This window comes from Pezoporus flaviventris, unplaced genomic scaffold, assembly GCF_033815535.1.
Source record: "Pezoporus flaviventris isolate CSIRO_AGI_PZ_B2104156 unplaced genomic scaffold, CSIRO_AGI_Pfla_v1 ptg000037l, whole genome shotgun sequence".
Lineage (NCBI taxonomy): Eukaryota > Metazoa > Chordata > Aves > Psittaciformes > Psittacidae > Pezoporus > Pezoporus flaviventris.
The window spans coordinates 23,963,948-24,082,899 of NW_026892585.1; the positions used below are offsets into that span (position 1 = coordinate 23,963,948).

Below are 118,952 nucleotides of genomic sequence, written 5' to 3' on the forward strand. Positions count from 1 at the left end.
TGCTACCTAATCCATATCCATAGTTAGGCTAAAGAGTTTAGACTACTAAAGAAGTCACAGTTTTGCCAGTCCCACGCTCACACAACATGATAAAAGAAATTCTTACAAAACCATCAGAATTTATTATAATTCAGGATGTGCTTCAAGAACCCCATATTTTCCAGTGCAATAATTAGCTAACTATATGTAAATCAGATTCCTGTATTTTGTATAGAACACTAAGAAGAAAATGAAACTGCTATCTAATGTTTTTAAATGTATTCTAAGAAAACTATATTTTCATAGTAGTCCATTCAATGAGAAAATCAGCATATTAAATCAAAATTTTCCAAGTAGGTAATTAGGATTATTTTCAGAAATTTGCAATTAAAGCTAAACATTTTAGAATACTGTAGCTCTCCCGTATTTCCTAGTTGCTGGATGTTTCTGCTTTGTACAAGACTCCTTGCAATTGTAGATTAGCACTGACGTCTTATTTTTTCTGGGTACTGAATTTTGAAAGGAGCTTGAAAGATTTTGATAAATGCTTGGACATCAGACAAATAGAGAACTCAGAAAAAGAGGAAATAACATCCCAACAATATCTTAACAATAGTTAAAACAGATCAACAGATTAAGCTGTAAGTGCAGTGACTGCATCTAAGTGGTCTAGGCCATGCAACTAGAGAATCTGAGAACTTTTTACTGCCCTTATAAATTGGTTTTGTTCTTCACAGATGCTTTTTCATCAGCATGTGTAAAGGCAAATGAAGCACTTAATACCATGTTTAAACTTGGCCAACAGCCCTGTCATGGTTTAAACCCAGTCAGGCAACTCGTTCACTCGCCCCCCCCGCCCCCCCCCCCTTCTTTCCCTCCCCCTACTCCTGGAGCGACAGAGAGGAGAATTGAAAAGCATGCAACTCCCACGGGTTGAGATAAGAACAGTTCAGTAACTAAGGTATAATACAAATCACTACTGCTACCACCAATAATAACAATGATAAAGGAAATAACAAGGGAAGAGAATACAACACCTCACCACCAGCCAACCGGTAACTCACCCCCCAGACCCGACCCATACCTCCTCCAACCCTGCAGTCTCCCAGCCCTTCCGGTTAACTCCCAGTTACATCCTGGCCATGACATGCTGTGGTATGGAATACCTCTTTGGTCAGTTTGGGTCAGGTGTCCTGTCTCTGCTTCTTCCCGGCTTCCCCTCCTCCCTGGCAGAGCGTGAGGCTCACAAAGTCCTTGGCCAAACCAAAACATCCTTGTTATCAGCTCTGTTCCCGAGCCAAAAGTCAAAACACTGCACTGCACCAGCTACCAAGGAGGAGAAAAATGACTGCTACTGCTGAACCCAGGACAAGCCCTCAATTGGTCATGCAGTTTGAACTAGATGATTGTTGTAGGTGTCTTCCAGCTGAAATAATCTGTTCAAATAGGCAAGTCTGTAACTGGAATGGTATGAGTAGGCCTTCGCAATGTACTTCTGCAATGCATCCAAGGATTCTTCAAGATGAATATGTGTTTACTTGATATATTGGCTGTTAACAGAACTTGTATAAACTTGAACTGCTTAACGAGGCTGCAATTTTTGTCTCGGTGAAGATATACGTTAAAGTTAAGGTTGCAGGCTGCCAGTAAGACAACAACAATTCTGTGTAAACACAGAAGTACATACACAACCTCATAAAATACTGCAGACTGATGAGCCATAGTCTTGTAGACTGTTGAAGAACTGTCAGTTTTATGAAAAAAACTTTAGAAATTACATTTTTCCTGGTTTTTTTTGTATTTCACATTTAGCTTACCCTGAAGTGCTTATGTTAAGTATGTACTTTTTGCCTCATTTTCATTCCCCTATTTCATTAAGCACTTAGATAACCCCTTTTCCAATCCTTCAAAAGCTAGGCTGGATATTATCAACCCTGGTCTCCGCATGCTTAAGGCAAGCACAAGAAAATAGTCCCTCACAGGACTTAATAATTAGGAAATGCTACAGTGGAAATGAAGATACTGCAAGCAGACTGGACTTAAGCATGTTTTGTTTTATTTCTTTTTTTCCCCACCAACTGGTTTAGTTTAATGTGGTAGCAAACCAGCAGAGGGGTAAATGAAACTTCCACTTTTAAATAGAAAGGAGAACACCAGGTAGCAGTTCACATTGCTTCAATTATGATGACCCAAAAGACAACCAAGCTGGTCAAACTTTTCTTCTCAGGTAGCTTCTAATTGAAGGAGTATTTCAGGGAAATCTAATACCATCAGGCCCCTCGCAAATCACTTGGAAAAGGTGCAAGAGAAGTCTGACACATCTTCCTGGGTTGAAAACCTCAATAGGGTATTGTCTTGAGAGACGGTATATTCCAGTGAAGAGAGGAGGTCACGATCTTTGTACAGAGACAAGAGCACTGTATTTGAGTGCTTCTAGGCTATTATTTAATACAGCCAAAGGTGTCAGTAGAGTCATAGAATACTAGGTTAGAAGAAACCTCAAGGATCCAACCTTTAAAAACACCTTTGATGAAAAAGGTAATCACAGATGACTCAAAACCACCTTTCACCACTAAACCAACAACAAATGCACATCTTCCCCTGGAAAAAACATGGGGACAGAGAACATGATTTTGGCTAAAGGCTGAGAGGAAAGGAGTATTTGAAAACACTTCTATTTCTCTCCCTGCTTTATTGCCTAATATGCTTGTTCCTCTACACTTTGGTGCTTCACAGACTTACTCCGAAGCTATGCACCACTGCTCCAACACTAGATGAGAACAAAAGAGTTTTGTCATGACATACCTAAATGAAATGTGTGGTATTAGTTGAGTTGAAAACGGTGCAAATAAGGATGTGGCAGAGTGCCTGAAAGACTAACAGTTTTGAGTATCATGGCGAGAGCCACCGACTTTTCCACAGGGCCATGGCGAGAGGGCGGGAGCTACGAGGGGCGGAACTACACTTCCCGGCAGGCCGCAGGGGCGGAGAGAGGTGAGGGTGATCTGTTGACGGCGGAGGTGGGGTAGCGTGGAGGCGGTCGCTTCCCGGAGCCCGTCGTCGCGGCCATTGGCGGGGCGTGGGTGGTGCTGCCATGGCGCTCTCGGCGGCGCCCCTCAAGGTCTGCATCGTGGGCTCGGGGAACTGGTGAGTGCTGAGAGGGCTGACACCTCAGCGGCGGCCCCAGCCCAGCCTTCCCGAAGGCTGTGCCCGCCCGTGCCTTGCTCTCGCTTCCCGCCCCGTGCCGTCGTGCCCCGGCCCGGAGCTTGAGGGTTTCGCGCCGTGGTCGCGCTGTACTCGGGGGTGGCGGTGGCCCCGGGTGCTGGTGGTGAAGCGTAGTGTCTCCGGTGTCTGCCAGTGTGGCTGGGTCTGTGGCTGTGACATACGGGTTGGCTTCTCTAGCCCTGGGTATCCCTCGGAGGCAGTGGAATTGCCCTGAAGTAAACGGAGGGAGAAGAGGCAGAATCGAGCACCCTGTTTTGGCGTGCTTGTAGGCACTTGTCTGCTCATTGAAGTTACGTTGGGTTGTTTATAACCTGGTGTGTGTTGTGTGGTTTATGCGGTGTCAGGTGATGTAAACATTAAAGATGCTGAATGTGTTTTTAATGTCTATTTCAGCATCTTAGTACTGTCTGTAGGGCTCTGTAACACTTCCGCTTAGCTCCAGAAGTGGTTTTCCCATGTTAGTGTTTCCCAGGGTAGCTCAAAGAAGGGTTGTAAAACTCTCCGTTATTTGAGGTATGTTTTCCTTTTCAAATTAATTGTGCTGAGGCACAGTGAAGGCTTGAGACATGGCTTTACTGCTGCATCTATCACTAATTTATAATTAGACTTAAATAAACTCAGTCTTGTGTCCACTGAAAGCAATAGGTTTACTAATAATCTCAAAAGTTTACACATTAATCGTCATTTGTCTTGTCTTCAATTTTTGTACAATTCATCATCACTGTTTTTTACCCTGCATCCCTATTTACAATGTATAAGGCATCTGCAATCTATTATATAAATGTATCTTCACAGTTGGTCACTTCAAGCACTAAGCATATGTTATTTCTGATAACGTTGTTTTTAGGACATCAAATCTAAACTAGGGGGAGTTTGGTGTAGAGCAAGGTATTGTGTTTTATTAAACCAGACTTACTGGTGTTCTGTGAGGGTGACCATGGACTTGTTGCTCACTCTCTGCTCCCTTCATCCAGTTGGCTTTTGGTGCTGTTTTGCAGTTACAACCTGGCAGCTACTGATATTTTTGTTTTTCTTTGTGAGGGCTTGCTGAGGGAATGGCTGATGTTTCAGCGCAGCATCTCTTGCTTGCTTTGCACTAGTTTGTAAAACAAACGGGGAGATACTGTGCATTGCAGTTTGTGTCAGAAGGAAATTACGCAGTTAACCCTATCTGTTTTTTGGGAGTAGTGTTGCTGTTCTTTCATACTCGAGATCTAGCAAAGAAGTTTTACAGGAAGTTTGACTGCATTTATATTTGATTCATTGTGAAACACTGGCAGAAGCAGAAGGATTTGTAGATACTACCTAGTAGCAATAACCATGTGCATATATATTTTGTTTTCAGCTATTGGATCAGTTTAACTGATTCAAGAAAAGTTCAGGCCTAATGAGATGGAGTTTGGGTGGCAAAATGCCTGTATCTGTGATGCTGAGAGAAAGAGATAATGCCATTATGGGGCATCAGCATTTTTCTTTCTTAGGGGATGAATGTATTCAAATAACTTATAGCTTATTTCACATGTGATAGCAGTGTGGCAGGAAAGCAGAAACCAAAATAATAAAAAAAAAACCTAAATTGCAAATTATTCGATGTGCAACAGCTTTCTCATCTCCTGCTCTTCCTCCCCCCCCAAAAAATATGTTTCTGAAAACAATAATTATTGGAGAGGTAGGTGATTTCTTCCTCAAAGTCCAAGGGATGGCAGATGCCAAACCCTGTCTGCGAAGAGCACTGTGATTCGATAATATATGCAACCATTGAACTAAATAGGACTTGAGTTGTGTACCTGTGTGCATGTAAGTGTGTGAAATACAAACTCACTCCTCTAAACAAGGTAACAAGGTTTTATTGAGGGATGAAGTCAATAAAGCAAAAGCAACAGTGCTAGGCGCATGACTGTAGCCAGAGGTGCGAGTGATTAGCATTTGTTACAGGTTTATATACTTTTGCTATTACATTAGTTACATGCATATTCATAATTCCCGCATAAGGGCGGGGAATATTGTAACTAACTCCCAGAACTTAATTATCGTAAGTCCCCTCCTCTTGGCGTCTGCATACTGCTCTCCGGTGATTGTGGGCAGGGATCTTGAGGATGAAGTAAGCAGTCTTCCTCTTGTGAGTAGAGGTCTTCAAGATGGAGTAAGCAGTCTTCCTTACAGTGTACTTTTCACCTTTGGCACAGTTGGATGCCCCAGTAATCACACAACTAGCTGAAACCAGCCATATCTGTATAATTCTTCTGATAACTAGCAAAGATTTAAAACAGTGTGACCTTCCTGCAAAATTTATTGCAGGATAGGCAGACAAGGAGTATCCCAAGCTAGCAGATGTTTGGGAGGCTCTGTCTCTAAACTAACTGATAAGTAGAAGGATGGTGTGAAATAACTCATTCATGTTTAGTGGGGCCACTAAATCCTGTTACCACACTTACAATACAAACATTGTTCTTTAAAGATACTTTAGAAGACTAGTGTGAAACAATTAACTCATGTTTAGTGCTGCCACTACATTCCACAGATTTACAACATAAACATTGTTCTCTAAAGTATTAAAAAGTACTTTAACTCTATGTTTTTCAGGCACTAGCTTTTCTTATATCAAGTGCCCCCCGCCCCCCCCTTTCGTTTACCTTTACAAATTCTTTTGCTATGTGACTCCGTTTTCTCAAGAGTTCTGGCCCTTTTTAACTTGTTGTCTAATCTTGCGTCTTTGTTTCTTTTATTGTAAAATGGTACAGTTATATCCACATAACCACACCTATGATTTGCAAAAGCCAATGCATTTATGTGTTTATCACAAGTGCCTTTTCGAACTGGGGGCCTGTGGTCTTAAAATGAAAGCATTTAAAGATCAAAAACAGGTAAATGGAAAGAAACTGAAGCATTCATATACATCTGATCATTGATATTTTGGAGTTATATATTTTTGAAGATTGCATTACAGGAGTGTGTGACAGGTGCTAAATTGTAAGCATGTAAGTAGTTGAACTGGGTGGGGTTTGGCATCTTGTAGCAGTTTGGAGATTGTTGGGTTCTGTGTGAGTCCCACAGGTGCCAGTAGCTGTAGGTCTTTGGCTTCTCACAATACTTTAACCTCTATCTGGGATGAAAAAAAAACTGTGAAAGGAGCTAGGCATGATAAACTCCTTCCAGTCAGACTGGTTTGGTAGTTTTGCTAGAGGGAAGGTCACCTTAACAATGAAGTTGACTTGGCAGGGGTCACTCAGCACCTGATGTGATCATGGGACCGGGATAAGACAGGTTGCTTGCAAGGCAGGGAAGAGCAGGAGCTGTGCTATTTGCTGGCCTTGCCCACTTAGGGTTACTCAGGTGCTGGATAAGTGATTGTATTAGGATTGTTAAAATGGGGGATAAAATAAGCTTTCATGAATGTGAAGAGAGCACACCTTGGGAATATGCCTTGGAGCCTCAGGATTTAGGGCAGTGCCCAGATTCAGCAAAAGCTGCCTCAGGCATGTACTATAGCCCACTTTTTCTGATAACTCTTCCAGGGCAAGTGAGCAAAGTGTGCACAGCAGGAATTTATCCCTGTCTTTTGCTGGAACCAGCTGTTAATTAATCTGATTGCCTAACTTGAACAGAAAGAGTTTGGAATGAGAAGGGAAGCTACCGGGGCACAGGAGTTCATACAGCTAGAAACTTGCTGTAGAAAAACGGGAGGTAAAACTTTTACAGGGGCGAGTGGTATAGAGCTAGAACTAATGATACTGTGCACTTTCATATTGTAACCTCCACTGATTCTGGTATCAGGGCAAGTTTAGGAATTCCTGGATTTTGGGCTTTGCTTTTAAAGTGATGAGGAGAAAGCAGACCAACTGAGATACACTGAAACAGTGAAGGGTGGGAGACGAGACAAAGTGAGTGGTCTTGCTCAGCAAGCATCAGATACAGTTCTTCGGAGGTGCTAAATAAATGTATGTGATTGTATTTCGGCATAGGAAAAGAACTGCTGTTTGGGATGCAGATACCTTGTATTACGTGAATAGCATTAACCATCCTTCAGAGCATGTCAGGGTTAAGACTGATGAGGGAATCTTTCACTATGCTTTTTCTTGTGTAACTGCGCTGTTGCAGGCACCAGGTCTCATAGTCTAGCTCACACTAGACCTGTTACTGCTAGGAATAAATAAAAATTCCTGTTCCTTTGGCTCATATCAGGAGCATACAAGATAGGCCATACAGTCCACACTGAGTATTTGTGGCACAGAAGAGAATACAGGCTTGCTTTTTGGATTAACAGGTGTGGGAAGCTGGTATTTCACCTTACACAGAGCTATCTTGTACTTTGTGACAGTTGTTTGACCTTGCTTAATTCAGTTCTACAGCAGTTGTTGCAACATAACACAAAACAAAGAGCCAGAGAACCCAGTCAGCAGAATCTTCTTGAATTCAGGAACTGAATGCAAATCTTTGCTTTGTTACTACTATGTTCACAGGCTGAAAAAAAGACAGCTTAAGGCATTCAAGTGTTAAATAGTAATGGAATTAATGTCCCATTCAAGTAGTACACACTGCCAAACTTTATGCTGGCAAGCAGTTTCAAAATCCCAGTTGGACAGTTGCTGAATCAGTCCTGTCTATCAACACTAAGCACATGGAATATGAAGTTCAAAACTGAAAACAGTGATTTGCCAGGATCCAGATTTTGTATATAAATATGCAGTAGTAAACATGCTTTTTGTTCAAGGAACTCAAACAGCTTTCTGAGGAACACATACTTGTGTTGTGTTGAATGTGATTCATACTGTTTGTGTGGATCTGAAATTTGGGGATGAGCTGGTGAGTTGTCTGTCATTGCAGAGGATACCACTCTGTGTGCATGCAAATCTAGAATAAGAGCTTGATAAGAGATGGTTGACAGTTGTGGCTTCTGTATCACTTCGTAACCCAGGGGAATTTGTAGTGTGTGAAGCACTGTTAGAGAAACAAATTCCAGTCTCTTAAGACATACGGTTTTCTGGTTTAACTGAAGGTCCGCTTAAGATAATGTAATAATTTTCTGCCACGACTTAGAAAGTGACCTTAGGCCTGCGATAGCACACGTTTTGAATACAGCACAATGAGTTGTGCCATACTTAAAGCTCCTGGAGCGGAATGAATCTGTTTGGTTTAGTTGCCAGCTACGAGTTTATTACAAGCAATATCCATAATAAATTTAGGGGAGTGTGTAAGTATCACTAGATTGGAAAAGTTCAAGTGTCCTCCTAAGAAAGTATGCATTTCCACAGACACATACATAAGACTTAGACTGGTGGCTCTGTATTTTTATTGCATCTTTCTAAATTATTTTTGTCTGCTTAGTTGGTTATCAGTAATTGTGAAGCCACATTTTTGTCCCAGGAAAGGAAGTTAGGTTAAGAGGTTTGCTAAATTTCATCTTATTCTTTCATATAGCATTCAGGCTAGGAAGGGGAGGTTGCATTAAGTGCTCTTCATGTATGTAGCTTCAGTAATTCTGATTAATTTCATCATTGTTTAGAAATTTGAGCAATGAAATTGATCCCTGTCCTACAGGTTTCACTGTGTGCTGTTCCTGGGGAGGAAACTTAACGGTAATGGAATTGACTGCCTGCAAATTCAGAGGATCCTGTTGCAACAGTTAAATTCTGTGAGGCTGGCAGCATAACCATAAAGCTTATAAGTTATGCAAGATAGAAATGCTTCTTGGCTTTTAAATGCATGTCAGTATTGCACAGCAACTGCTGAGTTAGTCACCTTAGCAAAGAAAGCTTCCAATTCCTTAAAGGTAAAAATTAACTTCTTTTGCTTTGAAGATATAATGCATTTGATTTGTGGAAACACAGTAACCCAAACTCTGACTGGATAGCCAGTAAGCAGACAAAATAAGTAAGGATACTTTCAGTAAATGCTTCAGTCCAACCTACACTAGGTAGACTTGAGAGGGAGCAGCACATGTGAATGACTGGTGTACTTTTCCATTGTTTTACTAGGTCAAAGTGCTGTGAGTTTCTGTTTATTTTAAAGACAATCTCTTAGAGCAAAATCATAACTTTATTAGAATATTTTTGTTTCCTGCAGGGGTTCTGCGGTTGCCAAAATCGTAGGCAATAATGTAAAACAACTGCAAAAGTTTGCCTCCACGGTGAAGATGTGGGTCTTCGAGGAGAATATTAATGGGAGAAAACTGACAGAGATCATAAATAATGACCATGAAAATGTAAAATACCTCCCTGGATACAAGCTGCCGGATAATGTGGTAAGGCTCAGAAGCTAAATTCTAGTTATGGAGCAGAGGGAATATTGCTCTTGCTGTGAATGGAGGTAGAAAGTTGTTTTGCTAACACCTTTAGGGGTTATAATAATTGAGACTGTATGCTATTTTACTGATGAGATCAAAGATTTGAACAAGTAAAATTCTGCAATTGTGCAGGTAGGCAAATCCAATGCACTGTACTCTATATTATTATTATTTCTTATTTTTTCCCAGTATCACCATTTCATTTATTTACTTCAGCTTCTGTACAGGAAAGCAAAAGAAGCACAATAACAAGCTCTGATTATACCTAGTACAAAAAATAAATTGGCCTCGGCACTGGAAGGGTGCTGTCTGGTCAGTGATAATTGAAGAGGATTTAAAATACTCTAAAATCCTTAGGGAGTATTACAGAAGGAGAACTAGAGTATTGCTCAAGCAGACTGCAAAACATTTGCAGTTTATCTGGCTCTCAGTTGAGCTTCAGCTATGTGCAGTCACATCAGTGTGTTAGGTATGGCATTGCCAGGGCAGGACACTGGGTCTCTGCATCTGTTCTTTGTTGGTGTAACATGATGGTTGGTGGGCAGTTGGTGACTCTTGGTGTTACTGAATTGTCAGCTGCTACAGCCTTTTCCTATAGAGATTTTGGGCAGGAAAAATGTGAATTGCTGTGCAATGCAGATTTCACTTTAACAATAATGCTGAAATGCCATTTCCCAGAAGCAGTGTTTCTGCTGCCCACTTTCTGCTCATTCAGGTTTAATCTCTTTATTGGTTTGTAGAGCTTATTGCTGAATTTTAAACCTGTTATTTTAAGGTGGTCATCAAGTGTTAGGAAGAATGGAGTCTGGCAAGTGACTTCAAAGTAGGTCACCTTCTGAAAGGGTAAACAAAATCTATGAGTGCAGAGAAAGAACATAAACTAATAGGTGTAAGAGGCCTGGAGAAGACAGTTGAGTGTATAAGGAACTAAGTAAATAAACTACTTTTCTGCATACAATACTTTATTAAAAAATATGTCAAAGAGATGGCAGCTTCTTATTCATATTTTCTTACTCAAAGTACTGGTTTAAATGTTAAGGAACGTTTTGAATTTTCATGGCACTAACCATGTTGGTGGCTGTAAAGATGCTCCTTTTAGGACGTAAAATAGCTGCTTTGAAACTCTGAATTCTTTTGATTTTCTGGGAAGTTTATGTTACTGCTCGTTTTCAGTGATGAAGCACAATAGTTTGTAGCATTCAGTATAAGACAAAAATGTGATTTACCTATCGGATAATACTTCTGTGTAGTGTTAATTTCAAGAAGTTATGTGGCCTTTCTCCTTTCTCTCCCATAATTACACAGGTTGCTGTCCCAAACCTTAATGAAGCTGTACAGGATGCAGACTTGCTGGTTTTTGTCATTCCTCATCAGTTCATTCATAAAGTCTGCGATGAAATCACAGGACGAGTACCCAAGAAAGCGCTTGGTATAACTCTCATAAAGGTATAATAAATACTATGCATTAATAACTGAGACCATGTCATGGAATCTTCTAACCCAAGATGGCATGATATTTTGAGCTGGAAAGTGCCTTTACATTATTCACTCAGTTGTTCCATTGAGCATTTCTAGATGTAAGATTGGAATTTGTGTTGGTCATTAGTGGATTGGTTGCAGTGCTTTATTTTTGGCTAGCGCTTGCAGGAGGAGGAGAATGAGGCTGTTCCCAAGGCTTGTAAAAGGAGAGAGTAAAATGCTCTCCAGTCTGTTGATTGTTTCCAAATGCATCAAAAGATGAAGAACAGAGCACAAGCATAATGCTTCAATTGTTAACGCACATCCCACACACTGAGTTGATCATTTTAGGAATTGCTGAGAGAGTTGCATGTGATTAAGAGGACAGTGCTTTTGCTCATGTCAAATATTATGTTGCAACAAGAGAGTCTGGTCAGCGTTGCCAAAAAAGACAATTGGAGCATAGGAAATAGGAGGGGGCAGAGGTGCAGGAAGTGTTTCACTGGAGTGTTTGTAGTTTTGGTGGCAGGAGAATTTTTAAGTGTGTATGAGCTGCAAAGAACAAGCTATTCCCATAAGATTTGGAAAATTCTGTTTTGTTGTTGCTTTGTACTTATTTTAGAGTAGGCCATTTTTGGAGCACACATTCCCTTGTTTACAATCATGTCTGAAAAATTATATCGAGCTGTGTTCAGAAAGAACAAAACCCTGTATTGCTACTTACTGCAAGCTTGTCTTTTGGTTTGGTTAACTAAGCCCATCAAATCCATATTGTTTGGCCACTGCTGACCTGATACATTGCTGAGATGTAGGAAAAAGTAATGCTTCCTAATTGCACTTACTGCATTTTACAGAAAAAGCTTTTTGTATTGTAGGATAAAACAAGGAGATATTAAAAATGGAGTGCATAACATCAAACCCATACAGTTGTCCTAAGTGCCCTTAAGTTTCAAGTTGTGCATTTATGCTTCTTTCTTTTGCAAACTCAAGGTAAACTTTCCTCTCCTTCAGTTTGCTAAACATGATTTATGTTCCCATGCCCTCAATGACAGAAATAATTGATGAAATCAGTGAAACAAATGGGAATTTATGTCAGCATATCAGAGTTTGGGCCTGAATTCCTGTGGGGATTACTGCTTGGGGTTTTGATTACCAGTGCAGTGTTGATAAGTGCCCATGTTTAAAAGGAGGGGGGGAGTGTACTTATGTTGGAAAATAAAAAAAATCCAAACCTCAAACAAACAAAGTCCTCAACATAACAGGAAGCCCATACTTAGTTTACTGTGTATAAAATAGCGGCACCTGCCATGCAAAGCTGAGTTGATTACCAGGCAGCTTCCCACTGGCACGTTGTGACACTGCATCAGTAAGTGGTCTTTTGAAAGAAAAGATATGAGGCCACTGCATTTTTTTTTCACAGATGAATACAAAGTACATGTTAGCCTTTATGTAAAGGCATAACTGTGCATCATTAAAGGTGTCATTTAAGAAGACAGGGCAGAGATTTAACACAGCAGTGAAACTAGGTAGTAGAGGCAGAAGTGCATTCTCTCCTTTACTTTTGCAGGTTCTTTATGCATGTTGTTTTCATCAAAGTCATATTTTAGTGGTCTCATTATGCTCAACACTAATGCTGTTAAAGTGGCTTGTATTAACTTTGGCAGTTAAAGTGCAGTTCTGCTCTTAAAAACATTAGTGGGAGGTCTTGTTTCTGCGCTTTCTAAATTGCTTGGCAAGTTGGTAGTGTGGCATGTCAGTCTTTTTAGTCTTTTCTTTATTTTTCTTTCCCCTTTTTCTGACAGTCTAATCCTCAAGCAGAGCCTAATACTTAATAATAAAGCAAAGCCTTTGGTAAATAGAGACATTTGGTAGTTAATCTGTGTTCCTATTGAAACTTCTGCAGCTGTGTTGCTTTACATAAGTTCTGATCACGAGTGTCTAAATAAAACAAGCTAATCATTGAGTAGGTATGCGGGGAGGAATTGTATACAGCTTGTGGTACAGTACATCAGTGAGCACAGGAAGCAGACTAGATGGTCATTCAAAACATTTTTCAGGCAGCCTCCACATCAGTCTCATTTTCATTTAAATATACATGGGCCCCAGGGATTGCTCTCAGGCATATTAGGATGCAAGCAGTAAGATCACAGATTTGGACTTGCATTGCCTGGGGATCATTGCTGCCTAGTGGAAATTCCCAACTTGGAGCCTTATTTTTGGGGAAGGGCTTGGTGTTTGTTTTTTCTCCCGTCATCTGTCATTCAGTATTGGATTTAACTCTGCAAGAAACAGGTGCAGTTCTCTGACTTTGTCAGAAATTGCATCTGTTTCATAGTGGAGCAGAATTTGGCACCGAAATCTCTCTGATCTCCTTTCACTTGGGTGAATAATTGTTGTGTATGTACTCACATTTTTTGGAGTTGTTCCCAATGTATGCATGCTTTTCTGTTTATTAATTGCTTGCTTAGGAGTAGGGGCCTTGCTCCCTTTTGTGGAGACATTTTTGGCACTTCAAGGGAAAAATACAGCATGTGTGTATGTGCTTGGTTTCACATCCTTTCTATATGGCTTATTACAGGTGAGAAGGCAGAGCTGTGCAATAAGTGATACATATTGAAAAATAAGGCAGAAATGCAAGCATTAGAAATGCAGGCATTAGCCTAATTGTCTGGTTTTATACTGGCATTTCTTCATGTCTCTTGATCACTACTGCCAACATACAAATGTCTGTGGATGTGTATCTGGAAGCAGTAGAGGACCACTCTGCCTTTTTGCCTTCAAGTCATAATTTAAAATTACCAATCCTCAAAAATACTGACTCCACAGCATTAAAAAATAGTACTGTATAAAGGGTGGTATAGCGTGGAAAAGACAGACCATTTCAGGAGCTTGTCTGCTTGAAATTCAAAAGGAGCCTGCATTTAGCAGGCTAGGAGAAAAAGATTTTGTGAGAAGAAGGTGGTCTCATTTGCAATTCTTGGTGCAGGCAATTCAGGGTACCAGACTTTTCATTGCAGCATTAATCTTTGGGGTGATCCTTTTCTGTTCAGGGTCCTGTTTCTGCCTCTACTTTCATGCTTTGCAGATTGTGCCTTATAAATGCAGATTAAGAATGTCCATAGAAGTTATTCTCAGCTGTTCAGCTTTCTATGTGTCTTGTAAATGGCTATTCCATTTGTAATAGTGATTAAACTGGGTTTCTACTTGTAAACTGTTGTTGGCATTATATACAAGGGAATCCCTCTGATATTTCAATTGAGATACCTCTTCACAAAACAAGTTATTGGGATGCCATTTCGTGAGTTCTGGTGCAGTTTCAAATCCACGTGCAGGCCTGATTCACAACTGATGGATTGGTGATGCTTCACTGGTTTTATTAAAAATACACTGATAATAAACAACTGAGATTCTGAACTAACAAAGACGAATATTCAGCGCCTCTTAAGATTAAGTCCTAACTATTACCATTATCTAGAGTTTAGTCCCAATTCTTAATGAAGATGCTTGAAGGGGTCACAAAACAGCAGAAGTTTCACCAGTAGCAAGTATGTTATCTTTAGTCTTTGCCTTAGGCCTTGTTGTACTTCTCACGCATGGACAAGACTAATTGTAATGTGCTTTCTTCTCTACTGTGTCTAATGAATGACTTCTTAGTATTCCCATTTAATCTTGGCTGCAGGGTATAGATGAAGGCCCGGAGGGACTCAAACTGATCTCTGACATTATTCGAGAGAAGATGGGAATAGACATCAGTGTGTTGATGGGAGCTAACATTGCTAATGAGGTGGCAGCAGAGAAATTCTGTGAAACCACAATAGGTACTGTTCCAAGTAATAAAAATGTTTAAAATATACTCCTGTCCTCACAGCTGCACAGCAGATAGCTCAACAGCCAGCTCATGTTGAAAACAGTAACATTTATTCAGAAACTGTTGAGTTCTTCTTATTTTAATATTGAATTTCCTGAAATGTACTAGGACAATACTAGGAATAGGAGAGAGAGGGGTGCAGTTTTACCTAGTCTCACTAGGGCTGTGACCTTAGCAAGCAAAACACTAAGCATGTTTTTTATCACTCTCCATGTAACAAACTGCTTTATTTTATTACTGTGCTTAAGATTTTTCTTGGGTCTGCATGGCTTTATATGAATAAATAATTGTATGTTCTGTTCTCCAGCTCAGGTGTTATGATCACAGATCATAGAACAGTAGAATAATTAGGGTTGGAAAGGATCTTTAGATCATCTAGTTCCAACCCCCCTGCCATGGGCAGGGATACCTCACACTAAACCATGTCATCCAAGACTATGTCCAGCCTGGCCTTGAACACCAGATGGAACATTCACAGCTTCCCTGGGCAACCTATTCCAGTGCCTCACCACCCTTACAGTAAAGAACTTCCTCTTTATGTCCAATCTAAACTTCCCCTGTTTAAGTTCTAACCCGTTACCCCTTGTCCTATCACTACAGTCCCTAATGAAGAGTCCCTCCCCAGCATCCCTGTAGCCCCCCTTCAGATACTGGAAGGCTGCTATGAGGTCTCCACGCAGCCTTCTCTTCTCCAGGCTGAACAGCCCCAACTTTCTTAGCCTATCTTCATACAGGAGGTGCTCCAGTCCCCTGATCATCCTCGTGGCCCTCCTCCAATAGTTCCATGTCCTTTTTATGTTGAGGACACCAGAATTGTACACAGTACTCTTAAGTGAGGTCTCACAAGAGCAGAGAGCAAGGTATTTGGATTGCTTTTTTGGTGTTTTTTTTTTCTTTAAGGTATCAATATCTTATTTTAATTTCACAGAATAATCAGTTTCCCCAAAAGCTAGACATTGTCATAGTTCTGTATTGATGCATACTTTTGCAGCACAAGGATGTGCCTGGTCTTGGCTTTCACAGTATCTAGATAGGCATATGTGTGTGTTGTGTGCATATGCTTACAGATAGTTGTACATAATAGCACAGAGCTCATGTTAATTTTTTAGTGTTAATTTTTACAGTTTTGTGCATTTTTAGCTTTATGACCTTTTATTAACAGCTTTTGCAGTGAACTTATTTTTGAAAAGCTGAATTACTTGTTATTGGTTAGAGACTTTTGCCAGTGGTAACATGCTTAATTAATAAAACAGTCTTGACATGCCTTCATCAGCAGTTTTTTCTCTGGAATTCAGGCCTTGAAATAATGGTTAGAATTGCATTTGCTGTATTTTTAATTCAGCTTTGTTTTATTATTAACTGGGTTTTTTAAGGGACTGATCAAAAAAAGAGTATAGATAATTAATGGAATTGTTTTTGAGAATCTGTTGCTGAGCAGACAATAAATTACATAGTCCAGAGTAACTCAGAGCAGAGCTTTGAAGTGCAATGTAGACGTATCCTTAGTCACTTAAAGCAGGACTCTGTTTAGGATGAAGGTAGAAAAATCTTGTCTCTGCTTTTAAATATTTTGGCTTGCACAGGAAATGCTAAATAATACCCAAATAAATAATTCATTTCTTAGCCTTCCTTTCTCTCTCTCAACAGGAAGCAAAATCTTGGAAAATGGCCTTCTCTTCAAAGAACTCCTGCAGACTCCAAACTTCCGAATAACTGTAGTAGATGATGCAGATACAGTTGAGCTTTGTGGTGCTTTAAAGGTAAGATTAAGAAGCTGCAGTTTGTACACAAAGGGAGTAGTGATCTTTATAGAAAAGAGGATATTTTCATTTAAAGAATTCAGTTTAATGTGCTTCATATATTACTGTCCTGGGTTCAGCAGTAGCAGTCATTTTTCTCCTTCGTGGTAGCTGGTGCAGTGCTGTGTTTTGATTTCCAGCCTGGGAACAGTGCTGGCGATACCGATGTTTTCGGTTGTTGCTAAGTGATGTTTACCCTGACCAAGGACTTTGTGAGGCTCATGCTCTGCCAGGGAGGAGGGGAAGCCGGGAGGAAGCAGAGATGGGGCCCCTGACCCAGGCTAGACAAAGAGGTATTCCATACCACAGCACGTCATGCCTGGGGTGCGGGGTAACTGGGAGTTACCTGTAAGGACACAGGCTTCTGGGTGGGACTCGTTTCTTGGCCGGTGGTATTGTATTCTCTTCCCTTGTTATTTTCTCTTATCATTGTTGTCATTGGTGGTAGCAGTGGTGATCTGTGTTGTACATTGGTTGCTGGACTGTTCTTGTCTCAACCCGTGGGAGTTGCACTCTTTCGATCCTCCTACCCGTTCCTCCGGGAGCGGGGAAGGGGAGAGCCCCCGGGGGGGGGGGGACGCTCGATTGCTCTCAGCCCAGCACCACTCACTGGGAGTGAGTGAACAAGCTGTCTGGCTAGGGTTTAAACCATGACAAATACATAAAAATACTCCATAACATTTCTGGAAGAACCAGATGGGAAATTAGGGAGCAGCATGTTCTACGAGTCAGCTTTTAGATGCTTGTCTTATCATCGCCCAAGTTCTCTTTCTACATCTTTTGCTTAGCTCACACAGAGTCTTGAAACCAGTGTTGGTTTCATCTAATTAGTCAATATATTTCTGAATCCATTTTCGTTCCCTTTTTGCAAGTGTATTCACAAAAAGAAAGGGGCAAAAAAAAACGTTGGTGTCCTGGGTTCAGCAGTAGCAGTCATTTTTCTCCTTCTTAGTAACTGGTGCAGTGCTGTGGTTTGGACTTTCAGCCTGGGAACAGCGCTGGTAACACCAGTGTTTTTAGTTGTTGCTCAGTAATGTTTAGTCTGACCAAGGACTTCATGAGTCTCATGCCTTGCCAGGGAGGAGGGGAAGACAGGAGGAAGCAGAGACAGGACACCTGACCCAAACTGACCAGAGAGGTATTCCATACCACAGCATGTCATGCCTACTATATAAACTGGGGGCAGTTACCCAGAAGGGCTAGATCACTGCTTGGGTCAGGCTGGGTATCGGTCGTTGGGTGGTGAGCGGTTGTATTCTCTTCCCTTGTTATTTCCCTTATCATTATTATTATTGGTGGCAGCAGTAGTGGTTTGCATTATACCTACTGTCTAAAATAACTTGTTGGCATGCTTGGCATGTTCTTCTTTATGATGATGTTTTTTTCTTTTGAGGACCTGAGCACATTTCCCATTTATTTGTTGACCTTTTCTAAGGGTTGAGGTCAGAAATTAACAAACTTCAAATTTGGATAGTTCAGTTTCAAGGTATCCAGTTGACTTCACAGGCAGTGTGATCTAAGACCACCTACAGGTTCCAGCTGTCATTTGCCATATGATGGAGTCTTTCTAGGAAGTGTTTAAACATTATGACTGTAAGAGTAGTACGAGTAGCTGTGCATATGTATGGATGTACTCCTGGGTGCTCATGGATGTGATACTGATCTCTGGGTATGGCAGAATGGCCATGCTTCCACTGCCTCGTGTATGCGTTCAGGTATCTGGAGAGTTAAAAAACCTCAAGTGGCAGCAACCAAGGACCAAGACAGATATGACAGTTCCTTTAGAAAGGAGAAGGAGCAGTTGATGTGGTTGCCTTTCAGGTTGCTTCAGGATCATCTCTAAATCTTATGGTTCCATCTTAACCTTAAGCAAAGAAGCAAGAAGTAGAATGATGATTTATTATTTACCAGATTATGTGCGTTATTACTTACAAAGATGGTCTTGCAAAGTGGTTTATGTCAGTCGCTGCTGGATAGTAGTCTAGGTACTACAGAAGTTGATTGTGGCAATTACTCTTTCCTGACATTAAGTGGAAATGAAATCCGTTATTTACTTTCAAGTTTGCTGGGAGCAAGTAAGCAGTTCATGCATAACCTCCCTGACAGTCCTGCTGATACTGTCTTTTATTTGTTGAGTCTTCATTTGACTTCTCTTAGCCATGATGCGAAGCAAAGAGCTTCTCCAAGTTCATGTGTAAGCAGGAGGAAAAGCAGGCTGTGCTGAGCTAACACTGCCTCAAGGAAGTCTGGACATCCCAGGTGAATTAGTATTTCTGTTCCTAAAATGCTACTAATGCTATTGCATTAGAGAACTACTCTAATGATCCATTTAATTATGGAGAGGTAATGATTGCCTCAGAAATGGCCTCGGATGCTGTCTTCATGAGCACTCCACAAACCTACTGTAAACAGAGTAGGACTGGAAATTGGGTATTTCTGAGCACTGACTGACTGTGTAAGAGAACATCTGTCAGCAAAATATGCAGGCTTGTTAGCCTTGACTTCATGGTCATCTCTTGACCTTGCATTTGTGACTTCTCTCACAAATGGCATGTTTGCATCAAGTCATGTGCAAGTGAAAGATGTTTCTCTCATTTGTTCTGACACATACTGTGAGAACTGCCTGGCATTACCATTTCTCTTCTGGAGCATAACTTCACTGTAAAATAACTGAATCCAAGTCTCCCTTACGTTCTAGAATAACTAGGACTAATGCCAGCTTCTGGATACCAGGTCAGCTAAAAACTTGCCTGTTAGTGCAGTGTTTTAGTAGTTTAAAACCATATGCAATGTAAAATCATCCTGTGTATCTTGCCTGCTGGGTGCTCTAATGTAAAATAAAAGCTGTTAATGCTAAGATGGAGGAAATGTGCTTGCTTAAGTGTGAGGTGGCTTTGAGAGCTCTTAATCCCTCAGGCCAAGACAAATGTTGTGTTGCAGTCATCTTGGTGGTGTTGTGACAGTATTTTTGAGCCTTTGGAACAACCGGTTTATCTGTAAGCTAAAGTTTCCTTGCCTACTGGGGTCTCAGAATCCCCATGTTGCGCATGCAAATATAATCAGTCTTTGAGCTCACAGAAGTGTACACAAATGTACATTTGCAGGAACTCTTGTAACTTCAAGTGTAGGCTTTGGCAGTGGCAGTGTTCAGGATCAACTGGGTCAGATACAGAACAATGTTTTCACCAGATAGATACAGATTCTCCACCAGAGTCTGCTTCTCAGAAGATCACAACAGTGCTAGTGCCATTAGGCTCCTGTGTTAATTTGCTTATGTTCTAAAATGACTATGACTAATGCCATCTTCTGGATACCAGATCATTATGCATCTTCCTGAAACAAACTCAGCTTAGTGCCTGCAGCCAGAAATGTCAAGGACCAAGCTGCCAGGTTTGGTCTTGTTTTGGACTGAAAGATGACTCCGGTCTCAAGTTCTGTGAGATTTTGTATTGGTTTATTTCTAAAAGGAGTGGCTTGTCTTTCAGTGAGGTGTAACTTTCAATGTGGTGTAGTTCAGTTCTCTGGAGTGTATTAGACACAGGAGAGTTGTCACAGATTCTTAAAGGATTTGAGTAAAACCAGGTGGTAGACCCTGTAAAATAATAATTGTGGCCTGAGGGTTATGTAAACCAGGATAGAACAGTCTTCTAGGAGTAGGTGGGTGTTCCAGTGTATAACCAGTTGTCTTGTTTCCTCATTATTTGCAAACTAAGTTTAAGAATGTACAATGGGGACATTGTACAAACAAGGAGTTTGGTTTTTCAGAGTTAGACTCACAGCTTGCCTTTTCCCCACCCCATTTCCTCAGAAGTAACTAGTCTTGGTATGACTTGCTTAAAATGATATTCGTGTTGCTCCAAACACAAACATTGCAAAAGGTGGAAGTAGACAACAAAATACCATAGGCCAAATCATCCTGTAAAGTTATGGCCAGATAGGCTGCTTCAAAGTGGAAAGGAAAGTCAAAGCAGGCAAAATTGGAGGGAAGGGAAAGCTTTAGTATTGGAGTGTTCAAGAAGTACATGGAAAAAGTCTAGAGGTTGTTCAAAATTATAGGGTTTAGCTGAGCACTAAACACTCGCAGACTTTGTGTATGTGTATATTCCATTTAAATGGGTTATCCCATCTGAAAACTTCTTAAATACCTGTTTGACTTCTTGTTTCGCTACCAAATAAAAATATATTGGAGGTTGCTCTGGGAGAGGCATTTGATGAAAATATGCCCTGACTGAATCACCACAAGCAGCATTTAAGCCAGGATGATCTGGAGTACCAGCTTTAAAAGTCTTGATTTGCTGCTTCATGTCTGATGTTGGACTATCTGTCTGCAATTTTTAAGGTCACCTTTAGAGCTCAGCTGGCTGCTCAAAAAGCAGGGACTTGTCCTCTGACATCATTTGATTCAGATTCATCTATCCATGACTGGCCACCCAGCACTGCAGCTACCTGCAGGTTTTGGTTCTTACAATCCAAAACCCAAACAAAACCAGTTGAAAGTCAGCTTGTTACTTTCATTATCAATTTCTGAGTTGCTGTTTCTTCAGCAGTAGTTACAGATGGTTTGGTTGGATTCCCTCCACCCCGCATTCAGTGCTGTATTAGGTGCCATAATGTTAGTTCTCCTGTAGTTTCTGTTGAGGTTACTGCTGCTGTTGTCACATGCTGAAAGGTATTACTACATCTATTGCTTCCTTGTTTTATGAGGATGTCATAATGCCATCTTTTTGGAAGTGTTTGGAGTTTTGGTAGGGGTTGTTGGGCTTTGGGTTTATTTTGTGGGTTTTTTAGGGGTTTTTTTTTTTTTTTTTGTAGGAGCAAACTCATCTTGGCTAGTCTCTCTTTTCCAGGCCAGAAAATAGCTTTTATAATCACTCAAACATATCTCAACTAATCTCTATGTTTGTAAACTGAAGAAGGGTCTGTTTAGCTGGTTGTTCATGAAGAAACAGCACATGCTTTGTAGAAGCTGTCACCAGGTCTGAAGGGAAAAAAAAAAACCTACATTTTTTCTTCAGAATCCTGTGTCATGAACCTTCTGAGAATCCTTGATTAACTATTGCTGATACAGGAACTCTGTATACTAAAAGGACTGAATTCTGTTAGCTTGGCTGAATTTGGGCTCTTAGCATATCAACATAGAAGTTGACAAATGATTCTGTGCTTCAGTATTACTTTAATCATAAAGAAAATACAGATAAAAGGGCTATGGGATGTCAGTCTAACTTTATCCTTACCTCAGGGCAGGAACAGCTCAATCTAGATAAAACTTTGTTTGGGTGTGGTGATACCTGTTTGTTCATAAAGATAGTCAATAATAATAGCTCCACAGCCTCTAGGGCAACTTGTTCCAGAGCTTTTATTCTGCTTTTATCCTTTGAAAAACTTAGTAATATAAGACTTGCCATCTTTGTTTATTCGTTTGTTTTTTCTTTTGTAGAGATTATCCCATAGCTATCAAAATCCCAAACCAAAACAGTAAAACCAAACCCAAACCCCAATAAAACAAGGATGGAGTCTTAGAATAGTAAAGTATTTGCAGTTCTTAAGGACATCTGCACTCTGTGTTTTGGTGTCTCATAGAATTCTGCAAGCAGTAATTGGCTCGTTTCCCATTTGGTTTGTCTCTTCTCATTAGAATATAGTAGCAGTAGGAGCTGGGTTCTGTGATGGCCTTTGCTGCGGTGACAATACCAAAGCTGCTGTTATTCGTCTTGGCCTGATGGAGATGATTGCCTTTGCCAGAGTGTTTTGCAAAGGGCGGGTGTCTACTGCCACTTTTCTGGAGAGCTGTGGGGTTGCTGATCTCATCACAACATGTTATGGTGGCCGGAACCGACGTGTAGCAGAAGCCTTCGTTAAAACTGGAAAGGTACCTCATTCACCGGGTGAAGTCCACTGTTGCAAGTACTAACACTCCTTGTTTGTTGGAGTAACAGTACAATTATCTGAGGCATGCCAGCTGTGCTGAGTGAGAACCCCTCTCTTTCCTCTTGTTTTTGAGTGTAGCAAGGCTAGAATGGGGGTAAAGGTGTTAAAAAAGAGGGAGATGCAGATTTAAGGGGAATTTTTACAAACAGTAATATAGGATAATATTTTATATGCTCAGTTAAGGTCATTTTTGAGAAAGGAAAAACTCTCAGCAACTATTTTTTTTTTAATTGTCATTCAGATGATGCTGTCAGGCTTATGAAAACTTTTATCATAACTCTCTTTGTCCTCCTGTTGTTTCTTTTTCCCACTTCATGGTTTAGTCTATTGAACAACTGGAGCAAGAAATGTTAAACGGTCAGAAACTGCAAGGACCACAGACTTCTGCAGAAGTGTACCGTATCCTCAAGCAGAAAGGAATGCTGGAAAAGTAAGTAAGAACAGATAAAGCCAGTTCCACATGCCCCTTTTTTGTGCCCATAATTCTTCCTGCATATTTGATATCTTCTTGAAGGTAACAGCCAAGAAGAAAATCACTGTAATAAGAGTAGCTTAATCCCCAGTTAAAATCACAGAGAGAAGTGAATAGAACCACAAAATAATACTGCTGTAGATCAAGCTAATAGCGTGACATTAAATTTGTGAACACTGTTCTGTGTGCAGAATGTATTGTTGCCTTCTGCTATCACAGAAAAGCGCAGCAAGTGTGTTTTAATATTTGAAAAGAATAAAATACATGGAAATGGAAGCTGGGCTTCCTAAAGAGACTTATGAAAAGGCTCTACAGCTAATTTCATTGTAGTAAATTCATTACTTGCCTCCAAGGAGAGGCACTTTGTTATTAAGGTTCTGTATAGGTGATCATCTGAATAGAGTGGCTGCTTCTTTCCATATGAATTCTAGCTCAAATAGCACAGTTCTCTTTCCTAATATGGTTTCCAGTTTGCTGTAGGATAAAACTTGCCATCTGCTTGTACAGGTCGGGGGTTATTTTCTGGTATGAAATGAAGCAGGTTTTCCTGGCTTGTTCATTTGGGTTCTAGTCAGAATATGTATGATTCCTAGAGCCACATGCACACAGTTGTCTCCATGTGAGATTAAGGGATGCATGTATCTCTTCCTGTTTGAAGAGGATGCAAATCAGAAAATAAATGCCTGCCAGTGAGAAGACCAAGCCTTACTACTTTGTTTTTTCCCAAAGGAGTTTTTGAAGTATAGTCTTAATGGCTCAGCTGCATTGAGTTACTTATTTTTTTACATTTTCCTTTGGATATAAGATAACTGAAGTCTGTCTCTGCAATGCGTGAAGCTAACTGCAGAAAAAAAATCTAGTTAAAGATTGGCTTCATTCTTTGCTGATAATGATGCCCTAAATGAGACAGGATGTCATGTTTGGGTTGTTTTGGGGGGGATTAGTTGATTATTTTTTCCCTATCTTACAACAAATAGAGTGTATTATGGAAGACTTCAGGTTTTGCTTTTTCTTAATGAGAGATATGAAAACCATTGGTATACCAATGTATATGTGTCAGTTCTTTCTAAAAGGTCATATTCAACGACACTTTCAAAAGCAACTTTCAGAGTGGTTTTCCCAGACTTTTCTTGTTACTGCTTTAAAACACAAAGCACAATAAACCAGCTGTGTTTTTAAACTTCAGAGTTAAGTGTCTAGGAAGAATAAAATTTCACACTCTCATCCTACAAAAAGAATCTCAAGGCTACACAGAAAAAGGCAAAAGTCAAAGTTCAGCAGAAGAGCCTCGGTAGCAGGGTTGATGCCTGTTGGTATTTACAGTGCAATTAGTTTTTCATTTCAACATTGTAGGACTAGCCCTCTTAATGTACTCAGACATAAGATGCATTTGAATTTTGCTGAGCCTGAAGTCAACCTTGGTTCTGAAGAATCTGACATTTCAAAATCCATGTTTTATTTTGGTCCCATCAAAATCTTGACCTTCAATTTCTTCTTGGGTTTCTTTGTGTCATATTCTGCAATTGTGTTTTCAAATGATTGCTCAGAAATAATGCACAACTGCTGTGCCAGTCATCCTTTTTAACCATGGATGAGTACTACTGTAAGATTGTTAAGGAAAGATGCAAGTGGTTTTAGTTTTTTTTAACTTTCTAGATGACTTTAATGGTTGGGCCATACATAATGAATGCTGCAGGCCCCATTAGAGCTAGCTAGGCTTCTGAGAGTGACTGTGCATTTTAGAGATGCTTTATTGTCATTTTAGAGATGCTTGGAGGTTCTGTATTTAGCCAGTGCTTTTCAGCCCAGCATTAACACTTGGCAGATACTAAAAGAAACTGATCTTTCCTAACCCCACTTTATTGCTTTCATTTAAGAAAATATTACAGAATAAACTCACACTGCATTTGCTTTCTCTACCCTGTTTCCTCAGGTTTCCATTATTCACTGCTGTGTATCAAATCTGCTATGAAGGGAAGCCTGTCAGAGAGATGATATCCTGCCTTCAGAGTCATCCAGAGCACATATGAAATCAATCAGGCATCATCCTAGTGCAGATTTCTGCCTTTCAAGTTCGTATCTGAGTTCAAGTGGATGTCTCATTAACATTTGTTCAGAGCTGCTCACCAGGCAACAGTAACAATGTATATGTCTCTGAATGGGTATTGCTTTCTGTTATACAGCCTAGTTTGACACAGCATGCCATGTTGGCTTGGTGATTGTTGTTTTACTGGCTAAAATACAACTGGTTTAACATAGACAATGCAAAAGTTACACTACATATCCAGTGTATATACACAAGTGTACTTTTGTGTGTATTCCTACACAATAAACAACAGTGTTTTGTCGTCTCTCATTAAGGCCTAGTCCAAAATCCACTGGACACTCTGAGAAGAATCCCACTGGTTTTGATGGAGACTGAATCAAGCCTGTAACCTTGAAATGTTAGGAGTCTTTCTATTAGAACTTGGTTTTGCTCTGTATAGACAATGACAATATTTGGCATGGATATGATTGTATTAATTTATGCAATATTAATGCAAAATAAGCAGTTGCTCGGGGGCTACAGGGGTATTTTAATGAACTCTGGTAAAGAACATTATGATTTTTGAAAGTCTTTAAAACTCTCAGACTATTTTGAAACCAGTTTCTAAGTGAAGTTAAAGGTTTTAATTACACAATTTTAAAGGGAATATGCTAGAGGGGGATCACTACCTTCCCTCTTGGTTTTAGTCCTCACGTTTTTGTATTTCTGTTTCTCCCTTGACATTCCCAGGTGTTAGGCTCTTCTAGAACTGCATTCCCAAAAACAAGTGGGAGATACTGACTTGGGGACTCTAAACCCTGGATCCTAAGGGTCATTTCAGTGTTGCCTGTGGTCATTCTCACTGGTACTGTTTGGTGGGTGGGGAAGGATACTGTTAGGTATCCACCACCCAAACCTGTCATGCAGTGTTTGTAGCTTAACCATCAGCTGGAAGGTGTTGCAATCCACACAGCACTCCGAAGACTGTTTGGGAAATTCCCTGGTAGATATGCTTGAGTTGTCAATAGAGTTATTATGTACCAGTACAATGACTCCATTCACTTCAGTGCCTGCCAGTGACTGACATGTCAACTGGACTGTAGTCCTGAACCAGAACCCCAGAGATGTTGAATTCTGAAGTTATTTTTTCACTGGATAAACTTTAATGGGTACCTGATCAAGTACCTTATTGACCAGTCTGCCAGGAAGCTTCTCAAAGCCATCTCTTTTATTCCCCAGGTATCTCAACTAGGTTTTCTCAGGCACCTTTGCTTTATCAGGAAGGTTCTTTTTATCTATTATTGGAAAAGTTGTGATTTCATGGGAGTTTTAGGGGTAGGGTTGGCTTGGTTGTTTTTTGTTGTAACAAGGTTTGTGCAGAATAGGTAAATGAAATCTGTCTTGCTTTTCTTGTGTACTAAGGTGTGATTTGGGGGTAAAATATGTCTAGATACATAAAGAGTGGACTCATTCTTGCAGCTGGGTACAAGGATTAGCATCAAGGTTTAGAGAGCTCAGAATGAATGCCCATCACTCTGAATATCCACTCCAAACCTCTGAGCAGTATCAGAAGTGTTGGTCAGTGTTGTCAGTGATGTTTTTAAGGCCAGAAATCATGAGCACAAACCCATAGTGAAACTTCAAGTTTTCATTCAAAGCTAGCTAAAACAAGGATGCCTGGTAATAATTGTCACACTTCCTTAAGTAGCCTGGATTGCAATGAAAGAGGTGAGCATTGAGACAGCTTTGTATAGACAGATAGATGCTTCAGCTTAGGGCTACCATTTCTTGTCTGGCATTCATTTTTGGAAGATCTTGTGAATGTCCTCAAATATTCAGGGGTGTGAGAAGTTATTTTGCCTTATTTCTGTAGTGCTAAATACAACAGATGGTCAGAAGTTAAGTAACATCAGATGCTTGTGGTAATGGAGGAAATAGCTGGTAGAGCTGACTTTTGAATAAGCACTCTGCTTTAGCAGTTAAAAGACTGGAAGCACTGTGACACACCCACACGAAGCATACACTCCTCATTACTGCACAGCTTTCGGTGTGTCTTCTGATGGATTCTGCTGGCTTTTTAATACCTTGGTGATTTGCTTTGCTTTTATCTGTGTGTGTATATATACATAAATATGTAAACTTTTTTTTACATGCAGTATGTAGAACAGTAGCCTTTTGTAAGATACATAAAGGGCTATTTAAGCTAAATGTGGTAAATTAATATATATATTAAAGTGACTTCTTTATTATTCCTACCACTGAAACCCCCAAATCTTAACTATTCTTGGTTTGTACAGAAGCCTATTCTAAGGCAAATCCAGAGAAAGGGTTTTATGAAATTCTTTCCTCCAGTATGTACTTTCTTGTTCTTTTCAGACAAAAAGTGAGGTTTCAGTAACTAAAATAATTTATTTAAATTTCTATAAATACTTCACCATTTGTATTTGCTTTTCAGTGGTTGAGAACCATCAACTTGTCACTAGATACTTTCCTCCCACTAATGGTTACTGCTCGCTAAAAGATTGTGATATGATCCTGGAACCGATTAGAATCGTGTTCTACAAACACTGTTTTGCCTGATACTAGGCTAGTCTTACTGAGAGCATTCACTCCTGTGTTACTAATAATGCTTGGTTTATGAATACTGATTACTAAGGAAGACATTCTCTTCTAATGGTACCTACTCAGTGTGCCCTAGACACGTGTACTGATTTTGTTTAAAGATTGTGACTGTATACCCATTTGAACAGTTAGTATGAATAAACATTTTTGTCTTTGGAATCATTTTGTTCTCTGTCTCATTTTACATGGCTCCTGGGCATTTTATTCACTCGATAGAATGTAGGTTTTTATGGATATGGTATATAATGATAGCAGATATGAGATTGCCATGCAAGAGCTTAGATTTTAAAAAGAGGTATTTGACATCTAGATGCTAGCATTTTCATTTCTGTCCATTAGTGAAACAATGATGGGGTCTTAGAGCTCTGGAATGGTTTCTTGGCTTCAGTGCTTTGAGCTGCTGTGTGAGCCACTGGAGGGCACTGGTGGGTAAGTGACCAATTCTGCGTGCTCCGCAGTTCCTTTTCAGAATTTCCTTAGGTTCCTGCACGACTGCCCCTGGCTTTCACTGTGTTCCTTGTATTTGGAGATGGTTTTAGTTCAGCACCATATGCATGTGTTGTAGATCCACTGGAAGTGAGGAAAAGAGCTTGCTATAAAACACCCCAAAACTTACTACCTTTGCTCAAGGCCCTGCCTTGCCGTTTTGTCTGTCTTAAACAACACTACTACTTCAGCTCTGGGACAGTATAGTCTGTGAGATCTTCCAGCATCACTTGGATTCCTGTACTGTGTGTCCAGAAATGTTTATTTCTGTTGCATCTTGAAGTTGGTAGAGCCTGGAAGGTGATGGGAGCACATTGTGTCAGTGTTTATAACGGCAAAAGGCATGGGAGGCATCAAGTGTTTTACCAGGGAAAGGAGGATCCACCACATAGTCATGGGGCACCATACTGTAAAAGAAGTGTGGGGTGTTTTGGTGAACAGAATAATGCATTGTCTACCTCAAAGCATTTCATAAAATGAGGGCAATGTCTTAATTCCTCCATTTACACATAGGGATACTGGCAGGTAAAGGCAGTTGCACAGCAAACCTGTGACTAGATGCATTTAATTCCTAATTTTAAGCCAGAGTTTCAGCTATCAGGTCATTTCTCCTTGTACCTTTCAGCTCAAAATTGTTTTTAAGGGTGTATGAAATCAACTAGTAAAATAAATATGTAGGTATCTAAAACGTACCATCATACCATTCTAGTAAGCCTGAGTCAGCAGGAAAGCAAAAATCATCACAAGAGAATTAGGATGGTTTCTTTCACATGGGCATTATCTTCTGAAAGGGTGATCCTTTCTCACCAAATCAGTGCTTATAGGCTGGGTGTCTCTGATTGTCTGACTGTAAATAACACCCAGGCTGACCCTGAGATACAGCAAACATGACAGACAAGAAGTTATTCCAATGGCCTGAGCTGATGCTTCTTCATGATGCTCCCACCCTGAACTTCATTGTAAGGCTGGAGTCATATGAATGACGTACACAGATATCACAGGGGCTGGTTAATGCCGAAATAGTGGTGTCCCAGAACACATCACACTTAATATTATTAGAAAGTGTAAAACTATTTCTCTTCTGCCTGTCTCCTGGCCAAAGAGAGTTTCCTCCTGTGATTTGTTATGAGCTGATAGAAATCTGAGCACTAAGGGTAACACTTCTGTTTTGAATAATGGGTGAGAAGAGTATCTGCCTTCAATCCCAGCATATGTAAAGGAGAGGTGTTTGGTAATTGGGTCAAATGAAACCTAGTTCTCTTGTCAGCCTGTTCTAACTTGATTTCAGATTCCTGCCAATATGCTTTGGGTAGGGACTTCCAGATAACTCTTGATCTATCAGTCTAGTCCTGCTCTTATTGAAAGCAGTTGCACAGCTGGATTTTAAGAGAACACCAGGATGATGCCCAGCATCTCTGTCAGAGTTCCCCATTCCAAATTGACTTTATCTATTGCCTGCAATATCTATTTTAGAGAGATGTTGTGAAGGGTATTTGTAGAGAACATTGGGAACTGTATATTGATTATTTCAGTAAGTTACTAGGAACACCATGAATTACTGCTTTTAAATGTGTGTTTTTCTTGTAACTCATACTGAAGGAATCAGTGAATAATAAATCACAGCTCTGAGCTATGAGCAGTCTTGATTGTTTAAGGGGAGGGTTGGGGGGGAACTGCCAAAGTGTCCTCAGTATAATCCACAGTGGACTCCTGTGAAGTTAGTGCTGCTCGGTGTCACTACACTTCATCTTTCATCTCCTCAGCTGGGTGTGAGTCATTCAGTGTCTTTCACCCCACAGCTTTTCTTTGTATCTATTCCAGCTTCCCTCTTGTCTTTATGTAGCTGCACCTGTATGTGCTAATTGGTAATGAACCTTAAGAAGGGTTCTTCATATCAAAAGGTGAGTGTATTCACATACACACACATATGCTCGTTCATACAAGTAAGCCCCTCTTTACCTTTTACTGAACATCTGTGTGCACAAGTAAGCCTTATAACGGGCTAGGAATTTTGCACTCTTAGTGAGGCTACCAAGAGGACCTATGTTCAGCTGCCTTTGTGCTAGCTGGGTCAATCCATTCATTTAAAGCTGGCTGGCTGTGAAGCTAGTGCATAGATCTCTTCCAGACCACCCTGTGGTGTCTGGGGTGGCAGTAAGTGAGCGTGGGTTAACTGAAAACATCGCTGCTGTTTTAGGGGAACAGCATCACATATATGCTACCGGTCATTGTAGCTCTAAAATGCCACGTTTGTAAGAAATAGTGCATATTCCATGGTTAGCTAAATATAATAATTGAACTCGTTTGCCCTTTCTTTCTCCAACTCGGGGTTCATTATAAACCCCATTTTAAAAATTGCAAATTAGTGGATCACATTCTTGTCATAGAAACACACTTCAGCTCTCAGTGGGACAGATTCCTTCTGAATAGTTTGTGGTTTGAGTATTTAGTATCTTTCAGCTGGATGATTACTGAGCACAGGCATGTGGTGGGCTCAGAAAGTACAGCCATGGGGATTTTTAGTTTGTTTTCTTGCTTTTGCTTTTTGAAGGCTGAGGAGAACTGAAAGACAAGCCAAATCACAAGCAAGCACTGACTAGGTTCCCAAACTACATAAAGAGCAATATAGAGACATTTATGAAGCATTAGCTACTATTTAAAATGCAAACTTCAAACACAAGTACTTGCACCACAGCTTTTCAGTAACTGTAAGCCTTATTTTTTTTAATATCCTATTATCTTTTTTGTGGTACCAGCTTCCTATATTGTTGCATCAGGAGATAAGCCAACATGTATATACATGACTTTGAAGGCATTCTAGTGAAGTGAGCTAACAGCAAGCTGTTCTGTATTGTGATAGCTGAGCAGAGCCAGCCTTGGCTGTGTTTGTGCTTTGGATTAAAGCCCAGGTTTTGTAAAAGTGTTTTTAGTGCTGTATTTAAACCCAGTTTAGAGATTTTTGTAATTTCCACTTACTGTGCAGAAAGCGCATTGCACCTGAATGTGACAGAGATGCTTTGATTTATGCTTTGCTTTTGTGTTTTGGGTTGGCTTTTTTTCATGTAGACTTCATCAGCATCGTTTTTTCCAAACTCCAAGTTATGTAGTAATTGCAGTAGCACTTGGTCATGCCAGTCTTCCCTTGCTTGGTTTTCCAGGGGCAAACCCTCTGGTTTTCTTCATCTGCATTTTTTTTCAGGCTGTAGGCTACTATAAGAAGTATATAAGTATAGATATATATATAGGTATCTATATAGAAGTATATATCTATATAATATATGGATACATAATCTTTCCTTACTCCCAGAGCTTTAGCCAGCATAGCACAAAAACCATCAGCATACTGCATGTGTATGTCTTAGCCTTGTCTTATGTTTGCTGCCTAGTAGAGAGGTTAAGTGTGGAATAACATCTTCCAAACTTTCATACTGTTGGATTTACTCCTTCTGCTATTTATATCTCTATTCACATATTCAACAGCATGAAACTGGCAGAAGCTCAAGTTTTTTTGTATTCCCTGGTGCAGTAGCTTGGGGAGCGTTAAGTCTCCAGACTATGTAATCAGACCATAATCTTGGGAGCTAGCTGTGATCTTCTTCATGCAGCCAGCATGCTTAAACTTTGTAACAAAGCTGCTTGATTTCAATGTATTCCAACTCTAGAGCTGTAGTTATAGCCTGTGAGTATAAACATAGAGTATAGCCATACACTACACCTATGTTTAGTGTACCTAATAAATTGTAAGTTGTATATACTATGCATGCATAAAAGAGGAAACAATTTGAATTACTGCACTTGTTGGGAAATAGGGAGTTGAGACCAAGTCAGTTTTAACCAGTGCAAGAGCTGGTATCACACAGTATCACAGTATGCTAGAGATTGGAAGGGACCTCAAAAGATCATCCAGTCCAATCCCCCTGCTGGAGCAGGAACACCTAGATAATGTCACAGAGGAATGTGTCCAGGTGGGTTTTGAATGTCTCCAGGGAAGGAGACTCCACAACCTCCATGGGCAGCCTGTTCCAGTGTTCTGTCACCCACACTGAGAAGAAGTTTCTTCTCAAGTTTAAGTGGAACCTCTTGTGTTCCAGTTTGTACCCATTACCCCTTGTCCTATCATCGTTTGCCACTGAGTAGAGCCTGGCTCCATCCTCGTGACACTCCCCCTTTATATATTTATATACACTAATAAGGTCACCCCTCAGTCTCCTCTTCTCTAAACTATAGAGACCCAGCTCCCTCAGTCTTTCCTCATAAGGGAGATGCTCCACTCCCTTAATCATCTTTGTTGCCCTGCGCTGGACTCTCTCCAGCAGCTCCCTGTCCTTCTTGAACTGAGGGATCCAGAACTGGACACAATATTCCAGATGCGGTCTCACCAGGGCAGAGTAGAGGGGAAGGAGGACCTCTCTCGAGCTACTAACCACCCCCCTTCTAATACACCCCAGGATGCCATGGGCCTTCTTGGCCACAAGGGCACAGTGTTGGCTCATGGTCATCCTGTCGTCCACTAGGACCCCCAGGTCCCTCTCCCCTACACTGCTCTCTAACAGGTCCTTCCCCAACCTATACTGGAACCTGGGGTTGTTCCTGCCCAGATGCAGGACTCTACACTTTCCCTTGTTATATTTCATCAAGTTATTCCCTGCCCAACTCTCCAGCCTGTCCAGGTCTCGCTGGATGGCAGCACAGCCTTCTGGCGTGTCAGCCACTCCTCCCAGCTTAGTGTCATCAGCAAACTTGCTGATAGTACACTCAATTCCCTCATCTAAATCGTTGATGAATATATTAAATAATACTGGTCCCAGTACTGACCCCTGAGGCACTCCACTAGTTACAGGCCTCCAACTAGACTCCGCCCCATAGACTACAACTCTCTGGCTTCTCTCCTTCAGCCAGTTCATAGTCCACCTCACTACCTGATCATCCAGACCACACTTCCTCAATTTAGCTGTGAGGATGCTGTGGGAGACTGTGTCAAATGCTTTGCTGAAGTCAAGGTAGACCACATCCACCGCTCTGCCATCATCCATCCACCGTGTTATTTCCTCATAAAAGGCTAAGAGATTGGTCAAACATGATTTCCCCCTGGTGAAGCCATGTTGACTGCCCCTCATAACCCTCTTATCCTTGATATGCCTTAAGATGGCACCAAGGATAAGGTGTTCCATCACTTTCCCGGGGATGGAGGTGAGGCTGACCGGTCTATAGTTACCCGGGTCCTCCTTCTTGCCCTTTTTGAAGACTGGAGTGACATTTGCTTTCCTCCAGTCCTCAGGCACCTCTCCCGTTTCCCAAGACTTGGTAAAGATGATGGAGAGTGGTCTAGCAATGACTTCCGCCAGTTCCCTCAGCACCCGCGGGTGCATCCCATCTGGACCCATGGATTTATGGATGTCCAGATTGCTCAACTGGTCTCTAACCCATTCCTCATCGACTAAGGCAAACCGCTCTGTCGACCTGACTTTATCTAAGGTCTCAGGGGTACAGGGCTCTTCAGGACTGCCTGCAGCAGAGTAGACAGAGACAAAGAAGGCATTCACTAACTCTGCCATCTCTGTATCTTCTGTCACCAGGGCACCCATCCCATTCATCAGTGGGCCTACATTGCCTCTGGTGTTAGTTTTATCTGCCATGTATTTGAAAAAGCTCTTTTTGCTGTCCTTGACCCTTCTCACCAGGTTTAATTCTAAGGAGGCCTTAGTCATCCTAGCTGCCTTCCTACATCCTCTAGCAGCAGCCTTATATTCCTCCCAAGTGGCCAGCCCCTCCTTCCATGACCTGTAAACTCTCCTCTTCCACTTGAGCATACCCAGCAATTCCCTATTTAGCCATGCAGGTCTGTAGTGTAAGAACAGGCAGTGAAACACACTAGGTGTGAAGACAAAACTGTTGAGAGTCCCTTTTGGCCTGTCATTCTGTACCAGGCATTGCTTCATACTAACAGCTTAGTGCAGTAATGTTCTCCTCAAATCTAAACCTGGGAAACGTCTCCTCAGAGAACTTAGCAGTTGCTCAAGTGGAAGAGAGAGTTCACAAGCACACTTGGTATCACCAAAATGCACCAAGATAAAGCAATTGCTATTGAAGTTTCCCCTCCTTTTCATGTATCACTCTCCAAGCATGAGATGGAAAGCTCTTGAGATAAGAAAAATATTCTGTTCATGGACTCTAGACAGCTTATACAGAGGAAACAGGCACTTTTCTCACCTTGCACCTTGCAGTAGGATTGTGAGAGTTCAGAAAAATGCACTGGTAGTCATGAGAAAGGCTACCAAGAAAAATAGTGGCAACATGCTGCATTTAACAACTGAGACATAATCAGAAGTACTGGCTACCTCTTCATCAGTCTGATTTTTCTCAAAGCTGAAGCAAGCAGGATTAGGTGTAAGTAGTCAGTGATAAGTCCTCAAAGAAAAGCTCCTCAAAATGTTCTTCCTGAAATTCTCAGGAAATTTTCTTCCTTCTTTCTTGCAATTGCAGATGCAGAGCTAGAAGTGGGAGCCCTTGTAATACCAAGGTACCCATCACCCTGGCTATTAATTATTTTATGTGGTCTTAACAACCAAATAACCATAATGCGACCAGCAGCTATGGCTTAGTGTTACCACAGGCTGAAGTTAAATGATAGAGCAGGGACACTACAGGAACACTGCTGGTGCATTTTTATCCATCTAAAATGGGTAATGCTGGTTCCACTCGAGAACTTGTGTGTTGTGTAGAAGTTCTCCCTTAGAGCAAAGCCAGTATCACTGTTTTATTTCTTGCTACTGTGATCAATATTAAGTGTGAGGAACTGGGTTACAGGATTTGTGAATTGCCAGATATTGTGGTGATGGGCCACAAGAAGCACTTCTGTGAACTGATCACATTTAGATAAAACCCATCATGTTAAAGGTCTTTTCCAACCTGGCTGATTCAATGATTCTATGTCAGCATGCGGGGGAGCATCCAAGGAGCAGTAAGCAGGTATCGGGAGGTTTCAACATCTTTGTTCTTCTAATGCTGGGAGAGTAACTAGGCCCAGACTGGATAGACAGAGGGATTTCAGGAAACAGAGCAGAGTGGTGAGGTAGGGAAAAATTTGAGCAGCACAGCTCCAGGTTAACTTTGTGTTAATTATTGAGTTAGACCAGACTGATTTAAAACTCCTTATGTTATAATTACTGGAAATTCTGCACCAGATCACCAGGCCTTGGATGAGTTGTTTTTGACTGCATCACTAAAATGACAATGTGGTTTACTGTTGTACAAGTTATAGGGTAAATAAGCAGGGAACCTAAACTATTCAAGGCAGCATGCTTGAGTCAGGATGAGACCACTTCAGCTGGGCCATTACAAGAATGTTCCTCGGATTGCTGACTGTGCTGAAAACATCCTGAGGAATCAGTGGCTTAATTCCCCATGACTGCCTGCTGTCTACCTGCCTCAGTGTGTTAAATTCACATTTTAGAAAAGGAAATGCATGCACACACAAAGACAACACTTGAACAGGGAAATGCTTCATTTTCAAGTCTGCTTTCAGTTCTGAAGTATTAGTGTTAACATAGGATTTATCTCTACTTAGTGCAGTTTTCTTGGGCTCACCTAGTCACAAGTCTTCATGTAGTTAGAGTTTTGGAAAGATTATTTGCTTTCAAAAGCATTGAATGATTAGAAAAAATACACTGAAATCAGTAGACAGATCTCAAGAACTAGCTGATCTTCATCTGCATTTCAATATGGATTCAGAGTGTTTGGGGTTGGTGGCGATTTGGGTTGGCAAATCTTTTATTTTCTGTACAAACACAGCTTGCTGCATCTGCTTTAGGCAGGATTGTTGACTGATTATAATGTATTGGTGGCTTTTTTTGGCATGACTTATGTCAGCAGATTCACTATCGCATATGCAGGGTAAAAGGCAGCTTCTCTATGTAGTGGTAATGGAGAGACTATGCCTCTCTCCATCACTCGCCTTACAGCTGATGCTTCCTAAAAGTTATTTTCAGTCATATTAATGAAATACTGTTAAATAATGGTTTCTTTTTCAAAGCAGGGATTATGTAGATTTAGACATATAAACTCATTCTGATGTGCTGAGGAGGCAAAGGTTAAGCTAGCACACTACCTGTCCTCATCTTCCTTCATAGTCTTTTAACCTATTGGTTAATTCCAGCTGAACATGATGAAGTCACCCGCTGACCAATACCCAGCCCGATCAGAGCAGTGATCTAACTCTTCCAGGTAACTGCCCCCAGTTTATATACTGGGCATGACATGCTGTGGTATGGAATACCTCTTTGGTCAGTTTGGGTCAGGTGTCCTGTCTCCGCTTCCTCCCAGCTTCGCCTCCTCCCTGGCAAAGCATAAGACTCAGAAAGTCCTTGGTCAGAATAAACATTACTTAGCAACAACTAAAAACATCGGTGTTATCAGCGCTGTTCCCAGGCTGAAAGTCAAAACCACGGCACTGCACCAGCTACTAAGAAGGAGAAAAATGACTGCTACTGCTGAACCCAGGACAGAAAGAGTACCAAAAAATGTCAAATTCTTGTAAATGCAAAGAAAATGTGCTGAGGATACCCTCTTAGAAAAAAGCTACATGGAGTGTATTTGCCTTACAAATACCCCCACTGCAGTGAGCATTTCTAGGGGAGCTTGAACTTTCTTGATCTTTAAGGTGAGCTGACCTCAAAGTTCAAAGGAAATTAAGCTTTTTAATTGTGGGGCTTATGGAGACATTTATGTTCTAACAAATTTCATGTCAGCATTGTCTCACAGTTAACATTAAGCAAGATATTCACAGGTTGGATGGGGCTTTGAGCAACCTGGTCTAGCAGAAGGTATCTCTGCCTGTGGCAGAGGGCATTGGAACAAGATGGTATTTAAGGTCCTTCCAAGCCAAACCATTCTGTCATTCTATGACAAATATATGATGGACATAATTCACCTGAGTATTAGTAATTAGAGCCACATCCGTCTCAGAGCATCCTCTACTTACTCCAAAGCTAATACTGTTAGCCACAGGGCTGTGCCAATTCACATAATTTAAATACCAAAGTAATGAGGTTGCCCTCAGCAGAACAGATGCATTTTAGCTGCACTATGAGCATTTACTAAAATCCTTCTTGGTATGTTTTTCTCATGGTTCAAAGAGCTTAGATAGCCTAACTCCTATCAGCTCCTCTCCCAGTCTCCTAAAATCCCCAAATGAAAACCTTCCTTTCTTCTGAAATTCTTTTTTCCCCTCATTGATCTATCAAAGAAGCATTATCCATGCTGAGTAGCTAGTTAGTAGGGTGATAAATGACTTGACAGGATAAGCTTTCTCAAGACATGTCATAAATTTGTTCTGAGAAATCTCAGTCCCTCCAAAGGCAGCCCATCATCCACCCCCTGACTGCTCTACAGTCTGATAGCGTTCACTGATCCCACACAGCCCAAAGCCTGCAATTTTCAAAGCAAACTATGTGAATTGAGACATTTTAACAAAATTTGGCTTTCTGAGTCATTTAAAGATCCCAGAAGATTTTGCTAGACTGCCAACAGACAGCACACTCTGTTCTCCATAAATACATGCAGCCATAACAGAAAAATCACTCTCTCCTATTTACCTCTTCTTTCTCCAGGCTTGTATTTCTGTTGCAACAGTTGCTTCCAGGAACCTAGAACTGAACAAGGCACTAAGTGCCTTGCATCACTGCAGCTACTTTTTTATGCACTGACACAAGACTTAACAGGTATCAGCAACTTTGCAGGCTGGTTTTGTGCACATCTGCAACACTAATGCTATGAAAGCATCCAACAACATATTCATATTCATCAGCAGTGTTCTGTATATTCTAAAGCGTAAGTGCCTGCACCCCTGTGCGTCCTACTTTGAGTTGAACTTGACTATGTTGTGTGCTAGGGAGATCTGTTTCTGAGTTTTTGTTTTGTTTCAGGGTTAAGACTGTTCCATGAATACAAACACCAGGGTCATTTTGTTCTTTGTGTTCACAGAAGTCTTCTGGCACTTGTAAAGACAAACTGCTGATTTGAACATACTGATACCATACCGCTCAGCCACTTGGAGGTTTCAGACCATTATGTGGTATAATGGGTTTTCTGTTAACATTTTGCTCTCCTTCTGTTAATGGATAGCTATCCATACTAACAGGATGGCTGTGCAAACCAGTGCGAAGAGCAGTAAAACACCTGCCTGCATTTCTTCACCTTCTCCTTCCACTGTTGTCTTCTCCAGACTTAGGTCAGTGCCCTGCCAGGCTCCAGGTTTTCCTCTCCGGCACCTCAGACACCTAAGAGAGCACGTCAGCCCACCAGCCTTTTTACTTTCTCTGGATGAGGATTTTCCAGCCTTAAACCTTGCAGCACACCTGCATGAAAGTGATTCTTCCCATACAGCACTTCCATTACCCAACTGTCAGACAGGCACAGCCCAGCCACTGAGGTTCTTGAGATGCTTTATTCTGCTTCAGGACAAGGAGATGATGTGTTGGGCACTGGTACCACACGCCTGTTGTGCAGCTGGGTGACAAGACTGTGAACAAGGTTGTAGCTTTATGGAATTAACTGGAATTAATTTCTGTGGGTTTTCAAAGCACTTGGGTCATCTCTTGTCATGTGCTGTATAATACAGACAACAAAATTTGTCACTGTAAGCTTGGTAAAGAGTGTATTTTAAATAAATCCATAGCTTTGAATCATAGATTTAAAATGATGGAGAGTCTACTGCTTTGCTTAATAAATTATTCAAATAGCTAATTATGCTATATTAAAAAGATAAATTAAAAAAAAACAAACAACTAAGATGCTTTCTCTTCAGTCTGAATTTGTCCAACTCCAGCTTTCAGCATGGTATCTACTTAGGTTTTTGCCTGCCAGCTACAGGACAAATTCTCTCTGTATACACACACAGCATGTTCAAGTCATCTAATAATTTAGCATAATATAAGGCACACTTCAGGACACAGGCATGTTTCAGGGAGTTCTATCAAGCACAGCACAGCAAGACAGCTGCCTGTTAATACAGCCTGCTGTATAAGCAAGCTGATTATAGAAGTTAGGAGGTGCCTGTAAACTCTCTCCCTAAACATGGATGATGCTGTGATGAAACCATGGTGGAATTGTTCATTCTTTCATTAATTATCTAAAACGAGATATGGCATTGACAGTTGCTGAAGGTCGTCTTTGCCTCCAGCTGTTTTGCACAGAGCTGTATAAACATTATCTGCTGTGATTTACATAAACACTTAGGCAAGCACTATCCTTAAGGAGTAGCAAATATACATGTCTTCAGTGGAAACGGTTATATTCTCAACTACTGCAATCACTAGTACGTGTTTGAATCATAGTAATATTTAAAGGTCTATGGAGGACTGGTGACCTCAATGAAAGTATTTATGAGTGTGTTCTGCAGGGACAGCCCATCTTGACGTGCCCAGAGGCAGAGTAAGCGCCTTCCTCACCTAACATGACACTGGACACTCCTGAGCATTCAGGCGACTTGCGACTTAAAGGTGGGAGAAGGGCAGGCCACCAGCTGCACTCAGAGCTGTGTTTGCAGGCTCACTGCAGGGAAAGGCAGCTGAAAGCAGCCTGTGACATACAATATGGGCATTCCCTTGCAGATGCTTACAGATTGGAGGCCCCTGACCCCTAAGTATGGAAACCACAACCCCCATTCTGAGATTTGTACATAGGCTTCACACTTCTCATTACAAACTCTTGAGTAGATGTGCTCTCCGCCCTGACGTTAAGCATACATGTACAGCATAGCGTTCTAAGTGAAGACTGGCTAGGGAGGAAGTAAACAGTATTTCCTCAGCACAGTGTCTAACACAGGGCTGTGTTTTAGGGCTAGGAGGGATTTTTAGACCCTCAGAAGAGATAAAATGGCTGGTGAAAGTCTAATGCACAGTAAATACATAGCTTATGTACTTTGTGGTTTCTTTTCTTAGCATAGTCTCCAACACCAAATAGTTTATTAGTGTCATGATAATGCGTTTCAAAACTAGAAAAATAAAAACTTAAAGTCAGTATATTACCGTTCACACATGGAGTTAATTCTCTGTATGGCAGTACATATTTTCTAAGACAACTTTCTGGCAGGTAAAATGTCTGTGTGTCTATAGCCAGATCTTTGTCCATATAATTCAAGTAACCTTCATGTAAAGAGAAATATTTGCAAGAAAAGGAGTGCAGAACATAAACAGCTAAATTGTGCATTTTCCAGCAGTAGGGTAGTAACTCATGTATCTGATATCAAATCCCATGCACTGTCATTACTTCGACTGCAGTTTCAGTTCATATTGATTTTACATTTGTCAATTTTGGGGTGCCCAAGCTGCAAAACCAAACAAGGCCTATGTTCAGTAACCTATGTACAAACACAGATCCTCTACAGATTTGCAGAATAGCCATTTTGAACACATGGGTATCTCATCTGTTCTCTCTGTTGCAGGAACATTAGGACATCCAAGTATCTCAACCATGAAAACCATCCTTACTCTGCAAAATACCAGTTCATACAAAAAGTCATTTTCCTTGATTGATCATTAGGCATGCCTGTATGTAGCATGTGTCACTACCAAAGTAAAAATCAAGTATTTCTGGTTTGGTTTAGCATAAATCATCTTTGACCATGTAGTCATAAGCCACCAAAGAGTAATATATACTCACATATGCCTGTAATTCAAAGCCTATGTTTTGCTGATTCCAAAAAGCTGCTAGGAAATATTCCAAACATTTCTTGGTTTAAAAGTAAAAATATCTCATTCTCAGATAAGCACAGTGGGATGTCAAGGGTGAGAATATTTGTCCTGGACATCTAACACGAATCCAACCTTACGTGTGACAACTGTACTTTGGAACCCAGTATAATTCCTTTCTTGCCCTCTTCAGAGTAAGTTCCCTGAGCTTTCTTAAATCACTTCTGGGTGGTTCAAAACCAGTGTGTTTTTGTTGTTGGTTGATAGCTGCTGATGACAAGTGAAAAATCTCAATGACCTTTCCTTTTATATGTTTACTTGCTTACTTACAAAAAAAAAACACCGAAGTCAGAATAGCTTTGACATTTGAAAATTCTGGGATTTGGGAGGGGGGAAAGGGAAGCTGTATTTCAAAAGCAGAAAACCAGTTCAGGAAATTCCAGTCAGGTCCACTCCTTGGGCCTGTGAGTCTACTTTAATTAGCACTTTCAATTGGCCATGTTGCTGCTAAGAAGGTACTTCTAGGGAGCAGAAATCTCAAAAATGTTGATAATTAAGGATTTGAGAACCAACCTGGCTTAAATGGAAGAAACTGTTCATTAGATATCAAGAGGCTTTTTACTTTGAAACCTGGTAATATTTGTATCAGCTATTTTGCTTTTACTAGAATGTTTACATTTAAAAGTTTCATCAAATTACACACTTTTTTTCCAATCACAGTTTACTTCATTATAGCAGCTTCATTATAACCTACAACAAAGGTTATAATCTTGACTGGTATTTAAAAGCCTCCCCAATCCTTCCATTGAAAGGTTAATTTGAAATACAGAAAATGGGCCACCTTCTTCTCTCTTGGTAGTTCTGTAATAAAAGGTTGATTGTTCAAGTAGCAGTATTCAATTATTTTGTTTCTGATGCTATCTACATGTAAAAAAATCTGGGTAAGCTCAGATGGTCCCTGCAGGCTTTCCAGTTCCAGCCTTCAGTGTAAGGGTGCAAAACCAGAAAATTAGAGCCTCACAGTTAGCATTAAGAATGTCAAGTGTTATGTTGTCAAGTTAAAAAAGCAAATTTGCTTTTAGGAATACCACTGACATTGAAAAGCTTCTGGAGTGTTTGCCCCCTGTTTTTAGTGAAAACTCATTCTCTGAATATCTTTGCCAGAGAAAAATGTGCTAAGGAAGTCAAAGTCACCCAGTGTTCAGAGAAGCTGCCCAGAATGTAGCTATCCAGTTCTTGTTGAATTAGTCATGATACTAAACATCTGTAACAGACATTGACAACTTATGATATGTTAATAGGTCTAATATAGTTGAAACAGAAAACAAATGTTTCCCTATCTGTGTTTTTGTTTTACTTTTTCCCCACAGGACCTGGGATTCTCAAACGATAGACGTGCAGATCAAAACCAGTGAAGTTTATTGCTCTGATGATGGTTGAAAGAGAAACAACACTGACCTCAGAAGTTCAGGGATCAAAATAAATACTAAAAACTAAATAAATACTACATAATGTTAAAGAGTTTTAGCATTTTGCATTGAAACTGAGACCACTGAATAAGGTACTGGAAACACAGTGAGAATACACATCTAGTGTAAAATAAATCAGCTCTCCAAAGGAAAGTGATGCAAATGACTCAAGAAGTTTTGAAATTGGTGTTAGTTTTGCTACTGGCATGAATTTTAACCCCAGATTTACTCAGTTTTACTTACTGATCTTGTAAGTGGGAAACCGGAGACAAGAGTCTTTCAGAGAAGAAACTCCATGCTGTTATAATGGTTCCTCACAAAGAGCAGCAGGAGCTCTCTGGCACTGGAAGGAAGCTTGGCAGTGCTGAACAATCAGATAAAGCACTTTTCATTTACAGCCAGCTGAAGCAGGTCTCTAAACAGACTGGTGCACAGCTGTGTTCTGTTACTTTAAAATCTCAGCTCTTATTTAAGAGAAAGGGATAAAACAGGAACTCAACCAGTACAGAAATGCTGGTAACTCCACAAAAAATGAAGGTTTTGCTAGGAAGTGTAAAATTCCTCATTCATGATTGAGATGTTGTGTTAAATGGTTTGAGTGTGTGGTTTGCTAATGGTCTTTTTTTTTTCTCTTAAAGAAAATCTCATATGATCTGTGTATCACATCAAGCAGAGCGGCTGGCATCTCGTTCTGATGACCTGCACTGCAGTTCATGTTTGCAAAACTCTGTCATATTTCTTATGCCATCTTCTATAAAAATGTCACCAGTGCCTATGAGTACAATGAGGCTCCACAAGACACACATTCCAAGAAGACCAAGGAGCCTGTGCTGTGACACACACTGTGAGCAGAAGCACAATCCTGCACGAGAAGCAGTTCCTTTCGGTAATTCACACGCTGCCATCCTCCTTCTCCCTTCCCAGCTGTTTCAACCTGTTGCTGAAAGGTAATACTGCAAAATTTTCCTTTGTTAGCCAGCAGGAGAGCAGCAGTAAACAATTCGAGGACAATAGCCACCAGGCATATGGAAAACACTTCATTTTCACTGAGCTGACACATGCAAATACTTTGCCAATGAGAATTCCTACACACTGAATAAAACCTACCACTTCTTGTTGAAGCACCGTACTTTCTGTGGAATGGAAGATCACTTTAGCAGCTCTTAAATTACCTGGAAATTATTTATTTATTTATTTATTAAATGTGACACTTTAGACTGGAAAACTACTAGAAAATATAGGTGAGGGAACTGCTTGAAGCTGTCAAGTGGTGGCCAAGAGTGACCTCATACTTCCCATTTCCAGTGACATTCATGGCTTTATAAAAAATCTTTTTCATCACGGAGACAGCTGGTTGTTTGGCAAATGCCAGCTAAATCCTCATTTCCAGCTCTCGGGAGTCTGTGGCACCTCCTAAGCCTACTGCTCCCTTCCTGCTGCACTTTATGGCGGTTCCTCTTCCAACACCTTGCCACAGAGGAGCAATGGCAGCCAGTGGGGACAACAACCCACAGCGTGGGCGACAGTCTAGATGGGCAATGATGGCAGGCAGCTGCGCCTGGACCCCAAACCATGCTCACCCATGAGGCTATGGCAAGGTTTCCCTTGGGTGTTTTTCCAGACGAGGTCTGGCTCAGCTTGGCCCCTCAGCTGCACTGGTCCCAAGGCCTCCGTGTGTATAAAAGCCGGGAGGTGAGGGGAAGGGTGCTCCCTCAGATGGCCCTTCCCTGGCGCTAGGCAATCCAGGGCCAAGATCCTCCACACCGGCCTCGGCGGTCGGTCCGCAGCCCATGAGGTCTCCGCCCTGCTCCCACCGAGGGGCAGCTCCGGACGGGCTGAGCTGGCTCCCGGGCGGGTGGCCTCCCGCCAGGCCCGGCCCTCTCTGCCTGGGGTCGGGTGGAGAGCAAAGTGCCCGCAGGGCTCAGGCGAAGGGCTGCTCACGGCGCTGGGGACACACAAAGCGGCGGCGGCGGCGGCAGGCACTTTCCCGCCGCCCGTGAGGAGGCAGCCGGCCTTGCCTCCGCCCCGCAGCCAGGCTACGCGCTGGCCGGGAGCAGCCCCGCGGCGCCGACCATGGAGCCGCCGGTGTCGCAGCCTCAGGAGCAGCCGCCGCGCCCTCGGTCCCACACGGTCACCACCACCAGCAGCTCCTTCACCGCCAACCTGTCGGCCAGCTCCAGCACCCTTGCCTACGACAGGGAGTTCCTGCGGACGCTTCCCGGGCTCTTTATGGTGACCGAGATCGTGAGTGGCCCCGGGCGGCCGACGGCCGCAGAGGAGCCGGGGCGGGGGGTGCGCAGAGGGGCAGGTTTTGTCCTCGCTATGGGTTGGAGCTTGGAATGTTTCCCCTCGGTTCATCACCTGATGCGGCTTCTGTGGGTCCGAAGGGAAGAGATGGTGAAGAAACAAGGGCGGCTTTATGGGAGGGGGATACACACAGTGCTCCTGCTTCAAAACTATTGACACATGCAAAAGTAACACAGGGCACATACTGTCTTTTTAGTCTCCCGCAGTGCTTGCGGTATCATCACCTCTCGTAGTGGAGAAATACGTTTTGGCAGACCAGGAACTGTTTTTTGGAGGTTTTTCTTTGACTACATTGTTTTATACGCTTTGTACTTCATAGCGCACAGATAACCATTACTTAAAAGTTCATTAGGTAACTTACCTTCATTCTGTGGGTCAGTAAAAACCATTTCCTTATGCCTTCGGTGATTAGATGTAGCTGTGCAGAGCGGATTTTGAACTAACACCTTTTGGTGGTGTTACTTTTGGAGGTACTTTATAATGTGTAAATGAATGTACAGAGGGCCAGGCAGTATAGGGTTTAGTCCCTTGTTTTAGTACTGTTCGCACTAACAATACAACCCTAGTTGTAGGAGGGTCTTACTTCTACTTAGAGCCTGCCTACTCTTGTGTTAAGCAGTAGATACTTAGCATCTCCCCTGAAAGCCAGTGTTTCTTTCAAGTTTGCTTATCTACATGATTAGTAGTTAAGGAAGTTAAAGGGCTGGTTGCGCCCACTAATTTTTTGAGTTTCCAGTGTGATTTTGCTTTCGATTCATTTTCAAGGCTTGAAAACATTGTGCTTCACCAGAGCAGCAGAATGACTGTTGATTTTGCTGACTACAAAGTTAAAATAACCATGTGAAGCTTCAGGCTGAAGTACGGTGTAGGACCTAAGGCAGGAACAGTGCCATGAGAGGGAGGATGCACACTGAGATGCCAGCCACTGTGCAGGACAGTAGTGGTGAGTGTGAAGTCAGAGCCTGCGACAAGGTACCTTGTATGCCAGCATGGTTGGGAATTCTCGCAATATTTAGCAGGTAGGTGATTGTAGGCTCGTTTCAGTTAAGGCACTGTAAGGGGTTTGGTAGATCTGCGAGTAAAAAAGTCTTCATTTATGGACTAAAGGTGCTCAGGGCTTTTCCCAGGCCCTGCTGGGATGTGGTATATTCAGCCAACCTGCTAATATTCCATCAGCTGCAACTACATTGAGCTACATGGCCATAGGACATAGACACGCTCTTGCTTACTCTTTGTTGGAAGTGGGCTTTTGTTTTTTGTGTTGACAGGTGGTGATACATGTATAGTTTACCTTTCTAAACAGAGTGATGTTGGGGTTTAGGGGGACTTTCTATCAGCCATTCCTGACCCCTGGAATAATTATAAAACTATTCTTCAGGTACCATTTTTGAAAGGTTTGAGTCCACTGTTGTTGAGTTGGTTAATATTGACATTTAGAGCAAGCTTTGGTTTAAGTTTCATAAGCACTTGAGAACATGTTTACCAGCTTCAGAAAGAACTTCAGCACTACCTAACTTCACAGGCTAGTGTAGAGTTGTGTCTTCATTACAGGCTTCCACATATGTATTTTTATTGATCAACAGTGTGAAGATGTGTAGTTTCTGGCCAGATGTGTAGTTTCTGGCCAGCTCCAAGGAGCTAACAGAAGTCTCTAATGTAGATGAACTTATACTGGGTTTTGATGATGTATTTGAGAAAATGGAGAATGGTTTTAATTCTAAGTTGAAAGCAATAAGGCAGGCCCTACAGAAGCAGAGTATTGCTAGATACTGCCTTAGAGGAAATACTTCTGGTTCTTCACCTATTTTTTTAAAGCAGGTAGAACAGCTGTTCTGTGAAATTACAGGGAAAGAAAAATGTATTAGTGAATATCTTGATGTGGAATTAACTGAAATAAAACCTGTTATTAAAATCCAGTGAGTGAGTGATGTATGTGTGTGTGCATATAGATGTTTGGTACTGGTTTTGGTCAAGCCTCTTCCACCAGTTGGGTATGTTCTTTTTATTCTGGGAGAAAATGGGCTTTAAGGGAGAGAGCATTACTAGCTTTACACAGGATCTCTGTTTCAAAATTGGCTGTGCTATTCAGCTGTAATGGATTTTTGTACTCTAAATCAGTCAGTTCCTGACTGTTCTGATCATCCTATATATATAAAAGTTGAGGCCTGTCTGCACAGATTGGCTCTTTATTTCCGACCCTCAGTACTGATCCCCCAGCTCAGAGCATGATCTTTCTGCAAACAGGACAGACTTGTGTGTGTCTGAAATTTCAGCCTCATGAGTTTGGAGCCCAGTGGATCATTTTGTCATAAGAGCATTAAGTTTGCTTCTGCTGCCCCTGTTCTGGAGACACCCACAAGATGGACAGGGAAGAGGGCTGGGTTTAGTAATACGCTGTTACTGCTGTAGCTGCTCATCTGCCAGACCCTGCCCCCCCCCCCTCCACCCCCATTAGGATACTATGTTAAAGCTAAGCTCGGGGTGTTAAACAACAGTGCTAAATGTTCTGAGAGTTTGCACTGTGGGGCTGCATAAATATTTGATTATTGTTGCTGTCAGTCAATGACGTGTATGAGCAAGAAGAGCAGTCTGTCACCCCTGGCTCTGAAACTGGAGCTCTCTTCTCTGTATAGGCAAAGGGCAAATCTGTGTTATTCTTCAACCAAAGAGAATGGAAAAGCACATTATTAAATCTTAAAGCCCCTTAAATGAAGGATCTAGATCAGGTTTTGCTCTTACTTCCCTAGTTTGGGTGCTGTGAAGATGAATTAACTGCCACATGGATTTCCACATGTGTTGTGGTTTAATGACAGTAAATTCAGTTTAACTGCTTCTACTAAGAGATTCTTTGCAGTGCTGCAAAACACTGGTCTGTCATTAACTCAGTCTGCCGTTTCCAATTTGTTCAAAATGAGTTACCTTTATGACAGGTTTTATGGTGGATCAGGTATTATCTCTTCTTTATATAGCTGCTTTAAGCCAGCATAAATCTAGGATGAGATTGACTGTGCATATTGAGCAATAATAGAGTCATGTACCCAAACACAGTTCAGTTTAATTTTGCAATGCATTTGGCCTTGCATTGCACACATCAAGTATGAATGAACCAGAAACGCAGCCTGAAGTGTAGGCTGAATTACCTGGTGCTGACAGATTTCCGTTGCCTTCTACATCTGCCTCTGTGACAAGAGAGCGTACAAGGTTTCCTGTCACTCACTGGAGAAGAACTGGGGTTAGTTTATTTCAGTGCAAAGAGGAAAATAGAAAATGCCACTGGGTTTCTGAGAGAGCCATTTGGGAACTGGCTTATCGAAAATACTTATTACTGAAGTAATGATGCTTGCTGAACAGGGCAGGGAATTCTGGCTCTGGAGAATTGGTTTCACTGGCCTTAGCTGGCCAGTGACTACTGACAGTGAATTTATCTGCATCTCACTTCTCTGAATGCCTTATCTATTCATGGAATGTGGATACAAATCTTTGTAAGGCACACTGAGATCTGTTTGTGAAAACTACTATATAAGACATAAGCAGTGTTACATAAAGTCTTCAATTTGGATGTCCATCACCTGGGTTGACACTTCAGTAAAAATACGTCCTATAGAAGATAGTTGATACTAATTTCTATAGTGTAACAGCCAGCCCCCAGAAGGATTTGTAGTTTGAAAAGAAGAGAATACAGCCATTTCCAGAGACTTCTTTTGAGTGTTTCTTTTCTGTACAGTGATGGCCCAGAAAGGCTATATATTTGTCTTCCTGGGTATTTTATGGCCAAGATAAATGATGGTTAGTGATACTTCCTCAGACCTCTAAATCAGCTTCTCAAGTCAAACATTATGGATCACTTTGGAGAGGTAGAGAGTTTTGTGGTTGCTATGGTTGTAGTTATAAAAATATTTACTTTCTACCATGATGACAGCAGTTACTTCAGATTGTTGCTTCACACTGGTGTATTGCTAGATGCAGTCTTTTAAAACTTGCCCTCGTAATTTTAAGGCTTGTGTCCTTAACAAAGCAAATACTCCATAGCTTGGAAAGGTTTGGAAGGTTGTTATGCTAACTGCTGCAAGTGAGATCTTGTAAATTATAGTAAATTGTAATTACAGTTGCATTTCTTTATTCTTTCAGTGAAATGCTTAGAACAAGATATGTACTTGAAATAGAAACCTGAGTGGAGGGTCTTTACATTATTAGCACCACATAAAATTACGGTTCAAATTTACATTTCTGGACAAGGAAAGTAATTTTGATCACTGTTTCATTATTATTCATATGTAAGATTTCTGAAGGGTTAATTCAGAAAAGAAATCTTATTGAATTTGTTTATTCTTCTAGTAATGTGGTGAGCCTCTGAATATTAAATAGACATTGAAAGGTATGTCAGATTTAAGATATTGAGATTACCAATCCAGAACAACTGGGTATGTCCAAATGTTTATTCAGTAGGCTTTCCCCTTTTTTTTGCCTCTGAGATGCACCAAAATAATCTACAAATATTCAAATTTTGTATTAAGTTATCAATAAAAATAATAAATGTTAAGAAAAACAGAAATAATGGAATGGGACCATGTACTATGGAAAAGCCGAAAGTTTTACTTTGTTTTTTAAAGCTCTTCTTGTATTTAGCTTTCTCTTTCAGTTTTATGCCCTCTCTGACTGCAGTTCACAGTTTTGTATATAGATTCCATGCTCCTCCTGCACCCCCAGTTGTTGGAATAGCCCTGAGGCGCACAGAAGGAGTTTATAAAGCCCTTTTCCTCACCTGAGTAACAGCAAGACTTTCTCTTCTATCAGGAATAGCAGAGATTTTTTTTCTGTTTTGTTTTTTTCTTTAATGCAGTTTTTACTCTAGTCATAGCATCCCTGCTTGCATGAAGCTGTTAAAACTTGAGCACTTTCTGACATGCTGAATGAGTGTTTTACCTAGAGGAGATGTACATATGCGTGGACTTAATACACTTCGTTTTACTGAGTGAAAATACGTTATCCTGCACTACTCAGTCACTCCATCCAGTAGCTTCATTTTCCTGTGCATGAATAAAACCTCCATACAATATAAAGTCTAAGCTCTCTCTTTTGCTCCTGATGAGACAAAACTCCCACTGAAGTCAGGTTTCAGTTCTCCCTTTTTTAGGTGCTCTGTTGTTCCAGTGCTAACCCTTAGTTTAGCTGTCCTTAGTGTAGGAAATACACACATCTACATGATTTCTGTCTTCCTCTAGGAAGTTGTTTAAAATTCTCATATAGTTATTTAAAGTTCTGTTTCCTTAAAGGTTTTTGGTTTCCTGGACAAGATCAGGATGTTTCCTTGGGAAGAGAGGATTGTTTGGGGGACACAAGAAGACAGAAGCTTTGGAAAGTGCTGTCTGGAATGAGCTCCAAGCACAGATAGAAACAGTATTAGGACTGATAGGGCAAGAGGGTGAAAATGCCACTTGGACTGAATGCAGGTATTTTACAAAAGGTCAGATATGCAAAATATTATCAATAACTCAAGGTTAAGGTAGAATATGTATGAAATGTCATTATCTCTTCACAAGAAGAATGCTTTAAAGAGATACTTAAACATCAGCTTTGTTCTTGGATGGATAGTGGATAGGATTCCTTTTCCTTCATCCCTCCCAAACCCTAGAAAACAATTTCTTTCTTTCTTTTGTACCTACAAAAATGTTGTACTTACAAAGCTAATTTTAAAGATTTTGGGGGGGGCTAAAGCAGCCTGAGTCTGTATGTTGGTGAAACATTCAGTCCTCCCATTATTTCTAATGGAATAGGCACAGCTTCCTAGGAGCTTTGCATGATGCTGTGCTTGGGTGTGTGACTCATGAGGATGAGTGCTGAAGCTAAAACCATCAGGATCTAATGACAAAGGTAGATAATATAGTTAGAAGGAGACTGGGATTGCATCCCTGAAAACTGCCTTTTTCGGCTATGCCAGCTGGTCCAGTAAAAATCATATGGAAGATTTTTTATTTTGTTTCCCCAGAAGTCCTATATCCCTGGGTAGTTGCACTATGGGAACTGAGTTGCTTGAGAAGACAGTGGTATTGTCAAATACAGTAAGTGATGGAGATAATTGATGCTACCTTTTGTCCTAGAAAGGATATAGATCTTGGACTTGTCTCTGCCCCTTTTCTTTGTGATTGTTAGTTTGCTGGTTTGTTGTTTTTTTTCCTACCCTTGTGTTATATTCTATTTTCCTCTTTCTGCATGGGATTCCTGCCTTCTCCTTGGACTGAATTATTACACAATGTTAAGACTTCAGATTAGAGGATCTTAAAATAGTCTATGCCTATCTAAAAAACATTTTCCATGCCATGTATGATGAAGAGGTGTATTTGCTGGCCAAGTAATAAAAATGCAAGCAGGGAAAGAATGCAAACAAGAAGGGGTAATTGAGTGTGATTCACACAGCACTCTTGCACAAATGGTCACCAGGCTTCTGACTCCTGGTCTTAAGCATTAACAAAGTGCTGCTTCCACAGCAAGAGCAGATGCCTTTCATTTCCTGGCCTAGGGTTCTGGGAGCAGTTCAGTGTACCTGGGGAACTTGCAAATGTGTCTGCTCTGTGCCATGTTCTGCACTGACTGCGTAACAGCAAAAGACAGGGTTGGAGCAGCAGTGGCTCAAGGATGAGTCTTAAAAACGGAATTCTTAAAACTACAGAGAAGGAAATTCTGTTGGGGATTCTGAACCCTTCTGAGTGGGAAGTGTAGAGGGAATTATGGTGTGTTGCTGTTGTTTGATGAGTGTCTTCTCATTCAGCCTGCTGTTCTTTCCTGTTCTCTCCTGGGAATAACAAGTGTCATATATTGTGTTTCGGAATGATCCTATTCTTATATGTATATTTTTAGCTTTGTTTTCCTTTTGGATAAAGTACATATTTTAACAGTGTGGTATTTCTGCACTTGTTCCAATTCCGTAAGAGCAGCAGAAAGTGTGTCTTGCAGAGAGGGCCAAGCCCTCTTTTCTAGGGTCAAATAAATAGCAAACAGACTTTAGTATCCATCAGACTTTGGCAAAGAAGTTCTGTTCATGTGGCCAGAGCCAGTTCCTGTGGAAGCTGCTGGCACCGATGCACCTATCTCTAAAAGGAGCAGCTCAGGTGTAAGACTGGTAAAACTTGAGTAAAGAAGGCACTGAGTAAGGAAAGAAGCAAGTCACCACTTTTAGTGGCACCTGGGTCTGGTCCAAGAAACATTTGGTGTTAAGCTTATGTTAGTGAACTGTAAAAGGCTGGGTCTTGGTTCAGTATTCATTAATAATGGATCCAGGCTTTGATAGAACTTTGCTACGCAGACTTGGATCAGTCCTGGTTCAGGACTGCATTTTTGCCAATAGAACACAATATTGGGTGTTTACACTGTTCCTTTTTGCAAGGTATGGGTGTGCAGATGATGTTGATGCGACCACAAATTTGCTGAGACAAAAATCTTCAAAGCAAAAATAAACCAGTTTCAAAAAATTTGCATGATTACAGTGATGCTGTCCCAGCAGTTTGTTCTGGGCAGCCACAATGTTTCTGGTCTGTTATGAGATGCTCTAAAATCAGATTTTGTAGGACTGAGCATGCATGGTAATAATCAGCAAGATGTTGTCAGTCTTTGGACGCATCATAATCTAGTTACAAAGACTAAATACATTGAAAAATCCTAGGTAGGACTGGAAAGAGGCCATGTGGGGAAAGCAGCCTCTCTGATACTACTCTGGTAATTGTTGCTTGTGTTTAGTTGATGGCCTGATGTGCACAGCTACAAGGGTCAGGAACCTTTGCCTCAAACAGACCGGTTCATATTATGAGCTTTAAATGTGACTGCTATGCCCACGTCTGTTTTTAAATAATTTGAAGGTGCCACTGTTTTACATAGAATCCATTTATTTAGCCTGGGTTATACAGCCACTAACCGGCTTCCTTTCCTTTCCTTTCCTTTCCTTCCCTTTGTATGTGTGTATAGTGATTATATGAAAGTCTCTTTAATATGTATTTTAGCATCTGCCCTCTTTATTCAACAGTAGTGCTATTACCAAGTCTGCAGCTCCTGCAGTAGGTAACAGCTGAAGGTGTTTTTGAGAAACTGTAGGCGAAACTTTAAAATGCAGATCCAGAGAGTGCTGCAGGCAGGAATTATTGAGGGCAGCGGAGCAGGGAAAAAAAAAAAAAAAAAAAAGAAAAAAGCCTCCAATGTAAGGAAAACCTCTGTAATGTGTCTGTCTTTAAAATGATACTTCAACTGATAATATCAGGCTTTGTTGTCTCCAAGTGGAGACAGCCTCTCTAGGGCAGACTGACAAGGATCAGGGGAGGGGAGGGTGAACCAGTGGTTACATGCCTGCTACTACTCCTGTAGGTTGGAAAGCATAAACAAACGCACAGTTGCCCTCTACAGGCTCAGAGCATAACTGTGATACATGCTGGGGAGGGTGGTGCTTTTATTCAATTCTTAGAAGGGAAGAAAATCACCCCAAAATAATGGCATCTACATTGATTTCCAAGTGCAACACCTTACACATGCGTCGAAGCAATCCCAGGCACGGCTACATGTTGGGCAGAAAAGAAGTTCAGAGCAGCCCTGCAGAGAAGGACTTGGGGGTGTTGGTCAATGAGAAACTTAACGTGAGCCAGCAGTGTGCACTTGCAGCCCAGAAAGCCAACCATATCCTGGGCTGCATCAAAAGGAGCATGACCAGCAGGTCAAAGGAGGTGATCCTGCCCCTCCACTCTGCTCTTGTGAGACCTCACTTGGAGTATTGTGTACAGTTCTGGTGTCCGCAACATAAAAAGGACATGGAAGGAACTGTTGGAACAAGTCCAGAGGAGGGCCACGAGGATGATCAGGGGACTGGAGCACCTCCCATACAAAGATAGGCTGAGAAAGTTGGGTCTGTCCAGCCTAGAGAAGAGAAGGGTGCATGGAGACCTCATAGCAGCCTTCGAGTATCTGAAGGGGGCCTGTAAGGATGCTGGGGAGGAATTCTTCATTAGGAACTGTAGTGACAGGACAAGAGGTAACAGGTTAAAACTTAAACAGGGGAAGTTTAGATTGGATATAAGGAGGAAGTTCTTTACTGTAAGGGTGGTGAGGCACAGGAATGGGTTCCCTAAGGAAGCTGTGAATGCTCCATCCCTGGTGGTGTTCAAGGCCGGGTTGGACAGTCTTGGATGACATGGTTTAGTGTGAGGTGTCCCTACCCATGGCAGGGGGGTTGGAACTAGATGATCTTGAGGTCCTTTCCAACCCTAGCTATTCTATGATTTGGGTTTAGTTTGATTTCTAAACCATGCGGTACCCTGCTGCCAGTAACATCATGTTTCAGAGAGTTCGTGTGTGTAGCAGGCACAGATGAGACCATTAAAAAAATAGTATAGTTGAAAGCCTTGGCCATTAAAAAGTGCTAGAATTGATGCTCACCCTGGCAGTGCTGGTTTCATACTAGATTGTGTGCGGACACTGGAAGCCAGTCAAAACTTGCATGGTCATGTTATTTTTGTGAAGAAACTTCCGTCATAGTCATGGCACAAGAGAGTTTCTCTGGGAGTAACCAGGATCCTGTACATACAGCATACAGGGAGGAAGGCATGTTGTGAGTAAGGAAAGGGATTATTGAAAAAGAAAAGATGGTCTCCTGGCTAATTGCTTCCTTGGAAAATTTGATTTTTATCTTATGCTTGCACCAGTGTTCCCATGGGATGCTAGATAAAGGCAAGTAAGCTTCAGTGTGCTTGCTTTTGTCCTTGTTTTCTGGATCCCTAACTTTGAGTCTGAGGTGCAAAAGAAATAGCAGTTGTGACTGTAGTCAGTAGGAGCTAAGTTCTGAAGAGGCAAAATGCAGTGCCATATTGAGTGCTATGGAGGGAGAAAAGTTTTCTAGTGAAATCTGGCAAGAAGTACTCTTGAGCTTAATTTTAGTGCACTGGCTGTAAAGTCGGAATACCATACTTGTTTATCTCAGAAATGCGTTTAATAGTCTACTAATGACCTGCAAGATAATTCAGGTAACAAAGTACTTTTAAAGCGTCCAAGCAGATAAAAGACTCCGAATTGCTGGCAGGGAGCAAGTCTGCATGCCACACAATTAAACAAAGAGAAAGCAAAACAGTGGAAGGCATTAGTTCTGAAGAAGGCTCTCCCTTCTGTTGCTGCATGCAGGTGTTGTGGAGAATGGGAAAGTCTGTGGTCATGTAATTACAGATTATAATGTATACATAACTAATGAAGAATCAAGATGTGTGAAGTACTTAATTTCCGGTGGTGTTGCATACTTAACTGAAAGGATTTCAACACATATTTATGCCTGTTTCTCGCTTGTCCACTCTTCTGCCTCTTTGTCCCAATCCAAGTTGTGGATTTCTTTTGTTGGATGTTTTTTTTTTTTTGTCATTGGGGGGGGGGGGGTGTCCATTCATTCAAGCCTTCTTGCTCAGGGCAACTTGCGGAGATCTGCTTTGCATGGTATTTATCCAGTCTGCTGTTCTTCAGATTTGACAGAGATAGTCAACATAGAAAGATGCAGAACCTACTAGAATAATTTGGCATAATGGGCTCTTCGGATAGGAGGTGTGAGGCAACTGAAAGAACAGGCTCTTCTCAATATGAGGCGTTCATCTTTAATGGTTTCATAAAGCTGTAGGTGGACAAAACTATGAAAAATACTGTAGTATTTTAGAACAGTATTAGAAATACTGATACAGTGATTTAGGCGGTTATTGGGGAATACTGTGTTTGGTTCTTGCATTGTGGAATGTGCTGCTTTTCTTTAAATAAACAAAGGCTTTTGGCTGAGCCATAGGCATAGAGCAGGTTGGACAGGCTTGGATTTTGTCAGACCTACCACAATCTTGTGATAACCTCAATGAAGGATTTTTAGAAAAAGGCTGTAAAGTTCTTCAGTATAAGAAATTTGGGATGCATGGAAAAGCAGGATCTCTGTTGGGATTTATTATTGATATTTGAAAACCTTGCTGTATGCATAAGCCACACTCATTGGACTGTGCAATACAGTTAGAGCAGTTATTTACTACTGTGGATTGCCAGTTGACCTCCAAGATGAAAATATTTCTCCTTCCCTGTGCTGTTACTAACATGTAGCACAGTACAAATGAATACATTATTAGTGCACTTTTTTCTTCCCCTAATGCAAAGGAATGAGTCTGGATAATCAAATAAAAGTAAAATGAAATTAGTACTGAACAGAAAAAACATTGTCATTGGGAAACTACTATGTCTAGTTTTGGAAAACCACAATTCTTATTTTACTCTCTTGAATAGATTCTTACATTGATGGGACTTAACTTTACAAGGCAGTGTGTAAGAGGAAAGTAATGATCTACTTGAAGAGATGACTTCTCTGTGGTGTTTTCTGTTTGAATTGTGACTTCCATCTGAGGATGTACAAAACCAGTCTTGGACATATGACTCAGGCCTATAGAACTATAATTGAATGAGACTTAGCAAGAGTGGAATAATGATAAACAGCTTCTTATGTTACTGATTACACCTTCATTGTTCAATTCTGTACATCCAAAGAATTTTCCCTGTTTATTTTCTCAGCAAAGGGTACAAAGGGTAGGAATCTTAGCCAGGAGAGTAAGGTTTCCACACATGTTGTTCAAACTTGGGATTTCTTTCTAGACATTGTCAATCATGAGACATGACCAGACACTTATATAAAGAACTTGACATTCTCTTTATGCAGTAACTGAGAACTATCTAGCAAATGTTTGCCTGAAGTAAGTCAAGATAATGTATTAAAGGTGAGATGGAGTCTCTTAGTGTTTTACCAGCCCAAGTTAAAATTAAACTGAGTACACACCAATAAGAGAGATGTAATTCTCTAAGCTTGGTTACATCTGTTTTTTCATTTTCTTATTAAGCTGGACAGTGTAATGCTAGCCTCAGGAAAAAAAAAAAACAAACCACCAAAAAATAAAACCACCCAAAGCAACCCTCCTCAAACTATGCTGAAGTATTTTTCACTTACAGACCTGAGCTTTATTTCAAAATGCCTTTTCAGTTTAGATCTCAGTTAGAAAACATGGTAAAGAAGTGCATTTTAGAAGAACACTTAATTTTGACTTGCGGTCATTTCTGTTTCTGTAAGATGAGGCAGTGTACACAAACAAGAAAATGACCCTGAGAAGAGGTGCAAATAGAGAACAGATGAGTTGATGGGAATGAAATCAGATTAAGATTTAATGTACACAAACAATATTGTTTTGAAGAGGTTATAATGAATAATGTTATAATGAATAAATTTGTGATGCTGTTAAAACCTATTGCAAATTTCCCATTTAAGTCATCCCAGCATACCTGCACATGCAATGAGCATGAACCTTAACAGAAAGCCTACCTACCTGGAAGGCTGTATGGCTAATGCGTCCTTACATTGTTTGTTGGGCTCTTAAAGATCATCAGCTCCTTTCCGATAGTGATTTCCTACCCACTGATTGGGGAGTTCTGTTGTTCCTTCCTTGCAGAGCTGAAGAAAAGTGTATGCCCAGAAACTTCCCCACTTGTTTCTTTTACCAGATCCATGGATTAGTCTAATAGGAGATCATGTCCCTTTCCTCTCAAATACCCCTGCGCAGAGTACTTGCTGTCAAATTAGGTTTTGATCAGGAGGAGCCTAATTAACACTTTTTACCTGTTTTGAGTTAACCTGCTGTGCAAACGCTGACTCTAGGTAAAATGAAAGGCACAGTTAACCCACTTGTTACCAAAATTCCCCCCCAAAGCCCTGTCTGTTACCGATTTATTTACCTGTTTAATATGCAGTTTCTTTGGCTTGAACAGAGTAGATGATAGATGATAAAAGGGGAAGCTGAGCAAATCCATTCCTTGGACATGCCTTTTTATAACCCAGATGTCTAATTTCCGTATTCCTTTTAAAGCTCCCTGTAGTCATGTATCTCAGAGTACATGGAGATATCTTACTTTGTGATGAATCTTTGGTCATTTTATTAAATCCACGTCACCATTACCTCATGATACTGTTAAATCCTAGGTGTCAAAACAGCTTAACATCACAAATGTCAATCTAAACGTGTTTCTTCAGTCCAGTGTGTGTGTCCCATAGGTTTTCTGCCTTACCACATGACATACGCCTTCTGTATCAAAGGCAAATCCCTATGCATGCTGTGTTTTTACTTTTTCCTTTGTGTGAACTAGCAAAGCTCACAGTTAGGGATGCCTTTCAGTGGCCTAATTCTTTTCTGCTTTTTTGGTTCTATTTGCTAAGACCTGTAATATTGTTGGCAGTAGGAGATTACATTACATGCCTCTGGGTTTGTGCACACTTCATGATAGTGAGCTGAGTTTTCAATGTATGTGGATTGAGCATTTAGATGCTGCCATAGTTGGTAGCTTGAAAAGAAGGGTACCTGCAAAAATCCTACTTTTGTAGTCAAATCTTTTTTTTAGTTCCCTAAAAAATTTTCCCTCTTTGCTTTGAAACTAGTAATATCATGCTTGGGGGGGGGGGGTGGGGGGTGGGAAATGTACTGTCTATCTCTGGCTGCACACAGACTTTTTAAACAAAAAGCTGCCATATCACTGTACAGGTTTAGGCCTTTCCCTTCCCCTCTCAGTGGGAAAACAGGAACTTCTGAGTGGGAGGTGAATAGCTGAAGTACTCAACAAAGAGTATGTGAACAAAGGCTGGTAACACCTCATTATTGTATCTGCATTATTGCCATTCTAGGGAAGAAAATACTGGGCAGAAGACAGCTGTGATACAAATCTGAGGAAGGAGAAAGGGGAAAAGGTGTGGCAATTAACTAAGTAAATACAATTTAGTTGATTGTATATATTGGGATGGTAGAATATAAACAGAACTACAGGAAAAGGTTTGGGTTTTTACAGAAGAATCACTTGAGTGGGAAGGGAGCCTGCTGCTGGCTCAGAGCGCACCCTCAGCCTGTACCCACTTAGCACCTTGCCTTTTTATTACCTTACCTAGAGCTCTCCTCTTTATAATTTTGGCTGCATCACTTACTACTAATAAATTGCAGGTCAGATGCTAATAGCTTTTGACAAAGTCAGTTGCTGCGTTTTTGGCTATTGGGACTGCCAGCTGCTTGCCCGGTCAGGATGTGGTCATCTCCACTGAACCAGCTGCTGACCCAGTCATAGTTCACCTTAAACCATGATGGACTCTGACCTGGGCTCTGCAGAGGCAGTTGACTGATAAGCAGTTGCAAATCTTGGTGCTGAAGGCTGACAAAGTGACTGCCCTGTAGTTATCAGCCTTACTCATCTGCCAGTGGTTCATGGCCTTGTCCATTATCCTCACAAGTCAGTCTGTGCCTATGCATTGAGGTCATGCCCTATGACGGAGCCAGTGTCCTGATCTATTGATTCAGCTTCTGTAATGCAGGGGATGGGGGAGGTTGAATGGAATGGGAAGCAAGCAGCGCTTATACTTTAGACCTATATTTTGATCTTATGCTGGGGAAATTTGCCTCAATTTTAAGGCAAGATTCTAAGGTGTGTTAGGACTGCGGGTGCACTTGGCTAGGTACGTTTGGGGGTTGTACCAGTTTTCAGTCTAACAACATGTTCGTCTCCCAGAGCAAAGTGCTATGCCTGCAGAGGAGCTAGAAGGAGAATGCATGGGGAATATCTGTCTACTATGAGGTGTAATTGCTTTAAGCACTTTCGGGCATGGGAGAACCACTAATCTATAGCAGTCCTTGTAGTTTGCAGCAGTTCTGACATCTGTTGGAAAAACAGATTTAGAGAAAGAAATGGAAGTTAGAATGTTTGAAAACTCAAAATCTGTTAGCTGTATTATGGGGACAGTGAGAGCAGCAAATAAGAAGGACTTGTTCCTGCTTGTTTCTTGACTTTTCTGTGCTTATGTATTATGGGAGGCAAATACAGAAGTTCTGGTTTCAGTCTGGTAACTCTTAAATGCAGACAGCTCCAAAGGTCTCCGCACCTCGCTGTTCACTGCAGTTCACAGGTTAGCGTATGTGATATCTCAAACCAGTGATTTGTTTACCTCGGTACACTGGACAGTAGAGTGTGATAATTCAGGAGCAGCTTTGTATGCAATCGTCCTTGCAAAGCAACAACCTCTAGCAGAAAAGCAGAGCAGACGTTTGAGGGACATTAAATCATTTCTGCTCCCTTATTTAAATCTGAATAAACCAAAATCTTCAGATACTGTTTTTTTTTTCTTCTTGAATGGAGACTTTTTTTTTTCCCTTGCACCAGAAAGCTGACTTTTGCAGCCAGTTGTTCTGTGTTTTGTTTACACAAGGCCCATTGAAGCAGTTGGAGAACGTAATACCCTGCCTCACACAGAGGCATATATACTTAATTTATGACTTGGGTACCTTAAATTTAAAGTGTCCCGTATCCAACAGAGCTTTTTACTTTGTTCTCTTCTGCTGCATGCACCACTGGAGTATTTATTATGGAGAGCAGACAGGCTGTGGGAAGTATTCAGGCTTGTGGATATTTTGTTTTTTCTTCAGAACCTTAAAAATCAAGTTGTGGAGCAGGGTAACAAGGACTTCTCTAAAAGCATTGCAGTGTCTTTTTTATGTGTTTGTCCAATTAATTTTTTTTTTCTTCTGACATTAATATTTTCACTTCTGTATAATTAATTCATCTTAAAGTTGCTTTTGTACCCTAAACTTCTCTGCAAACAGTAATTGTTGGGCAGTGGTAACAACTCTTGAATAGGTCTCTGTTGAAAACTCAATTCTGGATTAGCCCTGTTCCTGATTTCTTCAAAGTAAACTCATTTTGCTACTACCATGAAAAGGAAGAAGAGAAAGAGATGAAGGAGGAATAGAAAAAAAGCAGGGGGGTGTGGGGTGTGAAGCATAGCTTGTTGGCAGAAGCAATGTTATGTTTATTTGAATTGTCAACAATTTTAAATACAGCTCTTAGTACAAAGTTATCTTTGATATATCAGTGACAGATGGAGATTTAAGAAAATAACATGCCTGGAAACTGACTTCAGGACAAATCCAGATGAGAAGCGAGGCTGAGGTTTTTCAACAATGGGAGCAGTAGGCATTATGGCAGCTTATTTAGGGACAAGAGGAATCTTGTCATTGCAATGGCTATGCCAAGATGTCACCTCTTTCCAAAAAGCATGTTGTAGGTAGAAGTCTTTATACCATTGCTCACATGGCCAAAATGTTCCTTCCTGACTGTGAAGTCTCTGAACACAAAAAAGCATATGCAAATGTTACATATTTATAGGCATGCTGTTCTTCTATGTTGTTAATGCAAAATGTATTCAGGAAATAAAACAATTTTACCACAGAAGGAGAAAGGTTTTTCAACTAGGTACTTCTATAACATGTGGATCAGCCTTTACAAAAGTCTTAATCTTATCTAAAAAATCAATAATTGTTCTTTGGGTTGGACTTTTTTGGAACTCAATATAGATATAATCAAGAGGTACAGTAAGCTTTTAAATAGGCAGACAACAACAGATCTGGATTCACACTTATTTTCTCATGTCTTCTGTTTGTCAGGCAAGGGGAACTGTTTCAACTTCTGGTGACCAGAGGATTTTTTGTCCCACGGGGGGGGGGGGGGAGGAATCAGTGTTGAATAACACCAGTTTCTGTGGTGTTCAACTGGAAATGAAAAGATAGTTTCTTTCTAAATTTTTTTTTTGAATGAACAGTTAACATTTTCTTCATGTTTAAATAAATGTAGAATGCGACAATAGGTTTTCTTAGCAGGTACTCTTGATTTCTCCATTGCATCATATCTGGCTTTACGATTGTGTATCTTAAGTATAGGGCAAAATACAGTTTATCCCCAAATATGTAATAAGTTTTCTATTTTAAGGTAACAGCTAAGATTTGCAAAACAATGCTGTGTGTCCGCTAATTATAGGCATCTCTATTTACATGGCCTAACAGGAAGGTGGAGATGTAAAAATAGCAACAAAGAGGCAGTGACATTACTAAGGCAGCTGTATACAGCATTGTTCTCTTGAAGAACATAGACACCATTTAAACAAAGTGGAGTACATAAATAATCAGTCATAATTGAGAAGTAGCTATTGTTAGGAATTATCTTTTAAAAATAGTTCACCTTATTAATGTACAAATAATGGCAGAATGACTTTGTGGGTGTATGTATTTTACATGGACACATACACCAAATGTTAAAAGTAACTTACACAAATCATTGCTATTTATTGAGACACTGGTATTGTTCTGCCTTCAGGAGCTGCATCCATTCAGGAAAGACAGGATAAAGTAAGATAGAGTGCTATAAAACTTCTTACAAAGGAAAGTTTTATGGGTAGATAGAAGAGGCAAGATCAAGGTAGAAGAACACTTTACTTATATGTGTTTATTGAGCATACCCTTCCTACCATCATGTTCCATTAAGAAAAGTGGTAGTTGTAGTAATAAAAATAATAATAGCCACATTGGGGAAGACAGATACAGACACACATATATGACCCTGTATCTTTTGAACTCAAAATCCACTTCTGAGCTTTTGCAGCTTAAATAATAAAAGAAAAAGTAAAAAGAGATTGTATTTGTATTCGGAGCACAAGTGCTATACTATATCTTCACCTCCAGAAATACACCTGTACTACTGAACTTGAAAGCCTGCAGCAGTTCTTGGAAAAACTGTTTGTGAACCAGCCATGTGGTAGTATGTTAAGCTTGCCATCTCCTCCAGCCAAGGAATGCCTCACAAAAACTCTTAGACTGAGAGGATCCAGACCCTATCCCACAGTTAAACTGCACTCTTGAAACCCTTTCTGCCTTGAGAAAAGAAATTCATCAATTGAAATTCTTGTTAAATGTGAGGAAACTTCCTTTCTCCAGATCTCAGCTTCAAGTCTCAAAATAAGAATTCAAAAAGCCTGCTAGTATGGTTTTCCTTTTAAGTCTTTCCATCAAGTAGTTGATGTTCCCTACTAATACGAACTCTCAAATCTACACATAATTTTGTAGTATGAAGATACTTGAAATTTTATATCAATCTAAATCATATGGCATTGTATTAATTTGATGATAACACTCGTCACAAACCCACTCAATGAATTACCCTGTGTCTCATGTGGGTCATATAACATGTATTTTTGCTTCTCTGCTGCCTGTACAGGGACAGGACTGTTCAAAGGACCAATCTGTGAATGTGACTTCTTAAAGAAATCAGCTATAACTTCTACTCAAAGCCCCAAAATGCATTAATATTTGAATGTTAAATCACAAATATTTGACCATGTAGTTTCACCTACCTAAATGATTTATAACTAGCTAGTTTTAAATCTGAAGGTGTTTGTAGTGAATCTTCAGGGTTTTTTTTTCCCCAAAAAAACACCTCTAGAGGCTGCACAAAAGCAACTAGGAAACAAAGAAATATTGGTATCCAGTTCAGTGTGTGTCTCTGTGTGCCTAAATTGCTTTGTAATTGCAATTTAGAGTTTATACTTGAATTTATACTTGAAAACAATAGTAATAAGTGAAAACATCCTCAGAAAGTAACTCAGTCATCTGCCTTTTCAGGCAGATTATTTTGGTTTTGAGTCTAAAATGCTATTGCTTTATATTTTTCGTTCTCTGCTGCTGAGGAGCAAAACAGTAATTCCCAGCTCCATGATACCGTGGTGTTTGCTGTAGCAATATCACTTCTCCCAACTCTGTCAGGAAACTGTGGAGACGGTGAATTTGAAATCAACAGCATTGCTGCACAATAACAAGGTGTTTTTTCTTGGGAAATGCTAGGTAGTGGGAGTAATCCTTACCTCAGCCAGACCTTCCTGAAATAGAAGGAAAAGGGAGCAGCAGCATTTCTTTTATTGGCATCCTTCATGATTGTTAGATAAGAGGCCAAGTGGTCTCCTTGCAGAGGTCATGTTTATAGAAGTAAGCACTGTGGAGGTCATTGCCTTCCAGCTGTTTCACAGGGTGCCCTTCTGGAGAGGTGAGTGCTTTTTAGGACAGGCTGTTTGTCTTCAGTGGTATTTTGCACTATCCTTTATTTTTACATTAAACAGTGACCATGATGGAGCTGTTGATAGTAGTAACCCCAGTGCATTCCCAGTGAGTACAGCAGCTATAAGGCTGGTGGGTGGCCTGTCTTTCTCCTGACTGACCTGGGACATGCCCATCACACTGTATTCTGCATAAAGGTACTTCCAGCATATAATAAAGCATTATGGGCAAAGATGAGTTAGTGTCTGTGTAGATACAATGATGGGTAGCACTGTGTTAGCAAGGGTACACAAGTTAATATATGCATAGTACACAATAACCTATATGAATGTCTGTGCATGTTCAGATCCTCAGGGAAAATGCAAGCCTTAAGTTAGAAGTTACCGGCATCAGTAAACAGTAGTGTGCTCCTGCATGCAGCCCTCAAACCTTAAAAGTATTTAATGTGGAAAGTGCCCTGGGACAAGGACCAATCTTTATGCTTTGTACACATTTTAATGACCTGTTAATGATCAACCACTACTCTGCCAAGAAAATAGATTTTATGATGATATAATTCAAAACGGTTTCTTCACCATTGTTCGAGATTATTCCGTGTAATCCTACTTTAGAAACAAATGGTATATTGATGTGGCATGTAGTTATCCCATCCTATTCTATTAACGCTTTTGCAATTTACAGTACTTAGTTGTCAGAGTCTCCTGCAGGAAAGTAAGGCAAATTAAAATCAGAAGTTAGTAATGGTGGTGGTAATGGGTCTTGTCAGTGGTCTGTTTAGTCCAATATTCAGTCTCTGATAATGACTAATGCTTCAAACTTAGGAGTGTAAGAGCAACCACATACAGCACGATTCTTCTCTGCTGTAGTTTCCTAGCTGCTAGCAAACTGCATGGTTAGGAATTTGCAGAGCTGAAGGTTACATCTTGGCTATCATGTATATACGTAATATATGCAGAGAAGGCCAGCCTGTCTTCCAGGAATGTATGTGATGTTTCCTGTGGCAACGGATTCTGAGATTTGGTTATGTATTGCGTTTTTTCTTCTTTTGGATTTTTTTTTTTAATACCACTCACTTCTGGTTGTTGTTTGTTTTTTTTTTCTATTTTCTTCCTGAAAATTTAACTGGGTGCTGCTTGTGAATCCTAATCCAGTCCTTTGTTCCCTTCTCCATGCCACCCACATTCTGCAAACTTCTTTCATGACCTCCTTAAGTTTTCAATAGAAAATTGGACTTTTTTCCAACTTTTAACTTTCTTTTCTTTTCTTGGAGGAGCCATTCTCTGAGCTTTGCATAATCCAACTGAATAATTTTAGAAATGGGAGAAAGAAATAAACATAACATACTCAGTGTGTGTGAGTACACCACTGATTTATAAAGTTTTGTGATATGTTCTGTTTGGTGGAGGTTTTTATTATTTTACTCCTTTCCTAACAGTTTCTAATCTTCAATTGTGACATTTTTGATTACATGGAACAAAATTTACAATCCAAACCTGGTTTTATTTATTGTTTACCTCCTGATTATCCACCACCCTACCTCTGGTTATTTTTTTTGGACAATACTGCCTGAGAAACTGTAAGACAGAAATTCTTTTGTAGTGATTTCACAATTTTAATGGGAGATGGGACAGTCTGTGTTTTCCAGAAAACATCTCTTGGGTTTTTATTTAAATTATCTTTTGATCTGTATTACTGGGGTTAGCTCTGGTCTCACACATTCCATGCATTTTTTTCAGGTGAAGCAACCTTTGAGCATTGTAATATGCTGCTGGGATGGACAGTACAGTTTCCTTACTCTCTCCCACCCCTGAGTTACTTTTCTTAGCTGTCAGTTGAAGTGAACCAGAGCACCATATCACAGAAGGCTCCTCATGCATGAGTTTCAGTGTGGTCAGTGGAGGCTGGAGAAGTACATTTGTGATTTATTCATTTTAGTAGGTGATAGACTCATTATAACATGAAATTGGGGTGTGCTACTGCATTTTGCTCAGGGACTATTTGCTTTATGCCTAGGCAGCACTGCAGTGTTGCAGTACCCATTCTGACCAGAAAGTTTCTCACTTGCATGCCCATCACTAACCACCTCTGTCTGCTCTTCCCAATGAGATGTTAAAGTTTCTCGGGCACTCTTGAAAGTTGGCTCTGCCTCTCGGTGTGAATCCTTTCGTAAGTGTACACTGACACCCTTATTTGTGTGTGCTGAAGCCAGTACATCCTCACTCCATGGCTGATCTGGATAATGAGCATCACTGTCTGAACAGCAGAACTGGTTCAATGCCCAGTTTTTTTAGGTGAAGGTGCTCTTGGACTCTTTCTTGGAAAGCCAGGGTAGATGTGGGAGGACTTCTCTGCTCTGTGGAGCTGTGGGAAAGGCACCAGAGGTCTGTCAGCTGTTGAAGGGCTTGATGTGAATTCTTACTTGAGAACAGGCGTGCTCCCTGTTGAATGGAATGTCTGCCAGTTGGACCTTGACTCATTTCAAGCCTGGGTCAGGTGGTTTTTCTATGGCTTGTAATCAGATTTGGACTAGACTCTTGGAGTGAGTTCAGTCTATAGTGAAGATGTATTTCTGGAGCATATTTTTGACATATGCTGTTCCCAGTAGTTTTCTTTCTTAGGAAATCCATTCTAAAAATGAACTTTCTGGGTGAGACCTCTCAAGTGATGGTTTGTATTGCCAGTATTTCAAGCCCTCACATTTCGTCTGTAGTGAGGGGTACTTGCTGGTGCTTCCATGGAAGTAAGAACATGATAAACTTTTGTTGTGGTTTAAACCCACTCAGCCACACAGTTTCTACTTCCCACCTCTTTCTTTCCTTCTCCCCCCCCAGCTCCTGGAGGGATGGTGAGGAGAATCGAAAGAATGTAACTCCCACAGGTTGAGATAAGAACAGTCCGGTAACTAAGGTATAACACGAATCACTACTGCTGCTACCACCAATAATAACAATGATAAGGGAAATAACAAGGGAAGAGAATACGATACCACCCGCCAAAACGAGCCTGACCGAGAAGAGAGTGCCCTTCCAGGTAACTCTCAGTTACCTCCCCAGACATGATGTGCTGTGGTATAGAATACTTCTTTGGTTAGTTTGGGTCAGGTGTCCTGTCCCTGCTTCCTCCCAGCCTCCCCTCTTCCCTGGCAGAGAATGAGACTCACAAAGTCCTTGGTCAGACTAAAACATTGGTGTTATCAGCTCTGTTCCCAGGCTGAAATTCAAAAACACAGCGCTGCACCAGAGCTGTGAAGGAGAAAAATTGACTGCTACTGCTAAACCCAGGACAACTTTGAAGACTTGTGGGAAGTTTCAACACTGGAATTGGTTGTTTGAAAATAATTCAAAAGGTATTCAGCCAATTTTTAGAAATACTATGAATGTAGAGGAGTGGATTTTGCACAGTTTTATTACAGATAGGCGTGTTTTCAAAGGTAGGAGAGACTTGAGATCTGTAGCTGCTACTCAGCTTGACACTAAGAGTTGTACTGTATAAATGATATGATACTGCATTGGTATGTTTATCATGACCACTGGCATGTTTTTGTGAGCACTGTGGATTATTTAATTTTGCTAGAAAGGCAAAGCCCTGAAAAGTCTCAGCAAAAACACCAGCCTTTCCTTTTATCTGGTGTACAAATTTCCAAAACATACAAAAATCAGAGGAATTTGGTTTTACCCTCAAGTCCAGAGCAGGGCCATGAAGATGAGGGCTATGAAGGCTGGAGCAATTCTGCTACGGAGACAGGCTGAGAGAGCTGAGCTTGTTCAGCCTGGAGAAAAGAAGGCTCAGGGGAGACCTTGGAGCAGCTTCCAATACCTAAACAGAGCCTGCAAGAAATCTGGAGAGGTACTTTTTACAGGGGCCTCTAGTGACAGGACAGGGGGAAATGGCTTTAAACTGACAGAGGGGAGATTTAGATTAGATGTCAGAAAGAAATCTTTACTGTGAGGGTGGTGAGACACTGAAACTGCTCGGAGTAACTGTGACTGCCCTGTCCCTGCCAGTGTTCAAGGCCAGGTAGGACGGGACTTGGAGCAACCTGGTCTAGTGGAAGGTGTCCCTGCCCATGGCAGGGGGTTGGAATTAGATGAGCTTTAAAAGTTCCTTCCAACCCAAACCATTCTGTGTTTCTGTGTAGATCACAAGTTCTCTTATGTGAAACTGACTCACCAGAAGACAGCCCAGATGAATCACAAAGCTTTCCTCCACCTAGGAGCTCTTGACAAAGTAAATGCTTCCAACTGCTGCTGATACCAAATGTTTAGGGAAGAAAAGCGGAGTACTGTGTTGTCAGTAATGAGGAAGGGAACAGTAGTAACTGCCTGATGTTAACTCGTTGTAAGGCTTCGTGTTAAGAAAGTGTTAAAAAAGAGACTGGGAAAGAGAAGCAGTAGGCTAAGGCAGTGTAATGATTACATTATTACAGCATACATTAATGTGGTCCTCAAAATTTCAAAGGCACTTAAGCAAGGATCTTGTATATCTAAAAAATGTAGCTGAAAGGTGGTTTTGGATTTCCTCACCTTTGCATCCTTTACTCACTGTTAATAGAAATTTTATTTAAGTTTGAATCCTTCCAGTTTTAAAAACTAAGGTTTAAAACATGTTTAGCATTTTTTGTCTGATGGCTGAACAAACAAGATTTAAGTGTTTTAGTCTGGATTGGTATTTGATTGATTTATCCAGTACTTGTAGACTTGCACCTTATTTTTCCTCCATGAGCATTAAAATACAATTTTGTAAATAATATGGAAATTTTTTATTATTTTTTTTTCTAGAACAAATACATGTTCCTTATTTTGAGCAGTTTGTGGATAAACCTACATTTGGTGTTGCTGTAGTGCCCAGTCTGGAAGTGAACCTATCACAGTTGCTTTGTGTGGGCCCTCTAACTTAGTATAACCGTTATGAAAGATTTCTGTATATATCTAGCTGCTTTTGAGCATTCCCTTTTAATTTGCAGGGGTTTGGCACTGTGTGCAAATCGCCTCTTTGATGTTTCTGCTGGCATCTGAAGCTGCAAGTGCCCCCTTCGTAAAGCTTTTTCTAACAAAAAAAGCAGTGATTGTGCTCCCTCTAGTGGCAAAAGGTGGAATCATTGTATGTCACTTCATAGGTCGGGTGTTAAGAGAACAAAAGCTCGATGTAAAGACATTATTTAAGTGCAGTGCAAATTCTCCATTTAGACATAGCTGAAAAAAAAAAAAAGCAAATAATTCTGTATATGTCAAATATAAGACAGTTAAATCTGCCTGTTCTTACGACTGGTTGTCCTGAACATGTCTTCCAGAAGCAATAGAGGAAGAATGTCCCTTTTCCTTTTTTTTTTTTTTCTCTGTTTTTGATTCACAGTATAAGAGCTTGTGTTTTGGTGTGATCCATGTCATGACAGGTTTGGAGAATGTTTGCTTGTCTTACCAAGTGCTTACAAACACCCAAGGGGTGTTGACTAATCAACATCAAATAAGTGGAGCCCCTGTATTGCTGAACTGCTGGTCTGGCTGCCCTTAGGAATCCTTGCTTACCCCCTTAGTGCCTGATGAAAAGCATCTCCAACATGTCTTCCAAAGGGCCATGGAAGGTGAGATAAGAAACTAGGGAGCAAGCATGAGAAATGTTCCTGCACTCCCTGCCCACAGGAGACTCCCTGGTTTTCTTTTTGCCTGCAGAAAATAGCCAGTGGAAGAAGATTGAGGTTGAGACATTCACAGGCTGCATGTGCTGCTGCTGAGGCAGCTCCTAACTTGTGATTTAATGTGGAATAATGCTGTGCAATAATTTAGAATGGTCTTTCTTCTAGTTGTAAATCTCCTTTCTTGGGAAGGAGATGCAAGATGTTTTGCTTTCTACTTGCTGGATTCTGTCCATGTTTAAGTGTCTTGAATACAGGAGACAATTGTTGCTGCAAATGCACAACTGTTCTAGTCTCCTTCTACCATAATTTCCATCTGTGCCAGTAGCAACTCTGTATAAATCCTGTAATACTTATGCATAGAAAGAACTAAAACAGTCCTAGGAAGCATCTCTAGGATAAAGAATAGGAAAAGCTTCAGGCAAACATGCCAAATAGTGGGGGAGGGGGGTGGGGGTGGGGGGTGGGGGGTGGGGGGTATTGTTGTTTGTTTTATTTATTCATTTATTTATTTCATGAAACTACATGACCCTTGGGGTTTCCTCCCTGTCAGTTCTGCTACAATGAGACTCTTTTTTCCTTTGAAAGGAATTGTGTTGCTGAGTTAACCAGTCAAGATGAATGCTGCAGAATGTGTAACACCAGTGTCACTGAAGAGAGGTCACTACATCTTAGGCTTTTTAAATACAGTTTGCAAGTACAAATTCAGTTCTGCAGTTTTTAAGCTGCTTCAAACAGAAAAAGTGGAAGCACAGATTCAAGCTCACACCTGCTTTCATACCTGCTAATTTGTACCAGTGACAGAAGACAAGATATGTCACATCTGCTAGGCAACAAAGCCTTTATTGGTTTTTAAATGACTAAATAGTCTGATACTTCCGAAGTTCTCAGCACTATGGAAAAATTATGGTGCTTATTTAAGGGTTGGAATGTGCAATTAAGCATCATATTTTAAACCTTCACACTCAATATTATTGGACTTTGCTACAAAGTTATTTCCATTTTTTTGGTATCTGCCAACTGCTGAAGCATGCATTAGTACATTTCACATATTAATGCATTCTAGTAGTGGAGGTACCTGATGAAGCAGGAGCTGCCAGATGATCACAAAACAAACCTCTGAGTTGAAATCAGAGGCTGCAGTAAACAAGGGAAAACTGCTGGCCTTTACTATGTACTGAGTGAAATCCCTGGCTCCCATCTGACTTGAAAAACTGGACCCAGTTGCTGGAACCCTTACAGTCTCAGGACCCAGTGTCCCCTCTCATCAATTACCACATGTATTATTTTCTTTGGTCTTTTTAACTCCTTTTCCTCCCTTAGGCTCGTTTTGACAGGATCATAGTATGATCCTGTAATTCTAAATAAGCCCAGTAGTCTGACATGCTCATAAATTACATACTTAGCTATTAACTAACACACTGTAGCATACCTGGTTATAAAGAGATGCAGGCCTTTCCCACTTACTGCGTGAGGCTTTCTCCCTTGTCTTTCAGCTGATCTGAAGCAGTAAAGGTAGCTGTGTATATGCTGTGCACGCTGAATCACTATGGGCACTCCCCAGGTATTGCAGTTGCTGGTCTTTGCTTTACAGTATCGTATACCTGTCACTCAGTTGCCAGACTCTGTACACTAGATGCTCATGGAAATAGCATTTAAATATAGTCCAGTTATTCCCAGTGGGGAGGTTTGTTATCAAATCAGCAGGAAAAGCAGCATTCTTGGCTCCAGGAGATGGACAAGTGTCATCCAGTTTGTTGAACAGCAAATGTGTAAGGGACAATGAGAATATTACGAGACAGGCTTTTAACAGTGCAGAAGCTATCTCAGTATTTAATATGCTAAGACTACAAGCTTATCGTGAGAGACTTGCCTAGGTGTCTGTGTTCCTTTGTCTCCTTAGGTATTTTGTAAATGCATGAGCTTTAAATCAATTTATTGTATATGTTTATATATGCAATAAAACCATTTGCCATATCATTTAACTACACACAGTGAATCGTTGACCATGAGCTGATCTGGCCTTTTCAGGTCTAATCAAGAAATCTGAAATATTATTTTAGCCTGTCAGCTCCAGTAATATGCAGTAAGAGTATCTGGATGTAACTGAAAATGTCATATGTACTCTAATATGCAAGCCATCAAAGTTATGATGCATATGAACCTAGGAACTGGTTAGGAATATAAATCTGTAACATCCATGGTGCATCACAGTTGTTTAGATAAGTTGTTCTGCCATTGATACAGGCTAGCTAAAAGCATGTAAAAACTTTGTAAAAACGAAGTAATTCTTTGGAATAAGTGTGAGGTGTACAGCCACTTCAATATTAAAATGATCTTGAAAGAGAGGTGATAGCACCAGTTTAGAATATAACTGGAAAAAAAACAGTGACCAGTGAGAGTACCAGTCATCTAGTTACTGTCTTGCTAGCTTCACTGTGTGATAATATAAGATTAGTGGTCTCATGTAACCTCAGATTTTTCCCTTTTTAAGATTTAATCATTTGCTGCTTGGGAAGTTTTTACTCTTTCCAGAAATAATCCATTATATAATCTCTGAGGTGTTCTTATCAATCTTATTGGTGTTGAATTTAGTATTGAGCATTTTTCATAGTCTTTTGCTTTTTTTATGAGAAAGTCTACTTCTATTTTCAAAAGCTTTCTAAAACCCAACCCTGTTGTCAGTAGGTTATGGTGCTTAATGGTGGTTAATTTCTTTGTTTTCTTTGTGTTATCTTCAAAGTTTCTGTGCATGGTATTTTACTCGGTATTCAGATCTAGGATAAATCTGTCTTTAATTACTACTTAGCAAGTGTGAGACAATTATTCATTGGTATAATTTCTGGATGATGAATTTAAACTTGGATTAAAGTGGATGGGCACAATGGAAAGCAACTTTGTATCCTAAGAAAATGGTATTTTGTTAGCTGATTTTATTAATCTATCAAGGTTGTTTCATCCTCAGTTGTTAGACTAAAATTGAGTTGGGTTTTAATCTAATCATGGGGAGTTCATGCAGTTTGGGGCATTATTAACTGAATTGCTGCTATTAGTAAAGGTTGTTGGAACCAGAATTAAAATTAACTATAGGAAGCATTGCTGAACTGATAACTTTGCATTAAATAGTACATACGATTGAACATTTTCAAACAGTCTTTAGTGCTAACCTTGTAGTCTAAGGCATAGGAATCCAGCACATTTTACAACATCCAGTGAAAAACAAATTGGATATAGCCCCTATCATGGGAGAGACTCTTACTTAAGTCAATACGGCAGGTGAAAACTGGCAAGGCAGCTAGGGTTGACGGAATCCCACCGTCATCTGGAAGCATGGAGGCCAAGCACTTCATGCTAAATAACATGAGCTAGTTGTGCACTGTTGGGAGCAAGGTAAACTACCATCAGATTTTCGTGACACAATCATCATCACTCTGTATAAGAAAAAAGGTGTAAAGTCAAAACTGCTCAAGCTACCGAGGTATGTAACTCTGCTCTCCATTGCTGGAAAAACCCTTGCAAGAATACTATTGAACAGACTAGTACCCGCTATCGCAGAAGAACTTCTACCTGAAAGTCAGGGTGGTTTCAGAGCTGATAGAAGTACCACAGACATGGTATTTGTTCTCAGACAACTGCAAGAGAAGTGTAGAGAACAGAATACGGGGCTCTATGTAACTTTTGTTGACCTCACCAAAGCTTTTGACACTGTGAGCAGAAAAGGCCTGTGGCTGATATTGGAATGATTAGGTTGTTCCCCAAAATGATTATTCTGTTACATGAGGATCAGTGCAGCCAAGTCAGATATGGCGATGCACTCTCTGAGCCCTTCCCAATAACCAATGGTGTGAAACAAGGTTGCGTTCTTGCACCAGCTTTATTCACAATCTTCTTCAGCATGATGCTCCAAAGGGCTGTGGTACACCTAGACAAACAAAACAGCATTTATATTCGATATCATACCTATGGGAGCCTGTTCAGTCTAAGGCTACTGAAGGCCCACACTAAGACGCTGAATCACCTTGTCTGTGAATGCTTTTTGCTGACACTGCCGTCCTTGTTGCCAACACAGAAGCAGCTCTACAGCGTTTAACAGCTTGCTTTGCAAAGGCAGCTGAGCTTTTTGGGCTGGAAGTCAGCTTGAAGAAGAGTAGTTCCCTACCAACCTGCACCACAAGAAGATTATCATCATCCCCACATTACCACTGGCAAGTCAGAGCTTAAGTCAGTTCAGCAGTTCAGCTATCTGGGAAGCATTATTTCCTCAGATGCCACGATCAACAAAGGGATAGATAACAGAATAGCAAAGGCATATAGAGCCTTCAGAAAACTCCATAAAGAGTCTGGTGCAATAAACACCTGAAGAAAAGTGCAATGATTAGTGTCTATAGAGCCATTGTACTGTCTGCTCTTTTATATGGGTCTGAATCATGGGTTATCCACTGCCATCACCTGCGACTCCTTGAACGCTTTCATCAGCGCTGCCTCCGTACAATTCTGAACATCCATTGGACTGACTATGTGTCAAGTGTTACTGTCCTTGAACAGGCAGGGGTCACCAGTATCGAGGCCATATTGCTGAAATCGCAGCTGCACTGGGCAGGGCACGTCTCTAGGATGGAGGATCACCGCCTCCCTAAGATTGTGGTTTACGGTGAACTTGCCACCGGTAGCCACAAGAGAAGTGCCCCAAGAAGAGATATAAGGACTCTCTGAAGCAATACCTTAGCCTTGGCCATATTGACTACCATCAGTGGTCCACCGTGGCCTCCAATCGGGAGACTTGGAGACACACCATACATAATGCTGTTGTCTCCTTTGAGAACACATGCAGAATTAGTCTTGAGGAGAAAAGACAACGTAGAAAGAATCGCGCCCCCCCTATACCACCCAAGGAGACCTCTTCCGCTGTGGTTTTTGCAACTGGATTTGCCTATCCCGCATTGGCCTTTTTAGTCATCAGCGCGCTTGTAGTAAGCGTGGGTAAAGCCCTTACCAAATCTTCGATCACGAAGTCAAGCCATGATGATGGTGAAATAGTAGTGTGTATTTTAAACTACCCAATTCTGTGATTCTGTAACACTGAAATGTTCTTGTGAGGCAATGCTGCCCTCCGCTGGTATGCTGCGGAACGTAGGATTTTATCCCAGTCAGAACAATTTCTAGGGCTTCCTTTATAAAGAAATTGCTGAATTGGTGAAAATGATGGAAAAGAATGCTCTTAAAAAGACCATTATGTGCCTTCTCTATTACAAGACCAAAGAAAGAGTGGAACAGACAATTGTGCGGTGCTTTTATGTATGCATAGTGCAGGTGTGAGTAAATGTATAAATAATGTACAGGAGTATACTGTAAACACAAGACAACAAATTGAGGGCTGAGTTAAGTTTGGATGGAAATCTGAAGGATGAACTGTTATTGGTTTTAAGGTATAAAAATATCTCTTTCTTTGTATAATTATGATTTTTCTAACTGCTGGACAACTTGCAAAATGCAGAGCTTTTCTTCCTGTTGTATGACCTCTGTTTTATTTGCTCCTCATGCATCTTAATACATTGAAAATCACCTAACACTAGAAAAAACAGGAGAGATCATGTTCAAAATATCTCCTTCATGTGTTTCTTTGCCTTAGATGTGAACAGATTGCCAGATTCAGGATCAGAAAGGGAGCTTTTTTCCCCAGAGCGCTTTGCTTAGCTCAAGTGTGAGTTCTTGTCTACTACTTAGGATCAGTTCACTTGAGAGGTGTTTTAAGAACAGTGAAATATAATGACATTACCAACCCGACCTGCTGTGGTCCAGCAGGATGTTACAGTAGTGGTAGCTGTTGATATTTATTGATACGAGATCCTAGTGTAATATTTACTACTATAATAGTAGTAACTAGTCCTAGTCTCCTAGGACTATAGTAGGTCCTAGGAGTTGTTTTGTGTCTGTGGACCTTGTCAGTCCACAGAGCAGGCATGAACCATTTTGAATGAGACCCCAGCTACTCCAGTTACCTGTGACTGTGGCAGATGGGACCTGAAGATCCCAGTAGTCCTTCATAGGCTTCTGTTTCTAAAGTGACTTCACTGACTGCAAAATAGTATTTACCTTTATGCACGTAAGCTAGTAAGCTATAATAAGCCATCTTTTTTAGAACTAGCTGTAAAACTGTTGCAAATATGGCTCCATCGCAGTTAAAGGTGAGCTAAATCAATTCCCAGTTAGAATTAAACTTAGCTAGAGGTATTAAAGATAACAGGAAGGGATTCTACAAGTACATAGCAAATAAAAAACAGACTAGGGAGAATGTAGGCCCCCTCAGGAAGCTCTCAGAACTGGCTACACAGGATTTGGAGAAGGCTGAGGTTCTGAATGACTTCTTTGCCTCGGTCTTCACTGGCAAGGCTCTGACCAAACCACCCAAGTCTTGGAAGGCAGACGCAGGGACTGTGAGAATGAAGACCTCGGGCCCACTGTAGGAGAGGATCTGGTTCGAGAGCATCTTAAAAATCTGAATGTGCACAAGTCCATGGGTCCTGATGAAATCCATCTGCAGGTCCTGAAGGAGCTGGTGAATGAAGTTGTGAAGCCGCTGGCCATCATATTTGAGAAATTGTGGCAGTCAGGTGAAGTTCCTGATGACTGGAAAAAGGGAAATATAACCCCCATTTTCAAGAAGGGGAAAATGGATGACCTGGGGAATTACAGACCAGTCAGTCTCACCTCTGTGCCTGGCAAAATCTTGGAGCAGATTCTCCTGGAAGGCATGCTAAGGCACATGAAAATCAACAAGGTGCTTGGTGACAGCCAGCATGGCTTCACTAAGGGGAAATCCTGCCTGACCAATTTGGTGGCCTTCTATGATGGGGCTACGGAACTGATGGACAGGGGTAGAGCAGTTGATGTCATCTACCTGGACTTGTCAAAAATGTTCGACACTGTCCCCCATGACATCCTTGTCTCTAAATTGGAGAGACAAGAATTTGATGGATGGACCACTTGGTGGATAAAGAACTGGCTGGATGGCCGCATGCAAACAGTTGTGGTCAATGGCTCAATGTCCAGCTGGAGACCAGTAACAAGTGGTGTCCCTCAGGGATCGGTGTTGGGACTGGTGTTGTTCAACATCTTTGTCGCTGACATGGACAGTGGGATTGAGTGCACCCTCAGCAAGTTTGCGGATGACACCAAGCTGTGTGGTTCGGTTGATAACCTGGAGGGAAGGAATGCCATCCAGAGGGACTTTGACACGCTTGTGAGGTGGGCTGATGCCAACCTCATGAAGTTTAACCATGCCAAGTGCAAGGTCCTACACCTGGGTTGGGGCAATCCCAGGCACAGCTACAGGTTGGGCAGAGAAGAGATTCAGAGCAGCCCTGCAGAGAAGGACTTGGGGGTGTTGATTGATGAGAAACTTTAACATGAGCCGGCTTCAGTGTGCACTTGCAGCCCAGAAAGCCAACCGTATCCTGGGCTGCATCAAAAGGAGTGTGACCAGCAGGTCAAAGGAGGTGATCCTGTTCCTCTACTCTGCTCTTGTGAGACCTCACCTGGAGTATTGTGTGCAGTTCTGGTGTCCTCAACATAAAAAGGACATGGAACTGTTGGAATAAGTCCAGAGAAGGGCCACGAGGATGATCAGGGGACTGGAGCACCTCCCATATGAAGATAGGCTGAGAAAGTTGGGGCTGTTCAGCCTGGAGAAGAGAAGGCTGCGTGGAGACCTCATAGCAGCCTTCCCGTATCTGAAGGGGGCCTATAGGGATGCTGGAGAGGGACTCTTCATTAGAAACTGTAGTGATAGGACAAGGGGTAACGGGTTAAAACTTAAACAGGGGAAGTTTAGATTGGATATAAGAAGGAAATTCTTTCCTGTTAGGGTGGTGAGGCACTGGAATGGGTTGCCCAGGGAGGTTGCGAATGCTCCATCCCTGGCAGTGTTCAAGACCAGGTTGGACAAGGCCTTGGGTGATATGATTTAGCATAAGGTGTCCCTGCCCATGGCAGAGGGGTTGGAACTAGATGATCTTAAGGTCCTTTCCAACCCTAACTATTCTATGATTCTGTAGCACTGGGACACCTCATTCTGCCTTTCACTTTGTGACACCCTGCCACAGCAAATTCAGTTTTATATGATTTTCTTTTTTGTTAGATTAGTATTCTCCTAGTGTAGCATCCCAGCTCAGGTCATCAAGTAGTTATGTGAATGGCAGTAGTGTTGTTCCTTGACCTAGAACAAATGTACAAGGTCCAAGACTGTAACAGTTTCCTTTCTTCTTCATAACTTTTGCAGGTACTGGGGCTTCTGGTGTGGACCTTGATTGCTGGAACAGAATACTTTCTATATCCAGCCTTCGGCTGGGTGATGTTTGTAGCTGTGTTTTACTGGGTTCTCACAGTCTTCTTTCTGATCATCTACATGACAATGACCTACACCAGGATTCCCCAGGTGCCATGGACCACGGTGGTAAATACACCCCTTCTTTGTTGATTCAGGTTTGCTTCATTATGAAGAGACTAAAATATTAATGCATTCTATGGGTGTAGTTATCCAACTGTACTTGTGCTTTTTACAGAATTTTCCCTAATTACTGTGCGGCTGCATACGTGCAATGTTTAACCTTCGTACTACCCAGACACTTTTAGAACGCTTTTCCTATGATGTTTCACGTTTTTTTTCAGTGGTTGGTGCAGTTACTTGATTTTTAATGATGTATGCGTGACTGATACTTATGCACAGTGGCTTTTTTTCATCCCTGTAGTGATTACATCCCGTGAAAAATAAGTCTGTTCCTGCCTCTGAGCTAACAGACCTAGCCATATGTTTTAAACAGCAGAAATCCCTATTTGAATCAACACCATGAATTGGAAGTGGGACCCTGGCTTTTAAAACAGTAAAAGCAAAGGTGGTTCAGAGGTGACAACAGTCTGAGAATCCATATATGGTCTATTGTGAAAATGGTGCTGAAAATTAGTGTTATATATATAAACGTTAAATATGTGTTACATAATCATTTGCTTTGAGCTCAAGACTTAATGCAAGTCAGATAAACAGCTAATGTAATTACAGAAAAATTTCTCATGCACTTAAAATTCAGATCCAGTTTTTCTGGATGGATCAAACCTGGCTAGCTGCGCTTCTCAATGGTATATTTTTACATGATTTTCATAACAGGCTGGTGTTCAGGGTAATAGATCCTAAAAGTCATTGTCATCTCAGTCAGCTGGCTGTTTGGGACTCATCCAAAAATTACTATAAATTTTAGCTGTGCATTTGTGTGATACAGTGAGATGATGTTATCTGTTTTCTTTGCTTTTTTTTTTCATACTAGCTAAAGATTATTGACTAGAATTCTGTTATTTTTGGTGATATTTGATTGTTGTATTGCAAACAGCTTGTTATCGACTGCATTTTGTACATGACCAAAATGGAATACTCTTTTCTTTTAGTCTTCCCATTTGCTGCTGTAATAAATAGCCAGCTATAGCAATTACTAATAAGAACAACTAAGTTTATGTTTAGATAGCTTCTCTGTTTTCAAGTTTCATGACCAGCAATTGCCATTAAGGCTATAACACTGCTATAGAAATGTTGGATTATTTCGATTACAGCAATTATGTGTCTGGGTACATTTGAAGGTGTGGGTTGGTTGGTTTTTCCCCATTGCATTAAATGTAAGTAAAGTACATTCAGAAGGAAAGCATCTTTGTATCCACTTGGATATAGTTTTAGTCATTGCCCCTATTTCGTCAGTTTAACACTAACTGTTTCAGACAGCATGTGCACATCAGTAAGTTGCCCCTGATCTGTGTAGTGGACAAGCTGGAGTATTTGATTTGTTTCTACCTCATATTGAGTGTATTTCTTGCTCTGAGTTCCAGACATACTGTAGATAAGCTCACGTAAGTATAGATCTAAAAGGTAATCTCCTTTTATAGAAAAGGGTAATATGAAGAGAGAATAAATGCAAAATAAATAAAGGATGCTTGCATTCCAGCTTGTTTTCCCCTAAGGTAAAATTTAAAGGCTGTTGGGAACAGCCTTTGAATTTGACCTCTGCCATTCCTGGCTGGCCAAGAGAGAGGCTGGGTCTCTTTTCAGAGAGATGCTGTTAATGTCTTCAGTCAAGACAGCATGATATACACCTATCTGAGCGAGTGAGATTATGTCCATCTTATCCCATTCTCTGAAGTATCCTGAATTTCAGGCTCTGCTACTTATTGCTCTGCCTCCTTAGGCAACAGTTAGTTCAAATGATGCCTATTGTATGTAGTATCTGAAATTACATCTGGACTTCTCTCTCATAAATTCACTTTTTGCAGCTCAAGCACATTACCAGATTGCTTAAGATGCAGTTACTTTTACTGCAAATTAACCCAAAGGATGTGCTTCAAAACTGACTCTCCTTAATAGTGCATGTTCTTTGCTAAAAGAATCAATGCAACCTTTTAAAATATCGTCAACTTGAACTTAAGAAGCAGATGGTAATTTAGCATGAACCATTTGGTTTGAGTAATATATTGGCAGTAAAGGCCCAATCAGCTTGCACTGCATTCCATCTTCCCCAACAGTGTTATTTCCCAGAGCAGCACTTCTCAAAAATTATGTGCTTTTTTTCTCTTCTATATGACAAGATATTGCAGTAATTTACAGGGGCAGAGCAGTTGACGTCATCTACCTGGACTTGTCAAAAATGTTCGACACTGTCCCACATGACATCCTTGTCTCTAAATTGGAGAGGCATCAACTTGATAGGTGGACCACTCGATGCATAAAGAACTGGCTGGATGGCTGCATGCAAAAAGTTGTGGTCAATGGCCCAATGTCCAGCTGGAGACCAGTAACGAGTGGTGTCCCTCAGAGATCGGTGTTGGCACCGGTCTTGTTCAACATCTTTGTTGGTGACATGGACAGTGGGATTGAGTGCGCCCTCAGCAAGTTTGCCAATGACACCAAGCTGTGTGGTTCGGTTGATACACTGAAGGGAAGAAATGCCATCCAGAGGGACTTTGACACGCTTGTGAGGTGGGCTGATGGCAGCCTCATGAAGTTTAACCATGTCAAGTGCAAGGGCCTACACCTGGGTCAGGCACAGCTACAGGCTGGGCAGAGAAGAGATTCAGAGCAGCCCTGTGGAGAAGTATTTGAGGGTGTTGGTCGATGAGAAACTTTAACATAAGCTGTCAGTGTGAGCTCGCAGCCCAGAACTGTATCCTGGGCTGCATCAAAAGGAGCGTGACCAGTGATCAGGAGGTGATCCTGACTCTCTGCTCTTGTGACACTTCACTTGGAGTGTTGTGTACAGTTCTGGTGTCCTCAACATAAAAAGGACATGGAACTGTTGGAACAAGTCCAGAGGAGGGCCACGAGGATGATCAGGGGACTGGAGCACCTCCCATACAAAGATAGGCTGAGGAAGTTGAGGCTGTTCAGCCTGGAGAAGAGAAGGCTGCATGGAGACCCCATAGCAGCCTTCCCGTATCTGAAGGGGGCCTATAAGGATGCTGGGGAGGGACTCTTCATTAGGGACTGTAGTGATAGGACAAGGGGTAACGGGTTAGAACTTAAACAGGGGATGTTTAGATTTCATATAAGGAGGAAGTCCTTTACTGTGAGGGTGATGAGGCACTGGAATAGGTTGCCCGAGGAAGTTATGAATGCTCCGTCCCTGGCCGTGTTCAGGGCCAGGCTGGACAGAGTCTTGGATGACATAGTTTAGTGTGAGGTGTCCCTGCCCACAGCAGGGGGGTTGGAACTAGATGATCTTAAGATCCTTTCCAGCCCTAAATATTCTATGATTCTGTGAATTTGTAGCTTTCCAGGGTATTTGAGTCTTTTTGGAATGGGAAATCTAAAAAACCACCACAACAAATACTCTAGGCAACCAAATTAGGAGTTTGAAAATCAGTGCTTTACAGAAATTCACCTGAACCTGCCAATTGCTGATACCTTATCCTAAAATTGACAGTTTATTTTATTACTGCAGTGCCCAGATAAAATAAGAGGCCAGATCTGTGGATAGAGATAGTACCTTTTTTTAGATCAACTGATAAAGGTGAGATAAACCCCCTCACTTATAAATGTGTAAATCAAATCTCAAGTGCCAAGCCTTGGACTCCATCTAAGTGCTTCCCTGCAGAAGAGTGGATAAGTGGCTCTTTTCCAAATGCCCTTAAGTTGCCAGGACTTAGGAGCCACAGGGTAACAGGCATGTCCTTCAGCCTGCTCTGAAAACTGTAAGAAGGCTTTTTGCATGGGGAATCTCACATAGCCAGTGGTGACCTGAAGACTGATGTGTGGAAAGATGACAGCACAGCATGCTGCTCCCTGGAGGGGCCTGCAGTTGAGGAAGCATGTTTGGGGAATAGCTTCCCTTCAGGAAGGTTTGAGCCCTGTGTGTCACAGGAGATTGCAGCAGTGAGCCACACTCCACCAAGTCTGAAGTAAACTCTGCCAGAATCAAATGTCCTGGAGGTGGATGTGAGGTGCTTCCATACCAGACACTTCAAGCTGTTGATCAGTGCTTTGGGTCACTGTGGGAACTGCCCCCTTCTGAATTTCTTTTTTTAAGATTCTAACAAGAATTGGTGACTAGTGAAGTCAATAGGGAATAACTGGCATATATTCCTAGTACCCACTGCGTCACACCATGGAAGTTAATAAGTGGAGCTGAATTAGTATGGTAGCATTTAGAGACAGCCAAGGAAACAGTTAAGGGTTAATGATATATGTGTGACACTGTGGAGTGCATACATGGGGCCAAAAGCTGAAGGGAGCAGATCACATACGTCACTAGGACCTGGTATAATTGAGTTACCAATTCTTGCAGTTGTAACTAGGTGCAAAGTATGTCACAAGTATTCCATTTAAACATGGTTCCAGTGAGCTAAAAGTATGGCCAAATTCATATGTATTAGGTAAGCAGCAGGGTGGAGTTTTAGGGGATTTCTTTTTTTTGTAAGAATGAACTTCCTTTAGCCATGGCCAAGTAGTGAGTAAAGGACAAAGTATTAAAATAACATACTTTAAAAAAACCCTCATGCCTTCTTATCTGTCTTTCATCTTCTTAGGCTTCAATTCTCTCTTCCTTTCCTGTTCTCTCTGACATGCAAAACCAGAACAAACTGGTTTTGTTTGTTGGCTGTACTGTTACCTGAGATCAACATTATCGGCTTTGCTTCTTTCTTAGTAATCAACATAGGTACCCTGCAACATTAACTGCTCCTTGGAAGAGAAGATGCATCATCTGCCCTGGATGGGTTTTGCTGACCCATATAGTCTATTCAGACTGTTCTCCTTGGATTTACCTGTTTCTTTCTCCCCTCTAAATCAGGCAGAAGGGAAAGGTACTGAACTGTGTGAGAATATGACTGGAAAACAATTACACCCTCTCTATCTCCTTCAGAGTGGAAAAAAGATTTGGAAGCTTTACAAATATTCTTCACATGCCACAAGTTACTGATTCCTACAGTGTATCTTTGCATAGATTAAAAATGTAAACAAATTCACTTTTGTTTCTCATGAAAGGTCATATTCTTACTGCCCAACACTTAGATTGTGATAACCAAACTGTGTCCTTATTTTCACTTTTGGAAAACAAAAAAACACACCAGCTTTAAAACTTTTCTGGATTTAATGTGATGGAGAGAACTGTTTGTCTGAAAGGTGCCTTAATGTTTATGGATCCTCAAGATAAGCAGTTAGTTTTTAATCTTACAGATAGGAACTTGGAGGAAGGTAAAAATAGTTATGAATCACATTTCTTGTGTATACTACATGTATGCATTATATTTTAGGGGAGAATTGTATAATGTTGGTATAGGAAATGGTATCAAATGCATGTGTCTATTAATTATGTCATTTGATTTTTCAACAGGGTCTGTGTTTTAACGGAAGTGCCTTCATTTTGTATCTCATTGCTGCCATTGTAGATGCATCTTCAGTTACCAAGGAACTGGAGAGTCACAATTACAACAGCTGGGCAGCTTCTTCAGTGAGTTCATTTTTTGTTTAAATCAATTCTATATCCAGTAAAGTTGTATCAAAAGGTGCTCACTGGAAGTGTGGGTTGAAATGTGCGTGTCCTGGATTTGGAAAATCTGCAGACTGATACAGGAGCTCACACACAAAACCTATAGGTAGCTGTAATTTAGTTCATGGTTTTTGGCTGTGACTGGAAATTCCACCAAGACATGATAGATCAGAAAAGGCTGTAATGTTTTTATGATCATACTGCTTTTCCCCTCCCTTGCCCCCTTTTGTTACTAGTTCTCTGACAGAGGTTACAGCCTGCACGTCAGAGTAACTGAAACAGACTATATAAGCACCAAGTCACTTAAGTGCACTTGGACAACTTCAAAAGCAGTTTAAACTGACTCAGCTAACTCTGCATGCATGTGGGTAAGATCGATTCAGCTTTTGTGGGCTAAGCCATATATACAGTGCCTTTGGGAAGGTCCCGAACTGGTATTGCTGTTTCTACAGTGATCTTCCTGTTACCGCCTCATCCTTTGATAGTCTTTCTTCTGAGTTGGGTGAGCAGTGCCTGAAAAATCATGTAACTTCCCAGTGTGGATGTAAATCATTAATTAGTCTTACTACTTAGATTTGGAAATCCAAAGCAGTCAGTCAAAGGGAGTGAAGAAAAAAAAACCCACCCTTGTCACTTGCTGAGTAGGGGAGCACATTCTCTAGCCAAGTTAAGGGAGTTGTAAAAGAACTTTTTGCACGTTGTGGCAACAGTGTCAAATTCAATTGTAAACAGTAATTCTGAATTACAGCTACTTTGCTGGCTGTCCATGCTTCTGCAGTTGTCCTCTCTGGACTATTCACAAATCCTGTCTTCTCTCTGAAGCTTATTGTATGTGGCCATGAGCACAGAGACTTGAAGAACACCTGCTGTGTTATTTTCTTGGGCATGTAGTAACTACATCCCTGTCATCTTAGAGGTGTTCAGGGTCTTCTCCCATTGACAGTTTGTAACTATTGGTCTGTTACTCAGCCACTGCTGTTGACAGGAACTTGTTTGCTGCTAGATAAGCTTCCATGCTGATTTAGGTTTTATGCAAAATGCATGGATGCTCAGTGTCTCATGGGATGCTTGGAATCTCTTCTAATACCTCCTAGTAGTGCTTATCTGATGCAATGTCTAAATAAACTATTAAATGCAGATTCCTGATTTCTAAACACATTAAGAGTTTCATGGTTAGACATGTGTGAGAATTTAGCAAATCCTCTATCCCCAACAGTCATTCTGTTAAAGATTTTAGATGGAGCTTTTATTTCATTAAAAAAAAAAAAAAATATTGGAGAAGGTGACTGCTACAAATTTCTATTGCAATAAGATTTCACATCATCATCTACAGGTTTTGGTGCCACAGATTAAATTTACATTAAACAAGACTCACCAAGAGCCTGCTGCTTGAGGTCTTAGATTTGCTGCCTGTATGCATGCTTAGTGGTGCCCTGCTCTCAGAGCTGAAGTGCCCACCCAGACCAATGATGGTATATTAGCAAGAAACACTGGTAGAATCATAAAATATTTTTAGGCTGGAAGAAAGCTCTGGAGGTTGTCTGGTCCAATTCTCCCTCCTTTAAAGCAGGGCTAACTCATATCAGGCTGTCGTAGCCTTGTCCACTTGAGTTTTGAGTATTTCCAAGGATGGCTCTTTCACAGTGCCTCTGAGCCTCTGTTGCCATGTCTGATTACTCTCACTGTGATTTCCTCCCTGCCTAATACCTTCTTGAAATGTCCCTTCTTGTAACTTATGCTTTTCTCTCTCATCCTATTATTTCTCACCTCTAAGAACAGTAGCATTAATTCTATTTGCAGTGTCAGCTTTATTTGGTTCAGTTACCAGCACAAAATATTCTGGGCTTATCATAAGACCATTTTGAACATGGTCTATTTTGAACAACATGTAGTGATTAACAGGAACTTAACCACTGGCACTGAACTGGGCTTTATCAGTACCACTGAAATAGTTCACAGCATATTTTGCACATATGCTGCCACCAATACTGTGTAGTTTTAATCTTTAAACATAAAATAAATCTAGCCTTCTACAGAAGGCTTATTCTGTAACCAATTTCTGACAAAGTAGTAATATCTCAAGTGATTGCTGTCACCAGTGCTTGCTCTGAGGAATACTTCAGTCACCAGTAGAGGACCTCTGGAATTGGTAACCTAATTGGTACTGCTGTTTGAGAACATGTCTGGGCCTGCATTTGAATCCACATTTTGCTGAGGAAACCAACCTGTTTTGACGCAGTGTGCCATACTGAGGTACAGGTGGGCTGTAGGCAATTCCTGGAACATAGCAGCAGTGCAGGAGTATTAGCTTGAGTTAATACTGTCCCATGGACTAACCATCAGTCTTTACCAGCAAGTGATGTTAAAAGCAGCAAATTTAGGATTGGTGGGAGTCCGATCTATAAGATCCATATTGAGGCAGTATAATGTGGAGATATGAGTTGAAATATACCATATTCTGACTGCTTCTAGGCCCATATTTCTGTGTATAATATAATCTTGATTACATAGTGTGGCTGTGATGGCCACACAAGTACAAGAAGGTGGAAAAGTGCCATTTACTGAGCCTGTTTTCTCCTTTTTCCAAATCCATATCTATTTCTTTTTTTTCTTTTTTTTTTCTTGTTCTTTAATAGAAATGACAGTGCTCTCAAATATATATTTTTTCCTAATACGTATTTTTTTTTCCCTTCTCTCTACAGTTCTTTGCCTTTGTGGTTACCTCCTGCTATGCTGGAAATACATATTTTAGCTTTATATCTTGGCAATCACGAACTTTGCAGTAACTATTTTGTTACAATGAAATCTGTAGTATAAAATATCCTGAGGATTACACTCTTGGCAAAAGCTTGGAAGAGGGATGAGGTCTTTTTGAACATTTCTGTTAGAATTGACACTATATTCTTTGAGATTAAATGATTATTTATAGTACAATACCATCTTTACATCTAACACTGTACTACATAGTAAAATTTCTTACTGCTTCTTCTAAAATTAACACCATATTTTTCTAGACATTGTATAGATGTTGTTACTAAACCTTTAATAAATCTTACTGGAAGAATGTGCCAATTTTTTAAATGTAACTTTTTAAATGTTACAGATATACTTTTGAGATGTAATGCTACAGATTGAAACTAAGATGGATACTGTCTTGTTATTATGTATAAAAAGTGACACTGTGCAGGAAAAATACCACCCAAAACTTTTAAAATAAATAATAAATGACCCAACTGTGCATGTTTTGTAACCTGGGAGTAGAAGGCTTTTTTAAATTCTTTTTCATAGTGAAATATATGCTACTGAGAAGTCTGGTGAACCCCTCAGTTTGCAAATTCTAACAGCTTCTCACAGTCATGAGATTGCTTTTGGAACCTATTACTGTAGGTCTGAAGCTTGCTGAAGGAATATTGTGCCTGAAAAACATTAACTTAACAGGTTTCATAAATCCAGCAGGCTCCAAGGCTTAAGCCTAGACAACAGCCCCTTGGTGCTCATTGTTTAACCTACTGAGAATATGACAAAACACCTACAAAAGGTAACACATTTTGTTTCTCAGGGGATGGTGTTTCATTTCTTTTCTCCTCAGATTAGTCCATTAATCTGTCCTAATTAAAATCTGAGCTTCTAAATCCTATAGTATGTAATCCTCACATAAAACTATTGGTGAATCTTTTATTGCTGGATTAAGAAGATTTGGACTCTTTCCAGTCTTCCAAAACTTAGTTGGACAGTTATTTGGTAGCAGAGAAATCTTACTGCTTAAAAGAACTTCTTTATTCTTCCCTGTAACTAAATGGTGTGCACTTACTTATGTGTGTGACCTGTAGCAAAGAAGACTTACCAACAGCCAGCTAATTCTGTACTTGGATCACATTGTTTTGTTCCTGATTACCTGTCAGAGTCACAGGATTTCAGTGTAAGGGAAGCCAAGATATTATTTAAAAACCTATATTTGTCTGCACATTGCATCTGGCCCGCACAACAAAGGTCAGGCTGTCTGCTGCTGCTAAAATTATCCAGCTGTGAGAAAGAAGGGCTACCAATTATGCATATTATCTACACAGATAAAAACGTGCCATTAAAATCCTGTATGCTCTTTTCCATTGCTGGAAAAAAAATCAAAGGCATAAAAATGTTCCAAATGTCAACTGATAAAATGTGACTAGAAATATAGTGGCATTAAAATCTCATCAGGAATAATCATAGAATCATAGAATCATTGGGGTTGGAAAGGACCTTAAGATCATCTAGTTCCAACCCCCCTGACGTGGGCAGGGTCACCCAAGGCCTCATCCAACCTAGTCTTGAACACTGCCAGGGATGGAGCATTCACAACCTCCCTGGGCAACCTATTCCAGTGCCTCACCACCCTAACAGGAAAGAACTTCCTTCTTGTATCCAACCTAAACTTGCCCTGTTTAAGTTTTAACCCATTACCCCTTGTCCTGTCACTACAGTCTCTAATGAAGTCCCTCTCCAGCATCCCTATAGGCCCCCTTCAGATACTGCTTTAGTAGTAATAAAAATTCTTTCAAAATTCTTTTCAAAGTTCTTTGATGTAGCTATTTTAAGTCCAAAGAATGTGACTATGTTTGCACAAATGTTTCATGATTTGTGGTAACTGTGATGGTCTGATGTAAAGTCACAACCCAGATGACATTTGTTGATAAGGTAGTAAAAAGGAGTAGAGCTAAAAGGGAGTGATATGTTTCATCCAGTTTACCAAGAACTGTCATGGAAACTGTGTGTTACATTTATGATTAATGAAGGACATTAATGAAGGGCATTAATGAACCCATTAGTGAAGGACAAACCTGCATTATTACCAGATAAGGAATTATTCTCACAAAATACCTACCTCCTCTCTGAGTCTTCAATGCTCATCCTGAGGGGAAAATGTGCTGGTTTTGTTTTTGCAAATCATAACTTACGTACTTACCTGCCTTGCTCTTTGCTTTTAGAAAGATAATTATCTTGCTTCCTGTGCTCTTTCTCATCTCTCTCACTTCTCATATGTTGCCAAGATACCAACTGGCTGTTTTTCAGTTGTTCAATATCTAGTTAAAATTGGAGGAATCTGTACAAGCTGAAAATTACTTCTAAAGTTTGCTCCTCTTATTTCAGGCCTGAAGAAATGCATAAGCACCAAAAAGGTTATCTGTTTCTTCAGTGCATTAGTCTTAAATACAGACTTGCAAGCTATGACTTATGCATTTGTATATTCTAATATTGATAAAGATAAGCTAGCTGTGGTTTATCTTGTAACAAAACAAGATTTGTGCTTGAAGGCATTGCTTAGTGTTCATAAGATTGAAAGAAACTTTATTAAAAAGAATAACTAGTAAGTGATGAAATCATTAGTGAAATTCTTAATACAGATATTTATAAGAATAAACAAAATGCTAACCAATTTGTAAAGTGAAGGGGTTTGACATTATAAATAACTTGTTTCAGACAAATGGTCTCTGAAAAACCAAAGTCAGATACTTGATGTCAACTTATGGCCATCACATTTCATTTATTAAGGAGTTGTCGGTACCTTTTATCATCATATGTGGTGCACTAAGCATGAAGTAAATAGCAGAAGAACTGTAATAAAACTTCAACTTCAGCCATGGTTTAGACTGACTTTGTGCCAGTAGTTTACAGAAGACTTCTCGGTAGCAAATGACTGCTGCTCTACTTGTATTACTTTAAAGGTTATTTCTGTTTCACTGCACAGAACTCAGATTAGCAAGGCCCCAGTTATATGCATACTTTCAAAAGAAGTTAAGAACTAGAGAAGCTGAATCAGTGTGTAAGAAAAATGTATTTTTTAATAGGAAGTACAGAAGTTACTAGAATCTTCCTCTACAGGACTTGCAAAAAAATCCTGTAAGTGTGCATGCTTCTGAATTTGAACTGTAAGAAGAACAAACCAAACCCCTCTTTCTCAGCAGCTAGCATTTTAGTGTTGTGGAAATGCAAGTGTTGTAGCTTTGATTATCTAATGACATGACCTAAAATTTGGTGGGATGTGTAATATCTTTTATTGGAACTACTAGCAGGGTTCATAGAAGCCCAAAACTATGTTCTGCTTAGTTGATTACATACCATTACCCAAACTGGCAAACCCTGGCTTGCTCATGTAAATTCCTTACGCTAGTCTCTTATTTGTGTTGGAGATCACATGAAATTATCTGTCTTCCCTCATAAGCCAATGTAATTCACTGAAGGAGCTTTTAAATACTAAATATGAGCAGAATGTGCATCCTAACTGCAGACCAGAGCAGCAGAAGCTGGGTTACTACTCTCGTAAGTATAACAGCAGCACATGCCCAGCTCAGAGACCCACTATTACCTCACTTGTAAAAAAGCAAACCAAATTATTTTTAAACTTGAGGAAATGTATAGCTTCCTTCCTGAGTTTTGTTAGTTATCTCTGCATGATTTAACTCAAAAACTGGGGCTGAGCCATTGGAACAATCGTTACAGTTAGCCTATTGCTGCCCATTTAATGCGAATGGTTTGGGGTTTTTTTACGAGATCATGAATCAGACGGTTTGAGACTTTATTTGTTAGTGAGAATAAACGCAGCGTGGGCAGAGCCCGTTTGCAGCTCTACCTCCACAGTGAAGCACCGGAGCAACTCCCCTCCGACAACATCACCGACAAACTTTGACACGCCGACGGCGTCTTCCACCGTTCGAGTAAAGCTACTATGGTGGCTGGTTCGCTGCGGAGCAACCCTCCCTCACCCACACGATGTACATAGAGCCGTCCTTCTTTCTCCCTGTTTGCAAACGTTCCCTCCGGCCTCTGTTTTCATGTCACCCAGCGGCAAACGGGGACGACCCGGAAAGGTGCGGGGTGGGGAGTGCCGGGGCCGCCCCTCGCCCGCCCGAGCGCGGCTCCTGTTCCCAACCGCCAGGCTGCGCCCCGGGCCCCGTTTCTGAGGCTGCGGCGGCATTCCCCCCCCCCCCCCCCCCGCGGTCACCCCCGCGGTCTCCCTTCACCCTCCCGCCCCGTGGCCCCTGCCCCGCGGCCGCGCCAGGCGGGGAGGTGCTGCGCTCCGCCCGGCCCCCGCCAGCCCCGCCGCCCGCCCCTTGCCGGCCCGTCTGTCCGGTCTCCCTGTCCCGGGCCAGGCAGCGGCGAGGGGAGCGCGGGAGGGAGCAATGTCTCACGGGGGGCGAGTGATCCGAACCGGGGTGAGCAGCGCGGGTCCCGCTGCATCGCCGGGCTCCACCGCCGCCGCCTCCTCAGCGGGCTCGGACGCGGAGCTCATGGACGGCGCCTATTTCCGCTCCTGCGCCGGCATACTGAAGGTGGCCCAGATGGTAAGAGACGAGCGAGGCAGGGGATGGCCGTTGGGACCCTCGGCGTTTTCGGGCGTCGCGCTGTTCCTCGCTGGGCGTTCCTTGTGGCGGTGGCTGTGGGGATGCCCGTCGGGAGTAGCTAGGGTCGCCGTTCGTTGCTGCATTGACCGCGGCGGTTTTGCCGCTCGCTGCTCGCGGGAAAGAGGGAAATAAATCCAGGTTCCTCTGCAAAACGAAGCGTTAGGGTCTGTCAGAAGTACGCCCTTCTGTTCAGACAAACCCACGTGAGCCCAGAGCGACGCCAGTTTTTCGAAGCACCGAGTGATACTACCTTGATAATGGTAGCGTGGCGACGGTGAGTATTAACTTTTTGCCAGTAATAATAATGGTAACACCATGATGCGAAGGCACATCGTGCTCCAGTGGAACACCTCATTCCCTAGCATGGGTGAGCTTTTGGAAGGAAGTGAGGCCAAGTGCCAGTGCCAGCACGTGCACTGGTCTGGTAAGGGTGGGCACCATGGCTGAGGTGTTAGGCTGAGGTGGGCACCACTAGTCCAGCTGGCTCCATGCCCTGTCTGTCAGAGACCTCAGATAGAGAGGGGTGTGGGAGACGTATAGCTGAAAAGCAGAAATTCCGAAGAAATAGATAGTAGAGGGCTGCCAGGACCCGAGATGATGCCTTAACTTGACTCAATGCAGGAGATTTTGCTCCATCCAAATGCAAAGAGGATTAAGAGGCAGATATTCTCTTCCTCATTTCTATGGCACATAATTGTCTACAGAGTGATTTGTCAGTTTAATTACAATAATGGCAATGAATAATGGCTAGGAAAGACAATGTGTAACAATACCTCCTCACATAAGTTCTCATTCTGCAAAAACTTGTACTTTGATGACATTTTATGCTGGAGTTGTTCCCCAAAATCCATTTTTGCCTTTATTTGTCTAGTCATTTTTTTAAACTTGTGTAACTTATTAGCATCCAGACTCCTAAATTGACATTGGAAGTTAGGAATCATTCTTCTAGGTTACTGTGGAGTAATATAAGATAAATAAAGTTTTTCTTTAAAAGCCACCCAGTTTCTTCCAGTTTATTAACAGCCATCAGCTGCCATTAGAATTGAGCCTAGAGTATCTTTTTAGGAGACAAATTACGTTCTTTTAAGCATGTGTCTATGTTGCAAATGAACACATAGTCCTAAAAGGGTAGACTTGTGCTTTGCTGATGAGGTATAAGTCTATTTACCTTTTGCTTTCACCACTGTGGAAAGAACAGTTCCTTTCATGGACTAGAAATGCCTAGTCCTCTCTGCTCTCCACTCTGCTGTGGTGTCACTACAGCTATGACCTGTGACGCAGCTAGCAGAGGCCTGCATATTTGTGCTGAAATTTCAGGTTTTGGTGCACATACAGAGTGTGTCTATAAATATTTTTTCTGTACTCTATGTAAAACTATGTAATTTTGTGTAATGCTTCACATACTTTACATACAGTAATATTTTATCAATACTGTTCAATATAAAATTAATCAGAACTTAAGCTAGCAGCTTTCTGTGGTAACTTTAATAGGAGTTAAAATAATGTAAATTAGTTCTCCTTAGGACTCTTTCAGCTTCACCTTCCTACATTTTTCTGCTTTCCAGCTTGCATGTAAATAACATCATTAGGAATTACCTCAGGTATCTAAGGAACTTTTGGCAAATTAACTTCTTTTAATATGGTTTCACAATAATGTCCTTTTCTCAAATAATTTCCTAAGAAAACTAAACGTTTATGCTGCAGTGGGTAGAAGTAATCAGTATAGTTTAGTTCTAGATTAACTTCTGCACCCGGTAAAATACGTAGAGATAAATATTTTCATATCTCTCCTTTATCTCTTCTCAGACAGTATTTCCACTGTATCCATGGGTCCATTTGTATTAGCATTCAGTTCTTCTAGTAAGAAGTGTTTGCAGTATCTTTCTTTGAAAAGAACTCTTTATGCTAAATCTATAAACATTCCTGCATTAGTGTTAATTTGGCTGGTGGCACTGCAGTCTTGCTAAGAAGGAGAACCATTATGCTGGCAGGGGACAGCAGTAAAATCTTTTGGGTTAGAGGGACATCACATTAAACTGCATACTGGGCCTCTGAATGGCCGTGGTTTTGAAAAGGAAGCATTACTGCTTCTGTTTTCTCTTTCTTCCTCAATCCCTTTGACCAAGAAGAAGGATGTGAGAGAGAACAAGAAAGAAACATTTCATCATTTACTGTAATATTAAGGGCTGTTTGCAGTGTTTGCAAGCTAAAAAAAAATAATCACTGTATGTGTATGGGCATGTGCATGAAATAATTCTAATAGATGACAACAATATGTTATGGAAATCACACAAAGGAAATGGAAGATACAGCTGTTGTTCTGTGCAAAAGATCGTAACATAAGGACTGAAATTCAGCAGTCCTGGACAAGATGAAGAGATAGTGCAGTGATCTGGTGATTACTGATTTGTTGCTAATATTCAAATGTTACCAATGCTTTCTCTTTAAATCCTGAGTGCTGTGGTGTCTGGCATAGAATGAAATTAGGAAGTAAAACATGTTTCTTGCCTGTAAGCCTGCACTAATTCCTGTTTTTTTGTTTGGTTAGTTGGTTGTTTGTTTTTTGTTGGTTTTTTTTTTTTTAGAATTTCTTTAACCTTGCAAACATGCACTTTATGCACTGGGTGCCTGGGTTTCTAATGCTTTGGAGTGGTCTGTAAATATTTTGAAGATAAAATGGAGGAGAAAGCATACTTCTGTGACTTGTGTATTTTACATCGTAGTAAGACAGTTTGAAAGCTGTATTACTAGGTGCTCCATTTTCAAACTCTGGTCTAAATTGACGCTTTGGTTTTAACAGGAAGTTGTCAAGTATCTTCAACATCTAACCCACTTCACCTGGTTTAGCTTGATGGTGGTTGATGTAGCTTTTGCCTTGTCTTTCTTTTTTTTTTTTTCCTCCACACCTTATTTTCTCCCTCTCCCCCTCCTGCCCCTACTTATTTTTTTTGTATTTGCAGCTTTGCTAAGGTCTCATATTCACAGGGATACATGCAGGATCCCATTGTGGCCACCTTGGTTCTATAGCAGCAGCGTACTAAGTGTGTGAGTGGGTCTGTGTCAGTATGCACAATTCACTTACACCAGAGAAGTAAATAACTTTAATTTTAGCCAGCTTGGCAAAATCAACATACGTGTTCATCTTCAGTATGCCACGTAATCACACTGATCTCTTTGAAACACTTTTGCTCTGTGTCCATGCTACTGCTGGTTAGTTTTATTGTAAGACTTTCTAGGAACATATGTTACTTACCTTGGCAAGTTCTCAGTAGATGGGTTCCTTGTAGCCTTTTGGGGCATCATGTGCCCTTAGAGACAGCAGTATGAATTTGCATTTGTATTGTCACCAGGGTGGCTCAAGTGGCAGTGTTCATAGGTTGAAGCAAGTCTGTTCAGCAGAATTTCTTGTGGAGCCCTTACATACCTTTTTGCATTTTTACAGCTGAAGTCTGGAGGATGCCATAGACAGTGTACTGGACTAGGTCCTGCTTTCAGTACAGCCCATGTTTGACACTGGAGCCTATAGAGGTATCCCACCATCTTAGAAAGCTGGCTGGTAGGAATAGCTGTGATTGTATCACCTGTCCAGAGGGTCCAATGCAGAGATTTGCAAGAGTGTGACCAATACAGACTGAAAAGATAGAAGAAGTGTTGAGAGCTCATATGTAGAAGGAGAGCCAGCACAGCCCATGCTTGTGTAGGTCTCTTGGGCTTCTCAAACTGTTCTTGGACTTTTTTGACTTTTTTGCCTTTCTTTCGCCACCTTCAGGTTGGGCCAAGCTAACTTGGACCAACCACTGTTCAGACTGAAGGTGATTGTTCCCACAGTGACACTGTTGTCACTGAGCAGACAATAGTTCTGGCACAGTAAGTACAGCCTCAGAATACAGGGTCGTTGAAGCTAAAACCAGTGCTGATTCTTTCAGCTCAAAATGAACCAGGAAAGAGCAGATTCACCAGACAAAAAAGAAGAAAATCAAAATTATCTTCTCAAGGCTGAAGAAAAAAAATACACAAACAATTGCAAGGTAATAAAGGATAAACTCAATAAAAGTTGACTTAACAACATCATTGTAACTTGTTAAAAATGCTAAGGTAATAGTTAAAGCTTTTCTGCTGAGTATCTGTGTAATTTCCTAAGCATGTCTTGACAAAAGCCATTGCATATTTCACAAGTGAATGGTCAAGTAGACAGTCTGTAATTCTGAGTAACTTTGAAGTGTGCTGAAAACTCTCTCCATTATTTGCATACTGACATACAGGTGAATAATAGTATTCAAGAGAATATTAATACATCTAAAACTGAAAACTAGAAAATGCTTGTAGTTAGATTTGCTGGAGCCACAATCAGTTTCTGGATTGGATGAGGTGCTGGATGACAACACACAAATTTGCTGGAGAGCTGTATTCAGAGGAAGGTAAAATATGAAAAGAAAGCAAAATATTTTAGTGGAAGAAAACAATAATTAATAAAAACCATTGGTACAAGAAAAGAAAATACACAAAAGCAGATGGTGCTTGGAATGATTTGAGAACTACTTATATTCTCTAACTTGATCTTGGGCCTGAAACACCTTTCTGTCCATGGAGGTAATTGAAGTAAAATGTCTCATACTTTGCAGCAGCACATCAGTAATGCGTGATTTTGCCTGTGTAGCAATAATGCTGCTCAGTCAGAAGAGAGGGATTCTGGTGATATGGTGATATGCTGAAACTGTAAGCCTGTCTCTGGGTCCTGTGCAGACTCCACTCTCAACTTTCCCCTACTATCATTCTGTCTATAATTCTTCCTAAGGAAAATAATGGCCAAAGTAGCAAGTGTGGTGAAAGTTGCTGGATGCTAACCTACAAATCTTAGATTCAAAAAGTTCTGTGTTCTGCTTGACTTTTCATCTGGCTGATAGCAGAAAACATGAAAAATAATGTCATAAGAACTATCAGTGGTGTCATGACATATTATACAGAAAGTCTTACCTTGAGGCATGCAGGAGGCATTTTATATTTGCAAAGAAAACAATAATTGATGAAAACCACGCCAAGAATGTGCAGGTGTCTTCAGTCTGCAAGTGTGTGATAGACTACTGGCACAGCAATAAGAAATGGGACATGTTTTTTTAGCACTGAAGTTATTTTCAAGCCAAAGTCAGAGCTGTATGTTGTAGCTGCCAATTATTTTTGTTATTCTACTAGAAGCTGCAGTAAAAGGACCTTGCTCGACATGCTGAGCAAAGAGAAAAAATTATCTAAGTCTTAGGTGTCTTGAGAGTAACCAGGAGCACTTGAGTGAGGAATGTCCAAGAATGGTAACTAAAACCAACAAGTCTGGGAAGTCCTGTTACTCCCATGCCGAGATCACACAAACAGGCTGGCTTGGCCAGTTGTGGTTTTTCCATGCTCTGGGTGGCCATTTTACAGTTTCTGCCTAGGTAATTGCTTAAGAGCTGGGAGCATACAGTGTGTTCTTTGTGTGTTAACCGGGGAGCACTTGATGGTAAGTTGACACAGTTTTATTTGATGAGACAAAACTCCACAAGCAAAACTTGATCAGTTTAATGAATTTTCCCTTTCTGTCTTGCCTCCATGCAGTCATTCTGAGCTGCACTGATGCAGTTGTTCACAAAGTTACACAGTAAACCAAACCAGGGAACTGATACAGTTTTACTTCAGCTCTCCTTCAGCTTTCTTTTTCCGTAAGAGTTTTTAAAGAACAGTGCAGCCATAGAGACTACTGTCAGCAAGACCAAGTGTCTGGCACATAAGGGCAGGAACTACATAAGACTGAAGTGGTTCCATGTGCTTCAAACCACAAACTGAGAATGTAGTCCTTTTTCTCTTGGGCAAGGAAAGGTTTTGTACCATCTGTTTTAATTTCTATCTCTTTCAGCAAAAAAAGAAACTAGTAATTTTCCTGACATTGAAACTGCTCTAGAATGCTAAAAAAAAAAAAAAAATCAGCTCCAGTACATTTTGTGAAAAGACAATTATATTCATTGTTAAACACCGAAGAATCTGTTCTGAATGTGTCAGTGAAGGCTTTATTTGTCTGCTAAAGGAGGCTTCCTAAAAGCACGGAGTTGGAGCTACCTTTCCTTGCTCATTTGACCTATCCATTAGACTTTGCTGCAATACTTTCATTCATTAGCAACCTGAGTGCATGTAGTGCTCTTTGTTCAGAGGCAGTTGTATGGAGGAGGTTACTAACCAGGGGTAGCAAATACATATTCTGAAAGAAAGAAAGAAAAAAAAAAAAAAAAAAAGAAGCCTAGAAATTTACCACATCACCTGAGATGTGTTTGGCATGCTTGAAAGAGCAGAGTGAAGTACTGGCAATGGTTTCCTGACACATTTGTTTTACAGGAAGTTAAATTTGCAAATGCCATTTAAAAATCTTAATCAAGTGTGCATGGTGTCCATGGACAATAAGATGTGGTGAAAAGCATGATTCTTACTGCTGTTTGACTTTCCTTTAAGATGGACAAGTGCAGGGTATTCCCTGTCTTCACTCTCTTTAGAGATGGTATCCCTTTGAAACTCTCCTGCCACAGAGAAACAGAAACCAGGGGATTCGTTCATGCCAAATGTGGTCTCCATCTGCTCAAGGCCTGTAAGTGTTAAAGAGCATCTTGCCAAGCAACCTTCACTGGGTTCCAGGAGTGTAGGTGCTGGAATAATTTGCTGTGTCTCATCATGACCCTGTAAAACCATGGCCATACCTCAGTAAGGGAAGTATACCTGACCATGAGGCTCTACTTAACAAAGTAATGCTCTGCATTACTGGGGTATTGTCCCCCAAAACCAGTGTTTGCTTACTGTGAGTGTTTCCGCCATTCCCTTCCCTGGGGAATCCATGTGAAGTATTCACTCAGTACTGCGGCTGGGTTCTCTCCTTTGTGCCATTGTGATGTCATATGCGCTGTGGCCTTGTCCTCCTATTTTGTGGTGAAATGTAAAGTATACTGCAGCCAGAAATTTCTACATGCTGTACACAGAAATCAAACTCTAAACCGACTGTGATTTCCTTTCTCCTACCTGTGAGCGTCCTCTCTTTTGCATAACTTGGATTCTTAAGGGATCATCATGACTGAAACAAATCCCAGCACTGTGATGCTCTAATGTGACAAATGTGTGAGTAAAGATGTGTCTGACTGGTCAAAATTAGGTGACTGCAGCTTTCAATGCCAAAGCAAATATAGCTGCTCTTCTTGCAACAATAGCAGCAGCTGCAGCACTTACGGCTTCTCCTGATAACAGCTTCACCTAAGGAAAATGAAAGTGTAATGATGACAAGATTGAGAAGCTTCTTCAAGGGGGAATTGTCTTAGAATGGTTGTGGTGGGTTGTTTTGTTTTTTTTTTTTATTTAAAAAGAAAGCCATTAGTGAGTTCAAGAAAGAAGTACTGACTGCTGGGAGAGAATTGTGCCCTTAGTCTGAGACAACCACCAGCAGAACTACAGAACAACTTAGCATGCTTCCCTGTAAGTCTGTAATTACGCTCTGGAAAGACCACTTCAAGAGCTCCCTTTTCCGTTTGGGAAAAACACAGTCCCCAGTTGCTGCTTGTCACCTGCTGGCTAATTGAGCCTTTTGTAGATAGCTTGAGTCAAGCTTCCTAGTACACACAGGAGTGCTGTTCCAGTATGTTTAAGAGCCCTGCCAGTCTTCAGGCAGACACTGAAAGCTGTCAGCTGCAACAGTGCCACTGGGGAATCTTATCTGTTCTCATTTTCCCCCCTTATTCATCACCCTTCACTTCTCTGGCACCTCACCAAGTATCAAGTGTTTGCATCATTCTTTTGTGTGCTAAGGCCCAGTCTGATCCAGCAGCCAGGTTGTGATGATGCCTGTTGTTCTGGAAATTGTCATGATGTTAGCATTTTCAGGAACTCACACCTGTTTTTACCATTATGATGTGCCAGTGCAGCTACCAACATGGTCTTCAGTGATATAAATAGGTCCTCCTTTGATTCAAGGAGATCTTGCTCAAGGCTCCCTTGCCTTTGCTGGAGACGACAGATACGAACTTTTCAACTGCTGTCTGCGACTGCCAGATGTTAGTGTGGTGTTCTTTGGGGCATGGGGAGCTATGGCAGGTGTTAACTGAAGATTTAAATCAGTCAAGCAATAAATGCCTCAGACAGTGAGAACAGGTTGTGTTGTGAGCGGCATCTGTAAGGGCAAGTGATGAACAGATTGCCTGCTGAGGGTTAGCAGCTGTAGGCACTGGGAGGTTTATGAAGTATTCCTTATTGGTAACATTTTTCAGGCAGATGAGATTGCATATGCTTTTAATTTCTTGTGCATCTAGACTGATAGTTTACTGGAATGATCATTGCCATGAGGTGTTGGTTTGTGTTACGTGTTCATATTTGAGTTTTAAGTACCTATATGCTGTTAGATATGTAGATATGTATATGTTAGACATGTATTGGATGTCCATGTCAAGGGGCAAACTTTGCAGCTTGCCTTGCAAAGTTGGTGGGTATTTGTTACTAGTAAGCACTGTTTACCCTGGGCTCAAGCAGTCAGCCAGTCTGAGCCAAGCTTGGCTGGGCAGCCAATGTGGGCTCCTTCTCTGTAGGTGGCATTGCCATGCGTGGTTGGTAAATCTATATTTAGACGACCATGAACTTTATCTACAAGAGCTCTATAGTTTGCAATTAGGGATTAAGCTCTTTCCATATTGTATATTACTGATAATACAGGGCTTTTCTGACTGTTTGAAGGGCAAACAATACTGACAACCCAAACAATGTATCTGAGAACTGTTCAGAGTAGTGGTTTTAGAGGTGCCTTGCTCCTACAAGCTCTTCTTCCCAGCTAACTTAAAGGAAGTACGGTTGGTGAGGTGGCCATCTACCTGTCCCAAGGAGGGCTCCCTCTCCAGACCCAGGGCTGGTGAGCTCTGTTGCTGCTTTTGCAGTAGCAACCTTGAAGAACAAAGTTCTCAAGCAACGTTTACATACCTTAGGTGTCTTTGTGCTTCCATGAGCATGTATATTCCTGTACATCATTATTGGATTCCTTTCTGCCATCAAAAGCCACTATTTTGCCATTCCTTAAGGCAGCTAAGACCTCTTGATTTTTAGGTTCTCTCAAACCCACTTTTGTTGGCCAATGGGTCTCCTCCTCTTGGTCTTTTTCTTGCCTCAGAAGCACGTTGTGTGCTTGAGGCAGTCTTGCTCTGTTTACACAAACCTACTCACACTATTCTGTCATTCTGCATGACTTTTGGGTTTACCAGACCAAAAGAACTGTTAATATGGCTCTCCAAGAGGATCTAGATGTTGGAAGATCTGCCTTGCAAAGACGAGAAGTTAACGATTACAGTTTATCGTACAATTTCTGAACATGCTTGCAAAGTACAGGGGTCTCCTGGGTTTGTCTAGAGGAGCACCTCCAGTCACTGCAGGTGTCTAGAAGGACATAGGCCTCTGTTTGAGAGTTACAGAATCACAAGGGTTGGAAGGGACCCCTGGAGGTCATCTGGTCCAGCCCCCTGCCAAGGCAGGGCCACCCAGACCAGATTACACAGGGATGTGTTCAGGTGGGTGTTGAATGTCTCCAGAGAGGGAGACTCCACAACCTCCCTGGGCAGCCTGTTCCAGGGCTCTGCCACCCTCAGTATAAAGAAGTTCCTCCTCATGTTGAGGTGAAACTTCCTATGTGTTAGTTTATGGCCATTGCTTCTTGCCCTGTCACTGGGCACCAGCCTGGCACCATTCTTCTGGCACCCACCCTTGAGATACTTATGTGCATTAATGAGATCCCGTCTCAGTCTGTTTTTCTCAAGATTAAACAAGCCCACCTCCTGCAATCTCTCTTTATAAGGGAAATGCTCCGGACCCCTCATCATCTTTGTTGCCCTTCACTGGATCCTCTCCAGTAGCTCCTTGTCTTCCTTGTACTGAGGAGCCCAGAACTGGACACAGCACTCCAGATGTGGCCTCACCAGGGTCAAGTAGAGGGAGAGGATCACCTCCCTTGACCTGCCGGCCACATGCCTCCAAACCAGAAAGCAGCTGTGTTTGCCAGAGTTAAAACCCTGCTAGGGCATTTGCTGCATTTAGAATTCTGTTCCTATCCTTTGCAGACATGCAATAGTCAGCTATGCCATTAATATTGTTTTGCAATGATTTTCATGTGTTTTGGGAATTGTTTGTGACATTGCTATGGCACTTGTGCAATATTACTCAATTATCATTTAGGTTGCTGCAGTATTTTGAGTGTTGCATCTTTTATGTAGATAGGAAAAACTGATATTGCTTTTACAGTTGAAATGTTTTAAATTTAAGTTGATTTAAGTGTTTTTTTTTATGAATTCATTAACTGATGAGAATATAATGTACTCTTTGCCATGTGACTATAAAATCTTTGCTTTCAGTTAATGACACAGAGGATTGTATGGTGCCTTTCAGTGCACCTTTCAGGCAGCTGTGAGATTGAGGTAGCGCGGTAGTTAAGATGGCAGTGGTGGGACTGAAATATCACATATACACTGTGTAGGTAGGCAGAACTGAATTGTATCTAATCAGTGCAAAGAATTGCCTTTTTAACGACCATGCTAACACCCTGTAACAAGGGCTCTTCAATAATGTCATTCATCTGCTAGCTCTGTGATTACCCCACATATGTTTCTACCTCTGACTGAGGACTGTGCCTGAGCAGGCAGATAATTTCTTATTAATAAAGAATACCACTTGCTTGTATTTAGAATTGTCCTCTTATCTGAGTCATAGAGGGTCTGAATAAGATTATTTTGCCTTTTGTCACCCTCCCACCATTTTTATCTTCAATCAATGCCCTGTGGACAGTGATGCACAAGAGAAGTCACCTATCAGAGGCCAGGCAGCCTCCGTATTTTAGCTGAGCAGCCAGACAAGAAGGAAATTTGCTGAGACGCAGGGGCTGAGAGATTATTGTGCAACCAAAATCTGACTGCTTCACAGAGCCATGCACTTGGAGGCAGCTGATTCAACCTGTCATTAGTGAAGTCTTAAATGGGCTGGGGTTTTTATCTTCTTTTTCTAAAAGGGGATTGGCTGTTGTAGCTGACTTTTCCAATGCCACCCTGGAAGAAGGAAATCTCAATTACAGCAGCAGTCAATGCTGTTGCTTTAATTAGGCAAACCAGTCTTGCATGAACTACAATTGTAACCTTGGTCTGTGCTTCACTCATCTTTCTGTTTTGGGAAGCTGTTAAACAAAAAAGTTCTATTCTGTCCAGAAATATGTTCTTAATAATGTATGGGTGTTGCTTCACTGTGTTGAGGTGTAATATTCAGACATGTACAGCTGCAGTCAGTGACATTTCTCCAGGGCGTGGTTCTCCTGATAGGCTTGGTTAGGAAAAGCAAGTGGAAAATTCTACTTACTATCTTGGCTGGTGTCTCAAGCTGGAAACTTTGACTTTTATTTCATTCAAATGCAAAAAGCATTTAGCTGTTATTATACTGTGGGGGGTGGGGGTTTAAAGGCTGTGGTAAAACTGCATGAGAGTCAGTGCTTTGCTCCAAATCTGCAGACACAGTTTCTGTACTATTGCTTGCACTAGAGCTTGTGTAGGTTTTAAGAATAGAAATCAACTATTTTTTCATCGTTTTTGTGGCCCTCTCCTTTCAGATTAAGGAAGAGGGATGTTAAGCAGTACAAAGGTTCATCAGTGCTTCAGCAAGTGCAATGGAGAAGCTCCCTTATTAATACTGTTTTACAGCATCTAGGGAAACAAAAAAGCTGTTTCTAGGGGGTTAAAGAGAAGAATGGAAAGGAAACGCACTCTCAGGTATTACCTACTACCAAGTGGAGACTGGTAAACCAGAGCTTCTGCCTGCAGTCTCTGTACAGGTCTAGTGATGTGCTGAACCATGTTCCCTGGCCTTTTTCCTTTGAATGGTGCTAATTTTTAGTTAGCTAATTGCAGCACGTGTCTGGATGCAAGGCAATGGAAAAGAGAGCTAGGAAACATTCAATGAGTTAATGGTGGAATTATGGTGCATTCACATGTATAGAGGGAAATCTGGATGTAAGAGAATGAGAGATATAAAGCAGCAGAATTTGGACTGTAATGTAGGGAAAGGAGAGGAAAGGGGAATAAAGAGCAGAAAGGAGATACTGGAGACAAAAAGTCACAATACAGCTTTTCGGAGTGTAGCAGAGGTGAGTGCAGTCAAGAAAGGAAAAATACTCTGAGAAAAGCAAGAATGTGGTTTTACACTGCATGATAAAACGATTCAGTAAAAGATAATGCAGCCCTGGGTAGATTATACATGCTGATGTGTGTGTCACAGTATTATGGTGAATCTTTGAGGTAAGAGTTGTAGTGTTTCTCTAGAACTGGGCACCTCGAAGCTATTTTGCTTCTTATCGACTTTATCTTCCCTCCCTGCTATTTAGCTGGCATTTCACATCTTTTTTCTATACAGAAAAAGAAAATGGTTATCCATAGTTAATAGTTAACACAATCAGACAGCAGTTTAAGCCTGTCAGTTCAGTATATGATCGTGGGATTTGCAAACACCGTGTTCAGTTCCTTTGTGCAATGAAGATTTGTAATGTTCTTTGTACTACCGTAGCAGCTGGAAGTCCCAGGCAAAGAATGAGCTACCCACAGTGGGTTAACCCCAGTCAGCAGCCAAACACACCGAGCCTCCCACTCCCTCCCTTCTCCTGAAGGATGGGGAGAAAATAGAAGGAAGGCAAAAAAGACCCATGGATTGAGATAATGACAATTTTGTGAGGAAAACAAAAGCTGCACATACCAGGAAGGCAAAAAGAGGAATTCATTCACTTCTCCCCAGTGGCAGGCAAGTGTTGCCACTTCATGGAAAGCAGGACCTCAGTGTGTGTAATGATCACTTGGGAAGACAAATGTTGTAGCTTTGAACATTTCCCCTTTTCTTGAGCTTTTATCATCATATAGTCTGGAATATCCCTTTGGTCAGTTGGAGACTGCTGTCCTGGCTGTGTCTCTTCCCAGCTTCTCACCCTCTTGCAAGCCTACTTGCTTTGAGATGAGGGAGGGAGGAGAAAGAAAGCCCTGATGCTGTGCAAGCGCCGCTCAGCAGCAGCCAAAAGATTGACATGTTATCAACAGTGTTTTAACCACAAATGCAAAGCACAGTGACATGTAAGCAGCTGTGAAGGCAGTTAAGTCTATCCCAGCTACACCCAGTACATCGCCACTGTACGGAGTGTTGTACAGGCACAGTGGGAAAAGGTCACCCTTACTTCGCAGTCATTAATAGAGATGTGAAAGAAAGCTGGATATGGGTGAGTGATGATGTGTGGTACAGAACAGTCAAGAATGGTCAAGAGCATGAATTGTAAAGTATCCTTAACATCAAAGATTATTGCAATATCTTGTGCGTTGTGGGGGTTTTATGACACATGATAACAAAGCCTTTTGTAAATAAATAAGTGACAGTTATTAGGAAATAAAAAGCAATTCCCATTTTCACGGTGAGCCAGGGCTCTCGTTGTTTGTTTTGTGTGGTGTAATGGCAACAAATCAATGAAAAAGCAGCCCTCAAAGACTAACCTTTTCCTACTGTGTCAGTTCACACTATGAAGGAAAACAGTCACCTTGACCTAGATGCGTGTTAGCGGTGCTCAAAATCTTTGCCGTATTTACATATCTGAAGTGTTTTGAAGGTGAAAAAATTTTGTGCAATGCATGTGAAGTCTTTATTAGTTGTCATTTGGCAAATGGGAGAGCTGAAGCAGCAAAATCCATGATTCACTGGAGTTCAAACAGTAAGATGGTTACAAAACTGGGGTCAGAATTTAAGAGCCGGTGACATTCAATTACTCCCTTGTTGTATCGTTGTTTGTCTGTGGAAATGTGTCTGTAATGCTCAGAGCATTAGGCTTTCCTTTAGAGTAGGTTCTTGTCAATATTGGAGATCATGCTGGATTTATGTTTGTGCAGGTAGCTGTGTCTGAGAAACATTTAGCTCTCTCCAAATGCTGCAAAAGAATTAAGTATTGGCAATAAAGCCAGAGTGTTATTTATTGAATCCATTAGAGCAGGACTGTAGAAAAAAAAGATAATACAAAGCACTTGCACAAATTGATTCCTGAGTTATAAAATTGTTCTGCTGTCTGACAAACTACAGCTTTCTACCGCAATGTCAAAAAATGCTCAGTGGTGCCAGCTGGCCTGTGGGCACACAGAGAGCAAAGCAAGTCCTTTCTTGTGTTATGGGTCCTTCATTACCCTCAGGGCACTAGTGTGGACAGTTGTATCTGTAATCTCTTGACTGGTGGGCATGCACATCTGCTTGCCCCTTCCTTGGAGCTGCTTTGAACTTGCTGGCTTGGCCAAGGCTCTTCTGTATTTACTGACACACGGTGGATGGTCTTGCACCCTCAGCAGTTTGTAGATGATAAAAAAGAGTAAACTATGTTTTGTTTTTGATAGAGCTGTGCTCACTACAGAACAGAATGGAGTTTAGGCTTGAGAACTTATGTCAGTGCTATTCAAGAGCCAACATTTTCCACAGGCATGTTGCAAAGGATTTGGTTGCCTTGCCTCAAACTCAAAATAGGGAAGAGAATGCAGGCTCTTACCATCTTCCCTTTATGATGCCTGTTCCATCTGGTAAGGTCTTGAGTACCTCCTGGCAATTGCTGGCTGCCTTTAGCTCACATTGTCTTCACTGTGCCATAGTTTCAGTATTCCTAAACACAATTCATGCCTCTCTTCAAATATCTGGTCCAATGGGAAGTCAAGAAGTGGATTAGTTTAAACCAACTGATTTCTGTGAAACAGAGTAAATACTTCATTTAAATCAAAAATCCCTCCCTGGAGATGATTGATGCTTGTTTTGCTTTTCAGAAATGAGAAAACACGTAGATAGTAGTGTCCTGCAATGTGGCCCTCACCCTTTTTGTAATGCAGGTCTGAAGCCTGGATATATTTGTGGAGCACATTCAAATATTCTAATGAGACTGACCATCCCTTGACCTGTACTTCTGGTCTGACTGGCTTGCTGGCTGTGGGATGCATGTCTGCTGCTCTCACAGTCTGTGAAATACTGTATTGAAATGGAAGTGGCAGTGCCCTGATTTTTCTGTGCATCTAGTTTTTATTTTCAAGATGTATTAACTTGCTCCCCTGAGCATGGATACATAAAGAACACTCATAATATTTGATGATTTTAGTGATTTGCCTTTCATTTCTCTTCTCTTTCTCTCTGTGTGTGCTACAAATTGACTTCTAAGATATACGTTGAACTGTATCCTGGACAGTTACATATTAATCATTTAATCTTTCAAGTTCTCTGGGAGCATTCTGGGAATTCTAGGGGGAAAAATCCAACAGTCATCACCCAGTATATCATGATAAACCAATATCTGGTGAAGGAACTTTGGTATTGTCACTTTTAAAGGAAAACAATATTATGTGGCTCTATTTCCTACATTTGTTAGCATTCTTTTTCAACAGATGAGTTTTAAACTCAGACTGTACCTGCTAGCCATGCAGGCAATATAGTGTGACAAACATGATATAGCTTAAATAAAGTTGTTGATATGGTCCTGTGAAATAGCATTATGTGCCTCTGATCAGAGAGCCCTCTTTAGAAACTGAACATCAATCTCATGTTGTGAAATTTATGCCAAGAAAGGAAATCTGTGAAAGACATACCATCTCTTGCCGTGCACTGATTTCTCCCTACTTGTGTGTTGAAGCACATATAAGGTCAAGGAAGGGATGTTCTTTACTAATTGGTTTTGGAATTAATTGTAAAGTACCTCTGAAACGGAAAGCACATTTGTTCAGATTCATCTTTCTACCCTGTTCTTAGTAGCTGAGCAGATTCTCACTGACTACTTTGGTACCTTGTATCTTCTTATTTCTTGCGAAATTTTTACGTGTGTATAGAGCTTTCGGTTGCCCTTGAGGTTGCATATGTTTGGCCTGTCTTCGTAAAACTGGGAAAGTGAAACTTAGTTAACATTACAACAGGGAAAATCTAGGCTATGTTGTTTTGGGTGTTGGGTTTGGGTTTTTTTCCCTTTTAATCTTAAGGAAATTATTCCAATAATGGATGTAACTGGTTAGGAGTTTGAAATGAGTGTGCAGGACAGGATGGTACAGTCTTGAAGTACCGGCTTCCTCAGACAGTTTTTTAATGTCTTAGTGAAACAGTTAAAATGTGAATCATTACTGCTTCTGGCTGGCTTTGGATGAACTAAAAATTACAGTGGCTGAAAGCACTGACAGAGTCTGTAGTAAGAAAATATTTGGGTATATGCTGGGTCAATTTATTTTTTCACCCCAGCTAGCCAGGCTGGCAAAGCAGCAAGATCAGTAAAACAAGTAGCTTTAGATTAAAAAGTGAAATAAAATAGCTTCTGTGCTTTGCAAGCCTGAAACAGAAAGAAGATAGATACACAATAATGCTGTATGTTTTTTTTGTGACAGTGCTAAAGTATCAAAACTTTATAGCTATTGTATGGGGGGGGGGGGGAGGGGATGAATTAATCAGTTCCTCCAAATGTTTATGTTATTTGCCCTCATATTACTTTATAGTCTGCTTATTCTCCTTCTCAGTAGGTGGTAGAAAAGGAAGGGTAAAACTGTTAATTTAGTTGCATTCAGGTCCTCTGAATTTGCATGTGAATAATGTCACCAACTGGCAGTAAAGGTGCCTGTGGCCAGGGGCACTTTCATTTTCACAGCTTTCAGTGATTTCCTTCTGAAAGTCCGTGAGGTTTAGATGCTTCAGCCATTGGTACAACTGCAGGCATTCAATGCTGCTTCTCCGAGACTTCTTCAGGTTGTATTCTTCAGACTGAAATTGCTGCTTTCCTTCTAGCAGTTGGCGCTTTCCCCACTCTTCCTGGTTGTTATAGCTCATTTTAACAGCAATTTTTAAAACATTATTACCATGCTCCTTACTTTGTCCTCCATTTTGTTGAGACCTTCCAATTTACATTAGATATTTGTCCTCTCTAAGTGGCATTTTATTGCATTTAAAATCATCTTCATGGCCCTCTGAGGCACCATTGTAAAAATCTTTAATGTGCCTTTTGTCTTTCAGATCTCACTGGTGGTTGGATTTATCAGTGTGAATAATTCTCCATGGACAGATTACAGCGTGTACAGCTACTTTCAGATTGTGACCATGTGTGACTTGGTTATGATTTTGTTCTTCTACGTTATCCATATCTTCAGAATCTACAGGAAGCTCACTTGCGTTAGCTGGCCACTTGCAGTAAGCCACTTAAGATAGTCTGGGTTCCTTGCCTCTCTGGGTTGATGGCTTGATTACTTAGTCCATTTTCTTGTGCTGTAACACGTCATTCTTTTTCATCTTTGATGCAAAACCTTTTGTTGCTTTTGTTATTAATATTCAGTTGAGCACATGCTGCAATTGTTATTTTTTTAAGCTGATTTGGATGTGATCCTGCCCTCCTTTACACAGATATCAATACAGACTTACTCCAGGAAAGGCAATAGTGTTATTCTGAGACAATTGAAAAGAAGCTACTGATTATAAACCTTCAGCAGATGGGTCCCAGATTATTTATAGTAGCTAAGAGATTGGTAGAGTCAACTAAATCATAGCATTAGAATTCCCAAAATAAAGTCTGTGAGTGCTATGTAAGTCAAGTGTGTCTCTTTTTGATATGGTTTTAGGTAACCTAAGCAATAGCAAGAAATAAGAACCTCAGCCTGATTTCCATAGCCTGGGTATTCCTGGGCTATCCTGCAGGATATTCCTACCTTGTTCCCACATTTCCCCTGCACATCTATCTCTCATATCTTAGCAGAGAACTAACAAGCAGCGCAGAAAATGTGAGACCTGAACTTCCTCAGTAGCTCGGGTCAGATCAGCTAACAGAAAAGATTCCTGTGTCCTAGTGTGGGATAACAGATTTTAATAACCCCGTAGAATACGTCTCCCTTATGTGCATAATAACATGTCAGCTCCACAGAGGAAGGACCAAAGGGATGGGGAAAGCCAACTAGAGAGATATAGAGGGGTTTTGAAATCCAGGAAGTGGTTGCATGGCCTTTATGGAAGCTGTGTAAGCTGCTTACAAATCTAAGAGAACTGTTTGTCCGTCCATCTACTGCTATCCAGAGGGAAATATTAATTTTCTTTTTCTTTTTAGCCAACGAATATGGTTATACTTGCACCCCTTCTTATTTTCTTAAATGTGTACCACCACTATCTGTCTCTAGAAAGTACTTCTTTATTTAGAGATAATACAGATGCAGGATTGAAATCAGCAATGAATGACAGCTTTGGAAAGCAGCATTTAATGTGTGCATTGCTGTTACAGGGCTATGCAAAGGCTGCTTTTGTTTCTTGTTGTGTGTTTAATCATTCCTAAATGTTCCAGAGTCACTAGTGAGTTTGAGGCTTTGCAGTTTTGGGCTACTCAGCTTCAGATAGCTTTATGGAATGTGATGCTTGAGCACTGCTTTTCTTTTACAACCAAACTCCCTTTCAGTCACATATATAAGTATCTTTAGAACAGGATAGGAAGACCTGCAAGAGCCTCTGGGAAATTACAGCTAGTGTTTGGCCGAGTTTCCTGATGGGGTCTCCACATTGCAGTCAGGAGTGTTATCTGCAGTAGTTAAAGTTGCAGTTGTTCAAAAGGTTGTTCATCACTGACAGCTTTTAAAACTGGGAAGTATTTCTCCAGAGGGGCACTCTCCCGATCATGCCAGAGGCTGGCTCTCCACCTAATTTTGCCTTTGAGGGTTCTTTTGCACCTTTGCCCATCCCTTGGATTCCTTTAAAATAATGGCCTGTGTACACTGTACACTCTGTTATTTGGTGTCTCTAAGGAGGCAATGACATGCTTAAATTGCCTGTTACCTGGTGGAGAAGCCTCCTTACAACAATAATTTATTCTAGCAAAAGCAAGAGTTGAGCTCTTACTTACCTGAAACAAAGTCACAAATGAGGAAAGTAAGTTGCAGTCTCAGAGCCTAATTTATGGCAAAGATCCTCCTCAGTTATTTATAAACACCTGAGCAGAGGGAAATCATGTTATGGTATGACACACTGGGATTTCCTTGGATAGTTTCCTTTCGAAACTGTTTTCTCTCTCATTTGTTTAGGGACAGAATCTCTCCTCTCCCTTATACATGGCATTTGCTTGGCTCATGCTGGTGGGGCAATGCAGATAAAGGAAGCACTCCTGCTCACCCCAGCATGCAAAAGAAGCAACCCATGTTCAATTTGCAAACACCCATATTGGTTGCCATAGCCTTTGAGGATTCATAATCTAAATACATAGATAACTCTTGCTTATAACAAGGTGAAATTGACTCCTGGACTGATACTTGTCACACTAGAGAGGAGCTTACCCGTGGTGCCTCAGTGGTCTCTCAGGAAAGCCCATGGCATCATGTTTTACTGCAGCTACCCTTGCAGACTTAGGAGCCTGGGAGTTGGTTATGAGTGTCTGTGTCTGTGTTGTGCTTCTCATGACTTCCCTTCTGCTTCCAGTCTTGGTTGATGTAAGCTGCTAGTAAATCCAGCAGTAGATCCACTGCTTACTTTCTAAGGTTATCAGAAGTAGGAGCATTTGGTTTTCCACTTTAGCTATTTATTGCCGTTTCATATAGGCTAGAGAAATATGCCGTTAAGGCTTCTGCCTTCCTCCAGAGCTGACTCAAGGTGTGTACTTGATGCTTCACCCTCAGTAATGTACCATGTTGAATTGAAAGGATTGCATCCATACCAGTAAGTAGATCTTATTCCAGTGACATTAGTAGACCTGAAGATTGATCTTTTTTTGAACAGAAATTCAGTATGGTACAAAATCCACTCACAAGGTATGTGTCTCTCCCCACTCCCTCTCTCACTCCTTTTCCCTCTTTTTCTTCTTTTGACTGATGTTTTGTCCTCTGGGTTTGAGTAACCTCTGCCAACTTGTTTTCATTCTGAGGCATATCAAAATGCTTTCGTAATCAGCTTCCCTTCTGATGCAGGCTGTGCTTGTCTTTACAGGAGTTTCTTCATTATCTAATCGGTACAATTCTGCTTCTCATTGCATCGATTGTAGCAGCATCCAAGAGTTACAATTTGACTGGACTTGTGGCTGGAGCGGTAAGACTGACACTTTTTTGGTTGCCATATATATTATGTAGGACATCGGAAATCTATTACTTGTAATATAACTTTCTTACAAACTTGCTTTGCTTGTGTCTTGGTTGGGTGAACTACCTGCTAGTTCATTTCAGTGAATGCTCTGTAGCTCAATGCCAACAAAAACATTTTGTTGTGAGACTCCAGACTCACCACTAAAGTGGGTATTTTTCCTGTCAGAGAGTTGAAACCAAAAGCCCTCTACTTTAACTCATAGGAACTAATGTGTTTAGGGAAAGAATTGAAACAATTCAGTTTTGACAAATGGCTGTTGCAGCAGCTAGAAGTAACTGAAAAGATTTCACCCCAGTCTTCAGCTTCTGACACCTCCTGCTCTCGAACAGAGCCTTGTTCAAGATCATTTCTCCTGAGCTAAAAGCCACTGAGGTTCTGGGCTGACTTACTGAAAGATACTCTCTGCCTCTGTTTGCTTTAGAGACAGAGGAATGACTTCTGAGTGTGGGCAGCAGTATTTTCACAGCAGCATTTTCACAGCAGCAGGACCTGAAATACAGCTCCTCCAGAATAAATAATTGCTTTCAGAAACTTAGTCTTGATGATGTAAACAGACGAAGACTTGTTTTACCTGACTTGTTTACTTGGCAGATGGCAGGGAAAGACTCGTTTGAATGGGGCAGTAAAAGAACTATAATCAAAGATGTGAGAAAAAGTCTTTTCTTTATTGCAGAACCCAGAAGTCTACAAGGAGAGACTATGCTGCTGCCCAGCTTTTTCTCCCCCCTGGTATAAGACCCTCCATCTCTCTTTCTGTTGTTGTTTTGATAAGACGTAACTGCTTATTACAGTACAGAAACACTTATTTTTTTATTATATTGGCAGAATAGAGTAAAAAAAAATCACATTTTTGAGACAGTTAACATCATAAAATACATAGCTGGATATAGAGGAGTGTCCATACATTCATGGAATATGTGTCATCTAACGTATTTGTGGTTTGTTTGTTTTCACCTCCAGACTTTCGGGTTCCTAGCTACCATCCTTTGTGTTTTAAGCATATGGTCTTCCTACAAGGTTTCGTGCATCACGCAGTCAACCAGTAAGTATCATACTTTGTTACTGCAGGAATGCTTCCCAAATGAGTATTTATACTTTCTGACACAGGGCTGTGTCTACCTGGAAGGATTTATTAACGTCCTGTTGCTTGTAACTCAAAATGACTCATAAAGTAGTAATTCCATATTTTCTGTCAACACAGAGATATTACCACAACTACCAACAGCTGTTAACTAATTACAAGGGCAAAATAACTTGCTTCTAGCAAGTGGTGAATGTATCAGTGCTTCCTCTTCTCCCTCTCCCACCCCCTACCAAAAGGTTTCCTGTGTGTTCTTTAATCAAGTAGATTAATTTTTTTTGTGGCAACACAAATGACACTGCCTTCCTTTTCAAAGATGCATCTGTATGACTTCTTCATCACTGTGAGATGTCTGCCTTATGAAACAGGATACCAAAGAGGAGCGGCCACTACTGAGGAAAGAGCATAGGTATTTTGTTACTAGCCTGGACAGCCAGTAGCTTTTGAAGACCTACCTGAATACCTATGCAAAAGAATGTTGTGAACCAAAGTCTTTTTGCTCTCTCTGCTTCACACACACACACACACACCCCCCCCCCCGCCAAAGAAGTTTATAATGGAGAAACCGGCTTTTTATGAGCTTTACATAGAAAGACAATTTCTGTCTCACAAGCTGGGCTGTGGTCACTTCCAGCTATTTGCAATAAGTGCATTTAAAACTCATCTGGAGAGTCATTTGGTTCTCCTTTCAGAGGGATGGAAAAAATGCTTGTGATTTCCTCCATCTGTTTATAGAAGGGAAATCCTGCAAATTCGTACCTGATTCTTAACTTCCAAGGATGATTTGTTTAACAAAGGAACTGTTACAAACTGATCTGTGCCTGGATAAGCTGACCCAAGTCTTTGTTACCTCTCTGTATGAAAACTCTGGACTTTTTCTAACATCAGCCAGCATCAGAAATTATGAACTGCAACTTGAATATGTCACTGTGAACAGTCCCTCCTAACCCCAGTAAGACATGATGAAATCAGTTTTTTCCCCATGAAGTTTTACAGCTTATTAACAATCAAAGATTATTCTTACAAACTTCCCTCTGCAAAATACAGAAAAATACATATCCAGGAATACGTGTTTAATGTTTTGTGGGATCTTTTTTTTTCATTTTCGCAAATACGCTTTTGTAAATGGGTATTTGAAAGACCTGTTCTGTAGAAAATATCTGTGCAACTCCTATAAATTATTCTCTTTGGAGTCTAACAGTGTTTATGAACAGCCCATTGTGAGTGGAGCAATGTGCTTCTTTCTCTCTCTTACATGTGGTTTGTCCCTTCCTCTGCCTCTACTGGGATCCGTGCTTTTGGAGACTGCCCAGAGCCTGGACAGGTAGAACAGTTTGGTCCAACCTGGTATTGCCTTGAAGTTCTATGTAACTTCAAGGCTGAGATAATGCCTTCTTGGCACCTTTGTCTTTCTCTCCTTCTGCAGTCCATCTCTGGTGACCTGGAAATTCTTTATAGGAAAAAGGGAAGCACTGTCAGCAGTCAGTGATAGTTCAGGCTTCCTTGCCCTGCTAGCACAAGACTGGTCCGAAGGATGTACATGACCAAGGACTTCGAGTACTTTGAGTGACAATAGCTGCAGAAGGTACACACACATGTATCTCTAGATGTATTTTTTTTGCAACAGGGGTGCTTGAGCACTAGTTCTCCTGCCAAGACTGACTTGACTTAACTAAAGTTTTTAGAAACCAGTGCTCTGGCTTTAATTTGAACTGACATGGTAGATATTTAAGGGTAGGACCTCCTCTATTCCCCCAGAGAAAAGGGCTCTGTTTCTCTTTCACCTCTTGAGATATCACCTCAGATAGACAGTAGGCATTTTCCAACAAGCTTTAACGCCCCTTAGCAATCCTTGGGAAACCAGTGTTTTTCTACACACAGCTGAGACCTCAGAGCTGCTGTGGCAGTGTGGAGAAGTGCTTGCTAAGGACTGCAGCTGGAGCCTGAGCTTGCGAAGAACAGTCTGGAATCATGCCCCCTCTCCTGTCACTACACTAGCATCTCTTTTTCAGCCTCCCACATCACTTTGGCACTTGTCACCAAGTGGGGAAAAAAAAATCAGGGGGAATTTCATGCTGTCTGATAACCAAAGAATCTTTGAACTATGATCTCTGTGGTCGTCCAAAGAATATGTTTTGCTGCAAGTGCACTTGTTTATACTGAATCAAGATAAGTTCCCTTTTAGGGTTTGTGCCTATGGATAGGCCTAAGGTATGCCTGCAGCTTTAGCTGTTACAACAGACAAGGCTGGGTCCACAGACGCACCAGATGGTCTTAATGTGGAATGCTTTCGGGCTGGAAAACTGACATCTCTGCTGCCAAAACTTCCTCGCTTCCTTGCAAAGCCTCCTTGTGAAACAAGCCTACCAAGAAATGCACAGGTTTTGCTGGTATCACCAGCTCTGCAGGGGGTCTTTGAATGGCAGCTCCGTCTGGCATGGACTTTGGCACCTCACTACTGTAGCTCTGCCAGCAAAAGTGTTTTAATTTTCCTTCAGTGTCAATCTTTCTCTGAAAGCTCCATCTGTCTGCAGCTTTGTCAAATATGGGATTCTAGCTGTTTTAGAAATAAACTATGTTTGCAATTGGGATGGTGTGACAGCTTTGAGAATCACATTGTTGTCTTGTTCATTTTTGTCCTTCCTCTACTAGAGCAGCGACTTTCTAAGGAGTGTCAGAATACGTCCTGTAACTGCAGGATGAGAGGCAGAAGACACCGAAAAACTGTTGCCTTGCCTTTGTGTTTTGATGTGCTTATCTCTGACTATCCCACCCAAAGGTCTTCCATCCTCTTCAGCTCCAAGATGAGTGTAGCATACACTTCGAGCCAACACAGGTAGAGTTTTGGGTTCAGTTTTACTGAAAATCAAAATCTAAATATTGGGAGAAAGAAAATAGGTGGTGCAAAATATTTCATACTGAACAGCGACAGCAACAAAATCCTTATGTTTTTGCTCTGGGGGCCTGAGATAAGTTAGAGAGTGAATAGTGTTTTTCTTGGGTAGAAACTGGGAAGACGAGAAGGGGATATTAAACATTTTTAAAAGAGGAAGGGTAGTTTTGAAAAGCTTGAGAACCACAGTCCTGGATGAAAGCACTGCAGGCTAGGTGACAGCTTGCACACTTTGTTGCTCTGAAATAGTTGTGTTTTGCATTGTGTAAACTACGAAGGAATGGGTTCTTTGCTCCTGAAAGACTTTGGGAACTGTGGGTATTGTCAGAGTCTGACAGGAGAAAACCCCAGTGCTGGACCCTATTTCATTCGTGATCCCAGTGTGAAATAAAGACACAAACAAGCCCCATTTCAATTCCTCACACCAATCCTTCGAGACAATGGATTGGTGAAATTCCATCTTAGCTTCTCATACCGATCTTTGGGACAATGAACAGTGGAGTCTCATTTCAGATCAGTCTTTTACAGGTATAGAGGGGATAGCAGGACACTTGGATAATGATAAGCTCTGATGAAAGACTGGGAGGAGCTGGCTGTTGGGTGATGCTCCAAGGAAGAGGACTAAGAACTTACTAGAAAAAAAAAGAGCAGAATACAAGAAAGCAGGTACAAAAGTTAGTAGAAAGCTTATGAGAAATGACAGCAGGTATTAACAGTTTCTGTCAGTGTTGATACTTAAAGGGCAGACCTGCCTGTAGTGATAGAAAAGTCTCTCTTCTGCTTGCCTGCTGTGCACATTTCATGGGGTTTTATCTGGGATTTTCTTCTGCTACTAAAGCTGCAGGTGGATGCACTAAACCTGACCCAGATGCTGTGGAACACAGCATCAAGTTTCCACATGTTCTGCCCTGTTTAACTTAAAATTGCTCAGAGCTCCACTGTTCTTAGAGATAGCATGAGGCAAAACACTGCTGCGGAGGGTGAGAGGCTGTGCGCTGGCCATCCCTTCAGCTGGGGCAAAAGTACAGATCTGCTTTTAGACTGTCATCTGAAAGCCAAGGAAAGCTGGGGCTAGGTATCTTTGGGCCCTACTAATCAACTTGGCATAGGGATGGCAACCATGAGGTGCTGCTGGTCGTACAAGATGGGAAGAGGTGGGTACCAGAGTGGGCCCACATCCTATTCTTTCTGTCAGTGAAGATTTACACCCAGGTGGCAGGAGAGTCCTCACCACAAAGCTGTAGGGTGTTTTTAGGCCACTCTCCTGTTCAGACTGTTTCAGTGTTCAGACTGGAGTGCAGGTGCAGGCACCACACCTTTGGATTACCTTTCAGATATACAGGGTTGCACTCTTGCGAGGCCATCCTGCTGGTAACAGACAGCTTTTGTTTAAACCTGCTACATGGAAGCAGGTCAGAAAGTCACACTGGTGCTTGTAATCTTCCTCTCCTGGAGAAGGATGATTCCTTTTTTCCAGCACATAGAGAGCTGAATAACAGGAAAAGCAGTACATGCTGTTGGCCTGTCCTACACCTGTCCCTTCTAGAGGTCACTGGTTGCCCACAGCTGGCTACTCCAGAGTTTGTTTCTGTTCTGCCTGTCCCTGAGCCCAGAGTTCATCAGCCTTGGCTGGCCCTCTGGGCCAGCACTCTGGTTTCTCCTGAGCAGTATGATAAGTATTATTACTAGGGATAACACACATACAGTGGTTCCCACCAGCCAGGAGTTTACATAAAATGTATATATATAAACAACTGATGAAGTACCTTTATCCTCTTATTATCTCATATCTGCACTGGTTTACTGAGTTCATGACTTGCCAGTTTATTAAGTATCAAACAAGCTTTCATCTCCTGCCTGGACTAGCCCCTCTGCCTTGGGGCACTTGGCAAAAAAAAAAGTCTTCTTTCTGCCCTCCACCAAACTTCTGTCTGAGCTGCTCCGACAGTGAAATTGGAGCTTTCTGGCCATGCCCAGAAGCAGCACTTCACACAGGTTGGAAGCTTGGAAGCTAGGAAAAAAGAAAAGAAGAAGAAAAAAAAGGAGTTGCAGCACGACAGGGGTTTCCTGCCAAGACAAGCTTCCAGTTTTACATGGAGACAGAATTTAGGTATCAAAATCTTCAACGTTGTTCTGGCTTAGCACTGTGAAAGCTTGGCTTTGAGAAGCCAGTGTTGAATTGCCAAAGGCATGAAATTGTGGCTGCTTGTTGTGTGCTGGAGCAGTTAGTAGTATGAGAGGGAAGGATCATAACAAGGAGGCTGAGAGGGACCTTGCCTTTTGGGGTGATGATGTTGGGCAATAAGGAGGGTAGAGCTAAAAAATAAAGTGCAGATGAAGAAGCTAAAATCAAGGGGCCAGTGCAGAGTAGCAGAACTACCTGACATCTCCTGAGCAAGCAGCTAACTGTGCTGTTCCCCAGGTTGATGTTCTCATAATGCCTCCTGAACATGACATGACCTCCACCAGCACCTGGGTTTTGCACGTTGCTGAACTGCAGCTTTACCAAAAGGTGCACAAGAAAAATATTTTCAAAACCAGTTTTGTCACTGGGTAAGTGGTAATGGGCTCTCAGGTTTGCTCTCTGTGTTTGAGCAGAGTATGTCTTATGTTTGAGCCAGCTGTGAAGGCCAGAGCTTTTCACAGCACGCTTGAGGTTGGACAGAATTATTCAGGGGTCATCTAGTCCAACCTCCCTGTTCAAGCAATATCACCTAGAGCACATTACTCAGGCTGAACTGGCCCAGCTCCCTCAGCCTTTTCTCACAGGAGAGATGCTTCAGACCCTTAATCATTTTAGTAGCCCTTTGCTGGATTTGCAGCAGGAGCTCCATGTCTCTCTTGCACTGGAGATCCCAGAACTGGACATTGTCCTCCATGTAAGACCTAATCAAGGCAGAGTAGAGCGGGAGGATCACCTCCCTTGTCCTGCTTTTCCTGATGCAGCCCAGTATAATATTGGCCTTCTTGGCTGCAGGGGCACATTTCCAGCTCATGGACAACTTGCTGCTCACCAGAGCTCCCAGGTCTCTCTCTGCAGAGCTGCATTCCAGCAGGTCAGCCCCCAGCCTGTACTGGTGCAGGGGGTTATTGCTCCACAGGTGCAGAACCCTGCACTTACCTTCATTGAATTTCAGACAGTTCTTTGCCCATCTCTTCAGCCTGTCCAGACACTTTTGAATGACAGGACAGAGCTCTGAGGTATCAGCCACTCCTCCCAGTTTTGTATCGTCAGCACATTTACTGAGGAGCCATTCGGTCCCTTCATCCAAGTCATTGATGAATAGGATAAACAATACTGGACCCAGTATCAACCCTTGGGGGACACCACTAATTACAGGCTTCCAACAAAACTCTGTGCCACTGACCACAACTCTTTGAGACTTGCAATTCAGCCACCTCTCAATCTACCTCACTGTCCATTCATCCAGCCCACACTTCTAATGCTTTCCTATGAGGATGTCATGGGAGACAGTATCAAAAGCCTTACTGAAGTCTAGGTAGACAACATCTGCTGCTCTTCCCCCAGCCAGTTGTCCTATCTTGAAAGGCAATCAAGTTGATAAATCGTGATTTCCCTTTGGTGAATGCATGCTGACTACTCCTGATCGCCCTATTGGCTTCCACACGGTCTCCAAGATGAGCCATTCCATCACCTTTCCAGGGACTGAGGTGAGGCTGACTAGCCTGGTGTTTGCAGGGTCCTCCTTCTTTTTTTGAAGACTGGAGTGACAATTTGCTTTCTTCCAGTCCTGAGGCACATCTGATTGCTTGCCATAACCTTTCAAAGATGATTGAGCACGGCCTAGCAATGATGTCTGCCAGCTCCCTCAGCCCTTGAAGAAGAAGATTAGTATATAGAGAAAATTACTTCAACCTCTAAATCATTAGTAGAAGAGCAGCAGCCCTGCTCTCCTCACTGTGACAGGAAATTCAGGCAGCAGGGTGAAGTTACACCGGAAGGCACAGGGGTCCCAGTGCCAACACACTGCCACAAAGCCCCCAGGTTACTCTGGCCTTAAAATGATTTCAGCCCTGCCTGGTGTACAGAGGCATGTGCATCACTTCCAGAGCCCCTCTTGTCTATGACACCAGGGAGGCGTGTCCACAGGCTGGACCATGCAAGGGCGGACAGGCAGCTGTGCAGCAACCCTGGGGAAAAGAGGGAACAGCACAGAAGCAAGGAATAGACTAAGTGCTTTCTGCTTTGCATATGTGTAGAAAAAAAGTAATGTGTGGTGGTGAAGGAAACACCTGCATTTTTCTGTGGCTACCA

The 118,952-nt window shown here is 41.2% G+C and overlaps 3 protein-coding genes across 3 annotated transcripts; all 3 read left to right on the forward strand.

The window, feature by feature from the left end:
• Nucleotides 1–2,969: 2,969 nt before the first annotated feature.
• GPD1L (glycerol-3-phosphate dehydrogenase 1 like) lies at nt 2,970–26,522 on the forward strand. The gene is made up of 8 exons (XM_061465033.1): nt 2,970–3,126; nt 9,268–9,445; nt 10,793–10,933; nt 14,625–14,763; nt 16,461–16,573; nt 22,248–22,481; nt 22,864–22,970; nt 24,946–26,522. Exons 1-8 carry the CDS (start codon nt 3,074–3,076, stop codon nt 25,040–25,042), a joined length of 1,062 nt encoding a protein of 353 aa, XP_061321017.1. The 5' UTR covers nt 2,970–3,073; the 3' UTR covers nt 25,043–26,522.
• Nucleotides 26,523–44,226: 17,704 nt separating this feature from the next.
• CMTM8 (CKLF like MARVEL transmembrane domain containing 8) lies at nt 44,227–86,261 on the forward strand. Its single transcript, XM_061465034.1, has 4 exons — nt 44,227–44,548; nt 77,454–77,627; nt 83,038–83,154; nt 85,896–86,261. The coding sequence occupies exons 1-4, from the start codon at nt 44,378–44,380 to the stop codon at nt 85,977–85,979; spliced, it is 546 nt and encodes a 181-aa protein (XP_061321018.1). The 5' UTR covers nt 44,227–44,377; the 3' UTR covers nt 85,980–86,261.
• A 3,994-nt stretch (nt 86,262–90,255) lies between these two features.
• CMTM7 (CKLF like MARVEL transmembrane domain containing 7) lies at nt 90,256–112,300 on the forward strand. The gene is made up of 5 exons (XM_061465035.1): nt 90,256–90,512; nt 107,616–107,789; nt 110,550–110,648; nt 111,663–111,744; nt 112,100–112,300. Exons 1-5 carry the CDS (start codon nt 90,351–90,353, stop codon nt 112,111–112,113), a joined length of 531 nt encoding a protein of 176 aa, XP_061321019.1. The 5' UTR covers nt 90,256–90,350; the 3' UTR covers nt 112,114–112,300.
• The last annotated feature ends 6,652 nt before the right edge of the window (nt 112,301–118,952 follow it).

Excerpts from the sequence above, each read along its gene's own strand:
- CMTM7 (XM_061465035.1), top strand. The coding sequence starts at position 90,351 with ATGTCTCACGGGGGGCGAGTGATCCGAACCGGGGTGAGCAGCGCGGGT. Across the intron at positions 107,790-110,549 it reads GCGTTAGCTGGCCACTTGCA|GAGTTTCTTCATTATCTAAT; the intron begins GTAAGCCACTTA and ends TTGTCTTTACAG. Across the intron at positions 110,649-111,662 it reads CTGGACTTGTGGCTGGAGCG|ACTTTCGGGTTCCTAGCTAC; the intron begins GTAAGACTGACA and ends TTTCACCTCCAG.
- GPD1L (XM_061465033.1), top strand. The coding sequence starts at position 3,074 with ATGGCGCTCTCGGCGGCGCCCCTCAAGGTCTGCATCGTGGGCTCGGGG. Across the intron at positions 3,127-9,267 it reads ATCGTGGGCTCGGGGAACTG|GGGTTCTGCGGTTGCCAAAA; the intron begins GTGAGTGCTGAG and ends TGTTTCCTGCAG. Across the intron at positions 14,764-16,460 it reads ATTCTGTGAAACCACAATAG|GAAGCAAAATCTTGGAAAAT; the intron begins GTACTGTTCCAA and ends CTCTCTCAACAG.
- CMTM8 (XM_061465034.1), top strand. The coding sequence starts at position 44,378 with ATGGAGCCGCCGGTGTCGCAGCCTCAGGAGCAGCCGCCGCGCCCTCGG. Across the intron at positions 77,628-83,037 it reads AGGTGCCATGGACCACGGTG|GGTCTGTGTTTTAACGGAAG; the intron begins GTAAATACACCC and ends ATTTTTCAACAG. Across the intron at positions 83,155-85,895 it reads ACAGCTGGGCAGCTTCTTCA|TTCTTTGCCTTTGTGGTTAC; the intron begins GTGAGTTCATTT and ends TTCTCTCTACAG.